This window comes from Aethalodelphis obliquidens, unplaced genomic scaffold, assembly GCF_003676395.1.
Source record: "Aethalodelphis obliquidens isolate GAN/ISIS:26980383/991018 unplaced genomic scaffold, ASM367639v1 scaffold2, whole genome shotgun sequence".
Lineage (NCBI taxonomy): Eukaryota > Metazoa > Chordata > Mammalia > Artiodactyla > Delphinidae > Aethalodelphis > Aethalodelphis obliquidens.
Genome location: NW_020837946.1, coordinates 61,088,352 through 61,189,285, shown reverse-complemented (window position 1 = coordinate 61,189,285; position 100,934 = coordinate 61,088,352). Strand labels below are relative to the sequence as shown.

Here is a 100,934-nt window from a genome sequence, read left to right as displayed (position 1 = left end):
GATTTGCATACAGACATTATGGCTCCAGAATCCATACTCCAAGCTCCTCCCATGTCCACTACTTTAGGCATTTTATATCATTTGTTTCATGTTCTTTATAGCACATATCAGTACCTGAAGTTCTTATTTAATTATTCTTTTTTTTAAGGTTTTATTTTATTTTATTTTACTTTGGCGTATAGTTGATTTACAATGTTGTGTTAGTTTCAGGTGTAAAGCAAAGTGATTCAGTTATACATATACCTATTCTTTTTCAAATTCTTTTCCCATTTATATTGTTACAGGATGTTGAGTAGAGTTCCCTGTGCTGTACAGTAGATCCTTGTTGGTTATCTATTTTAAATATAGCAGTGTGTATATATATGTCAATCCCAAACTTCCAATTTATCCCTCCCCTAATTTATTCTTTTATCTTCTCCCTTCTTGTCAGAAAATGTAACCTCCATAAGCAGGACTTTGTCTTTTCACTGTTATATCCCTAGCAACTGGACAAGTGCCTGGAAAATAACGGGATGTGTATACCAAGTGAATGAATGAGGTGAAAGTTAATGACAATGTTTATATTCTTTCATAAAATATTTATAAGACTTTATTATACTATTTATGTATCAATCTACATTATTTTGCTGATTCTGTATTCCTTGATGAATTTCCACCACCTTCAAATTAGGTTGTAAGGTAACTGATGTAAAAATGAGAAAAATATTCCTAAATAATTTGTTTTGAGTGTGCCAATCTGATTTGGGGTTAGGCAGTTTGAATTTTTATTCTTATATCAGCAGAGTATCATGTCATATCCAAAATGCTTAAAGCATAATTCATTCTTTGGGCATTTTGTAGCATGCTAACATTCAGAGGGAGGAATTAGGCCACACCATTTTATAGAAGTATCTGAAAGAAGTGAAGACAGGTATGTATAATCATCTAGTTACATAAATAGTCAGATAGCACTGAAGGGCTGGCTGATGGAGACCGCAAGAACCACTTGTTCTTTTCATTTGTGGGGTGTTTGTTATTCCTTCCTACCATAGGAAAACCATTGTATGTCAATCTGATGTCACTTACCTGATTTTGGAGCCCTCCCCATAAGAAGGTCATTAAATACCCTAAAACTGATATTGCAGGCTAAATTAGTTACACTAGTGAAACTTTAGTTTTCTTTTAAAGGAACAGGCAAGTTCTGAGGGAAAAACTCTGAATAAAAGACCATGATATTACAGACCATATTATAGCTACCTCGAAGTATTCGTGAGGTTGGATCATGCGGGATAATCCATATTTATGGGTATGTACCCTTTATCCATATTCTTCATCCTACTTGCACTCCTTTTGGTTTTGTTTTTTTAAGTTTTTTTAATTTGATGTGGACCATTTTTAAAGTCTTTATTGAATTTGTTACAATATTGCTTCTGTTTTATGTTTTGTTTTTTTGGCCGTGAGACATGTGGGATCTTAGCTCCTTGACCAGGGATCAAACCCGCACCCCCTGCATTGGAAGGCGAGGTCTTAACCACTGGACTGCCAGGGAAGTACCCTACTTGAACTCCTTAATCAGTGTAATTTAGCGTGTTGGCGTAACCTGACATAGGCATGTGTGTCTGTATGTGGTAGCTAAATATAAAATCTAATAGCTAAACATAATCTGCAAAGTATTTTTTATTGTTTTATGTAAGTATTTTATATTATTTAACTCACTGGCTTCTCAGTCCTATGAGCAAGCTATTATATTGTCCCCATCAGTTACACAAATTGAATTTGGGATGCTGGGCATATCTAAGGGTAAATATTGACTGGGGTAGTGGAATTCAGATGAGGAAATTAAGACTACGAGATGCTAGGTTATGTTTCAGTATGAGAGATCTAGTGAATCTTGAACCCGTGTTCTGTGCTGCTTCACACGGAGCTAAACTGTAGAAACTGTTTATGAATCAGCAAACAAGTATCTATATAGACAGTTCAGTTCCAGACCTTTGCCTTCTTCAGAACGTTACAGTGGTGGGAAAGAATCCAAATATTCAACTATTTGCAAATGTACAAAATGTCCACTCAATGGACTTAAGATGGGAACCCACCAAAATAGTTTCATTTATTCAATCAATATTTACTGAAGGTCTACCAAGTATACCTGCTCTTAAAGAACACTGGCACAGTTGAAATGCAGGGTGATAGGAAGTCCAGGGTGCTGAGGGAGCATGCAGTAGGGGTACCTAACCTGGGCCAGGTGTCCAGGGAAAGCATTCAGAGGGAAGTGGAGTCTAAGCTGAGAAGGTAGAATGAGGGGGAATTAGCTACAAGAAGAGGATGTGGGGAAGAGCATTCTATCAGTAGATACATTCAGAGTCCAGAAAGTAAATAGGTATGGTTGGATCGCAAAATGAAAATGAACCAGTTAGAGCCGACACAGATGAAGCTGTGTTCATAAAGACGCTGGGAAATGGTGGATCTTACAAGCTGTGTTAAAGTTTGAACTTTATCCTTAAAGTAGTGGGAGGCCACTGAGAGATTTTAAGGAAAATAATGATTGTATTTTAGAAAGAGCATTCTAGTAGCCAGGTAGAAAAATATGTTCTCAAACTACAGGTCATGATCCATTGGTCAGATATGAAATCACTGTAGTGAGTCACCAATAGCTGTTTTTTTTTTTAATTTAAATACATAGAATAGAAAATAGCACACATTGCAAAAGAGTATATGGGAATTATGGTTTTGTGAAACTTTTCATTCAGAGTGTGTGTGTCCTAGATCTTGATGTGAAATGTATTTCTTCCTATGGATCTCCATTTTTAAATATATGAAAGTATAGAGAACAGACTGGAGTGGAATACAAAACTCCGCTGTTACATAATTCTAGCAGTTCAGTACTGTAGCCTGAAAGAGGTAGTAGCAGAGATGCAGTGGAACAAAGATGTTATTTTAGAGGTAGAAAGAACAGACAGAAATTAGTGATGAATTAAATGTGGGGAGAGGTAGAGGTCAAGGATGACTCCCAACTGGGTAACTGGATGCATGATAGTGGTGATATCACCTGAAAAAGGAGCACAGAAAGAAAAGCAGATTTGCTGGAGAATATGGTGGTTCACTTACACAGGTTGAATATAGGAAGTATATTGTTTTCTATGCTGTAACAAATTAAAGCAACTTAGTGGCTTAAAACAGTACAAATTGATTATCTTACGGTTCTGGAGGTCAGAAATCCAAAATGGATCTCACTTGGCAAAAACCAAGGTATCAGCAAGACTCCATTCTTTCTGGAGGCGCTAGGAGGGAATGTTTCCTTGCCTTTTTTTTTCCAGCTTCTAGAGCCCTCCTGCATTCCTTGGCTCAGGGCCCCATTCTTCCGTGTTCAAAACCAGCACTGTCTGACTGATGCCTTTTCACATTGCCATCTCTCTAGCCCTCTCTCCCCTGTTTTGATTTTTGTGAAATTAGCATTTGTTAAGTAGACCACAAGGGAAAGTGAAATAGAGAAATTTATTACTCATGGGTCCTAGAGGAGGTACATGGCACACGTCAAAGGGGCCACGGGGTGGGGGGTGTCAAGGTGCAGGAGAGAGTGGGCAGCAGGACCCTGGGTACATGTCTTACTTAGGGTCTACAATTGAGTGCTTTTGGGGTTCCTAGGCTAAGTCCAGATTGGTGGATTCAAACTAAAAAGAGCAGAGTTTTGGTAACCTCTGTGGAGGTCTTATCTAAGTGGGGTGCACAGGGGAAGGAGCTGGGAAGCAGGAGAGACTATTTATCACCAGGGGCACTGGGAAAGTCATATCTGGGATTTATACTTACTTGTGAATCTGCAGGCTATTGTCTAGTACATGGGCTGTTATCTGGGCATGCACTTGAGGGAGAGGCTAGTGTCAGTTCAAGGCCCCTGTAGGCCACTTAGCCACTCAAAATGAATGCCAAGGCAGCAATATTATGAAATAGTTTAGCTAAATTCTCAACACCCTTCCTCCCTCTTCTACCTTAAAGGCTTGTAATTACTTTGGGTCCATCTGGAGAGTCCAGGGTAATCTTCCCTATCTTAATGTCAGCTGATTAGCAACCTTAATTACATCTGTAGCCCTAATTGTCCCTTGCCACATAACCTAACATATTTATGGGTGCTGGGGATTAAGACATAGACATCTTTGGGAGGTGGGGGGATTATTCTGCTGGCCATAGGTAATATTGTGTGTTAGTTGTTTTGGAATTTATGGTATGGAGCTTGGAAGAGACACTTTGGCTGATGATATACACCTTATTTAGGAGTCTTAGGAGCTTAGACTCAGCAAGATAACGCATAACAGAGATATCTCTTTAATTCAAGATAGTAATCAAAGGTAAGGCATTGGTAGCCCACAGAGAAAGTGTAGTCTGAATAGAAGAGGACTGAAAGTAGAATTATCTTAAATGATAAACAACATTTAAGTGGTAGTCCAGGAAAGAAAAATGCACAAAAGAGAAACTGAGAAGAATAGCCAAGAGGAAAATCAGGAAAGTGAATATAGTAGATACCATTGGTCGCCTGCTTAGCATCGTCCCTCCCTGCTTCTTTGCTAAGAGACTCCTGATTCTGTTCAGATATTCACTCCACACACACATAGGCATGGGACTCAGAAAAGATACCCTCAGCCAATCAGTGTATGGCATTTCTCTGGTGACTATTACGGTTCCAAAAGTGGACATGTGACCTCCATTGGCCCAGTCAGATCAAGGACTTTATTTCATGATTGGGAGGAGAGGTTCCTCCATTCCTCTGGTTGGGAACCAGGAAGCATATGCTGCGCTACTTACTGTTGGCAGCCATTTTGTGATCATGAGAGGAACTAATCTTAGGATGTTGTGGACAGTAAAGCAAAAAGAACCTAGATTCCTGGTGATGTTCAATCATGGTATCCATTGCTCTGGAGCCAGCCCTCTATTTGAGCTTACTGTTAAGTGAGATAAACTTTCTTCTTGTTTAAACCAGTTTGGATTGAGGTTTCTTTTACCTGCTGCCAAAAGCATCCTAACTGACCTCTGAGTACAGAAATCCAGAAAAGAGTTTCAAGATCTGGGAAGATCTACTTGGCCAGAAGTTATAGAGAGGACAAGTAAGGTAAGAACTAAAAAGTGTGATTGGACGGCAACAAAGAGGTGGTTGGTGACATTAGGGAGAGCAGTGTCAGTTGGCTGGGGGAGGAAGGAGAGCCGTATTTCAGTGAGTTTGAGTGAATTGGAGTGAGGAAAACAAAAATAAGGAGTTTGACATTGAAGGTAAGAAAAAAGATTAAGTGTTGTGGAGGACATAAGGCAAAAGGAGTATTATTTTTTAAATATTTAAGATGAGCATGTTTGGTAGGAAGGATGATAGTCATATGTACTGATAGCCTATTATGTGTTAGGCACTGTACCATGTTAATTCCGTATGGTAATGTTATATGTTAATTCCATATGTTAATATTTTTAGTCTTCATAACACCTGCATGGGGGTAGATGTTATTACCCCCATTTATGTGTGAAGAAATTGAGACCTAGGAAAGATTGAGAGTAACTTTCTAAAGATCATAAACCTGGGAATTGGCAGATTCAAATCCAGGTCATTTGTTTTTGATGGTTTTATAACTTTGTCAATCACAGGTCAGTTCTCATCCACACCGACTGAATGTAGATTTTTGGAAGTGGTGACAGATACATAGGTGACCAATGTATAGAGCTTGTTTGGTGAATCTTCATCCTCATTACATTTTCTGGACAGTCACACATGGATACAGTATGGGACATTCCTTATTCCTTCAGCCCAGACAGCTTTGCTGAGCCTGGCGTCAATGAGCATATCTGGAATTCGCATCTCCTCCGTGGCAAATTTCCGAATCTCTATGAGTGCCCAAGGGGTGTGTTTCTCAAAACCCACTCCATGGATGTGCTTGTGAATGGAGATGGTGTATTCTCTGGTCGCTACCTTATTGTTGGCAGAACGGCCCTTGTCCTTCTCACCACGCTTCTTTCAGAGCCGTTCACAGGGCCCGGGTTAGAAAGGAAGAGCATAAGGTATTCCAAATCCAGATCATTTTACTCTAATGCCCTACCCTTCACTGTACTTCCCTCCCTAAGGTTCCAGTAGAGAGGAGCAGATTGAAGAAAGGGGAGTGATTTATTAAGTAAAGACCATCTAATACCTTAGAGAATGTATATAACATAACCTCAGTGAGTGGCAGTTGGTTCCATCTGGACCACGCTCCAGCAGTCCAAACGTGGAATCAGAATTGCCTCTCTTTTGTGCTCCTCATATAGCCTTCAGTTACCCTTCATTTCTTTATATGGTTGACCCTTGAACAACGCAGATTTGAACTTTGCGGGCCCACTATACGTGAACTTTTCTCAGTAGTAAATACTACAGTACTATACAGTCCACAGTTGGTTGAATTCACGGATGCCAAACCACAGATGCCGAACGGCGGTTACTGAGGGCCAACTATAAGCTATACTCAGATTTTCAACGGCACGGAGGATTAGCACCACTAACCCCCATGATGTTCAAGGGTCAACTGTATATTAAGCAAGGTGATAACCTACATTCTCTTTAATCGAAGTGTGTTTTTTCCCTTTAACTATACCCTTGGTTAATTACATGCAAGGTATATGTAATTTTGGTATTTTGCCTGGAATATTGATGTTGGACAAGCAGGAGAGGTGGGTGGGAAGCACTTGACCAGAGCTCATGTGCCAGATGTGAAGGAAAGCCTGGATCCACTGGAAATGTTTTGCAGTTCTGGGCAAGTGTCCTATATTGTGCAGTATTGAGACTTCACAAGAGGCAAGTAAGATGTAGCCTCCAAGGCCACGCTAAGGAGGACAAAGGTCTCTCTGATTGGCTTTCCTAATAAACTACCCAGCTGACTTGGGGTATGTTACAGTGCGGGGTGGGGCTGTGTGTGTGCAGAAGTTGGAGAGGCTTGTTAAGTAAAGCACTGGGAGATGAGATGGACTTGCATAGCCTTGTTCATAATGCACCCTTCTGAACCAGGAGACAGCCTATAGCAGACACTGGTCGATTCCCCCTCCAGCCTTTTCAACCTAGGTGATAAGTCTAAGCTAATCACGGTACTCCCATCCCACTTGCTACTAGTTTGTTTGTTTGTAACAGCTTTGAAATGTCATTGACATAAAAATTATATTTTTATATATATCTAGGGTGAACAACTTGATACACATATACATTGTGAAATGACCACCACAATCAAGCGAATTAACATATCCATCACCTCTACATAGTGACCTGTGTGTGTGTGTTGAGAAGATTTAAGATCTATCCTCTTAGCAAATTTCAAGTACAGGCATACCTCAGAGATATTTCGGGTTCAGTTCCAGACCACCACAATAAAGCTAGTATCACATTAAAGTGAGGCACATGAAGTTTTTGGTTTCCCAGTGCATATGAAAGTTATGTTTACACTATATTGTAATCTATTAAATGTGCAGTAACATTATGTCTAAAAAAATAATATGCATACCTTAATTTAAAATACTTTATTGCTAAAAAATGCTAACCATCATCTGAGCCTTCAGCAAGTCATAATCTTTTAGCTGGTGGAGTTCGAAATATTGCAAAAATTATCAAAATGTGACACAGAGACAAAAGTGAGCAAATGCTATTGGAAAAATGACCCCAATAGACTTGCTTGACCCAGGGTTGCCACAAACCTCCAATTTGTAAAAAAAAACGCAGTATCTGTGAAATGCAATAAAAATGAGGTAGGCTTGTGTATACAATAAGTATGTTAACTATCGTTACCATGCTGTACCTTAGATCTCCAGAGCTTATTCACCTTACATAATTGAAACTTTGTACCCTTAGACCAATATCCCTTTACTACTAGTTATTACTAGACATGGACAGAACTCAGCCAGTCTCAGCTAATAAAACATGAGACAAGAAAGCATAGAGCCCTCATGCGTACTTGCAGCATCTTAGAACCATGGGAAGCTTTATGCTGAAGCCAATGCTAAGGACAGCGGAGGAGAGAAAAGAAGAACCTGGTCCTTGATGACATTTTTATTGACAGTCATCTCTGGTTTAGTGCCTGCCCTACCTCTGAATATCCTACGTAAGACAATAAATTTTCTTACTGTTTAAGCCAGTTTGTTTCTGATTTTCTATTACTTTGCAGCTGAGAGCATCCTACTGTATGTATCTGCCACAGCATAGCAAGCATAATGACACCAATAACATCCTCTAAGACTGTAAGCCTAACTGGACTCTTTAGGGTACCGTCAGGTCCCCAAGGGTCATGGCCACTCAAAGCAAAGGAAGAGGAATTGGCGGATCCTTGTGCCAGTTACAGGTGCAGGTATGTCAAAAGTAGAAATATGAAACTGGCTAGAATGTTTATCTCTGGGTTGTGCAAGTGAGGAGGGGAGGTAGGTAAGAAAAGCTTTACTTTTCAATGTATGCATTTTAATTTTTTTTATCATAGGCATGTGTCACTTTTATAACTAAAAGCTTTTTATTGTGCTAAAATATACAATTTACCATTCAACCATTTTTAAGCACACAGTTCAGTAACACTTAGCACATTCATATTGTGAAATCATCACCACCATTCACCTCAAGAACTTCTTCCATTTTCTCAAACCAAAACTTCGTACCCATTAAACAATAACTTCCCATTTCCCTCTACCCTCAGTCCTTGGCAACCACTGTTCTACTTTCTGCCTATGAATTTGACCTAGGTACCACAAGTAAGTGGAATCCTCCAGTATTTATCCTTTTGTGACTGGAGTATTTTACTCAGCATAATGTCTTCAAGGTTCATCTATGCCCTAGCATGTTTCAATACCTCATCCCTTCTTATGGCTAAATAATATTCCATTGTGTATGTATATCTCACTTTGTGTATCCATTCATCCATTGATGGGCAGTTAGATTGCTTCCACCTTTTGGCTATTGAGAATAATGTTGCTGTGAACATGTGTGTACAAATAACTGTTCAATACTAAAAACTTTTAAATTAAGCCTCTAATAGGGCAGGATGAAATCTGGGGGAAAAATTAATGAAAATGTTCACTATGGTTGTGTATGGGTTGATGAGGTTATTTCATTTTAGTTCATTATAAAGTCACAGACTTTAACAATCATATATTAATTTAAAGGAAGAAATGTACTTTTTTAAAAAAAAGAAAGAAACTTAAAAAGAAAGGATAAACAACAAGGTGTTACTGTATAGCACAGTGAACTATAACTAATCTTCTGGGATAAACCATAATGGAAAACCATAATGGAAAAGAATATTAAAAAAAGAATGTATACATGTGTATAACGGAGTCACTTTACTGTACAGCAGAGACTGGCACAACATTATAAATCAACTCTACTTCAATTTAAAAAAAGACTAAAAAAAAAGTTAAAGTAAAACTGACCTTAGGAACAGAAAAGTTTACACAAGGAAGGGAGGATATAGCGCAACATTCACGAATTGCCTATTGTACGTGAGGCATATTAGCAGGCCTTAGTACACTTTTTGGTGTGCTGGAAGCTTCTGATGAGGATCAATACTAATAAGTAAATAAATAGGTCATTAAGTTCAGAAAAGAAATGTCTGAGACAGAAATGCTGATCTTCATAGAATCTTAACCAGTTAGTACACTCACAAACTTGCTTACTCTTATGCCCAGTTGGATAAATTAAGTAGAAACAATTGCAAATCATCACCTATAGCCTCCAAAAGACCTTGTTATTTTAGAATTGATTATGTGTTGGGTTGGCCAAAAAGTTCGTTCAGGTTTTGCCATAACCTCTTCCGAACGAACTTTTTGGCCAACCCAATAGTTCCTATTGTTGCAGAACTGTATCAAAAAAAAGTTTAATAGTTGGTTAACTTTCCTGAGCTCCTTCCCCTGCCTTTCAAACACTTTAGCTTGCCCCCTCTTCTACTCTGTAACAAGACTTTTGGCGTTTCATGCCCCCAGGTCTCTAAATGTATCTTTGCCTCAAAGAAAAATTATTCTGAATGTCTTTCCATGAAAAGGATTACTTGAAAACAATCATCCTGTTAAGATGATGCATTTCACAGTTCCTTGTCTACCACTGGATAGTGTGTTAGGAAGAAAATCTCTTTCCCATCATACTAGGCACCAAATTCAGTTTCATCCTGTTGGCATCTGAAGAACTGAGCCAAAGGTGGGGCAGAATACTTAAATCAGCAGACAACATCGTCATCCTACAGCCACCTTCCCTTAGCTCACATCCCACCAATGAAAGAAAATAAGAGGAAAAATATTAAAAAATCCTACGTACTAAATGGAATTAAAAGAATACTTTTGAGAAACTTGTCTCAAAACAAACTTGCAAAACTGAGATCTTTTGCCACCTGTTAAGGCAGGGGTTTGAATACTAATGTAACTGGCTGCTCCTTCATAGGCTAGTTGAGGTCTCCTAGGTGGTTCTGACTTTGGGGGACTTATTTCTTCCTTGTCTACTTTTTCTTCTCACCTCCTTATCTGAATCCAGATGAAGAAAAGAAAGTGATGCAAAACGACTGCCCATAGTCATTCTGCAGGCACTAGGTGCCTTCCAGATGGCCACCTGAAGATCTTAGGAATATATTGTCTATTCAGATGCACAAAATAAAAACCAGCCAAATATGTAGTGGGTGGTTATAGTGCTCCAGGAACCATTCTGTGCTGGGGATACATTGGTTTAAAAAGAAATCCCCGCCCTCATGGAGCTTACATTTTAGTGAGAAGAAAGAAGCAATAAATAAGTAAAATATATAATATGTCAAGTAGTAAAGAAGAAAAGAAAGTGTTAGAGGAAAAAAATAGGGTGGAATAGGGATTTCTATGACCGGGGGAGATTTGTAATTTTAAATGGATAAAGGAAGGTCATTGAGAAAATAACATTTGAGCAAAAACCAGAATGAGAAGGAACAAATCCTATGGATACGTGAGGGAAGAGCTTTCCAAGCAGAGGAATATTTATTGCCAAGTCCCTGAGATGGGAACATGCCAAGAATGTTTAAGAAACAAGAAGGTCAGTGTCATTGGGGCAGAGTGAAGACATCGGCACAAAACTGGCTCCCTTTCACCCCTTCTCAGCTGAGTCTGAATGTTCCATCAGAAAATTTTCTCCTCTAGGAATCAAAACTCTCTGTAGATTAAAAGGCCTCTAAATCGCTGAAGAGAAAGCCTTCAAGTCCGTGTCAAGGGATGATGAAGCTCTACTGAAATGGGCAACAAAATAAAACACATATTAGGCTTAGCTTATACATCCAAGGAGAAAACATTTAAATGGATCAAAATCACTGTTGAACTAAGGGGAAAGAACAGGAGCCGGAGTTGACATACATTGAAATTCATAAACCAGGCATCACTGAACTTGTGAACATGGGTTTTATGGACATCAAATAAGACAGCCCACAAAGCTAATGTTAGCTCCCATTTTATTGATGAGAAAATTTAGACTGAGAGCATTTAAATAATAGCTGATAAGTAGAATTGAGATTTGAACTCAAGTCTGACTAAAGTTATTGATTTTCTTCCTGTAACAAGCTGCCTTGAAGACCTCAAGAGGTCCTTGAGTCCATAGCATTCACAACAGGAGAACATTGCCCTGTGAGAAGAGTCATGAAACACTACTAATTAATTATTTTAGATGAATGAAGCCTTATCTGGTCTCATCTGATACCCTAACCCTGCCATTATGGGAGTCCAGAGAGATTAAGTGATTTTCCAAGGCCAAATGATTATTATGTGGCAGAACTGGGAGGCCTCACTGAGCAGTGCACAGGGCACTGAGATGGAAGGGAGAAGAGTTTCCAGCCTGATTCTCACTAAGTGTGTGCTCTGGGAAATCCTGAAACTTCTCTGGACTTCAGTTTCTTTGCAAAGCAGACGATCTCAGGTGATGCTTAAATGAGAATTCAGACAATAAACGCACCGCATAATTTCCAGGAGATTTATTTTTCACCTCTATAACTATTTCTGTAGTCATGATTCTAAAGTGAGAGACAGGCACAGAGAAGGAGAGAGACAGAGACGTCAGAGGTCGCTAACGTGCCCCACCCCCTCCACCACCGCTATTAGGCCAGACTGGGCCCACCCACAGTAAGCAATCCTGGGCAGCCAACGCCAAGACCTTTCTCTGAGTTCCACCTTGGTTCTCCCTGGCAGCCTTGGTGTGAGAGGCTGTACTCGTCAGCTACTGCCACAGAAATGATGCATCACACATTACCTCAAAACTCATGGATTTGCAGTTCAGCTCTATTCCCGTGTCCAAAGCAAATCGCATGGCCAAGTCCAATATCAAGGTTGGTGTGTGTGTGTGGCGGCGGGGGGGGCAGTGGTGACGGCGGGGAGAGTATACGGTTCTGATTCAGGGAAGTAAACAAAAGTTTTACCAGTTCAAGTCTTCCTGTGCTTCAGTGCACGTCTGTGGTTTATCCCTAGCTATGTAGTTGAGACAGTGTGACCCAGTGAAAAGATATTGACTATCATTTAATCTGCATATTTAGGGACTTCCTGAGATTTCAAGTTGTTGCAGTTCTAAAGGATCCTTGACTCATCCAAAGGCAGAGAAAACAAGACCTCAGCCTTGCACCTGAAAGTAAGAAAGAACGAGCTCCAGGTAACTAATTGGGAAAACCCAAGGCACTGATTTGCAGCTGACACAGGTGAGAACCTTGGGTGTGAATAAATTCCAGTGACCTCTTACTTGTTAGTTCTTGACAAGAAAGAAACTGAGCTAGAACAGCAATGATGAATCCCACCTGTTAAGCTTCTGTTTTCTCCCGAGTAACTGGCCAAGGATTAGGCCAGATAGGGAAGGAATCTGATCAGGAATAGAAATTTATCAGATTCTCCACAACTGAGTCAGAACCTTCCAGAACCTCTCATACACAGCAGTCCTAGGCACCTACATCTGAAAGCAAGGGCTAAATACCTGTTATTCTAAATAGTTCAAGAGCTTTTACACTGAAAAAAAAAATAGATAAAATACAGTTGACCCTTGTACTACACAGATTTGAACTGTGAGGGTCCACTTAGATGTGGACTCTTTTCCATAGTAAATACTACAGTACTACATGATTTCAGGTTGGTTGAAAGTGTGGATGCAGAATCTAAGATACAAAGGAACCGTGGATGTTGAGGAACTCTGTACATGGAGGGCCGACTCTACGTTATACGTGGATTTCCCACTGTGGTGAGGGCTGGCTCCCCTAACCCCCGGAGGTTGTTCAAGGCTCAACTGTATGGCTGTTCCATACTCTGTTTCACTAAAAAGCATCTCATTTGGGAAATCATCTTTCTTCATCCCACTCTTTTGGGAAAGGACTGATTTTGCCTTAGTTTTTGTTGAGAGAACTGAAAACATAGATACATCTTAGAAGCTGTCAGAATTGCAATCCAGACCTGTTATTTCCCTGGTGTCCAGTTTCGCAGTGGAACACCTTGCCTAATTAATACCAGAGTTCCTGTCCTGAGGCTACCTTTAAAGAGCAGCTCTGTGGGAAAGGGTTGGATACTCTGCATCCCCTCCTCTTTCACCAAAGGGACAGAGATTCTGAGTGTTTCCAGCCACTTCCGGCAGCATCTCTCGGCATTTAAAAAAAAAAAAAAAAGGCCCTGCTTTGTGAAATATGGCAGAGTATGAGTGTGAACTGGAAAGGGCCTGCCAGCAGTTTTCCTTCAAGAACTGCTCCCTTGTGGAACCCGTTGTTCCCTCAGAAATTGTAATCTATCGCCACCTGGCGGTCCCTCCGTCGTCGTGTTTGAAATAGCGAGAACTGGGCGTCTTAAGATGTGCCCCAATACAAATTACTCTGTCCTCTTTGATTAATTTCTTTAATATTAGAATATTTTCATCTTCTGAATAGCAAGGGGGAAGGGACCATATGACGATTATCTGAGGAACTCAGCGCTGTTCTTTAGAAGAAAAGGTGGTAATTTCCGGAGTCCTCTCTCGTTCTGGCTGGCGTTCTGGCGGCGTTCTGGCTGGAATTCTCCCTCTCTCGCCACACTTTTAACCCTTTCCCATCTTCCAGGAGTGAGTGTGACGTCGTCTGTTGTGGGTAGGGGTGTTGATTTAGCTATGGTTCCCAAAGAAAGTCCAGAATGATTTGGGGAACTATCTTTAAAGTACACAAACACACCGAATAGACCTTCGCTCCCACTTACGAAAAGCCACTTTTCGAATAGACCTTCGCTCCCACTTACGAAAAGAGTGTACGGTTAACGCTGCCCACAGCCCTCGTCTCGGGAGACAGACGTTTAAAAGGTGAACACTGCCATTTTTTCCCCCTCTTTTTTGGTCGTAAATTAGATGCTTAAAATAGACCTTAACGAGCAGGCTGAAATGAACCAACACTGTGGCTCTAAATTACCTTTCCTGGAGGCTAAAAATGCTAAATGCGTTAAAAAAAAAAAAAAAAAGATTGACGTTTCATATTTACTCACCTTGACGCGGACCATATTTTACGCATAAAAAATCTCCCCCGCAGCCCATTTGGGTGCCCCTTCCACTCCTTACTCCACCCACTCGCTTTTTTTCCTTTGACGAAAGGCTCGTCTCCAAATCCAAATCCACTTGGAATATCTTAAAACCTCCCGGGGAAAGGGCATTGTGGGCGGAGGGTCGTATTCCCAAGTCCCAACCATCCTTGACCTAAAGGAAGGTTGTCCTCGGAAGACATAATCGAGTAGCCTGGGTTGCAGGCTGGCAAAACCTCCACGCCCGGCAGGGAGAGACCAGAGGGGTCGCCCTCGCCCCCTCCTTCTTCTGCCTCTGGACGTCTTGTTCCCATTTCTTCAAAGCGCTAAACCTTCGATCAAATGCAAACGAAACATCTGGGCGGATACTACTCCCTTCCGGGCCACCCCTCACCACCGGGAAGAGTCCCCAGAGAGGATATCTTTTTCCCACCCCCAATATCCAAAGCATCTTCCCCCGGGAGTCATAAAAGATAAAAAGAAGAGTGGAAAAATACAGACAAAAATATAGATCCCCAAATATTCTGAAGAGCCGAAAGACAACCACAACGACCCTCCTTGCAAATTCTTACCGGAGAGGCAAGAATGGGGCGACATACTCCACCACCACCGCGCCCCAACAAGGGAAACAAAACCCAGCAGTTACTGCGGGGAGGCGGATGGGGAGAGCTGGGCGGGTTTCCTAAATGCTGGAGACCTAAGCGGACTAACCGGAGGCTTAAGCGACCAAACCGTGGGCTCTGTCCTTGGTGCTGAAAGAGCCGTGCCCTAAGTCCGAACTCGCTGTGCTGAAACTGGAATTCCAGGCCCTCGGTTCTTTACCATCTCCGCTGAGCCCAAGAGTCTGGGTTGGAATGAGAGATAATTGGAAACTAAATCAAAGCCATGAAGTCCCCAACTCTGTTACTCTTCCCGCCTAACTGGAATGTTCATGAGTGCAGGGATAATATAAATTGCTGGACAGTGTAAGCTCCATGAGAACAGCGCCTGGCACAAAGTAGGTGATTAATAAACATCCGTTTAATTAATTACTAATATTAAACATTTTAAAATTAAGGACGAGCAAGAGCCTTCATTCCTCCCTTTCCCCCTACATAAAGGAGAAAGGGAGGGATGTCCTTGCAGCTGGACGGACTCAGCTTTAATTTGAGACACACAGTCTTGTAGGAGATTTCTTTCTCCGGCGAGATTATTTTATTGGCTAAAACGTTAGGGGTGAGCGTTTTGGACACCGGGGTCAGAAGAGGGAGTGGGTGGAAATTTCTCAGTCTGATGCCACAGGTTAAGGTAAACGAATCTTCCTTTCTGGGGAATCTCGGATCTTAGGAGAAGGCAGAGGAGACAAGGTGAGCGGGCGTCTTCCTGGTACGGCACACCCTGAGAGGAGCGGGGATTTGTTGCCTCCTCCCGCCGGCCTCCTTGCCCCAGGGCGTCTTGAATGATCGAGCCCTAGCACCGGGCTCCCTGATTGGTGCAACCATTTCTTTTAGGAAGGCTCGAGGAAGGGGCGTGGGTGGAATTCCGAGCCTAGTCTCGTAGTAAACCGCGCATTCCAAGCGTGGCAGAGAAGCTGCGCGGTGCGCGGTTTGAAGGGTTGTTTCCTGCGCGGAGTGGGCACGCCCACCCTGCCCAGTCCTGAGCTCTGGCGCCCGGTGCTGCTGTTACCCACGCCCGCCGTTCGGGATGCTTTTCCGTCCTTAAAAAGTGCCCGAGTTCTTACTGTAAGATTGAAGAGAGGGCAACAGTATTTCCTTTAGTATCAAGGGCAACGCGGTTATTTCAAACCTCACAACGAGATCCCTCGTACTAATCGAACTCCGTCTTCTCAGGGCTGAATCTTCGATCTCCCTTATGGAATATTCAGTGCTTTGTAAGATTTTCGGCATCCCCACTGTGTCATGGTGAAAGGCAATAAGATATTCAGAGAGAAGGGTCGGGACTCCGGTGGGCCAGCAAGGCCGCAGACGTGTCCATATATAACCCCTGCCTGCTGCACCGCAACAGGGAAAGGAAAAAAAAAAAACTCACTGCGAAAACGAGTAAAGGAATCACTGGTTACACGGTGTCACCCAGACCCAAAGATCAACTTTGTTTTGCCCTCAAGAAAAAGAAACTGAGGTAGAGGAAAGAGGAGAACAAAAATTAGAGACGAGGGTGCCTGAGGGATGGCTTGAAAAGGCCAGAGAATAAACAGCCCCGCCAGCCAGTCTAGTTGTTGGCTCTGGCGCACGAGGAAAGACCCGGCCAGCGTAGGGCCTCTCGGTCTCTGGCCGCCTAGCGCCATCTGGTGGAAATTTTTCCGTGAACGTCTGTTTACCGTGAGGGGCTTTCCGAACCAGGCAGTTCGTTAAATACGTTTAAATATTGCAAAAGGAGAATCCTTAAAAAGCATGAAATCGAAGGGGGAGTGGAGGGGAGTGGGCCTAGGCATAGAGGGCCGGTCCGCTCCCCCCACCCCACCCCCAGGACACCTCTATGCTCGGGTTCCCCTTGTGTGTGGAGCGGCACTCGTGCGTGTTATTAACCTTCAGATATGATCAATCAGGAGGACTCCTTTCCCCATCACCAAGGGAACCAAAGCTAGGAGGGAGCGTACAGTCGGTTGGAAAGCGGACCCTTTTCTCTGCGGAGGCAGTGGGTAGCTGAACTCAGATGAAATACTTGGGGAGGCTCTGAGCTGGATGAGGAAACTGAAATGAAAAGGAGATGGAATCCTCTAGGGTCTGAGTGTTCCCCCCTCGTCTCTGCCTCCTTTGCTTTCACGACAATCCTGGCTCAGTAGAGAGCCAGCAAGGACACGACCCAGAACGCGGTTTCGCTCAAGGAGGCATCGTGGGGTCGTAGAGCTGGAGGAACCGCGGGGAGAGTAATTGAGGCAAAGATACTGCTCTTGTCTTCTCGAAGATATGGTAGTGGGGGAGAAGAAAGGGAGGGAGAAGCGCTCAGCGAGGCAGAATTCTTCATAGAAATTCTCTCTTGCCTCGCCTTACCCGACACTCTGCCTATTTCAAAAAATAGAGCGTGTTGAGTACGGTCTGGATTACTCATAGGGCTCTTTCTTTTTCTTTCTTTCTCTTTCTTTCTTGCTTTCTTTCTCTTTCTTCCTTTTTTTTTTTTTTTTCCGGGCGCAAACCCGTGATCTGGATTTATAATCGCCCTACAAAGCTCCAGAGGCGGTCAGGCACCTGCAAGGAGCCCCACCGCTCTGCCGAGCTGCCCCCGCAAGCAGCGGCCTCGTGATTCCCCTGCTGAGCCGGTCCCCGCCTCCCCACTCCGCCTCCGCCTCCCCCGAAGCCAAGAAGCCGCCTCTTCGGATTGCTCTTTTCTCTTCCTGGAGCTCCCGTGCGGGACGGTGCTAGCGAAACAGAGGCGGCAGCTGGAGGTGACGCCGGGCAGATTACGCCTGTGGCAGAGCCGGGCCGAGCCGGGCGGATTGCTGGGCGCTACGCAGAAGAGCGACCGGAGCGCACGGCTTGCTGTCTCCCAACCTAGGTGGGTAAGCGCGCGGCCGCCCGTACCTTCCCAGTACCCAGCCGCGACTGTTAGCTGGGTCCTCTTCACCCGCGGTTTCTTGACCAATCCCCACCCCAGTGTCTGCCATCTACCCTCCGGAGCTGAGTGCGTCCCACCCGCCCCAGTCCTGACTCTCCGTTCCTGCGCGGCGCAGAGACCTCAGCCTTCGCAATCATCCTATCCCCATCAGCGAGATTCATGCCCCGGGGACGCACAGAGGCTGAGGCTCGCGCAGGAGTGGAGCGAGAGCGATTTTCCCCTCCGCCTCCCGGCTGCGAGCGCCGGTCTCACCAATGGGCTCCTGGCCAGCAGCAGCCGAAGGCGCGACTCAGAGCGGTAACCTGTTACTTCCCCAGAAGCCCCGGCCTCCCCTCTGCCTGCTCTGCTGGGCGAGTGCGCGCGCGGAGCTAGATGCGGAGTCCTATGCAGGGTCTGGAGGCCGTGGCCGGCGGGCGCTACTCTGCAGGCTCTTAGATGTACCCAGATTCGCCCGCACTCTCTGTCCCCTGGCCTTCGGAAGCCATCGCACCAGCGCCGAGCGCGGAACACGGGCGCCGCGCACCTATCCTTGTGTGCCACCTCCCGCGCGCTGGGCGTAAGTTCGTTTCCCCGGTGACGTTCCCCTTTCTTGCCTCTCACCCTCTCCGGGTCTGTACAGCTAGAAATCCGGGGACCTCAGAGAGTTGGGTGGAGAGGAAATACAGAAACAAGGATAGAGCCCCGTTCTTGGCTTCGAGATGACTCAAAGCGGGTGGGGCAAGAGGGAGACAAGCGAGGTTCCGACTCGCTGCTTTCTGGCTGTCTGGACTACAAGGTGACTGTATTTCTACCCCAGTCAAGTCCGAGGGAGAACGTAAAGACGTGGACCTTTTTTTCCCTCTCACCTTGTCTCACCAAAGTCCCCGGTCCCCGGAGCAGTTAGCCTCCTTCTTTCCAGGGAATCAGCCAGACACAACAAGGGGAACCAGACACCGAACCAGACGTGCCCGCCCCGTGCGCCCTCCTCCCCCCCAACACCCGCCAGCCCGCCCGCCCGCCGGCTGCTGAGAGCCCAATAGTGCTTGTCGCGGCTAGGCTGGAAAACCGCGCACTGAGCCTCCCTAGCCCTCCTAGCCCAGTCCCCCGCACCCGCGCGACCTGCACTGGCCTTGGGCTCCTCTAGTCTCAGCGCTGCGCTCCAGGTCGCCCCGCCGCCAGACTGGAGAGCCGCCCCGGGCTACGTTGCGGGCGCCCGAGTCCCCAGCTCGCGTGCACGTCTCTTCCTCCCCCCGTCCCCAGCCCGGCGCACCCCGACCCAGCCCGCTGGCTGCCGTTCCTCTAGCCTCTCTCTCCTGAGCCCGGACTTAAGCGGGAGCGTCCGCGCCCCCGACCGCTCAATCGCCTCCCGCGCGCCGGACCCCTGAATCCCTCCCCGTGCAGCTCTCGCTTCTCTTTGCAGCCTGTTCCTAAGCCCGGCCGGCCGAGGACCCCGGACAGCAGAGGACCGGGGACAACCGAGCAGATGGCGTCTTCGACCCCTTCTTCGTCCGCAACCTCCTCGAACGCGGGAGCGGACCCCAATACTACCAACCTGCGCCCCACAAGTAGGTCCTGCTCCAGTTTCCTATCAAATGGACTGCGGGGAAGATGGGGGCGCTGGGACGTGAGGAGGCTGCGCTGGCAGAAAGGGAAGGGGGAGCGCGGAGATGATGGAGGCTAGACAGAAGTGGGGCCCTGACCCAGGTCCCGACCAAAGGTCGTTCGACTGCCAGGGATGCTAGGCGATTCCAGGGCGCTAACGCAGTGGGAACCACGCAGGGTCAGAGCGGTGGCGATCCTTGGAGGCTTCGCTGCGGGGGAAGGACGCGCGGCGAGAGTGTTGTTTTTGTTGTGTTGTGTGTGGTTTCTTTGCTAGGTGGGACGACGGGGGTCAGCGCAAGGGGCGGTGTGAGGAGCTGGGAGTCTCAGCGGGAATAGAGTCTTCTGTCTTCGGCTTTCGTTGAGCCGAGATCTGACCCCTCCCCCCCTCCTTTACCCCTGCATTGTGCTCGAACTCTATAATCAGCGGAAATTTCGACGTTAATTGCAGCTTTTAGAAAACTCGGGGTCCCTAATTGCTCCAAATTTGCGTCGAGCTATTGACGAGTGAGGAAGAAGCCAGGAGCGAGAAAGGAGCATAAAATGGTTTGAGATTAAGCCTCGACATTTTAGACAATTACATTTCAGAGACAAAAAAAAAAAAAAAAAAAAAAAAGCGGGCATCATCCTGAGTGGCAAGAAGTGGGGAACCAGGAAGAATCCAGAAGGTTTGCCAGGGCGGTAGGAGAGAGCAGCCCTCTCTTTTCTCCAGGGCAGGAGACCTGTCAGCAATGAACACCTCTGGAAGAGAGAGGAAGAAAAGGGGAACCAGATAAAAGCGGGTGGGGAAATGTATGCTTCCCCACCCCTAGCTCCATGCGGCGACTCAACCCATTTCCAGAATCTGTCTTTAATTCGGATTGATTTCCAGCATCTTTGTAGAGATGTGGAGATGAGGGAATTGTTTTCCTTTTTCCACTTTGGATGGAAATGCGCTCCCTCCAAATCCATGAGCTCCGGATAGTAACGGCCCCAGAATTTCTATACAAAAGGGCTTAGGGATGGCATTGTGGTTAGAAGGAGAGCTCATTGCTTCGCTTTTGTAGCACTTTCTATAAGCTTGAGAAAACATCAATTGTTCCCATCAACGAAGGTTGGCATAGGGGGGTATCAGGTAAGCCCTCTATCCAACCCCTAGGTGCTGCCCTTGGCTTCCCGACTGGAGGCCTTCTCTTAAATTCTTAGGCGGCGTTCCAGTTCCCTTTGCAGCTCCCTCCCCCAGACCCCCAGGCAAGCTACAATTACCCACACAACAAAGAGGGGCTCAGGAGAGCCGCCAGCCTTAGTGGCGCGAGAGCCGGGCACTGGCTACCAGAGCTGGTCGGACCAGGCCAAGAGAAACGGGAGGCCTGCGCGCCTTTGTCTGTTGCTCTGGCCCTGATGGATTTCTTTTCCAGTTCTCTCCACATTTCCTGCCCCTTTCTTTGCTGTCTGGCAGGGGTGGGCGGCCGTTGTGTTCACCCACCCTCGAGTCCTGAACCCCTACTGCGCCCCTACTTCCCAGAGGCAGCCAGCAGCGGAGCCCATGTGCCTAACCGCGGGTCCCAGACCCAGTAGAGGAGCTGACCCGAGTTCGCTTATGGCCGGGCGCGCCCGGAATTTGCCAGGGCGGAGGGAAGATAGCCGAGAGCTGGGCCCAGGAAAAGCCTGCAGCACCTGTCCTGAGAACGCCGCCGTCGGCCCCGACAGCCCAGCCGCCGTGAGCATTCTAGGCTGTGCGCGCACACCTGGCTCTCCACCCATCCTTGCCCTCCCTTGCAGACACATCCTCGCCCGCCCAGCTGGCTCTGCTTCTCTGCCCCGCCAGGGTCTCCTGGGAGGTGGCGTTGCTCAATTCGCACAACCTTACTCGACCTCTTGCTCCGGCGACGCCTCCTCCTTGTTCTCAGCCACTCGGTCTTCCCTACTCTGGCTACGTCAAAGGATCTCTCTCACTTCCTCTTCCCATCTCTCTTTCCCTTTCTTTCACTGCAATCCCCAACTCTAAAAGGCAGTGCCATGGGTCTAAACTCCAACGCCACAGCTGAGTGACCTTGGAAAACTCTCCTAGCCTCTCTGAGCTTCAGTGTTTTTATTTGTAAAGTGAGTCTTAGATTAACACTCCTCTTTTTTCCTAGGGTTATGAGGATTAGGTGAGATGGCCTTTAAAATGAAAGCCCTCTATCGGATGAAAATAGCTCTTTACCTGCCAGGCATTTTTATTAGGGTTTAGCTTTCGCCCCGATTTACTACTGTCTGTTGCAGGAACTCCATCTGTGACACGCTCTCTCATTGACGTCGGGCTAGTTCTTCTCCCCGCTGGGGCTCTGTTGTGCCTCGGGTTTAATGGATGTCACTCTCCTTATCGCAGCAAACACTCGCGCCCGGCTGAAGGCACCCGCCCGGATGGGGTGGGGGATGGGTGTGATTGGAGGCGCCTTGCTATGAGGAATCCGAGGGGAATTTCAGGCTAGGCCCACTACACCGGCTCGCATACAGGCTCTGCAGGCACCGCCGTGCTTCTGGCTGGAAGTTGAACCCCGAGGGCAGGATAGACGCTGAGGAGTTTGAGAACACGGCAGCGCCTGAATCTGCGATTCAGACCTGGAGAAAAAGTGTCTGATTCCCTTCGCCTTCGCCTGCTCCAGATCCGAGACGTCCGAGGGAAGGGTTAATGAGGGGCATGTTGGGAAGAGGGGGCAGGGGGTGAGACCCGAGGCGCACTATTGTCTTGCCGACTCCCCGGTCCCACTGAAGAGCGGCCATGCCAGCCCGACCATCTAGTCAAATACTATTTTTCACCCAATTAATTCCTGAACTCTTCCGCGACCCCATTTCATGCCAGTTTATTTTAAGCTGCCACTCAGCTGGAGACCCGCCAAGAAATTATGAGCTGTGTTGGTCCCAGATGTCTCTGTGTTCCCTTTCCCAGCCACTGTGGTCGCCCTTCGAGTCTGCGGGACGGAAACCAAGGGACAGGGCCTGCGGGTGGGTGTTGGGCAAGTCGAGGAGCCGGGCCTGGCCCTTTGCACCTGTGGTCAGCCCTGTTCCACTCCGACCCCGCCTTGGCGGCTACCCCATCGTGGTCGCTGGGAGCCGCGGGTGGGGCGCTGGGTGCGTGGCCTCTCAGAGACACTGTTCTGTACCTCAGGTCGGAGCAGGGAGGGACTGTGATGGGGTCTCGGGGGGCACGAGTCTCCCCATCGGCCCAAAGATCTGGCTCTTAGCTCCTTTCGGGAAAGAGCTTTTTAATGAGGCGCACTGGCGAAGACCTGCCCCTACCCTCCCCAGAAAACCTTTGCCCTCGACCGGGTGCCGGACTGTCGAGCCTCACTGATCGCACGTCTCTTGGTTTCTAGCGTATGACACCTGGTGCGGCGTGGCCCATGGATGCACCAGAAAACTGGGGCTGAAGATCTGTGGTAAGTGAAAGGGCCGGCTGGGGCCCCAAAGGGGCTGCGAGGCGAGCGGGCTTTGCGGGTTTGGGAGAGTGGGACGTACGCGGAAGGGAATCCTGGCTCTTGGGTCTGTTTTCTAGTGTCTACAGCCCCTACGCCCGGCAGAGACGCTCCTCTACTGGCCTTGACCTTCCTCTGCCCTCTCCTGACGTGCCCCCGAGGGACCTTTTCCGATGGGGGGCCCTGGGCTACTTGAGACCTCGGGGCTCCCCTAGCTGGGCGCGAGCACAGCGACCCCGCGCGACAGCCCCGCTCATCTTGCCCGGCGCTTTGCCTGTTCTGACCCAGGCGCTCTGCCTACGCGACGCGAAGGCGGCATAAAAAGGGTCCGGGTTTACTGGAGAGCAGGCCCAAGGCGAGACATCCGCCTTAGACGGTAGCTGGCGCGTCGTATTCCTTCCCTCTCCACCATCGCGCGTTGAAAGTGGCTTCCTCGGCTGGATATTTTTGCCCGAGATGTCAAAACGTATTCAAATTTCGTTCTTTGAGGCCTTGGAGGTCAAGAGAATGGATTGCCTGCAGCCCTCGGTGGCCTACCTGGAGGAGGTGCGGGCGGTGCAAGCTAGAGGGTTTGAGGAGCTTGCCCTTGAAGGAGAGGAGGGAAGGGAAAGGGGGCAGAGGGGGCGTGGGGCCGCAAGACGGAGAGTGGGTATCGGGCACGATTTGCTAGAGAGGAAGGAAAATAGATCTGGGAGCTGGACGGGAGAAAGAACTGCTCTCCGGAGACGTAAGGATCTAAAATGAAAACGCCCAAGGGCTGTAATTTTTTTTTTTTAAGGAAAAAGGGAGATTTGTTCGAAGGGACACAGCTGAGTGGCTCCGACTGAACAATGAGAACTTACTTTCCTTGCTACATTTCACCGTCTAAAATTTCTAGCCTTATCGGGCCAGAAAATACGGACGTCCCCGGTCAGGGGGTGGAGAGGCGGGGTAAGATTAACGAGGGGCTTATTAAAAGGCCATCCGTCAGCTGCTGCGCGCTGGAGATAGTGGCGGCGCAGGCGTAGGCACGCCCGCCCAGCCCCGGGAGCGCCCGAGAGTGGGCCGGCGAGCCGGTGGCCTCCGGGCCTGATCTTCCCAGCTGCCCTGCATCCCGGGGCCCCAGGGAGGCGAGAGTTTGTGGCCGGAGCGAGAGGAGTTACTTGGCAGCTTTTGGGAGTCACCCTCCCTTCCCCGCCTTGCGGCGCGGCGCCCTCCCTGCGTTTCTGGGGCTCTGTCCCCTTGATCCCAGAAGCAGCTTTACGGTGAGGAAGGGCTGCTCGACTCCAGGACCTAGCCGTTTTGCAGGGAAAGCCCAGCCCTGCGGCGGGGAGGCCCCGGGGTTTGGCCCTCTCCCCAGCACGCGAGGCCCGCGGGGCGAGGCCTGGGCCGCGTCCCCGCGCGGGGGCAGCTGGCGGCAGCCGAGCTTTGTTCTATAAATAGCCCCCTTCTCCCAGCCGCCATTCCCGGCTTAATGGCCCGTTTCGCGCCAGGTCCCTTCGGCGGCCGCGGCGCTCGGCTTCAGCAGCCGTCATTGTCATGCAGCCGGCCAAGCAGAACTGAGCGAGCCCTGGGCGCCCGCCACGGTCGAGGACAGGGTGGGGGGAGGCTTGGGGTGAGGGCTGCTTTCCTCGCGGTCCTAGGCCTGCCTAGCCAGCGGCCTTCATCCATCCCCATCCCCGCTTCTCGGCCTCGGCCCTGGGCGGTGCCCCCTGCTGCCCCGACTGCAGACCCTCAGGGTCGGGGGAGAAGAGAAGGTCTAAACGCCGCTTCGGTGACACACCCGAAGTGACCCGAAAAGGTAAAGGGGCAGTAGCATCCCTGGGTCCGGGAATAGATGTCCAGGCACAGGGGTACGGGAATTGGGGAACAGAGGTTTGCATCAGCTTCCCCTGAGGGAGAGCTCTTGGGCATTTGGGGGCTACCATCCTCAGGGAGTTTCTTCTCTGTTTTTACCCACCTCCCCAACATTAATTTCAGGAAAGCTGAAACACCTGTGACAGGAGAGGGCTGGTAGTGTGTTGAGGGGAAATTGCCTTCTGCTAATACACATGCTTCGGGGGCCACAGGTTAGGAGGATTTACAATAGGTTTGATTCTGAAAGGAAACAAAACAACAGGAGGATTTGTTTTTCATACTTTGCACCAACTCTGGCTTTCCATTTTAGTCTAGTTACCGGAGGCAAAGTGCAGTCTTTGGTTTTGACTTGAATCCACAGACCCCTCCCCTCCTCCACACATAGATTCCCCCACTCCCTTCATCCCAGACCTTCACGGGCTTGAAAGGTGCCCTCGTGACCTGACACTCTCCAGGTTGGTTTGACCTTTCACCTTAAGAGAGTTGAGGGACTAATGGTCATCTTCTCACTTCCAGATCCATTGCCCTGGGGGACCCATTCATTGCCCTTGCCAAGATTCCACCCCACCCCCTCTCCTGGATCCTTCCCCCCCCCCCCCCGCCCCCGCCCCCGCCCCAGGAAGACAAAGCTCCAAGGAAGGCCCCTGGTCTCACCAGTGTAACCCTTAGCTCCGGAGGCAGAATCCCGTGGGAAAGCAGTCAGCCAGAAGACACCCAGGGTCTTGCCAAGAGGTAGAGAGCCGGGTGGCTACAGGCATGATAGCATGACCTAAATCGAAGGAGATGCAGGGAGCCCTAAGTGCTGGCTCTGGGCTCTGCTAACTTCCCAGTGTGTCCTTGGGCCTCAATCACTTCTGTATTCAGAGGTCCCAGACTGGCTACCAGTTACAGCCCCTGAGCTGTTTTATTTAGCCCATGCAGTGTGTGTGTTTGTGCGTGTGTTTAATTTTGTGTCAGTCACCAACTTTTAAGTATACATTTCAAATATTCTGTATTTATTATGGCTTCTCTTGAAATTAAAAAAAAAAAGTTTGAGGTGGGGGAGAGATCTGGCAGGGTACTTATAGCCCAGAAAAATCAGGGAAAGAGCCCCGTCCTCTAGGGAGATGCAACTCCATGCTACAGCTTGGTGAGAGACAGCAAGGGGGTTGGGCTTCAAGCCTCACTTGCCCCCTTGGCCAGGTGCCCTTATGCTAGGCTCAGTTTGAAACCCCACTTGGAAACAACCAGCTTGAACCAGGTGCTCTAGTTCCTCACACCTCCCCCTCCTCAAAGGGCTGATTAGGCCTTTGAGTTTGGGGGCAGCTGTGAGGACCAGCCGCAGGATCGCCCCTCGGCTCATAGGTGGAAGCTAGCGAGGGTGCTACGACCGGGCCAAAGCTCACCGCAGCTTCGGCTCCCCTCCGCTTGCCTCTTTGCCTCTTAAGAATGTTCAGCTAAGTTACCTTAAACTAGATCCTTATAGCTGAGGTATAGAGCAAAAGGGAGTACAGTCTGCTTTAGTCTCAGGGACCTCTGCTTCCAGGACCCCTTGCTAGCCAGGGAGGTCATCAAAGCACTGACCTCAATGTCATCCACCGCCTCATTATCCTTGGAGAAGCATACGAACTTCCAGAGCCTCTCAGAGCCCAGAGAGGCCTGGCTCCTTGACCTTATTTTTGAGGCTCCCAATATTTTAGAAAACAACTACCTTCCAGAAAGGTGATATTCCAAAAATAATATCCATTAAGTGTTTATATTAGCAAATTAATATTAGCAAATTATAATGCAATGTAAGTGTGCTTTGCATAGGATAGTTATAAGATGTATAGAAAACACTAATTCCTTGTGCACTCCAGGAAGTATGGTCCAGGAATGGGATGCAGGTTTAAAGTGTCGCAATTGGCATCTTTCATTCCTATCAGGACACCTGTGGGAATGCCTGTGAGAAGAACTCCTTTGGAGATAATATCCAAAGCCCAAATGCAGGTCCTAGGTCCTTTGCCACCTAGGAAAGGAGTTGCTAAGGGGTTTCAAGGCAGAGACTTTCCCAGGGAGTGAGTCAAAACCGACCAGAGGTCAGAGACCTAAAGAGCAGGAGTTCAGCGAGGCAAGACCTCACCTCCATTAGGGCATGTGGACTTGGTCTTTTCAGCCTGTCTGAAACAAATTCCACTGCTGCCTGTTTGGGTGGAGGGGGGCGGTCTCACTCAGAAGCCAGGTGATACTGCATCCCTCTGGCAAATGAGTGCTAGCTTCTCATTTTGGACTCTGGGGATTTGGAGGAGGAATTCAGAAAGTAGGAGCAGAGGTGAAGGGGAGGATGCACCCCCCATCTTTATATCCAAGTGTGGAGCTCTATTATAGTGTATTTCCCCCCTTCTGATGTCCTTTAGAGCTTTAGTGATAAGTTTTAAAGGTGCTGAGAACAATGAAAGGCCTGGTGCCTCTGCCTTCCTATTCTTCCCTCCAAAAATAGACCCTGCTTCTGTGTGTGGGAGGATTCTAATCACTGCAACTTTCCCCCTGCACCCCTCCTTCCTCCACCCCTCAACACTGAATTGCAGTCCTGGGGAAGTAAAGCTGAATTCCCCAGATTAACTTGCCTCTCGTGGAACCTCCCGGGACTTTCCTCCAAGCCTGCCTTGTGACGTATGTGACTCCCCAAGGATCTTGGTATCTACAAATACAACTTTGGGGTCACCAAGAAGCTTAGAACTTCCTTCCTCTTTTCAGGGTGTTGCATTTCAGACTAAGATTGAGGCCGAATTGGAGGAGATGCTGAGGGAAGGAGTGGGTCCGCAGCCCCAGTGGGTCCCGAGCCCCAGAAGGGACAGGTGGAGGTACTGAGAGAGGAAGTGTGCTCCTGGTTGGCAGAGCCTCAGCCCTTTCAGCCCAGCCTGCTTCTGGGTTTGCCACTGGTAGTGTTTGCACTGCTCACCTCAGGCAGGAGAGATTTCCGCTCCTTCTGAGGGGCAGGGAGGAGGTGCTTTGACTCCCACCCTGGGCTCAGAGCTCATCTCTGTGGAGTTCTTGGATGGCTGTCTAGCTTTATTACGTTGTTGGTCACCGTCTGCCAGTCTGCAAGCTCCTGGAGAAGAGGGGCTCTGTCTCATTTATCTTTACCTGTCCCTGGTCCTAAATGCTTAGTAAAGTCCTTTTCCACAATAGGTGCTCAATAAGTATTTATGGAATTAAATGTCACCACACATAAGATTTTAGGCTTTCTTGTCTCTTTCTCCAATACCTTTATTTAAGGAGAGGGGGTGGTACAGGGAAAGCTGCCCTTCAGTTTTGGGTGAGAAAAATTAAACTTACATTCAACCCTGGTAACATTTACCTGGAGTCCAAGGAAAGCATCTTCCCCAATCCTCAGTGCTGGTCTCACCCCCTCCTCCCTCTGGTTGCACAGCCCATAAACCCAGAGCTGGCAGCATCCTCTCCGTTTGTGTCCCTTCCCTTAAAACCCCATCCTGGGGCTGGTTACTGGAGTGGAAGCTGTCCAATTGACTTAATTCTGCGTTCACTGTCATGTTCAGAGAGGAGAATGGGCTTCACTTACTGTTTTTCTCTCTTGCATGACTGGGTCTGCGCCACTGATGACACTTGGTACTGCCCCCTCCCCGCCTGGAGGCGAGCAGTGCCAGAGCCCTTACATATAAAACAGACACTCGGCTTCTGTTCGGGAAAAGTGAGAACCCTGCTTGGAGAGTCGACCTGGGCCAGCAGCAGACCCTCCGAGCCTGGGAGTTTGGTGCCCTTCCTCTGACCCAGCTTCTTGTGCTACAGGCTTCTTGCAAAGGACCAACAGCCTGGAAGAGAAGAGCAGGCTTGTGAGCGCCTTCAAGGAGAGGCAGTCCTCCAAGAATCTGCTTTCCTGTGAAAACAGCGACAGGGATGGCCGCTTCCAGCGCACAGAGACCGACTTCTCCAACCTGTTTGCTCGAGGTAGTCCCCACCCCCAGCCCTAGTGCTATCCAGGAGGTTGCTTATTGGAGTTTCTTTACTTTTTCCTGAAACCTTGCTTCTTTTACAAAAAAAAGCCATTCTCTCTGAACCATCATGAAACTGCTTTCCCAACATTTGAATATAATATACTCCCTCCTTCCCTGTTGCCCAGGTCTCCATCATTTGAAAGCTGGATGAGGGCAATCTGTGAAACAGCCAACTCTAAAGATACTTGCAGGGACGAATACACAGTCATAGAATCTCAGAATCCAAAGAAATCTTTCATATAAGAAAATCCAGCGATTCCCTCCATAGCATTTATCCTCCAAGGGTGGTGCCCACAACAACAAAAGCACCCTGTAGGAAGCTGTGTAGCTGGGCCTCATGACCAAGTGCTGTCCTGAAGGTCATTTTCCTTTTGAAGATCTTTCACTCATTACCACTGCCCCTACAACAACAGTCTCAGGAGTTGCTTTCCTAGTCTTTCATTACCAGCTCAAAGGTAAACCCACCCCCCTCCCCTTTCCCCCTTCCATGAACTCCCCACAAGCCATGGAGGCCAAACCAGAACAGAAAACAAGATTCACTAAACCTTGGAGAGAGAATCCAAAGAATAGACACAGAGCATTATATACAGCCAGTCTGTTCTTGAGCTATGGCTGACAACTTCAGTTGGGGCCCCCTACAGCTTTCTCCCCTGGCTACCCCCCAGCCTGACTCTACCTAACACAGGCCGGAACCCAGAGTCACCTTCTGGCATCCCAGAGGCCAAGCCCTAAAAGGTAAGGTCAAGAGAGGGGCAGGAGTTCCCTCTCCCACCTTCCTGAGCCCCACTTTCCAGTTCTAGTTTTCTGTCCAAGGACAACATAAAGAACCATCCTCTTCGATGTGACCTCAGCCTCTACCCACAGAAGCCTCACCCGCCACCAGCAACAGATCAAGCACATCATAACACCAAACCGAAAGCCCAGTATCTGAGCCAGATGTACAGAGACACACCTGGTACTAGGGGAGCAAGACAGATGCCCCGTCCATCACACGCCTGACAGGTGCCCAAATGGATAACTGCAGGGGAGGCTGCTCGTGACTTCTCAAAGCATTTCAATTAAGAGCAGCCTAACTATCAGAAACTCTGTGAACCCCCAGAGAATATATGCAGCGCTTCTGTGTGTACGCCGATGTACATTGTTCTGGGGAGATGGTACGTCAGGTTCTCAATGCATGCATATCCTGGAAGAAAATCAGTCCTATAAAGATACGGATGTTAGGGATTTCTAAGCTGACTGAGGAAATCCGGATAGGAGTCAGGTGATAACCCCTCATGGGCTTCCCCCCACCAGATCTGCTTCCGGCTAAGAATGGGGAGGAGCAAACTGTGCAGTTCCTGCTGGAGGTGGTAGACATACTCCTCAACTACGTCCGCAAGACATTCGATCGCTCCACCAAGGTGCTGGACTTCCACCACCCCCACCAGCTGCTGGAAGGCATGGAGGGCTTCAACCTGGAACTCTCTGACCACCCTGAGTCCCTGGAGCAGATCCTGGTTGACTGCAGAGACACCCTGAAATATGGCGTCCGCACAGGTAAGGGTGAGAGCCAGGTGGACACGCAGTGGCAACCTCGGCCTGCGTCAGACCTTTGCCAATTGCCAGGATGTCAAAGTCATTTTGAAGGAGAAACACAAACCCGGGTGAAGGAAGGCAGCAAAGCGCTCCATGACCTCAGAACCACCAGACTCAGTGACAAAATCCCATGATTATTTATTGTTGTCAAAATAGATTTAAAAGATACAGATACATGGTGCTGTGTCAAGTTCTGTATAAAGAGTTTTAATTCTTGGTTTGAGGCTATTCACAACCTTAAGAGAGCAGAATGATCCATTCTCTACTTCTTCTCCCACTTCCATTTTCACGCCTGCTTCATTCTGATAAATCTGACCCTTGCCTGTCCCTGAAACTGGGGAGAATTGGGCCCATTTCCTTTTCTTTCTGTACTAGTTTCCTAGGGCTGCCACAACCGATTACCACAAACTGGGTGACTTAAGACAACAGAAATTTATTATCTCACAGTTCTGGAGGCTAAAAGTTCAAAATCAAGGTGTCTGCAGGGCCATGCTGTCTCTGAAGACTCTTGGGAAGGAGCCATCCTTGCTGCTTCCAGCTTCTGATGGTTGTGGGAATTCCTTGGCATTCCTTGGCTTGTAGATGCATCCCTCCAATCTTTGCCTTCATCTTCACATGACATTTTCCAAGAGTCTGTGTCCAGGTTTCTCTCCTCTTTGGATTAGTGCCTACCCTAATCCAGTATGGCCTCATCTTAACTTGTTTACATCCACAAAGCCCCTATTTCCAAATAAAGTCACAGGAATCAGGGGTTAACACTTGAACATATCTCTTACAGGACACAATTCAACCCCCCACACCCTCTATTTGCTAGGCCCCAAAGCCACACACTTACACACCCTTTGCATTCTACTCCATCCTCTGGAGTTCAGGTATCCTGAGGCACCCAATCCTATCTCCAACAGGGAGCCCTGGAGGACGCCCTCTTGCCTCCTTTCCACGTTATAGGAACTCTCTCTACTCAGCAATCCTGGCCAAGTGGTTACTCTCCAGTTGCCTCAAGTTCAAGGACTTTTGGGATCTCTGTCTGGCTCTTTCTAAGCCTAGGAATCAAGCAGTGGTTTCTTCTCCCTACCGTCTTTCCCCACTGCAGCCTGGCTCTCCTGAGCCCTTGGGCAGACTGATGTACAGGAATGGGCAGTCCATAGCATGGTTGTCCCCACAGAGGAGCCCCTGACGCCATGACTGGTAGCCTCTTGTTCTTTTTTCTTTCTCTCTCTCTCTCCTTTATTATCCTGCTCACTCTTCCTAGTCATTTGAAGATATGACTGGGGAGGGTGTCGTAATAGGACTGAGTAAGGCTATTGGATGTCAAAAACAAGGGTTATAATGAAATAATGAGGCTGGCCAAAGAGGCATTTTTAAATAATGAATCCCAAACAGCTTTTAAAGTCTGCTGGGCTTCCCTGGTGGCGCAGTGGTTGAGAGTCCGCCTGCCGATGCAGGGGACGCAGGTTTGTGCCCCGGTCCGGGAAGATCCCACATGCCGCGGAGCGGCTGGGCCCGTGAGCCGTGGCCGCTGAGCCTGCACGTCCGGAGCCTGTGCTCCGCAACGGGAGAGGCCACAACAGTGAGAGGCCCGCGTACCGCAAAAAAAAAAAAAAAAAAAAGTCTGCTAACACCACTGGTATAGCTGTAGCTTTCTTGAATAACTGCAGGATGGACAAGACTCAATTATATTACAAAGTCTGTGTTTGATTTTTAAAGAAAAACATGCTCATCAATTTAGTTACATCTCACCTTGGTCTGATGACTAATCTGTTCCTGGTGGAGATCAAGTTGTTATTTGGCTAGGAAAAAAAACAGAGTTCTCTGTGTATGTTTTAGCTTGACTAGCTTTGGTCCACTATTTTTATTTTGTCAGTTCACGCCACAAACACTTTATCAGAGAGATGAGACCATGTACGTTTATCACGAAGCTCAGAATAGTGTTGCCCCTCAAAGAAAAATACATGGATTTGTCATAATAGCAACTCATATCGCCTACAAAACTGAAGTATCACGTGGTCAGAGAAGCATGGACTCTTACTAGAGTCGAGTGTGTGAATCCAATTAGATACTTAGCCTGGAGCCATTCATCCCTGTTCTTCAGAGCAGCTTCTAGAAGCAGATATTTGCATTTGTAGAGTTCATAGTCTTCAGGCAATGTGAAACCTGCATCGCAGGGTGCTGACTCTGGCAAAGTGTACTGTTGCTTTCATGGGAAAACACATTTCCTAGTTGCTGGTCTGTAGTTTAGATGTAGTTACTGGAGCAATAGAGTAAACCCACAGGTATTCTGCAATGGAAGTGGAAGATATTTCTTAAGAGTATTAATGCACAGCCAGAATAATGAATAGGGTTTTAGAATGAAAACATACTGATCTGGGAAGCGTCTGTGGAGGGATGATGATGGCCTTTGGAAATTTCTCTACAAATTAACAAAGACTTCTGAAAAAGGAACCAATGTATATACATTCTCCAAGAACTGAGAGAAACGCTAGTCAGCCCTCAGTCACAGTAGACATGCTGACTTCCTTAGTTTTCCTTTTTTGAACTTTTTATCATGGAAATTTTAAACTTATACAAAAATAAAACAGTGTAATGAACCCTGTATACCCAACACCCAGCTTCAGCTATTAGTAGCTCTTGCTGGTGTTGTTTCACCTGACACCCCACCCACTCCCCTCTCTTCTATACTATATGGAAGCAAATCTCCAGCATAATATTATTTCATTCATAAATAAATATTTTTTATCCTCAAGGACTCAAAAAAAAAACACATTATCATTGGTACATCCAGAAAAATTTATAATTTTTTAATATCACATATTCAGTCAGTGTTCAAATTTCCAGTTGTCTCATGAATGTCATAAAGTTTTATTTTGTTACAGTTTGAGTCAGGATCCACAAAAGTCCCCCACACTGCAATTGCTTAATATGTCTCTTAATCAATAAATTTCTTCCTGCATCTCTTTTTTTTTTTGAAGCTTATTTGTTCAAAAATTTTACTTTAAAAAATTACTCTTTCTCTCTCTCCAACCTGACTCTAAGCCATGTGCTGCTCAGTACCACGTCTATCACCTGTTAGTATTTTTGTTGACTATAGACAGTTGAAATTGAAATTTAAACTAGGTCATTTTGTTGCTTGATAGAAATTCTGGTATGAGATTTTGGGGACATTAAGCTATAGCCATAAGAGGAAAGTAAGGTTTGGGGGGACTTTGTGTCCTTTTATATTTTAATAGACCATGAGATACTGTTTCGCTTTTGTTTGAGGGTATTTGTATCAGTCTGTCTGTCTGTCCGTGTCCATCTTTTGTCTCTGCTATGCAATGTGCTTTTGATACATTGTCAAATGGTGTGATTGCATTTATTTATCATTCAATCTTGTCTTAAAATGAAATGTTGTTAAAAGTTTTCAAATGGGTATTGTGTGTGTGTGTATATATATGTACATACATATTTATATTTAAATGGACTTCAACAAAATTAGTTACGTTGTAGGAGATCTCATAGATTTTGTTGGCACTGAGCCGAGTAGAGCAAAATGGACCAGTTTAAGCTATTTAGAGTAATGTACAGGAATGTCTGGAATCTGGCCTTGAATTTACACCGAGCTTACTGTTTATGCTTCTTTTATTCTTTCTAAAGATCAGTATTATTTTTCGAGGACTCTTGAGGTGCGGGGATCTGTATATCCTGCTATAAGAAGTCCTAGTCTAGATGTTCTGAATGAGTCCTCATCGCAAGGAGGGAAGGATATACTTCCTCAGAGAGGGGACTTAGACCAGGAACATTCCAACATTAGCTCTCTGACAGTTATTTCGGAGGCAAAAGCAATTTCCTCTGGAAACACAGCAGTCAGCACATCTTTCTAACACCAGTTCTCTGTCACACACCCCTAGATAATCTATTGCGTTGGCGCCTTCGTGTCAGCCAGGCCAAGCCTGCTGTATGGGGTTGAGTTTTTCTGTGAACGCCAAGTTGGCCAAAATTTGGCAATAATCCTGAATTTGCTGAGAACAAAGCCTGATAAAGCATAGAGTGGGTTGAAAAGGACTTTTGAGTTACATAATAATAAAAATTATTCTATCAACAACTCAATGAGTGAATGAGGCTGTGTCTGCCCCTGTTTCACAGAGCAGATGCCAGGTCATCTCAGCAATACATCTAGTTTAACAGTCACCTGACTATATGTGGGCAAAACACACCAATGCTTGGCGTTGTATTTGACTGACACAGAGGCCCAGGGAGTGATGGCTGCCTCGGCATCAGCCTCAGAGCTGGCACTTACCCTGGGCTTGGTTCGGTTCACAGAGCCACTGACCCCTTCTGAGGCCTGCAGCCCCTCCTCCTCCCTCAGCATACCTTGATTTGGAGAATAAAAGCTTGAGGTGTTAAGTTAAAAATTGAAATATTTATGGAGAAAAAGAGGACCACCACATCCAGATTTGTATTTTAAAAAATACAACAGAGGAGCTCATCTGGAAATCAACAATACTGGACAGATTACTTGTTTTATGACATTGGATTTCTTTTACTTGAAAAGCATTATGCTTTAGAAACATGTAAGTTTGGGAGACATCTTCAATGTTAAAGGTTGGTATAGGGTGGGTCAAAGTGCCCTTCCTTCAGTATTCTTGGGCAGCCCTATTAGACCATTGGGATAGAGGTCCCATCACTGTGGCCTAGTGGAGTGGACCTTCTGATTTGAAGACAGCTTGAAAACTCTGGATTTGCCTTGATGCTTGTCTGTTACTTACCTCCTTAGGTCATCCTCGATTTTTCAACCAGCTCTCCACTGGATTGGATATCATTGGTTTAGCTGGCGAATGGCTGACATCAACTGCCAATACCAATATGTAAGTCCCACATATTATTTCCACGTAAGCAAACATGATGTCTGAGTATGGCTTGTTGTATTAAAAGTCCAATTCCAATGGTTCTATAATAATTTTATTACAGTTTGCCCTAGTCATCTTTTCTCTTAAAATCTTTTAGGTTTATCACAGTTCTGAGTTAAAGGCAGATACTTGATAAACTATTTTTTAATTGAATAATGCAGTTTAATAAGAGCATGGTCATAAGAAGTCATGACTCTAGCTTTCAAAATTTAGTGTGAAACTTCATGTTAAAAGACTCCATATTTCTTAATGATATATTTAAAGAGATCATGTTCTGGGATATAATCTTGGTCCATTTTCCCACCCAAGCATATTGCTCCTTATCATTTAGGTCATATTTTCTTCATAATTAAAGAGGCCATAAAGCCACAAACCAATTTGATCAGCCTATTGTTCAACTAAAAATTCTAAAACAATTCATGTAGTGATATCCCTTTGAAAGGAATTATATATCCCTTTCAAAATAACTGTTTTTCTGAATGTGAAATTTTTTTCATACTTGAGTAGGCAAAGCCTTTGTTTGTTTCTAAGTTCTTGTAAATTTATTTGAAACTGTCTCTAAGGTCCTGGCGGTAGGAGGGTTGTGTGTGCAAGTAATACCTGGGTAGTCTTCTGGTAATCACCCCACAGTTTCTTCTACACACAACGTGCCATCTTTGGAGACAAGGACAGGTTACAAGTTGATGGAGGGGCATCATAGCCTACTAAGTACTGTCTTTTCTTTCAACGCTAAGATTATGTTTTACCACTATGTATCCAGACAGTGGTACCACATTCTATGAAAGTGTCCAGAGGGAAATAATAAAACAAGGTTATCGCAATAAGTTAAAAATAACTACATAAGAATTATATGGGTTTTAGTCACTGTGGAAATATTTGGAAAATAACCGTACACTTTTTAGTTCATGGTAAAGTAGATTTGAAAAATGAATTTAGGTGAAAGGGTGGTATTATTTAAAATGAGAAATTCCATTTGACGTCAAGATAGAACGTAAGTTATTAAAGTTCAAGGTATTCTATTTTTCTTAAACTACTACCAGCCACAGAACCTGAAAGGGCATTTTAAACTTATATATTGATTTGTGTGTGTTCCAAAGATGTTTAATGCTGTGACTCAAAATACTTAACTACATTCAGAAAAGTTTCTATTAATTAAGGCCTCCTGCTTTGTTTGCTAATTTAAAACAACAACAACAACATTTAAAAAGCAAATGTGACAAGTGAAACCATTAGTACTAATAGGCATAAAAGATTAAATTGATTGAAGTCAAATGGTTTTCCTGCTCCCTACTTGCAAGTCAAGGTTAACTTCACAGAATGTTCATGTTGGATCACTGAGGCTCTGAAGGGCTGGGAGGAATTCAGGTCAAAGATACAATCACCTGTATGATCTCCTAAACAAAAAACTCCCCTTTGCAGTCTTTATGGTTTGTGAGATAAAAATATATCAGCAAGCATAGACATAATATATTAATTATAACTTGAAAAAAGACAGTGATGTTTAACTGAAACATCTCACACTAAGGAATGATTTTAATTAGAAAGTACAGCTTTTAAAAAAAAACTTAACTATTTAGAAAATAAATGAGAAAAATAGAGTAAAAGGTACATACCCATTAAGGCCCAAGTACCCTTATTAATATAGGCACCAAATTCACCCAGTGTCTTTAAGTGTGTATTCTGTAGGTCTCTCAACTGTGACTTCCTAATATATATAGCTCAGTCTCAAGGTAAATAGAAGGAATTCACCCCGTTGAACCATTTATGACCACATATTCTCCTAAAAGACTTTTCTTTAACCAGGGAAATCTCACAAATTCTCCTTTTTTTTTTTTTTTTTTTTTTGTATGTGTTCATAAAATGAAAGTCCCTTACTCTTCCCTTACCTCAGCTCAGCCATATGAAGCGCTAAAATATTGTCCAACCATCTGAGGTCAAGGTCAGTCCAACTAAATGGCACATAGTAATTGCAGCTGTACTGAACAGTGGATATTTATAAAATATGATCCGATTCCAACAGATCGATAGCAAAGGTTATTTAAAATACTGAAATAGTTTCTGTCAGTTCTAGAGACGAGGCATTGTCTGAAGAAGTAATAACTATTATCTAGAAATTGTTCTAAGCCAGTTCCCCTGGAAGATCATGAAATGTGGCAGCACTGTCAGGAGGTTATGCAGAAATTTGCTCCCTTGTGACAAGTCCTTCTCCAGCTGGGAACAGTGTTCACAATAGGCCTGGGAAAGAATGGCAAAAGGATCTTTTTTGGCAGAGTAGGATTTAATTAGTGATACACTCATTTTTTGGACCTGTACTTCATTGAGTTTGGATGGCACTGGTAATAGAGAATAATAACTACATTCCTCAGTATACCCTCCCTAAAAGAACTATCCAATATTTTAATCCAAGTGGCAAAGTGTAAGGTATCTGATGGTTAGAATAGAAGGAACATTTATGCCCATGCTTTCACACCCACCTGTGCATTCAGCTTTGAGATATATTCTTCCAAGCTAGGACTCAGTGACGATGCAAAGAAAACATCACCAATGTGTAGTTGGCCATGGCATGTACAGCTCTTTTCTTCCAAAACACGGGCACCGAGCAGGTGTAAACAACAGCCTACCCTCAAGCACCTGACGATAATACATAATCCTAGTGGAAGATCTATCACAGCCCTTTGTCATGAGGTTATGATTTCAAGTATCTAGCACTTTATTTTCATAGAAATTACACAGGAGAAATTTTCTATGGGGGTTATCAGTCATTTTACACTAGTAGGCAGGTCGTTACAGAGGAGCCTGCAGTAAGTAGTTCTCATTTGTCATAGAAAAGCAGCTGTGATGTAAAGGACATGGAATTCCAGCTTGGAAACATCCTACATGTGAGATCTTGAAACAACTCACTGAATTTCTCTGAACCCCAGTTTCTTCTTCAGAAAAATGAAGAATAATTGTATCCACCTTACATAGTGATTCTGAAGACTAAAACAGACACCAGTCTTAAGTGCCCAGTGTATACAAGGTACAATGCACACACCCAGGAAAGGCAGCCAACCCATAGGTCACTGTTGCCATTTGCAACCCCTCCCTTCAACTTCCCAGCTCTTTTGTTTCTGTCTCTCGTCATCTCTGGACACCAAAGGGACTCACTAAGCTCCCCCTCAGGTGTGTTATCTTTTAAGGTAGAGATGGGCCACTCACCACATCCATAAGGAGGATAAAATCTAAGGGGACTGTCAAGTTAGAGAATCAACATAGAAAATTATTTCTTCCTCTCGTTAAAGAAGTTCCTGGTTTGGCAGTCACCAGGGATGCAGGATCCTTGTGCCTTCCTGGTTCATACTGAGGCATGTGGCTCTCATCTTCAAAGTTACTTCATGGTGCAAACTAGCTGCTGGAGTTCCAGCCATCATTTATGTGTTCCAGATCTCAGGAAGGAATGCAGGCAGAGGGAGGAAGGAGGAAGGAAGGAAAGAAAGAAAAGAGGGAAGGAGGAAGGGCAAAAGGGAAACACACTCTTTCCTTCTAAGAAACCTTCTCAGAAGCTCCACAAGACATTTCTCATAGCATCTCTTTAGCTAGAACTTAATCCAATGGCCACACCTAGGGAGGCTAGAAAATACAGTCTTTGATCTGGATGAACTGCAACTCCAAATAAAATTGAATGAAGGAAGGGAAATTTTGATACTGGTTAGCAACCAGCAGATTCTGCCATCAGAGAAAATCAGCTTAACAATCAATTTGCCTCCGTTAATCCCACTGGGAAGGTGAGTTGAACTACTAAAACAGGGCTGACTCACTACCCTACTCAGAATATAAAAACTCTCCTTTAGTGTCACTCCCTGAATGTCACAATCATACTGTTTTTAAACCATTACTTTCAATCCCATGTTCTTATGCTTCAACCTAGAGCTTTTAGCAGGTTTAGTTTCTTATCCTCCGATTCTGAAATGTCATCTTGTACTATGACTTTAGCATCAAACTAGCTTCTTCTGAATCCATATTTGACCTTTCATCTCTTGCCTTTATCCACTTTCATCTGTCATTTACGGAAGGGGTACCAAACCTGGAGTCCCAGTTGCAAGAGGAGACTCTCCTACAAGTGTATACAAAATGATGTGCATATCCTCATTTTCTTCCTGGAGAGAGGGACCATAGCTTTCCTAGGAGTCCCAAAAGTGTCTGTGATCTCAATTAAGTTAAGAACCACTGCTCTAGGGCGAACTTCAAGGTCTTCTCTAAGGCTCTGGATGCAGGCAGACTCCCAGTTGTAAACACGGCCGAGGATGAGAAGGCAAGTTCAGAGGAAGTGTCAGGAATGGGGGCACCACGTTAGCCCCTGTGACAGGTCTGGCTGAGGATCAACAGCCGTGGGGCAATCTACCAGCTTCTAGGAGAGGGTGTCAGGACTAAGGTCACGAATCGGAATAAGCTTGGTGTTAGCTGTGGGGTAACTGATCCTTCAGACCCCGGCAGGGACTGTCAAATAGGATGCAGCTAAGGCCAAGATGCTGGATTCATCCTAGTAAGCTTCCTCCTCAGGGTTGGGAATTGTGTCTTATGACATCTTTGTCTCCGCAGTATGTAAAAAGCCATTTGCAAGAAAATAGTCATTCATTAAATATTTGTTGAACAGAACTGAAAGAAAGGTTTCAGAATCAGGAACCTGGCATAAGTAAGGAACCTGAGATAGATGAGATCAGATAATCTCACGATCAAACTCTCTAGACTCTTCCTCCTGATCCTGAGAGTAATAGCCATATTCCTGGTAAGAAGACTAATTCATGCAAACCTGGGCCCTAAATTGATTCAAATCCTGAAGTGGACCAACCCTCTGGCCTTCAACCCCATCCTTTCTCCCTTCCCCATGTGGTTCCTGCACTGACTTGACTCTGGTCCAGCTTTCATCCAGTCCTTGATAAGGTTCTGATATTATGGTGTATGATTCCATTGGTTCCTTGTCTTACCCTAGAGAGCCTTCTCATTTGGTACTGTGAGACTTAAACACACACACTGCCACCAGTACCTCTTCGCCATGCAAACATTTTTGCCATTCCGACATTTCCAACAATCAGTGGCACTGTTGATAACGCATTTGTTCAAGAATGGTTAGAACCACATCATGAGTTTGCCCCTTGGTACACTCAGCAGCACAGGCTAAACCAGGAACCCTTCTCTTCTTCTTCCTTTATCAGGCCATCAGACATGAGGGAGTGTTGGTTGCTACGGTGATGGGGCTCAGAGCAGAACCAAAGCATGATTGTGACCTCCAGAGGTGATGGTAACTGAACACATGATTTCCAAGGGTCTTCCTCTTAAATTTCAAGGTTCCTCCCAAGGAAAATGGACATATTCTTTTTGCAAACAAAATTCTTCTATGAGGAGATATACCCTGAGGATCCTTCAGGATCTTTTTGTCCTCTTTTACCACCATGTGATTAATTTGATTATTTTTCTCCATGATTAAAATTTAGTACCTTCACCTGGGTCTTTGTACAACAATTGTTATTTCATCCTTGCAAGTAGCTTTTCTAAATCATGAAGCCAGCAAAAATTCCCATTAATTCCCAGCATTGGCATTCAGCCTAAACACCCTAACCAGGGATGAAGTCTCCCCATATCACTTGGCTGAGTCAATCTAGGAATCTCCCTTCGGCGAGCATTGTCTGAGCCAAGCCCACAAACTCTAATGCTTAAGAAGGCCAAGCAAAAAGAAGAAAGACAAAGTCTCATAGTCAGTAAATATTTTTGTTTTCTGGTTTAATTTTCTGTAGATGGACCTTCTTTGATTTCTCTTAAGCCCTTTGCCTTGGTACCATGATTTTGTTTCAATGATTAGTCACCAGACTGTGTTTTGAATGGCTTTGAGAAGAGCCTGGCTTGCTACTTTTAAGTCAGTTAATTAGAAGACAAAGCTAACCTACCAGAATATCTTGATGCCCACAGTTAGCTGTGTATGCCAGTTGACATTCTTCTTGTTTTTTTGTAATTGGTGATTAGAAAATCATGACTTACAATTATTCTTGACAGATATCGACTTCAGAGAATTATAGAAGCATTGCTGTCCTTAGGGATTATCAGTAGAAAAACCATGTAGATAATTATATTGAGATCTTTAAAACCTAGGTCAATACTTCCAATTATCTTCATGGTTAGCTTTCAGGTATTTACATTGTTTTTAAAAGATAGACTTTTTGGGAATTCCCTGATGGTCCAGTGGTTAGGACTCCGTGCTTTCACTGCTGAGGGCGCGGGCTCAATCCCTGGTCGAGGAACTAAGATCCTGCAAGCCACCTACCTCGGCCAAAAAAAATTAAAATGTAGACTTTGGCTCTGGGTTTTATAAATTCTACAAGTGTGAAGTTGGCAATCAGTTTTTTTTTAAATGTTGCAAACCATTTGCATGTTGCAAACCATATAGAATTTAGAATACATTTTTTCAATTAGCATTTGCATCACCCTATAATCTTAGAGGTGAAAGGGACCCAGAAAAGTCATTTTCTTTCCTTCTATTTCTCTGGGTGGACCACACCTAAGACATTCCGTTGAGATGAAAGTCTGTTTTGTTGGTGAAGAATCACAGAGCAGGTACTTCCACCACCTCTCTCGGTAACCTGGGCTGGTTTCTGACATTTTATGATTGATGACAGTGCATTTCCAGGAAATTAATTGTTTTAGTGGTTTTAAACGTCTTTTATTCGAACCCAAGTCCAAATGCTAAACCAGTTATCTGTGTTCCCCAAATAAGTGGTTTGACTTCTTTATTTTCATTCTTTTTCTCACCACCTTTCCAGGTTTACATATGAAATTGCACCAGTGTTTGTCCTCATGGAGCAAATAACACTTAAGAAGATGAGAGAGATAATTGGATGGTCAAGTAAAGATGGTGATGGGATATTTTCTCCTGGTAGGTTTCTGTTCTCTTTCCCCGGCTCTCCTCAAGGTTTGCAGTATGGATCCTTGGGGTCCGTGAGAACACATTGTAGAAGAATAACAATTTTTCCAATAGTCCTGCCTTCTTACCTTTGTCAGAGTGAAGGCTAGCAAGAATGCTACATTCTATGTGTACTAACCAACAAAGGCTGTGCCTAAACCTGTACTCACTGGCAAAGGCTGTGTCTAAATCATGCTAAACAATTCTGGTCTGTCGATAGCAGTTTGATTAAGCTGGGGATCAGAGAATCAAGATTATCAGTGGACAGATCAGTTTTGGCCAAAATAGTATATCTACTTTAAATCTCTAGTTCAATATAGATACAATAAGAATCTTTAAAACAAGGACAGATAATCTTGTAGAAGGGAGGGAGTTTGGAGTGGTGTCAGAGACAGTGTGACTGTGTACAAAGGGAAGAGAAAAAATAAAAATTGCAGTTGTTCAGGCAATTGAATCAGTCCATGAATTTGCCTGTTTGTCAGGTAACTGATGCAAACATGACTTGTTTGTGTTGGCCAGACGTACCTGGTTACCTCAGTTCTCCTTGCATCTTGATTTAAGTAAACACGAGTTTGGTTTTATTTTAATACACTTGGAGTTCTTCTAAATGACTCAATAACTCAGTTGGGCTGTTCTTTGAGGAGAGTATCCAGGCAATGTCACTGTTTCCTTCCATAGGCTCTATTACTCTCTCTTCCTCTGTCTTTCTGACTCAGAGAAAAGATTCATCTTTGTTCAGTAAATAGATTGAGCAGAAAATGGAAGCAGGAGGGTTGTAACTCACCTATCTCTTTGCAGCTGCTGCTTCTGCCACCCCTTATATTCCTGTCTAGGCTTCGAGGTGGGACAGGCACCAGAATACGTGAATCACCTCCAGCCAAATTGCCTAAATGGCTTTGGTAATAAGTGTGATTATTGGTATCTCCAGGGCAAAGGGACCAGAGGGAAGCCCTGGCAATAGGGAAGCAGCAAAACCTATCACGATATTGTCCTTCCCCTTTCTGACCTCCCTTGTCTCTTGAGACACCACGTCAGCCTTTTTTGTTAGAAACAGTAATGAGGAAGTCCCAACAGCTCCCAATGTGTCTGCTTGCCGATAGGGGGAGCCATATCCAACATGTACAGCATCATGGCGGCTCGCTACAAGTACTTCCCGGAAGTTAAGACAAAGGGCATGGCAGCCGTACCCAAGCTGGTCCTCTTCACCTCAGAACACGTGAGTCGGGTGCTCTTGCACATGGATTGTGGTGTTTTCCAAGGGACTGTCTAACATCTAACCTCCAGCCTCTGTTGCAGAGTCACTATTCCATAAAGAAAGCTGGGGCTGCACTTGGCTTTGGAACCGACAATGTGATTTTGATAAAGTGCAATGAAAGGTAGGCAGGGGAGAGTGAATATTAGGTTCTTGATGTATTAAATGTGCTCATCTGTTAAATTTGTTTTATTGTGCTTAAGGACTGACTCAGTACAGTGTGCCAAGCTGCTAATGGTCTGTTGAAAATATCTGATTAAATTACTTTTTGCTGCTATTGAAGTTTTTTTCCATGTGCAATCTCACTGATTGTTCATTTTAATTTCTCTCCTTTTACAATAATTACAGGGGGAAGATAATTCCAGCTGATTTAGAGGCAAAAATTCTTGAAGCCAAGCAAAAGGTATGTACTCTATGGTGCATCTAAACTCTAGTGAATATCGATTTTTTAAAATACCTTCTTTCTGCCCTAGACAATAAAAGTGTTTGATAATATAAGAGATAATTTTATTGTGTTTCTAAAGTTCTTTTCTCAGATGTTTGCTTATTTTCAACTTGTGTGATGACATGGCTTTAAAGCTGTGTCTACACAATATCAATTTTTTTTGAAAAGTGGAAAATTCAGTCATTAAACCACTTGTTCTGTCTTCACTGTGCCAAATGACTAGTTTGATGTACTTCAGTAAATCCACTATCCGCGTCTCATGAAGATGCAGCCTAATTGAGGTTTTCACTTGCTACTTGTTAAGTATAATCTCATTTTAACAAGTATCATTTAAGGTTAGGATTCTATTTAGCAAACTGCTTGCATGCCCTGGCAGTTGGCCCATGATACTTGGTGAATCCAGCCTCAATAAATTCTCTTAAACAGAAAAATCGCATAGAACAGATATATGCACGAGGCACTGCCAAGTAGCTGTCAGGCCATTTACCAACTCGTTGTTTTGGTTACATTCTTGTACCTCCTTCTCTAACTATGGTTGTTTGCCGGGTCTCAGCAGAGGAGACAGAAATGTCGCTAGGACTGAGCAAGGGGCAGAGGAGGAACTCCTAGAACTCATAGACTTCCCCAACCCTGTCTGAGCTCTATTACTTCACTTTCTCATTTATTTCTTGTTCACACCAAAATTTTACTGTATCTACTCTTAGGGAAACAGTGTATAGACCTGTTTTCAATAACCAAACAATGCTTCAGTATTATTATTATTACTTCAGTATTATTATTACCTCAATACACTTAGAACAGCACAGCTTCTAAAATGTAGAATGTCCAGATGACACTCAAATACCTGCCCATCACTCCACTTATTACTCTTTCCTGCTTTATTGTTTGCCATAGAACTTATCACTACTAAACATGCTATTTATTTTGCTTATTTAATTTTGTTGACTGTCAGTCACTCCCGACGAGAATGCAAACTCCACAAGGACAGAAATATTCATCTTTTGTGCTCACTGCTGTATTCCCAGCATCCACAACAGGGCCTGGCACATGAAAGTCTTCAAAAATATTTGTTGAATAAATGAAGGAATGAGTGAATGAGCTAACAGAGAATAGTTTCAGATATAGTATCTGATAACACACCAGCTTAGCTGATCTCTGCTGGAAATAAATGCTACAGTAATTCTTCTCCTTCATGTGGAAAGGAGGGAGGTTAGAAAGACTAATCAGCTTGTCCCTCTTACCTTATAGGGATACATTCCTCTGTATGTCAATGCAACTGCCGGCACGACTGTTTATGGCGCTTTTGATCCCATACAGGAGATTGCAGATATATGTGAGAAATACAACCTCTGGCTGCATGTCGATGTAAGCGCTGTAACTCAGAGTGGCCTGATCCCGTCGGGGGGGTGGAAGCAGCTCTGCTTTATAATTTGCCTCCAGCTTCTCCCATTGCCTCTCTCCCCACTACATTTCTCTGGCCCCTAGCAGGCCATTCATGACAGGTGCACACCACACGCCTGTCCATCCTCTGGGGCTCACCCAGTCCTTACTGGCCAATTGCTGTCATCTGTGATTCATCCTAGAATTTCATCTCTGTCACTTTCCCGGAAAGCTTTTGTCTGAACAAATGTCTAAGAGTGAAGGACAACTGATTTCAGAGGGAAAAGATGTAAGATACAACGTATAGAAAGTGGCCATGAGTCTGAATCTGGGCACTCAGCTATCTGCCTTCAGTCCAGCCATCTATGACACTTTTCTTCCAAAAAAAAAAAAAAGGAAGGAAGGAGAAAGGAAGAAAAGAAGAAAGAAAGAAATGCATATCTGGTACATGTAGGAAAAATAAGGCAGCATATGGAAGGTGTTATCAATTAAGAGATTTAGTTCCAAATTTTCCTAGGAACATAAGAGGTACATTTTCACATGTGTGACTGGATGTGTTTTTTCCTTTTTCTCTCTCCATTCTCTTATGGGTTTAACTTCTCACAACTAGACAGTGGGGTGATCTGCCCTGCTATTGGACAAATGATAACAAAGGCTGTTCTTGTGTCACATGGTGTCCCAAGATATTCGATCCCCATGCATCAGAGGATGCATAAAAATGTCTTGCTGTTGCAGGAGTGGTTGTGGGACCTCCAAGCCCACGAGGGCTGCTGCCTTGTGAGTTTTTCAGGAGCCCTTAGAATTCTGCTCTGGGCAGAATCAGACAGCAGTCCCTAGTCCTTTGTGTCGCTCCCGGAGCTCCGCCCCTTGTCTCCTCAAGTGTCCCTGGCTTTCCAGAGCACTTTGGGCCTTGGGTCTCAGCACCACAGACTCAGCCCCTATATACCTGTAGCACTTGTACTGCGACTCTGACGTTAACCAGGAGGAACTTTTGAAGAAGTGATAAACGATGAATAAGCACAACTGCCCCTGGTGGAACGGTCAGCGTGGGTTCCATTTGTCAGAGAAGCTTACGCTTTTCGCTGTTTACATTCTCGCTCATGTTTCGCTAGAGATGTGAAGTGACCGGGCGTGGACTCCTCAGCGCCACCTCCCTCTCCCTCTCTTTTTCTCTGTCCTCACAGGCTGCCTGGGGTGGCGGGCTGCTCATGTCTCAGAAGCACCGCCATAAACTCAGCGGCATAGAAAGGTAAGGGCTGAGCACAGGGCCCCCCTCCGTTCAGGCCATGCAACACGCTGTGCCGCTGAGTCCCTAATGTCCCTGCCCTGATTCCCAACGTCTTATTCACTCTAAGCTCACTTTTGTTCAGTAGGCACTTATTGAGCACTTACTGTATGCCAGGCACTGGGAAATTAAAGATGATGGATTTCCCGGTCAAATGAGTTCTCGCCTCAATTCACGATTTGGAAAGAGAAAAAAACAAGTATGCAGATAGTTACCACACCATGTGATATGCTCAACAATAGATGTGATTGCAAGGTGCCCGGGTAGGAGAGAAGAGAGACTTACCAGTGTGGGGATTTGGAGGCTAAATGGGAGTTTGTCAAGGGCACAGAAAGGGGTGCTGACTTATTTCATTCTTTATTCTCACTAAGCTTACGTTTCCCATTAAGCTGGGAAAAGGGTAAGACACTCAGCTTACCTAACTTGTCTCATGAACAAAGATATTTCATCTGCCAAGCCATGCTATTTTAGACAGTGTAGTTGGAGGCCTTTCTGAGGAGGAGGCGGTTCAGCAGATACTGGGATAAAGGGAGAGAGGAAGCATGAATACAAGGAAGAGTGTTCCAGGCAGTGGGAAGGGCAAATGCAAAGACCCTGAGGTAGGACTGTTCTTGGCAAGTTGGAGGAAGGACTGTCACTGAGACCATTGTGGCTGGAGCAAAGTGAGAGCAGTGAGAGCAGACCAAGGGTGGAGAAGTGGACGGAGAGCAGGTGTCAGGGAAAGCACTCCAGTGGCTTCAGTGTTTGTTACCTCTCCTGTGCCTCTTCCCTTGCATTTCAGTTTTTTGTGTATTTTTTGTTTTGTTTTTGTTTTTGTGTGCGGTACGCGGGCCTCTCACTGTTGTGGCCTCTCCCTTTGCGGGGCACAGGCTCCGGACGCGCAGGCTCAGCGGCCATGGCTCACGGGCCCAGCCGCTCCGCGGCATGTGGGATCTTCCCAGATCGGGGCATGAACCCGTGTCCCCTGCATCGGCAGGCGGACTCTCAACCACTGTGCCACCAGGGAAGCCCGCATTTCAGTTTTGAAAGGCCAGTATTGAAGCGAGTGAGACTGACTCGTTGAAGCATAGTTATATGACCCTTAACTTGGAGGACAAGATCTTAAATGTAGATAAGCCAGTCCAGCTGTACTTTAGATTTCTCAGGCAATTTCCATTTTCCATCTTTGAGTCAAGAAAAACTTGAAAAATTTTGCACTAGACTTTTTCTTTTCTAACATTTTAAAGTACATATGTCTTCTGAAGGACATTGAATCCACGTCATGTCTTATTACTTTCCACCTGTAGCACCAAAGAATCATTTACTTCAGACCTTTAGGACATTCAAAAAACATTTAAGACATTTTGTGAGATCTATGTATAACTGGTTTTTTTAAACTTATTTATTTATTTATTTAATGTTTTGGTCTGCGTTGGGTCTTCGTTGCGGTGTGCGGGCTTCTCATTGAAGTGGCTTCTCTTGTTGCGGAGCACGGACTCTAAGCGCGCGGGCTTCAGTAGCTGTGGCACGCAGGCTCAGTAGTTGTGGCTCACAGGCTCTAGACCACAGACTCAGTAGTTGTGGCACACGGGCTTAGTTGCTCCGCGGCATGTGGGATCTTCCCGGACCAGGGCTTGAACCTGTGTCCCTTGCATTGGCAGGCAGATTCTTAACCATTGCTGCACCAGGGAAGTCCCTATGTGTAATTGTTTAATAATTCAGTGAATGATAGCAATGAGAAAATGGATTAAATTCACTACCTTCTAAATAAGGCTTGACTGATTTTTTTTTTAATAAATTTATTTATTTTTGGCTGTGCTGGGTCTTTGTTGCCATGCGCGGGCTTCTCATCACAGTGGCTTCTCTTGCTGTGGAGCACAGGCTCTAGGCGCGCAGGCTTCAGTAGTTGTGGCTCGCGGGCTCTAGAGCGCAAGCTCAGTAGTTGTGGCACACAGGCTTAGTTGCTCTGCAGCATGTGGGATCTTCCTGGACCAGGGATTGAACTCGTGTCCCCTGCATTGGCAGGCAAATTCTTAATCACTGCGCCACCAGGGAAGTCCGACACTGATGTTTCTTAATGAAATAAACATTTAGTCAACTTTTCTTAGAACTTTTCACAGTCTTTTTCATAAAGGTTTTTATTATGCACATGGGGGAAAGTACATCAGGCCTTTCTTTCTTCTCCTTGAGATACAGCGTACACCTGTGGTCATGTATACACTAAACTATTTTCCCTCTTATGCACCTAAGCAAGATGAAGAGGTTAAAAATTCACAGCAGGAATTTAGCTCCAGGGAGAGCAGAGGCAGTATAATTCCGAGCCAATTGCTCTGTCTGGGGAAAACATCCTTCACAGGTGTTAAAGCATAGAGCCCAGCTGTGGGCTAGGCCATTGGAAAGGAGCTACCTAAGCTTTAATCATCATACATTACAGTTGTTTCCCTAATGTCCTAGCTAGTGTGCTCCTTAACCATTTAATTGTGTCTGACGGAGTGTTGTGGTTGCTAGGAGACCATGCTTGTTAAGCTATCATTGCAGCCTAAACAGGCAAGATTATGTTTATTTAGCATTTAAACAATGCTGCTAAGTAGCCAAAGTCTAGAATTGTCCAACTGATCCTTGCTTTTATGTGTCAGTCTTCATACTACCTTATAAGCAGGTAGGTCAGCGTCACCAGTCCAATTCATTAGTAAGAATGGGAAGGCAGAAAGAAGCTGAGTCTGTAGCCTAGAGGGAGGCAGTCTAGTGGAGAGGATATGAACACTGGCTCGACAGTTAGACTCCCTGAACTTGAATCTTGGCTCCAGCGCTTCCCAGCTGTGTGACTTTGGGTGATGTATTGAACCCTTTTGTGCCTCAGTCTCTCTATCTAAAATAGGGGTGATAATAGTCCCTATATGATAGGATTGTTGTGAGAATTAAGTATTCAAGCATGGTTATTAGCATTATATATTTACTAACTCATTTTATTCAATTCCTTGAGGCAGATACTGTTCTCCCCACTTTACGGACAGGAAAACTGAAGCTCAAAGGAGTTATGTAACTTGCCCAAACCAGCAAATGTCAGAGCCAGGTTTCGGACTTGGGTACTCTGGCTCCAAAGCTTGAGCCCTCAACCATGACACTGCACTGATAAATGCCTGTAACGCTCTTAGAACAATAGGATACATAATAAATGATGTTCATAAATGTTAGGTAGTATTAATACAGTTATTTAGAAGAGGCAGTCTGCCACTTGGTGCTCTGAGACTGCCTGCAAAATATTTGTTTACCACTTGATTAGTCAATTTAGGGGACGAGGTGTCGAAAACTTGTCTTGACTTGAGTTGCGGTGGGTGATGTTTTCCTCAAGAGGACGGTTGCCTCTTGCCGACTCCTGCACCTCCTCCTCAGAGCATCATGTGTTTCTTTCAGGGCCAACTCAGTCACCTGGAATCCTCACAAGATGATGGGCGTGCTGTTGCAGTGCTCCGCCATCCTGGTCAAGGAAAAGGTCTGCCCTTCCCCCAAAGATGAGCTGGTGGCCTGCACACCCTTTAGAAGGCACAAAAAGAGAAAAGCATGGTGTTTTTTTTTTTTTTTTTACAGTACTGGCTGAGGAACTCACAAGATTGACAGCCCCACTGGGCCTGCCATGGCTGTTCTTTCCCACCTGCGCATGTTAGCCTTTGGCTAACCCAGCATATCCTGTTGGCCCTTGCTCTGAACTGTCCTTCTTCCTTGTTCAGCCCCCAGGGCCCTGCCAGTGATAGAAACTACAAGGGCATTATTTGAGTTTGTGGTCCCAAGAGCTGAAACAACTTATTTGGAACCACAACTACAAATGTCAACTTAGGGCAACAAGGAATGTTGACCAAAAAGCTTCTGTAAATGACAATAGTTGTATAACTTGCCCAAATTAGCAAACGTCAGCCGGATTTCAGACTTGGGTACTCTGGCTCCAAAGCTTGAGCTCTTAACCATGTCACCGCACTGACAAAATGCCGGTAAGGCACTTAGAACAATAGGTAGTATATTCTCTTCCTAAGAATCTAATAGGGCCCTGCCGTGGAGGGCCTTGTTCCTCCAGTAAAACTGTTGCACACTGAGGCGTCTTCAAAAGCCTGTCACCAACCCGTGGGGGCCAGTACCTGTACAAGCTTTTTACTCCACTCCTAAGTAGAGCGCCTGTTAACTTCATAGGAGCTCCCGGAAAGGATTGGAACACTTTTTAGGGGGTGCTTTGGCGGAGGAAAATTCTTCTACGCATGAAACTGTCCCACCCTCTACAGGAAGTTTATATCTCCAACCCCTGCTGACTGAATGCCCTAGCACTTCCAGTCTGTGAAATAACCGAAAACACCCATGGACATTTCCAGATGCTCCTTAGAGGGACAGTAGGGTGGGCTCTTGTTGTTGGCATCTGAGACAAAAGATCGTTTTCCAATCAGAGTGATAGAGGAGAAGGGGCGAAGGGTTTTCCAAGGGTGGTTTTGGAGAAGGACATCAGAACAAGTGCACGGCCTCATGAGACGTTAGAAGAAAGATTGTATGTGACCCTAAGTCCGGCCTGCCCTGTTTCAAAACCATCCACACCTCTGCCCTGTGAATACAGATGCACACCTGTCTTGATTTCCATTACAGGGTATCCTCCAAGGATGCAACCAGATGTGTGCAGGGTACCTCTTCCAGCCAGACAAGCAGTATGACGTCTCCTATGACACTGGGGATAAAGCCATTCAGTGTGGCCGCCATGTGGACATCTTCAAGTTCTGGCTGATGTGGAAAGCAAAGGTACGAAGGAGGGCATTACAGGAAATAGAGCAGAAATGTAATTTGCACAGGCTAACTGGCAAAAGTGAGGCAAAGATATATCCCAGATAATCCATTATGTACGAAATCAATATCTAGATAATTGAGTTAACTGTATTTTCTTTGCAAATGAAATCACTTTATCCCTTATGTCAAATTCTCTCTCCTTCCATTCAGTCTCCTCAATTTGAATTAGCATGACTTTTCTTATCACTTTCTCTTATAAGCACTAAAAATTTTGTCAAGATAAGGACTTCCACAGCAGTCCTTAGGGATGCTGAAATTGTTTAGTGCAGATGTAGAGAAAGAGATAAAGATAAAATTACTACATTATTCTGTGCAGAACCCTGAGTTCCTTTATATGGCCTCAAATCATGGGATATATATGACAGTTTTAAGTTCTCTTTAAATAATGGCTTTCCCATTATGTGTACTTCTATACTCTCTTCTAGAAAATGCATACTTTATTCTAAGAAATCCTAGACTGAGGCATGCTATGTCTGCATTCATCAGTCTTTCAGGATGCATTTCTGTGTCTAGAAAAAAAAGCAAACTACTGGAACTTCCCCCAGTGGGGGTGAGGGAGAGGAATACCATGGGACTGTTTATTTCAAAAGTATTTGTATGCAATCAAGTAAGGGCAATTTTTATTTCACAGCTTTATATTGCAGCCATCGTTTTATTTTTCTACTGTTAAAGTAATTTAAATAAATTTCCATATATAAGATCGGGTCACCTGATACCAAAACAAAAAAGGGTTTCCAGCCAAACATCTAGTCCAATGTTTTTTCTGTAAGAAGAATTTGATGGATTATTAGTTTTTTTCCTCATTAAGTTATTTTGTCTTAATATAGAAACAGTCTGAATTTGATTTCTACCACAGAGTAATCATAGGTATTTTAAGCATATAAATAGTCATAAATTGCAACAAGAGAAAGAGCCCTATCATTCAGAAATATGATAACCACATGGCCTGTCTCAGTAATTTGTGCCTTGGTTTTGCCTGACAATAACCGCTTTGAACAGTCTGCTGGAAGTTTAGCTCAAAGAGTATTTATTGGTTACCGACGTGGGACCTGGTGCGGGCTTCCTTCCCAAGAAGAAAGTGGACTGGCCCGAGCACTGCTCGGCGGCAGCTGCTGCTTTGCCAGTGTTGGGCTTGGCCCAGACACATTAGTAACCCACAGGCCTCGTGCATCTGCTCTCCTTGTTAACACCGACCCACTCAACCCCCCCCCCCCGCCCCATGCTGCTGTTACTAATCAGCCATGCTGGCTTTGGAAACTCATGCTCAATCAGTTTGTCAATAGATGGAGCTACTGCCATCTCAGGGCACATCCTGAGACCAGTGCTTCCCCATCTGCCTGCCTGCCTCTCACTAGAAAGGGGTAATACCGTGTTACATGGAAGGTAGCCTGCCTGGGAGTGAGGGGGACGTGTTTGGCCAGGACTTCCTGCTGCGGAAGGTGGGTTCTAAAGTAGTATTTCTCCAACTATCTGTGGTGAAGAACCGGCTGGGGTGTTTTTAACCTCTCATAGACCAGTATGATAAATTGGTCTTCACTTAATTCATTTATTGTACACTACAATAAATGAATTGCTAGAAAGGTGAAATAAAAAGCCATACTAAGTATGAACACCGGTTTTAAAAATGCAGTTCAGTAGGCATAAAATTACTCTGTCAAGTGACCATAAAAGTCCCTTATTACTTAATCTCAATTTTTGGACTCATCTTATCATGGACTGGTTACATTTTGTGGACTGGCCTCAGTCCATAGACAACAGTTTGGGTGGCATTATCCTAAAGCAAACCAGAAATGGGCTTCAGACTGTGAATTACTAGCAAGAAGCTAAAAGCCCTGTTGAGAATAACTGCCCAGAGACTAGAGTGCCTTCAAAAGAGACGAGGCACACTTTATCGCATGCAGAGCTATGAGAAAGCCATACATATTTAGTGAGATGGTTCTTGCTAACCATCTCCAAGAATACTCTTACATATATTTCCGATAGACAAAGACAGCATAGCCCTCTCAATGCCATCACAGGGAAATTCAGCCTGTCACCAACAAACATGACTTTTCCTTTTTTAAAACAGGGCACAGTGGGCTTTGAAAATCAGATCAACAAATGCTTGGAGCTGGCAGAATACCTCTATGCCAAGATTAAAAACAGAGAGGAATTTGAGATGGTTTTTGATGGTGAGGTAAGTTATCATCCTGGACTAGATGTATAGCATTTCTGGAAAATCTCTTGAGGGAAGCCCCTGAAGCTGTAGTGTCCCACGTTGCCAGAAGCTGCTTCTGAATTTTCATTCTAGCACTCTTCATTTGCTTCCCTCTGTGTCCATGAATGTTTCTTCTGGTAGCATTGGGATGACTTTTCCCCTTCACCTCTTCTAGAAAAGATATAGTTCTCAGCCAGCCCTTCATAGGCAAGAGGTGTTTTCTTGGCAGGTCTGAATCCTGTATAATTCTGGGGTCTTATTATGGTGTTGTACCTCCATGATAAAGTGTTCCTCAGTTCCAAGAAGCTTATAGGATGGGTATATCCTTGTCTTCCAAGACTGGTTCTAAAATGAAGTTCTACTTTACAATAGATTCATTATGAAGAGAGCAAGATACAGTTCTCTCTGAGTTATCTCTGCCCTGAGTTGTCTCTGCCCTGAGTTCAGATCCGTATTGCACACAGTAAGGTACTTGTCATACCAGTGTTGGCTGAGTGCCTGCGGTGTGCCTTGCCCCAGGCCAGGAGCTGGATTATAGTGTAGTGACCAAAACAGGTACTGTCTCTGCCCTATTGGAGCTCGCAGTTGAATAAAGAAAGTTGGGGGCTTCCTTGGTGGCGCAGTGGTTGAGAGTCCACCTGCTGATGCAGGGGACACGGGTTCGTGCCCCGGTCCGGGAAGATCCCACATGCCGCAGAGCGGCTGGACCCGTGAGCCATGGCCCCTGAGCCTGCGCGTCTGGAGCCTGTGCTCCTCAGCGGGAGAGGCCACAACAGTGAGAGGCCCGCGTACCGCAAAAAAAAAAAAAAAAAAAAGTTGGAATAGGAGTCAGTGCTGAACAAAAGGACATCCACTCATAATTCAGTGTAATAAAACACCACCTGCATTCAATTCAGTCTATTTATCAGGCACCTAAACTCCTAGGAACACAGCGGAGAGTCACCAACTGAGCAAAAGAGGCCTGAGCAGTTCAAATCAATCATACAGTGCTCATGCGTTTCACCTCTGGGACCTCACTCTCATCATTTACACTAATTTAAACATTCTACTAGCAGGTTAAAACAAATGTAATGTCTCTAGACCATGAGAGGCAGGCACAGTGATGGCAGACAGCAACTAGGAAGGAAACTGAAAAACTATAGCAAGAATACAGAAGGACTTAAAAAGCATGAGTCTTTAGGGCAGGAACACTAAACAGTTCTAAGCATCTCAATACGCCCTGTCTTATAGATTAGAACCGGTTTTAATTTTCATTATGATAATCCTGAGTCTTCAGAGAAGGTTCAGTATTGATAGAGTAAACTCAGAATATTCAGTACCAATAAAATTAACTATGTTTTGAGCATCTTCTGTACATGAGGCACTACAAAATGGCAAGATGGATAATACCCTTTTTTAAAATGACCCAAATGTAATTTTTTTTAACATTTCAGTGTTGAAAGGTGGGTAACTTTAGTCATCTAGAAAATGGGTTATGGGAAACAGTTCTCTTGTCAGATATGATGGGATTAACCAGGCTTTGTTCTCCCAAGTATAGAAATAACATGAAGCCTTTTTTTTAATCCTTTTTTTTTTTGTCTGAGAGACTTTCGCCGAGGGTCCATAGGGGTTTTGGGACAGCTTTCTCTCAAGTTCTCATAATTTTTCTGTTTTGTTTGTACGCATGCTTGTCTGTGAAAATCTCCACAGCCTGAGCACACAAATGTCTGTTTCTGGTATATTCCACAAAGCCTCAGGGGCGTTCTGGATAGCCCTGAGCGCCGGGAAAAACTACACAAGGTATGGAATCACTCCTTGTCTCATCTAACCCTCTGCAATTTCTCTGGCTAGTCAGAAGATCCTCACTCTGATGTGTCTTTCTAACGGAGGAGAAATAAAAGCTAAAGGCTTGGGGTGGTAGGGAGACATCTTGTTATAGTCTTCTTGTGTCTGAATTGTCCCCTCACTGTGGCTCAGATCAGTGGGAACCTCTGGAGGACGCATCCCTGCCTTAGGTTGGTGTTCGTCATTAGAGGGGTCATATGCAGCGCAGTTGAATAATATACATATTCCTAGGAACTTTCGTATTAAACTATGTCTGTTAAAATATCTTTTACTAAGTTCAAGGCTGTTCTAATGCTGATTCATTCTAGTTGTCGGTTTCTATATCTAGTTTATATATTACTTATAGTTGTTTGTATTGTATTTAATTTATATAATATTTCATTCATCTAACCATTCAGCAAATATTTGTTGAGCAGAGTCCATGTGCCAGACAGTATCCTAGGCACTGGATTATACAGAAGGCCTAATTTGTGTTGTTGCCCATGTGAATTTTTTGGTTTTGATTTTGAATTTATTATCATTGTCCTATGTCCAACTTTCAAAATTCAGTTGCGCAGTACTTTCTGTAGGAATATGTGATTGGGTAGACTTAAATAGTCATTAGAGGCCATCATCAAAAAGCCTACAAATAATACCTGCTGGAGAGGGTGTGGAGAAAAGGGAACCTTCCTACACTGTTTGTGGGAATGTAAATTGGTGCAGCTACTATGGAGAACAGTATGGAGGCTGCTTAAAAAAACTAAAAATAGGGTTACTATATGATCCAGCAATCCCACTCCTGAGCATATATCCAGAGAAAATTCTAATTTGAAAAGATGCGTGCACCCCAATGTTCATAGCAGCAGTATTTACAATAGCTGAGACACGGAGACAACCTAAATGTCCATAGACAGAGGAATGGATAAAGAAGTTGTGGTACAGATATACAATGGAATATTACTAAGCCATAAAAAAGAATGAAATAATGCCATTTGCAGCAACATGGATGGACCTAGAGATTATCGTACTAAGTAAGTCAGACAGAAAAAGATAAATATCACATGGAATGTGAATGTGGAATCTAAAAAAATGATATAAATGAACTTACAAAACAGAAACAGACTTCACAGACATAGAAAATAAATTTATGGTTACCAAAGGGGAAAGGGGATGGGAGAGGGATAAATTAGGAGTTTGGGATTAGCAGATACAGACTACTTCATATAAAATAGATAAACAACAAGTTCTTACCATATAGCACAGGGAACTACATTCAATATCCTGTAATAATCTATAATGGAAAAGAATCTGAAAAAGAATATATATATATATATATATGTGTGTACAACTGAATCACTTTGCTGTCCATCTGAAACTATCACAATGTTGTAAATCAACTACATTTCAATTTAAAAAATTAGTCACTAGATATTAGCCAAGGAAGAAACTGGTACAAGTAATAAAAAGAAAATTGCTCTTTTTTCCAACTAAGAAATGGGTTGCATTTTGAAAAAGAGCATGGTATATCAGTCTTGAGTTTTGTTTTGTGTTTTCCCTCACAAGGTGGCCCCGAAAATCAAAGCCCTGATGATGGAGTCTGGCACGACCATGGTTGGCTACCAGCCTCAGGGGGACAAGGCCAACTTCTTCCGGATGGTCGTCTCCAACCCAGCCGCTACCCAGTCTGATATCGACTTCCTCATTGAGGAAATAGAGAGGCTGGGCCAGGATCTGTAATTGCCGTCCATAGAACATGAGTTTCTGGGACTTCCCTTTCCCCTCTGGTATTCTAGAACAAACTCTATATGTTGCTGAAACACATAGGCCATTTCATTGAGGGAAAACATAATATCTTGAAGAATACTGTTAAAACCTTACTTAAGCTTGTTAGAGTTAGCAGGAAATGATGTTCTTTTTCAAAAGTTGCACATTAGGAGCACAGTATATATGTACAGCTATATATACCTCTCTCTATAAATATATGTCTGTATAGTGAGTGTGGCTTAGTAATAGATCACAGCATGTCTCCCACTCCAAGAGAATTCACTTTACCTTCAGCAGTTACTGAGGGCCAAACATGCTGCAAACCAGCTTGCGCAACAACCCCAGGAAAGATGTTTTTCAAAATGCCAGGTGTCGGGGACCAAGGGAAATGCTGTTGGCAGGAGTTGACTTCATTGTCGGTATTTCTCCTGCCTGAAGTGATGATGGATGAGAAAAAGCACCACTGGCTGACAAGAGTACCACCCTTCCCATTAGTATCCTGTGAGGGGAAAACAGTAGCAGAGTCATTGATTGTTTCAGGTGTACTATTGCTGTATCTTTAGAGATTAAGTTGTATAGATTGTGGATATTTCTGTTGTCTGACCTTGGGGCGGAGTGGAAGAACACATGTAATGATTTCATTGACTGTTTAATAGTAGGTATATGAAATATTTGCTTATTTATATTCAGAGATTTACCATGTTAAAGAGGCGTCTTGTATTTTCTTCCCATTTGTAATGTATCTTATTTATATATTAATGCAGTAAGTTCTAAAAACTGATTATGGTATTTTCGTGCACTTGTGAGCCAAAGAGAAAAGATTAAAATTAGTGAGACTTGTATTTATATTAGAGTGCCCTTAAAATAATGATTTAAGCATAAGTTTACTGTCTGTAAGAGAACTCTGATACTGTACATAACGTATATATGGAAATCCTGTTACTTACATAGCATCTGCACTTCTGTTACCCTCTCTGTCTGGCTATATGTCTGGTGTTCTCTACGCTTTTCTAGTAACTGTTGCGTAATAACTAGATCCCCTGTAATTTTGTAGTAGCTCATGACCAATCTCTGTGACTTGCTTAGCACAAACCTAAGGCAATGTTTCCGAAGACCTTCTGAAGTCGGATAAACTGACCAGGCTCACAACTGTTTTTGAAGAAAGGAAATTCACACTGTGCGTTTTAGAGTATGCAAGAAGAATATAAACAAATAAAAATATTCTCCATGGAGAATTTGAAAAAAATTTTCTTTTAGTATCTGTTTCATGCAGAAAGAGAGGTTTCCAGTTGTAGTTACGGGGATCACCACAGCCCATTCACTCTCCACTATCTGACTTTAGGTGATGCTCAGTACCTTTATTAAGTTGCAACTCAACCCACAGTCTTAGGTTCCCAAGCCCCTTGTCTAAAAATCACTGGGATTCTAATTAAATAAAATTTGCAATTCACACCTGGAAAAAGAAAAGCCATTCCTGTTTTTCATTTTCCTATCTGCATCTTGGAGTTCCATTCATTCAGTTACTCAACAAATGTTTTCTTCCTCTGTAGCAGGCAGTGTTCTAGCACTAGGTAGGGTTGCAGAGGTGTGCATGGCAGACAAATTTTCCTTCTCGTGGGGCTCTTCCATCACTTGGTGTCTGTGGTATCTGAATATGTCTGAGAGCACAGAATTGTACCTTCCTGCTGTTTATGCTTGTACAGTGGGCCCAGTTCACTTCCTCAGGAAACATTTTGGTGCTGGATCATTATGAAATAGGGTCCATTTTCTACAATATTCTATTAAGCTATGATAATACTATCTTACTCATTTGGAATACAAGTAGTTCCCTATCTGGCACTTGTAGGGATTAAATGAGTCATTTGTAATTAACATACTGATTGTACAAGTAACCATTGTATTAAACAAACTGGGCTCCATAAGGAGGTGATGATAAAGTCACTTTGTTCTTTCTCTTACTGTTCCTTCAAATCCCCTTGTGGGCTGATTTTTTCCACGCCTCCATTTGAATTCAGGCCGATCCCGTAGCTTTCCTGGCCTCTCAGTCACAAGAACAGTCTCATTTTAGCAACTAAATGTCCAGGTCAGTGTAATAAGCAAGACCTCAAATTTGTATACAATATAGAGTTCCTCCCCTTCCTCCCTCTGGTACCTTTCAGGCTGCCATTCCTGGCGCGAGGGGTGGGGGGGCGGGTGCCAGGCTGGTGGTGGGGTAAAGTCAGCTGCTTTTTTTCCTCTTTCAGCCTCATTTCTACTCCCTAGCTACTGTATTTTCCCATCTAGGGTCAGGTCTAGGGGGAGAAGGGGTCAAAGTAGCAAAGACACAATTTTAGGTAACTGTTAAATTGGCATCTGACATCCGCGCCCCTGGTCTGAGATTTTCTTCTCATGGGACAATATTTTGAGGGGAATGGTTTATTTTTTTTATTAAGATATAATTAAGGTACAGTAAGAGTCACTCTTTATAGTGTACTGTGTATAGTGTTCTGTGAGTCTTGACCAACCCATTCAGTCATGTAACCACCACAATACTTGGAAGAGTTCCATCACACCAATAAATCCCCCGTATCCTTTGTGTGTAGCACCTTCCCCGAGCCCCCCGTACCTGGCAACCTCTGATTTGTCTGTTTCTAGAGTTTTGCTTTTCCCATTTTGGTAATAGAATCATATAATATGTAACCTTTCGAGTCTATCTTCTTTCACTTAACACAGGGCATTTGGAATTTATCCATGTTGTTGTCTGTATCATTTGTTCCTTTTATTACTGTGTAGTATTCCATTTGTATGAATGTACCAGTTTGTTTATCCATTCCCTCATAGAAGGAAATTTGGGTTGTTTGCAGTTTGGGGCAATTAAAATAAAGCCACTATGAACATTAGTGAACAGATTTTTGTGTGAATATAGGTTATCATTTAACTTGGGTAATTAGGTATAAGATTGCTTGATCATATTGTAAGAGTATGTTTAACTTTATAAGAAACTAACTAGTTCTGAAGTGGCTGTACCATTTTGCATTCTCACTAGCAATGTACAAATCTTCCAGTTGCTCTGTATTTTTGCTGACATTTGGTATTGTCAGTTTTTTAAAATTTTAGCCATTCTTTTTGTTGTTACAGCTTTATTGAAATATAATTCACTTGCCATGTAATTCATCCATTTTAAGTGTACAGTTCCCTGGCTTGTAGACTATTCATATAGCTCTACAGCCATCACCACAATCAGTTTTAGAACATTTTAATCATCCCACAAAGAAACCTCATACCCATCAGCAAACACTTCTCATTCCCACACACACATCCTCTCCAGCCTTTGGAAGCCGCTCCTCTGCTTTCTGTCTATAGATTTGCCTATTCTGGACATGTCATATAAGTGAAATCACACCATATGTGGTCTTTTGTAACCACATGTGACTTAGGATGTTTTCAAGGTTCATCCATGATATAGCATTTATCAGTACTTCATTCCTTTTATTGCTGAATAATATTCTATTGTATGGATATACATTTTATTTATCCATTCATCAGTTAATGGACATTGGGGTTGTTTCCACTTTTTGACTATTATAAATAACACTACCTCCTATGAATATTTGTGTACAAGTTTTTGTATTGACATTTTGTTTTGTATTGTTTTTACTCTAATAGTGGTATCTTGCTGTGGTTTTAATTTGCTTTTTCATGGAGCACTTTTGAAGGATCCCACTGGAGTCCTCCCACCTCATCGCACATGAGACATCAAAGTCTCTCCTCCTGTGACCACTTAGGACTCAGACTCTCAGCTCTGGGCCCCTAGCAATATACCCTGTCCAGCCCTTATGTTGATTCCCCTTCTCCAGGCAGTACTCCTGGGTGGAATCTCTTTTATTTAAAATCAATTATGTGGATTACATAAGGAGGGCTTTTAAAATATACGTGTACAGGATAAAGAATGACGATAACAGAATACTTGACTACCCACTGCTAAGCCAAAGAAATAGAGCATCATCAGTACCTTAAGAGCTCTCCACCCCCATCAGGAACTCTTCCGTAATTGATTGCTCTCCTTTCCCCAAGAAATGATCACTATTCTGAATTCTGTGTTAAACACTCTCTTGTTTTTCTATATAGTTTTAACACACGTATATGAATCATTATGGTTTAGTTTTATTTGGTTTTGCACTCTGTATACATGGAATATTACAGAATATATACACTTCTGACTTGTCTTTCAACATTATGATTTTGTAGGGCCAGAGCTAACCCATAAAGAGCCTTTGGACAGTTAAAAATTTTTTTGAAGGCACCGCTTCCTTCAGGGATAGGCATCCCTGTGCCAGTGTGTTCAGCTTGGCATGTGGAGCATGTAGTAGATTCTAGCACCTACTGAGCCCACTCCCATAACTTGCAGGCACAGCCTCATGTGACAGCCTCATGTTTTTGAGATTCATCTTTGATTATGCTGTAATGCATTCATTTTTATGGCTTTGATGCTATTCATTGGTATGAATATACTTAAGTTGGTTTATTCCTTCTATGAAGGTGGATATATGATTTTTTTCCCCAGTTTTTGCCTTTAGGGACAGTGTTGCTATGAGCATTCTTCTTTCTTTTTTTTTGATTTTTTAGGTTTTTTAAAAAATTTATTGAAGTATAGTTGATTTACAATGTGTTAATTTCTACTGTATAGCAAAGTGATTCAGTTATACATATATATACATACTTTTTCATATTTTTCATTATGGTTTAATCACAGGATATTGAATATAGTTCCCTGTGCTATACAGAAGGACCTTGTTATTTACCCATTCTATATATAATAGTTTGCATCTGCTAACCCCAAACTCCCACTCCATCCCTCCCTCAACCCCCTCCCCCTTGGCAACCACAAGTCTGTTCTCTATGTCTGTGAGTCTGTTTCTGTTTCGGAGATAAGTTCATTTGTGTCATTCATATTTGAAGTTCATATTTGAAGTTCATTCACATTTTAGATCCCACATATAAGTGATATCATATGGTGTTTGTCTGACTTTCTTTGCTTACTATGATAATCTCTAGATCCATCCATGTTGCTGCAAATGGCATTATTTCATTCCTTTTTGTGGCAGAGTAGCATTCCATTGTATATATATACCACATCTTTATCCATTCATCTATCAATGGACATTGAGGTTGTTTCCATGTCTTGGCTATTGTGAATAGTGCTGCTGTGAACATTGGGGTGCATGTATCTTTTTGAATTATAGTTTCCTCCATATATATGCCCAGGAGTGGGATTGCAAGATCATATGGCAACTCTATTTTTAGGTTTTTGAGGACCCTCCATACTGTTTTCCACTATGAGCATTCTTTGCACTTGTTTCCTGGTGCTCATGTGCAAAAGTTTTTCTAAGGTTTAATACTTAGAAGTGAAATTGCTGGGTCTTAGAGTACTTGTTGAACTTGACTGAGTAAAGCACAGTGGTCAAACCAAGTTGCACATCAACCAGCAATGCACGTTTTCCATAACCTCACCATCACTTGGCCCCAGATTTTTGCCACTCTGGTGGGTACAAAAGAGTATCTCCTTGTGGTTTTAATTTGTCTTTCCCTGATTACAAATGAAATTGAGTATCTTTTCACATTTTATGAACCATTTGTTTTTCTCTTCTTTGAAACGCCTAATTCATACCCTTTGTCCAATTTTAAACTTAGTTGTTTGCCTTTTTATAGTTTTTAGAAGTTCTCTATATATTCCAAGTACAAATTCCTTTTGAGTGTATGTTTGATAAATATCTTCTCCTAATTTGGGGCTTGACTTTACATTTAACTAATGGTCTTTTTGTGAAAATATAATTTCTTAAATTTAATGTAATAGAATTTATCAACATATTTCTTTACAGTTTTTGGTTTTTTGTGTGCCTTCTTTAAGAAATTCTTCCCTATCCCAAAGTCATAAAGATATTCTCATATTCATATTGGCTTCTAAGTTTTATGGTTTTATACCTTTCACATGTAAGTCCTTAATCCACCTGGAATTGATGTTTGTGTTTGGTCCTTCTTCAAGAATGAAAGGGCTATTATTAGCCCTTTAGTCTTCCATATAAATTTTAGAATTAACTCATCAAGTTCCACCAATAGATCCTGTTGGAATTTTTATTGGAGTTTCACTGAATCTGTGAATCAATCTGAAGAATATTAACATTTTCAATATTGAATATCATAACCTTAAACAAAGTTTACATCTCCATTTAACTGGGTCATCTTTAACGTCTTTCAGTAGAGTTCCATAATGGACATGCACAGCTTTTGATAGACTTATTCCTATGTGCTTTATATTGTTGTTATTTTAAATGACATCTTTTTTAAATTAAATTTTCTAACTGATGGTTGCTGATAAATAGAAATGTAACTGCCTTCCTTCAGTAATGATTTTGTATCCTGAAAACTTGCTAAAACTCAAATAATTTCGGTTCTTCAGTGTTTTCCAAATAGAGAAATATACCGTCTATGGATAATGACAGCTTTGTTTATTCCTTTCTGATCCTTATACCTGTGTGTGTGTGTGTGTGTGTGTGTGTGTTTTGTTTTCTGTTTTACTCTTTATTTTTATTATTATTTAGTTAGTTAGTTATTTGATTTATTTATTTATTTTTGGCTGCGTTGGGTCTTCGTTGCTGCACGCGGGCGTTCTCTAGTTGAGGCAAGCAGGGGCTACTCTTCGTTACAGTGCAGGCTTCTCATTGCGGTGGCTTCTTTTGTTGCGGAGCACGGGCTCTAGGCCCACAGGCTTCAGTAGTTGTGGCACACGGGCTCAGTAGTTGTGGCGCACGGGCTTAGTTGCTCCGTGCTCCTTATACCTTTTTTTCCCCTTTTCCTTGATATACTGCACTGGCCAGGATAACCAGTATGATGAGGAAATGAAGTGTTGGTAGTAGGCATCTTGCCTTATTTCTGATGTTAGAGGGAATGTTTTCACCAGACACCATGAAGTTTTATGTTTCCTTTAGGGTTTTTTTTTTTTTTTGTAGATACACTTTATTGAGTTAAAGAAGTTTCCTTTTATTCCTAGTTTGCTAAGAGTGTCTCTAATATATGAATGTTTAATTAATGTTGTATTATACATAAACAATTTAAGTTTTCCATGTCTTCTTGAGTCTGTTTTTGCAAGTTGCATTTTTCCAGGAATGTATACATATTTTGAAGTTTTCAGGTTATTATGAAGTTGTCCACAATATCTTCTTTTTTTTTAATCTGTTGCATCTGTACTTATATTCTCCATTTTTCCCCTAATAGAGGTAATTTGTGTCTTCTTTCTTTTTTTATTGATTAACCTTAGCAGAAGTTTGTCAGTTTCATTAAGCTGTTCAGAAAATATTTGTCTTGGTCAATAGTCTCAATCATATGATTGCTTTTTATGTAATTAATTTCTGCTTCTATGTTTATTATTTCCTTCTAATTTTTTGAGGCTTATCTGCTAATCCTTTTTCTAACTTCTCAAGTTCTGTGCTTAGGTCATTAATTTTGAACGTATCTTCTTTTCTAATGGAAGCATCTAAGGATATATATTTCCCTACAAGCATTCCTTTAGCTGTATATTACAAGTTTTGACACACAATAATTTATTATCATTCAATTCTAAATATGATGTTTGTCTATTTTTCCTTGTAGTTTAATTTTTGCTCTTTATTGGGTATAAACAAGCTTATAATTGTCATATTTTTCTGGTGATCTAAAACTTTTATCATTATGTGGTGACCCACTTTTTTTTGCCTTCTTGTCTATTTTGTCTGACAGGCAAATATAATTTGCCTAATATATATTTTCTCTTCCTTGAACTATAATGTTTCTGTATCCTTATGCTTTAGGTGTGTCACGTATAAATAACTGTATTTTATCATCTTTTCCGTCTGACCATCTTTGTATTTTAACTGAAGAATTTCGTTTATTGTGATTACTGATATATTTGGATTTAATTCTACCATCTTATTTTGTGCTATCCATTTGTTCCACCTTTTCTGTTCTTTTTTTCCTTCTTTCTTGTAAAAGATCTGGATTAATTGAGGTTTGTGTTTTGTTTCTCTTGCTTTTCAGTTTTAACTTATGAGGGTATAATTGCTGATAAATGATACCCTTTATGTCTACCCTAAAGATATTAGCGTGAATACTTCACCATTTCAAAAGTTAATTTTACTCTCCTCATGAATCACAAAAGAACCTTAGAATTCTTTTGCTTTGATCATCCTCCTCCCAATATATACGCCATTGTTATCCAGTATTTCAGGTATCTCTTTTTTAACCCTATAATTTATACATTATTAGTAGTTTTATTCAATTGATTATTGCTTAGATATACCCACATATTTACCACTCCCTTGTGCATGATTCCTTTTTACATCTCAGACCTTCCATTTGGGTCATTTTCTTTTTCCTTGATCTGCATGTGTTTGAACTTTTCTCTATTGAAGCTTAATAACCCCTCTCTGAGGATGGGCTCTCTAACATTGCTTCCTGGGCATCGTTTGTGAGGCTGGTTTGAAAGCATAGGGATTCAGGCGATTTGCTGCCTTGAAGCTGGAAAAGGCAACTCTTAGGTAAGGCAGACTTTGTTAAAGAAAAGATGTTCCAGTCACATCAAGGGGCCCTGCTTCTAAGCTTTATGAGGATCCTGTTCTCTCTTACAGATAAAAGAAACTAGATACGTGCATCAAATTTACCTGCAAGAATCTTAAAATCCTTTAATCTGACCAAATGATGTAAAGCAGTTTAATAAAGGGAATCTCACTTTATTTTGGGTTGAAGAATGGAATTTTTCATAATACAAGGTTGCTTTAATATTCCAGTAAAACCACTTCAGAACTCCGTCTCCTGATTCCCTCAGTCTCCATAGCGGACATCTGTGTGTTATGCCTGCCCGACATCTATTCTCTTTTTTTCTGATCGTAACACTCTAATTTGCCTTTGAGAGGATATCCTTTCTTCATTCTTGCTCCATGTAATTGGAGGAATGAGCCCACCCTCTGATTCCAGAGCTGGTCATCTGACTCAAGTGTGGCCAATCAGGGTATTCCATCCCCTGGGCTGCAGGGATGAACTCTTGACCCTGGACAGGCTGACAGGTGAGGTGATGAAGCCCTAGTCAATAAGGACTTAATGAGCAAAGCAACATGTGAGAAGCCTTAGCAATCTTGGCCTTGACACAACAGATGGAACAGAGGCCCCATCTTGAAAGCCTAGACTAGGTTTATCCAAGATTCTTTAATAATGGCTGAACTTGTCTGGAGGGCTGTATTCGTTTCCTATTGGTACTGTAATTAATTAACACAAATTTAGTGACTTAAAAAACAACATAAATTAATTTTTTTGCAGTTCTGAAGGTAGAGCTGCATTCTTTCTGGGGGCTCTAGGGGAAAAGCTGTTCCCTTGCCTTTTCTAGTTTCTAGAGGCTGTCTGAGTTCCTCGGCTCATGACTCTACTTCACATCTCCGTCTTTGACTCACCTGCCTCCCTCCTTCCATGATAAGGACCCTTGTGAATATATTGGGACCACTTAAAAAATCCAAGGGAATCTCCCTATCATAAGATCCATAACTTAATCACACCTGTAAACTCCCTTTTACCATGTAACACATTCATAGATTCCAGGGATAAGGATGTGAAGATTTGGGGGGGGGGGCCTATGGGTAAGATCCACCATGAGTTAAATGTACACTGGGGCCAAGGTACCTCCCGACAAAATCCTCATCTGAGGAAAAGAGACAGCTAATGGTCCAAGGACAATGAGTTGGTGCGACAAGGAATCTGTTAAGTTCATCAGGGAATGTCTTACTGAGATTAGTTTTTCGGAGAGGGAGACCTTGCGTTATTCCTAAGAACTGATACCAGAAATCTGTGAAGAGGAGGTGGTAAGAAAAGAATTCATTTCACTACAAACTGAGAAATTTAGAACACAAGCTGGTATAGCTGTGGAGCCACATAGCAGAGTGGAACCCCCATGGGGGTGTTTGGGGACTAGAGTCCAGTGGCTCTGTGGGAAGGGCTATGCCTTCTGCCTGGACCTCAAGTTACTGGATGAAGTTTGGCTAGAGCAAAGACTCCCATGACATGGCTTCAGAGTGGTTAACTTTTGAGGGTACTTTCCCCACTCATACGTACATTTCATAGGCCTCCGAGAAAAGGCTGAAAAAGGACAAAGGTATCCTGCTGCCAGGGCTCCGGATGCTTCTGCTCCAACACCAGGACAACCTGGCCATCATTGCGCTACTCAGGCCACTCCAGCGGGCGTGAACAAATGGCAGGAGGATGTGGCTTGGTGAGCTGTTTCAGAGTCCGCCTGTGTTGCTGGTCCTCGTGGCATGTGGAAGGGGGAGGGAAGCGGGTGTGAAGGATGGTTCTGTACTTTGTGGCAGGTTAACAAGTGGGATTTTTCTCTTTGCCCCAAAAGTGGTACTTAGGATCCAACTGGAGAGATAAAAAGCCGTAAGTACTTCACATGCTAAACCACCGCCAGGTCGCTCACCTTGCCCAGAGCTTACTGGTAGGTGGTAGAACTGGTCCTTCTAACAGCAGCCGTAGCTGCTGACCAGCCCTCCAAGCCCACCACCTTTCCAGACAGGAGAGAAGGGATTTGTCAGGGTTGTGAGCTGAGACCCAACACCCTGGAGCAGCTGGAGCCTGGAGGTTGAAGGGCGGGCGGCCTCCCAGAGGAGATACAAGGCCTTCCCTGATGAGGTGAGGGCAGAAGGAAGAAGGACCAGCAGTTCGCGGCCCTGCCCTCCCAGTCAGGTCGGTGAGCCGCCAGCCTGTACGGATGGGGGAGTGGACAGCTTTGAAAAGCTGGACTGTCTTTTAATAATCAAGAGTGAAAAGTAAGTTATGGAATCTAAGCTATTGCCAAGGGACCCCCTACACAGGGAGAAAGAAAGTTTCAACATCTGGGGCTACAGATTGGAAGACGAATAGAACAGGTTCATGTTTTACCCCCCCAGAGTTAGGGTTATTAGAAATCTTTACAACGAATTTACAGTAATGGCAGAATAAGCACCAAGAATCTTCTTTTCTCCTGATAGTAGGCAAGCTGCCCTACCCTTTCCTAGAAGGAAAACAACAAAATACAAAACACCTGGAGAGAAGGGACGAGAAGAAAGGGGAGGTGGGGAGGGGAGCGGAGAGAAGAGAGAAAAGAAAAATAACACCTGTGGCGAAACTTAGTTGTGGGCCTTGGAGAAAATCAGGTGAAAGGAAGGAATGGAATGGGGTGAGGGTTACAGGTTCTCAGCGGGCTCCAATTACAACCTAACAGCACACGAAACTCACTGGGCCGTCGTTTCGGACTTGATGAAAAGAACAGCCTCCTTGCCTTAACTTTAGTCCGGGCAGTCAGAGAAGCTGGAATCCTCCCGGGAGGGAGAAGTAGAAAGGTGCCTTGTTTTCATGTTATTTTTAGGGTTGGAGGTGGTGGCGGTGGCGATGGTGGTGGGTGGAAAAAAATAGAAAAGAAAAAGAAAAGCAGCAGAACAATTCCTTTGTGCTGTTTTAACAGAAAAGCTCTCCTTCTCTCCTCAGGCTCAATAGACGTCACCTAGTGGGCAAACGGCGGACTCACACTCAGCCGGCTTCCATGGCCAGCCCAGGTTTGACTTCCTATTTCCTTGCTTCACCTACCAGACGCAGGGGTGTAAACGGTGTTTCAGCCTCTCAAAAGCTGCCCCTCACATTGCGGTGGAGGCAGTAGATGATTCGGGCTGGCAGAGAGTGGCCCAGGAGAGCCAGAGAGCCTCGAGAGCTGGGGTAAACAAAGGGGACTCCGCGGCTGCCGGACTCAGGGCAGGAGCTGGGAACCAGAGAAGCTGCGGGCTGACGGGGGCTTACACGTAGCTGTGGTCAGCAACAAGCTGAGGGTCTGGAATCTGGGGTGCCTAATGAGGCAGGTTGGAACTCATTGGTCCTCAAGACAGAGATCTGACATTTAGAAGGTCATTAGTATTCAAGGCAGTGGCACCGGCCAGCAGAAATACGGTATATTCATTCTAGCCAGGGACCATCAGTCCTCTGACCCGTTCTGTATTTTATACACTGCATGCACATTCTGGGCCTGGCCAAAACTTCTGGGGCCCATAGGAGTGTGGGTATAAGGAGTGTTTCAGCCTGTGTGAATTGAGGTGTTTTTTTCCTGAGGTATAGTTGATATATTAGTTTCAGGTGTACAACGTAATGATGCCGTATTTGGATATATTGTGAAATGATCACTGCAATAAGTTTAGTTAACATGCATCACCACATGTAGTTACAAAAAAATGTTTTTTCTTGTGATGAGGACTTTTAAGGTCTACTCTCTTAGCAACTTGCCAATAGGCAATACAGTAGTATTAACTATAGTTGCCAGGTTGTACATTACATCCACATGACTTATTTATTTTAGAACTAGAAGTTTGTACATTTGACCCCCTTTCCCCATTTTTCCCACTCCCCAACCCCCAGCTCTGGCAACCCCCAATCTGTCCTCTGCATCTATGAGCTTAGGGATTTTTTTGTTTTTGTTTTTGAGACTCCACATATAAGTGAGATAATGTGGCATTTGTCTTTCTCTAACTTATCTCTGGCTGATTTCACTTAGCATAATGCCCTCATGTTGCATAATGTCCATCCTTGTTGCAAATGTAAAGATTTCCTTCCTTTTTATTGCTAAATAATAGTCATATATATATCACATTTTCTTTATCCATTCATCCGTCAATGGATGTGTAAGTTGCTTCCATGTCTTGACTATTGTAATGCTGCAGTGAACATGGGGGAGTATTTATCTTTCTGAGTTAGTTTTCTTTTCTTCAGATAAGTACCCAGAAGTGGAATTGCTGGATCATATGTTAGTTGTATTTTTAAATTTTTGAGGAACCTCCATACTGCTCTCCACAGTGGCTGCACCTATTTACATTCCCACCAACAGTGCACAAAGGTTCCCTTTTTGCCATATCCTCACCAACACTTGTTACTTCTTATCTTTTTGATGAAAGCTGTTCTCACAGGTATGAGGTGATATCTCATTGTGGTTTTGATTTGCATTTCCCTGACGAAGAGTGTTGTTGAGCATCTTTTCATGTGTCTGTTGGTCATCTGTGTATCTTTTTTGGAAAAATGTCTATTCAGATCTTCTGTCCATTTTTTAATCAATTTGCTTGCTTTTCTGCTGTTGAGTTGTACACCTTCTTTATACTTCTTTGGATATTAATTCCCTATCAGATACACGATTTGCAAATATTTTCTCCCACTCAGTAGGGTGCTTTTTCATTTTGTTGATGGTTTCCTTTGCTGTGCAGAAGCCTTTTAGTTTGATATAGTCCCATTTGTTTATGTTTGCTTTTGTTGCCTTTGCTTTCGGTGTCAGATACGAAAAATCCTCATCAAGACCAATGTCAGAGAGCTTACCACCCATATTTTCATCCAGGAGTTTTATGGTTTCTTACATTATTTAATGTATTAGTATTTAATCCATTTTGAGTTAATTTTTGTGTATGGTGTAAGACAGTGGTCCAGTTTCATTTGAATTGAATTTATGACACTCACAATCAAAAAAATTCTGACTAATACATCTGCTCAGTCCTATTGCAGAAGACTTTGGAGAGTGCCAGTGGTCAGAAATAAAGTGGCAGTAAGGCAGTAAACATGACCTATACTTACCTGCCCACATCCCCTTCTCTGGGACTGTCCTGCCTAGACAATCTTGATGAAGGTATGGGCCTAAGCATGTTATTCCAACCCAGCACTTGGCCAGGGGCAGGTGCTTGACGCCAGGACAGTCTAGATAGTTTAGGTTATGCTACCTTAAGAAACAACACCCACGTTATTAGTGGCTTAAAAGAACATGGGACGGGAGAAGAATATAGGCTTATTTCCGGATCATACTCCCTGCCCATAACATGTCAGGTGGGGGTTCCTCTCCAGATTGTCCTCAATCCAGGAGAGGTTGAAGGGACAACCACCTACTGGAGCATTGCTGGTCACTACAAAACAAAAACCAAAAAAACAAAAACAAGAAAATGGCTGAGATAATACAAGGGGTTGAATTGTCAGACCAAACACGCAGGGATTATAGATCCTACCTGATAACAAAATGTATGAATAATTCAAAAGATATAGGCAATTCCAAGATGGGTTCAAGATGACAGAGTAGAAGGACGTGCCCTCACTCCCTCTTGCGAGAGCACTGGAATCACAACTAACTGCTGAACAGTCATCAACAGGAAGACACTGGAACTCAACAAAAAAGATACCCCACGTCCAAAGACAAAGGAGAAGCCACAGTGAGATGGTAAGAGGGGCGCAATCACAATAAAATCAAATCCTGTAACTGCTGGGTGGGTGATTCACAATCTGGAGAACACTTATACCACAGAAGTCCACCCACTGGAGTGAAGGTTCTGAGCCCCACATCAGGCTTCCCAACCTGGGGGTCTGGCAAAGGGAGGAGGAATTCTTAGAGAATCAGACTTTGAAGGCTAGTGAGATTTGACTGTAGGACTTTGACAGGACTGGGGGAAACAGAGACTCCACTCTTGGAGGGCACACACAAAGTAGTGTGCACATCGGGACTCAGGGGGAAGGAGCAGTGACCCCACAGGAGACTGAACCAGGCCTACCTGCTAGTGTTGGAGGGTCCCCTGCAGAGGCGGTGGGTGGCTGTGACTCACCGTGGGGGCAAGGACACTGGCAGCAGAAGTTCTGGGAAGTACTCCCTGGCGTGAGCCTTCCCAGAGCCCGCCATTAGCCCCACCAAAGAGCTGGGTAGGATCCAGTGCTGCGTCGCCTCAGGCGAAACAATCAACAGGAAGGGAACCCAGCCCCACCCATCAGCAGACAAGCGGATTAAAGTCTTACTGAGCTCTGCCCATCAGAGCAACACCCAGCTCTACCCACCACCAGTCCCTCCCATCAGGAAGCTTACACAAGCCACTTAGCCTCATCCAGAGGGTAGACAGCAGAAGCAAGAAGAACTACAGTCCTGCAACCTGTGGAACAAAAATCACATTCACAGAAAGACAAGATGAAAAGGCAGAGGGCAATGTACCAGATGAAGGAACAAGATAAAACCTGAGAAAAACAACTAAATGAAGTGGAGATAGGCAACCTTCCAGAAAAAGAATTCAGAATAATGATAGTGAAGATGATCCAGGACCTCGGAAAAGGAATGGAGGCAAAGATCGAGAAGATGCAAGAAATGTTTAACAAAGACCTAGAAGAATTAAAGAATGAACAACTAGAAGAATTAAAGAACAAACAAACAGATGAACAATACAATAACTGAAATGAAAAATACAGTAGAAGGAATCAATAGCAGAATAACTGAGGCAGAAGACTGGATAAGTGACCTGGAAGACAGAATGGTGGAATTCACCGCCACAGAACAGAATAAAGAAAAAAGAATGAAAAGAAATGAAGACAGCCTAAGAGACCTCTGGGGCAACATTAAACGCAACAACATTTGTATTATAGGGCTCCCAGAAGGAGAAGAGGGAGAGAAAGGACCCAAGAAAATATTTGAAGAGATTATAGTTGAAAACTTCCCTAACATGGGAAAGGAAATAGCCACCCAAGTCCAGGAAATGCAGAGAGTCCCAGGCAGGATGAACCCAAGGAGAAACATGCTGAGACACATAGTAATCAAATTGACAAAAGTTAAAGACAAAAATTACTGAAAGCAACAAGGGAAAAATAACAAATAACATACAAGGGAACTCCCATAACATTAACAGCTGATTTCTCAGCAGAAACTCTACAAGCCAGAAGGGAGTGGCATGATATATTTAAAGTGATGAAAGGGAAGAACCTACAACCAAGATTACTCTACTGGGCAAGGATCTCATTCAGATTCGACAGAGAAATCAAAAGCTTTACAGACAAGCAAAAGCTAAGAGAATTCAGCACCACCAAACCAGCTCTACAACAAATGCTAAAGGCACTTCTCTAAGTGGGAAACACAAGAGAAGAAAAGGACCTACAAAAAAAACCCCATAACAATTAAGAAAATGGTAATAGGAACACACATATCAATAATTACCTTAAACGTGAATGGATTAAATGCTCCAACCAAAAGACACAGGCTCGCTGAATGGATACAAAAACAAGACATATATATATGCTGTCTACAAGAGACCCACTTCAGACCTAGGTACACACAGAGACTGAAAGTGAGGGGATGGAAAAAGAAATTCCATGCAAATAGAAATCAAAAGAAAGCTGGAGTAGCAATACTCATATCAGATAAAATCGACTTTAAAGAATGTTACAAGAGACAAGGAAGGACACTACATAATGATCAAGGGATCAATCCAAGAAGAAGGCATAACAATTATAAATATATATGCACCCAACATAGGAGCACCTGAATACATAAGGCAACTGCTAACAGCTGTAAAAGAGGAAATCGACAGTAACACAATAATAGTGGGGGACTTTAACACCTCACTTACACCAATGGACAGATCATCCAGACAGAAAATTAATAGGGATACACAAGCTCTAAATGACACAATAGGCCAGATAGGTTTAGTTGATACTTATAGGACATTCCATCCGAAAACAGCAGATTATACTTTCTTCTCAAGTGCACACGGAACATTCTGCAGGATAGATCACATCTTGGGTCACAAATCAAGCCTCAGTAAATTTAAGAAAATTGAAATCATATCAAGCATCTTTTCCAACCACAGTGGTATGAGATTAGAAATCAATTACAGGGAAAAAAAAACATAAAAAACACAAACACATGGAGGCTAAACAATACGTTACTAAATAACCAAGAGACCACTGAAGAAATCAAAGAGGAAATCAAAAAATACCTAGAGACAAATTACAATGAAAACACGATGATCCAAAACCTATGGGATGCAGCAAAAGCAGTTCTAAGAGGGAAGTTTATAGCAATACAAGCTACCTCAAGGAACAAGAAAAATCTCAAACAATCTAACCTTACACCTAAAGAAACTAGAGAAAGAAGAACAAATAAAACCCAAAGTTAGTAGAAGGAAAGAAATCATAAAGGTCAGAGCAGAAATAAATGAAATAGAAACAAAGAAAAGAATATCAAAGATCAATAAAACTAAAAGCTGGTTCTTTGAGAAGATAAACAAAATTGATAAATCTTTAGCCAGACTCATCAAGAAAAAGAGGAAGAGGACTCAAATCAATAAAATTAGAAATGAAAAAGGAGAAGTTACAACAGACACCACAGAAATACAAAGCATCCTAAGAGACTACTACAAGCAACTCTATGCCAATAAAATGGACAGCCTGGAAGAAATGGACAAATTCTTAGAAAGGTATAACCTTCCAAGACTGAACCAGGAAGAAATAGAAAATATGAACAGACCAATCACAAGTAATGAAATAGAAACTATGATTAAAAATCTTCCAACAGGGCTTCCCTGGTGGCGCAGTGGTTGAGAGTCCGCCTGCCGATGCAGGGGACATGGGTTCTTGCCCCAGTCCGGGAAGATCCCACATGCCATGGAGAGACTAGGCCCGTGAGCCATGGCCACTGAGCCTGCGCATCTGGAGCCTGTGCTCCGCGATGGGAGAGGCCACAACAGTGGCCCGTGTACTGCAAACCATAATTCAAAAAGACACATGCACCCCAATGTTCATTGCAGCACTCTTTACAATAGCCAGGTCATGGAAGCAACCTAAATACCCATCAACAGATGAATGGATAAAGAAGATGTGGTATATATATACAATGGAATATTACTCAGCCATAAATAGGAATGAAATTGGGTCATTTGTAGAGATGTGGATGGATCTAGAGACTGTCATACAGAGTGAAGTAAGTCAGAAAGAGAAAAGCAAGTATCGTATATTAACACATATGTGTGGAACCTAGAAAACTGGTACAGATGAACCAGTTTGCAGGGTAGAAATTGAGACACAGATATAGAGAACAAACGTATGGACACCAAGGGGGGAAAGTGGTGCGGGGTGTGGTGGTGTGATGAACTGGGAGATTGGGATTGACATATATACACTAATATGTGTAAAATAGGTAACTAATAAGAAGCTGCTGTATAAAAAATAAATAAAATTCTAAAATTCAAAAAGAAATAGATATAGGCAATTCCAAGTTACAAGTGAACATGGAGAAATTTGGGACTGTCACTGCATTTCTCCCTTTCTTTCTGGATTAGAAAATATTCTTGTTTAGATTTAAAATCTAAATCTAGGTTTTAAGAAGGGCATCACTTGGAAAAAGGGAGGCTTTCAGCTAGGAAATATCTCCAGTTTATACTCTAGTCATGACATAGCTGACTGAGAGTTTCCCAGTGGGCCATGCCCCGTGAATGCATAAATTCCAGATTTGTTGACCGTAAGGAACCAAGCAGACCAAGTCCCTCCTGCTAATAACATTCTATAGGTGAAGACGCTCCATTATCTGCCATCAGGAGGTGTGCTTAGCACATTTACAAGGAATAGTTTCTGTCTTTGAATCCCCCCTACTACCTGTTGGTATCCCCAGGAGAAAGAGAATGGGTTGCAGGCCAGCTGCTAATCTTTCCCTTTCTGGTGATGAATCATGCTTTGACTCTTAAAAAGGTTTCCATCTGGATATTAAGCATATCAGTTCTATTCACATTTCATTGACCAAAGCAGGTCACATGGCCAAGCCTGGAATCAAGAGGGTGGGAAGTATTATCCTTCCTTAGGGAAGGAAACCAGATATTGCTAAACAGTGATATAGTCTACCACAGGCAGCCAATCTATAGTCAGGACGGGGGACCCTGATGTACAGATTTGCACTGTGGTAGGGTAACGCTAACTGCTGTAACAGATAAACCTCTCAATTTCACTTGCTTAACCCAAAGAATGCTTATTTCTCTTCCTTTTTCTTTTTAAATTTTATTGTTGATTACAATTTTGTGTTAATTATTTCTCTTACATATTACAATTCTATGTGATATTTGGCAGGCAGCTTTCTACATGGTAACTCAGGATACCAGTCTCCTCCCATTTAATTACCCTCTCCGGTGGCCTGAGTTCTCTTCTGTCTGGTTCACAGGGGAAGAAAGGATGCAGAAGTGAGAACAGGTGCTTCCCAAGAGCTTTGGTTCATAAGTGACACACACAGCTTCACTTACATGCAAGGTAGACTAGGAAACGAAGTCCAGACTGTACAGCTCCTTCCCAACCACAACTCTACACAGTGGAAAGGGAACAAAATCTCTGGTGGAAGCCAGTCACCTCTGCTGCAAGCATTAAAAGAGGGGGCTAGACAGATCTATCTTTCTCTAAGAAATTCCAACTGGCGAACACTAAATAATTTTCTAATTTGTGATAGAGCTGTAGCTAAAGGAATGTATCAGTTGGGATTGGGTTGAGTTGTGAATGGCGGGGAGGGGGGTGGGAAAATAGCAACTTAAAAAAAAAAGTTTATTTCTCATATGTAAAAGTCCCCAAATGAGCAGTCCAGGCTCTGCTCCATAAAGTCCTCGGGGATCCAGGCTCCTTCGATCTTGTTTTAGAAGGCATGGCCTCCATTCCCAAGGAATGGTTTCCTCCTGGTCCTCAATGACAATTCCATGTCCAGCCAAAGTCTATAATCTAACTAATAAGAAGGAAGACAGGACAAAGAAGAGGGGAGAGGGCTCCTACCTCCTGTCATTTTCCTTGAAAAGTTCCTGGAAGCTACCAGAGGACACTTCTGTTCATATTCCACTGGGCAGAGCATAGTTATATGGCCAAATCTAGGTGCAAAGAGAAGTCTTTATTCTGGTAGGCCAGAAGTTGACTGGTAGGAAGAGAACTACTCTTTTGTTTTACAAAAACAGCCTGATAGATGGAATTGGTTATGAACAAGTAGGCTCCTTGCAGATTAACCTAGATGGGAAAGAGTTAGTTAAAGAGAATTCAGTTGCTTTTCACAGTAAAATCAGAGATTAGAATCTTCCTCTGTTGTGCAAAAGAGCAAGATTGCAGGAATATAGGAGAGAAAGAGAACAGTCTTGGTAGAGGGTGGATCTGGGTACCATGGTGTATTGGTTTCCTAGGGCTGCCTTAACAAAGTACCATAAACTGAGTGGCTTGAACAACAGAAATTTATTGTCTCACAGCTCTAGAGGCTTGAAGTCCAAAATCAAGGCACTGGCAGTGTTGGTCCCTCCTGAGGGCTCTGAGGGAAGGGTCCATTCCAGGCTTATCTCCTTAGCTTGTAGATGGTCATCTTCTGCCTGTGTCTCTTCTTATCATCTTCTCTCTATGTGCCTCTGTCTCTGTGTCCAAATATCCCCTTCTTATAAGCACCCAGACATATTGGATTAGGACCCACCCCAATGACCTCAACTTGATTTACTCTGTAAAGACATTATCTCCAAGTAAGGTTACATTCTGAGGTACTGGGGATTAGGACACCAACATGTCTTTTTTTTTGGGGGGGACACAATTCAACATATAACAAATGGTAAGGAAAAGGATGGCTGGTGAGAAATTCTCTGGGGACAGATGACAAGGACCTTTAAGAATAGCAGTATTTAATATTCACTGTAATGTTCTGTGTATTTAGAATAAATATGTTCATTTAGATATAAGTCCCCTCTGTTACCCCAAAATGTTAGTAAAAAGTCTGCTGCATATGAACAACATTCAGTTTAGGGGTGCTTTGGAGAATAGGATCCTCTGTCTGAGGAAGCAATCTCGCCAGCTTGTCCTCTTCTACACAAGGCAAGCCTGGAGAGTTAATGCCCTGGAAGCATCCCTTAGACACGTCCAGATAAGGTGTTAGTGAATAAATACCCCAACTTCCTTGCCCCCCTGTTTGGGACAACTTTGAGGTTCCTTCCTTGTCATCTCCAGATGCCTCAGCGGCACCAACCCCCAATTGCCCACTTCCTTGCCCTCCTGAGCTCATGCCCCTCACTGGTGTTTCCTGGAGTTGCCTCACAAGAAAACTACTTGTGATCAAACCTCAGTCTCGAGTTTGCTCAGATGATTCTAAAGCTAAACAATGACCGAAAATCTGAAAACTTAAAAATTGGAATTCAAGAGCTTTCTTACTTAGTAAGCTTAGGAAAAAGTCCTGATATTCTTTTTTTTCTAATTTTTTAAATTGAAGTATAGTTGATTTATAATATTGTGTTAATTTCTGCTGTACAGCAAAGTGATTCAGTTATACATATATATATTCTTTTTTATATTATTGATATTTTCCATTATGGTTTATCATTGGATACTGAATATACTTCTCTGTGCTATACAGTAGGACCTTGTTGTTTATCCATTCCATGTATAATCATTTCCATCTGCTAACCCCAACTTCTCACTCCACACCTTCCCTGACCCCCTCCCCGACCCCCTCCCCCTTGGCAACCACCAGTGTGTTCTCTATGTCTGTAAGGCTGTTTCTGTTTCAGAGATAAGTTCATTTGTGTCATATTTTAGATTCCACATATAAGTGATATCATATGGTATTTGTCTTTCTCCTTCTGACTTCACTTAGTATGATAATCTCTAGTTGCATCCACGTTGCTGCAAATGGCATTATTTTGTTCTTTTTTATGGTTGAGTAGTATTCCATTGCATATAGGTACCACATCTTCTGTATGCATTCATCTGTCGATGGGCATTTAGGTTGTTTCCATGTCTTGGCCATTGTGAATAGTGCTGCTGTGAACATAGGGGTGCATGTATCTTTTTGAATTATGTTTTGTCTGGGTATATGCCCAGGAGTAGAATTGCTGGATCATATGGTAATTCTATTTTTAGTTTTCTGAGGAACCTCCACACTTTTCCATAGTGGCTGCACCAGCTTACATTCCCACCAACAGTGTAGGAGGGTTGCCTTTTCTCCACACCCTCTCCAGCATTTGTTCTTTGTTGACTTTTTAATGATGGCCATTCTGACCAGTGTGAGGTGGTATCTCATCATAGTTTTGATTTTCATTTCTCTAATAATTAGTGATGTTGAGCATCTTTTCATGTGCCTACTGGCCATCTATATGTCTTCTTTGGAGAAATGTCTATTAAGGCCTTCTGCCCATTTTTTGATTGGGTTGTTTGCTTTTTTGTTGTCCTAATATTCTTAATGAATGCCTATTGATGTCTTTGATAATCCCCTGCCCTGGAAAGTGATGCTGGATCAACATCTCTTGTTTCATTCATGAGCTTTCAGCATTAGATTTGAGAAGCTGGGAAACAACAAATAATTGTATTTTTTTTTTTTTTTTTTTTGCTGTACGCGGGCCTCTCACTGTTGTGGCCTCTCCCATTGCGGAGCACAGGCTCCGGACGTGCAGGCTCAGCGGCCATGGCTCACGGGCCCAGCCGCTCCGCGGCATGTGGGATCTTCCCGGACTGGGGCACGAACCCGTGTCCCCTGCATCGGCAGGCGGACTCTCAACCACTGCGCCACCAGGGAAGCCCCAAATAATTGTATTTTTGAAGTTCATTTTTATTTTGCTCTGTGCTAGTACCTTGAAACAGATGGTATCCATGAAAATGAAGTTTAAAAGTGATTTTTATTAAAATTAACATTCAGTTTAAGCTTTGCTTTATTCATACCACAAATAACTATGTGAGTTCCCTGTAAAGGTTGTATATATCACATAATTCATAATCATTTGTGCTCTACCAGTTACATTGAAATTATGACTGAAGTTACCACAGAACCTCAATAGTCATTACTATGTAATTTGCAGTTTTCCAGATTTGGGAGCTTTTTGGAAGCTGCAAGTAGCTAGCCAATTGTTTTTAGAGAGTACAGTAGTGAGTGTTATTACTGAGGAGTTGGATGAAGCTCCTTTTTATGCCCTGAAGATTACTTGATAATTATACTTGATGCTATCATTTTTTTTTTTTTTTTTTTGTGGTACGCGGGCCTCTCACCGTTGTGGCCTCTCCCGTTGCGGAACACAGGCTCCGGACGCGCAGGCTCAGCGGCCATGGCTCACATGCCCAGCCGCTCCGCGGCATGTGGGATCTTCCCGGACTGGGGCACGAACCCGTGTCCCCTGCATCGGCAGGCAGACGCTCAACCACTGCGCCACCAGGGAAGCCCGATGCTATCATTTTTTTAAAAAAGTAACCAACACATAAATAGACAGCAAACTAACTATAATAATAGTCCAATAATGTGGGCCAATATTGTTGGCTGTGAAAATTAACACACTCTTCCATTGTTTTTTATTTCTCTAATGGGAACACCTGCCTATACAAGTACATTTACCTTTAGATGGATTGCCTTGATTCGTGAATGGCATTAGATGAACAATCAGTGGAATTAAAGGGAAGAGTTCTGAGATTGTGTTTATCATGTGAAAGCACAAGAGGCCACAAAGATGACTCAAACTAAGTCAGCTCCCCTTACCTTACCCAAAACAAACCTGGCCCTGTCCTCCCTTCAAAGTTCCTTGACTATGGTGCCCACACCTACCACCACCATTTCGTTTCAGCTATCTGACCCCAGACTAGAATGTATTACTACGGCCCACATCTCAGAAAATATTTTCTATAGATGAGACCCATTAAAAGAGTTCTAACTTTTAAGTACTCAAAAACAATATTTCTTCTCTACTTTTTTCCCTTTTAAACTAGGCCGTAGTAGACTCTCCCCAGATATTTTTTATTTGCATATGTTTTTATTATGTATATATTTTTCCATTTTTTTATTGAAGTATAGTTGATTTACAATGTTTCAGGTATACAGCAAAGTGATTCAGTTATACATATACACATATATATTCTTTTTCGGATTCTTTTCCATTATAGGTTATTACAAGATATTGAATATAGTTCCCTGTGCTATACAGTAGGTTCCTTTGTTTACCTGTTTTATCTCCAGACATTTTTTTATGCAAGGAAACACACTTCTCATTCAAAACTGACCCCAGGCCAAAGTGTTAGGAATTTAAAGTTTGCTTTCAGTCCCATTAAACTCCTTTTCTGCCTTCTCCTCCTCTCAACTTTATACGTTCAATGCACATCTGAGCAAGGCCTGCTTTTATGATAGTCTCTGGTGCCAGGCCCCGTGCTACCTTTATTCGTGGTAATTGCTCTGTACATTTACCTCTAGGGAGTGAATAAAAGATTCTTTCCCCATCTAAAAGTACTTCAACCAGGGGGAGGTCACATGAAATTCTGAAATCTGATGTCAAGTTACCTTCCTGCAACTATTAATATGTGTGTAGCCCGTGAAACTGCCCACCATCCTAACTTCCCTGCTGAAAGAATAGAAGTCCCTGCCTGAAAACAGCCCAGTGACGACGTTGAGATTGAGTCTTTGGTGCCCTCATTTGCTGCAGCAGCTATTCCAAAATAAAAGCTCTTGCCTTTCACTGGTAGGTTGCGCTGGGAACCACTTTAATATGTCTATTAAGATCTTTGTTCATGTGCTGTCTGGCTGCTGGTATTGGCTCCCATTTCTAATTTTAATAAGACTTACACTAGCTAACTCACTGAAACAGTCCTCTTATATTTTTATTCAACTGATTAACTCCAACTGTTTTATGACTGAACCATTTTATTTAACAGTCTCCAAAAGTACCCCATAAAATGCTCATGAGTCCTTTCTAGGGGCCTTTTTAACGAGCAGGACCTACTACACTTTCAAAATTCTTGTGATCAAACTCATCTACTTCTAGAAGGCTCCAACTGATGGAACTACCGCCTGTAGAAAATCTGCTGGCTGTGTGGGATGAAATGACAGACTGACAAGATGGATAGAAAGGCTGCGGTTAGACACTGCTGGGATGCCGCCCAGCTCTCCCTCTCTCAGGAATCCCCTTCCACAGAGCTGGGCACTGGCAGCCATGTTTATACTACAAGTCCCCACTGCCTGGTCACAGCTGCTTGGACCTGAGGGAAACTTTTAACCAAAGTCGGGCTAATCCAGTTCTCTGGCCCAGGAATTTGGAATTGAGACTGAGAACTTAGTTGGTCTGTGTATGTTTTGCAATCTCAGGAGCAGGGGCTGGGGGTGGGAGGTGCATGTTACCTGCCACCCTGTGGACAGGGGAAGCAAGAAAGCCAATCTGAAGAGAAAGGAGAATGAAGTGAACAGGAGAGAACTAGAGATAAAGGTGCAGTGTTTTGAGAGCGTTCCAGCCCCTGGGCTCAGCCCCGGCTGACGCTCAGCTTCATTTCTGCCTTCCCTAGGGTTCCATGAGCTCCCCCTGCAGCCTCATAGCAAAGCCCTAAGTTCTGCTTCAACTGGTCTCTTATCATGGCCTAAGTGATGCTTTTAAAATACATCCACAAATTCTTTGACATTCCTCCGTTCCCATGGTGAAGGATAAACTCCCTCCCCTGAAATGTGGGCTGCATTTAGTGACTCACTTCCAACAAAGAGAATGGGGTAGAATGGACAGTGTGTGACCTTCAAAACCAGGTTGTAAAGGGCATTGCCACCCACCTTGCTCTCTTGCGTCTTGCCCACTCTGGAAGACTCCAGTAGCTGTGTCTTGAGGGCACTCAAGCAGCCTATGGAGAGACTCAAGTTGAAAGGCACTGAGGCCCCCCAACCATCAACCAGCTCTTCTTGCCCGCCATGTAAGTGAGCCACTTTGGAAGCAGATCTTCCAGCCCCAGTCAAGCCTTGGCCAACACTTTGACAAAAAACTCATTAAATTCCTAGCCAGAACCATCCAGCTAAGCTTCTCCCAAATCCTTCACCCATAGAAACCATAAGGGTAACAAGTGTTTATTGTTTTAAGCCACTAAGTTTGGGTAACTTGTATGCGGCAGACTTCAAGGTCCCACACTGTCTGGGCTCCCTTTCAAACCTAATTTCTGACCCCTGCTCTCCTTGCTTTTTATGCTGTAACTACATATTTTCCTCCTTGCAGCCTTCACCCTAGTATTTCCATTACCTGAAGTCCTCTTCCCACAAATAGCACTTTCTCATCTTTTAGGTCTTAGCTTAAAAGACAGTGCTTCCCAAAGACCTTACCAAGACTTTACCCAAACTATCCTTCTACCCCATTCTCTCACAGTATTCTGTTTTTTGTCTCCATAGATTTTACTGTAACTTATATATTTATTTGATTTGGGGTTTTCTTATTGATATTTGTCTTTCCACTGTAAGTCCAGGGCCAAGCACACAGTAGACTGGCAGTAGTATTTGCGGAATAAATATTGTAAATGAAGTGGGTCCCATTAGCTATGACTAAGGAGTCCTCACTAATAGCCCAACAGATGAACGCTGGGCCAGGGGACCCAGATTCTATTTCCTTGTTTTCAATAAACCAAATGCCCTTTTCAGGGTGTTTTTAGCTCTTCCAAGGTATCTGTAGGACAGGTCGATACTCACCTAATGAAGAGGACCCCCAAGCCCAGGGGGTTAGCGGTAAGAGGCCAAACCGTTAAAAAGCCTTGGATGAGCTGGCTGGCCACTGACTGAGAATCAGCGCCAGCTCTGACAGCCCTCTGTCCTCCCACTGCTTCAGCGTACCTGGCTTTCCAGCCATTTTCAGAGCAGCAGGTCTGACCCTAATCCCAGAGTGCTGGAAAGATTTCATTGTCACTGCACCTGGTGTGGGGTTCCTGATGTCCTTTCTCTCTCCTCCGCCCCCCCCCCCCCCCCCCCCCGCCCTCTCAGCGCTAGAAGCTTTTCCCTCTCCTGCTGTCCTCCCTGGGTCCACAGGAGTGCGCTCTTCCCTCGTCCCTCTCATTCCAGCCTCCCCCTGCCGGGTCACACAGTGCCTCCCCAAAGGGCCTCACTCTCCACCGTGTTCTCAGACTCAGTGGTGCCAGTAACTCCCATCTCAAGTCTCTAATTTACCTCTTAGAATATTTATAGCTTCAGTGGCCCCCATCCCGAGGATCACCCACAGGTAAGGTGATTTTTCCTCACAACGAGCCAGGGTACAAAGCAGGGCCTAAACCTGAGGAGGACACAGGTGACCTCCTGAAGAGTAGCCATTTCTTGGGCAAAACCCATGGCTTATGTGGCTGAATAGGTAGCCACAGCCATCCCTCATCTTCTCTCTCTCTGTACCCCTGCTCCCCTTTCCCAAGACCACTGGTCTCATCCTCCCTCTCTCACTCTTTCTCTCTGTGCATCTACTCTTCCTTTTTTTTTAGTCTCAACCAACTTCCTCTGTTAATTTATACAAAGCCCACCCTGTACTTCATTCCTACTTCATCCCACAGGTCACTGTAGATGAAGTGTACATCTGTATCCTTCAGCTCTAATTTTCAAGACAGCTTGTGAGAATTCATATCATCTTTTCAGGCCAAGCTATGCCTATCCGAGGGCAGTGGCTAACCTCTGCACGGAGGCGTCAGAGGCCATCAGGGGCTGGCAGAAGGGTCCTCGGCAGACTGTGGGCAGGTACTCTCCCAGAAGGGTGCAGTGTGGGCAGGCCTCCTTAAATGCCACTGCTCCACCAAGACCTGCCTCTTAGGAGGGAAAGTGTGATTTGAGGGTCACCCAACAGCCTAAATACCTACTCTATCAACCTTTGGAATTCAAGGAATTTTCTCCAGAAAAAATACTAATACTGGAGGATGTTACACAAGCACAGCTTACGGTCTTACAAAATGGGACTTTAGAGATCAGGAATAGCAAACTTACCTCGTGCCAACTCAGCAGCATTGTATTACAAAGAATTTTGCCCTCATCATTCTGTGATGTTTAGGTGTGAGGATTTGCTGATATCTGCCTGAATGTATTGAGTCACTCAGCATCATTTCTTCGAGGAAACCACCCCTTTCCCAGTGTGCTGGACTGGAATGTCCCTTATGGTGTCCTGTCCCTTCCATCCTCAGTGGTGAGCACATGATCCAGGCTGAATCTGTTCTAACCTGGCCTCAGTGATTGGTACAGAGGTGGATATGGGACCCCCACAGGACCATTTAGTCTTTTCTCTGATAGATGTGTTTTGTTAAACTAACAAGCCCTGAGGCTGCCAGGTGCCCTCTTCCCCATGACGTGAGAAAGCCTGCAGGCAGGCTGAAGACAAGGAAAGTCCTGTAGAACACAGAGATGGAGAGAGAGAGAGGGAGGGAGAACCTTAATAATACAATTTGACCTACTGGATCCAACTGTGCCCAAAGAAGCCAATTCATTCCTTTTTTTCCCCCTTAAACTACAGTAGTCCCCCCTTATCTGCGGTTTTGCTTTCTGTGGTTTCAGTTACCTGTGGTCAACCTCAACCTCGGTCTGAAAATATTAAATGGAAAATTCAGGAAATAATTCATAAGTTTTCAGTTGTGTGCCTTTCTGAGTAGCATGATGAAATCTTACACTGCCCTGCTCCATCCTGCCTGGGGTGTGAATCCTCCCTTTGTCTAGTATATCCTGCCCTTTACTCACTTAGCCATCTCCCTTACCACTATGCTTGTATTCAAGTCACCCTTATTTTACTTACTAATGGCCCCAAGCACAGGAGTAGTGATGCTAGCATTTCGGATCTGCCAAAGAGATGCTACAAAGTGCTTCCTTTAAGTGAAAAGGTGCGAGTTCTCCACTTAATAAGAAAAATTACATGCTAAGGTTACTAAGATCTTAGGTAAAAATGAACCTTTATGAAATCATGAAGGAGAAAAAAAATTTGTGAAGTTTTGCTGTCACACCTCAGATTGCAAAAGTTACGGCCACAGTGTGTGATAAGTGTTAAGATGACAAAGGCATTAAATTTATACAATAAGATATTTTGAGAGAGACCACATTCACATAACCTTTATTACAGTATGTTATAATTGTTCTATTTTTTATATAGTTATTCATTTCTGTGCCTAATTTATAAATTAAACTTTATCATAGGTATGTGTATATAGGGAAAACTATAGTATATATAGGATTCAGTACTATCTGTGGTTTCAGGCATCCATTGGGGTTCTTGGAATGTGTCCCTCACAGATAAGCGGGGGGAGACTACTGTAGTTGGAGCTGGATTTTCTGTCACATGCAACTAACAGAATTCGAACTAATAATCCCATTCATTTTACAGAGGAGACTGGGAGTCCAAGAGAGTAACTGATTTGCCTAAGACCACTCATCTAGTTAGTTATATGGCCAATCAGAAAGCAGGTTCTAAAAGACTGTGACATGAGCCATCTATCCTTCTGGGTCAGAGAAAAAAAACCCTGTTGAAAGCTACCTGGATGCTGATTCTGTCACTAGCTCTCTCCTCCATTCCATGTCATTGGAAAATTTGATAAGCATCCTATAAATGTCTAAGCTACTATTAATATTCTTAAACAACACTAGATCCTAACCACAGAAACCTCCCCCCATTATGACAGTGACCCACTGACCAATCTTTTTTTTTTTTTTTTCCTTTTTCGGTGTTAGAGCTCTTTCTTGATTCTTCTAGCAAACCTGACACCTACATAGTAATCCAGACACAAGATTTTCCACTGTATTTCTAAGCTTTGGGTCTACAAACACTGAATTAAGTTTGTTTTGTTCTTTTCTGCTCCCTTAAAAAATGACATTTTTCCCATTTTTTAATGAAATTCTTTTATCCTATTTTTTTCACATCTTTATTGGAGTATAATCGCTTTACAATGGTGTGTTTGTTTCTGCTGTACAACAAAGTGAATCAGCTATACATACACATATATCCCCATATCTCCTCCCTCTTGCGTCTCCCTCCCACCCTCCCTATCCCACCCCTCTAGGTGGTCACAAAGCACCGAGCTGATCTCCCTGTGCTATGCGGCTGCTTCCCACTAGCTATCTATTTTACGTTTGGTAGAGTATATATGTCCGTGCCACTCTCTCACTTCATCCCAGCTTACCCTTCCCCCTCCGCATGTCCTCAACTCCATTCTGTACGTCTGCATCTTTATTCCTGTCCTGCCCCTACGTTCTTCATAACCATTTTTTTTTTAGATTCCATATATATGTATTAGCATACAGTATTTGTTTTTCCCTTTCTGACTTACTTCACTCTACTCTGTATGACAGACTCTAGGTCCATCCACCTCACTACAAATAACTCAATTTTGTTTCTTTTTATGGCTGAGTAATATTCCATTGTATATATGTGCCACATCTTCTTTATCCATTCATCTGTCGATGGACACTTAGATTGTTTCCATGTCCTGGCTATTGTAAATAGAGCTGCAGTGAACATAGTGGTACATGACTCTTTTTGAATTATGGTTTTCTCAGGGTATATGCCCAGGAGTGGGATTGCTGGGTCATATGGTGGTTCTATTTTTAGTTTTTTAAGGAACCTCCATACTGTTCTCCATAGTGGCTGTATCAATTTACATTCCCACCAACAGTGCAAGAGGGTTCCCTTTTCTCCACACCCTCTCCAACCAATCTTTTGATACAGCTGTTTAATTGCTTACTAACCTACGTTGTACTATTGTGCAGTCTACACCCTTGCTGTTCAAAGTGTGGAGTCTGGACTTGGGCAACATCCTGGAGCCTGTGAAAATGCAGACTCTCAGGCCCTACTCCAGACCTTCAGAATCTGCATTTTAACAAGATCCTCGGGGGATTCACTGCACAATAAAGCTTGAGAAGCATGGATCTTCCTTACCTGAGGATCCTTACCTTAACACAAACACACATACACACTTTTGCCGTATGTCTTCTGAAATTTGATGAACTTATACACACACACCCTTTATCTAAAAATCAGGCAACCCTGTTGCAATAAGGAATATAGTTAGTTTGGTGCATCTTTTTCTTACTGAACCTGTGCAAGTACATCTGGGTCCCTGCTGTTAAACCATAATTTTAATAAAAAGAAATATTGCTGAGGCTTAATGCCAAAATGCCAGAACTACAGATTAGAGCACCTTCTTTTTTTTGACTTTTTGAAAATTGGGATCATATTTGCCCATCTCAAGGCTTTCCAAAACCACTCCTACTATTCTTCCAACACATTCTTCACAGTTCCTTAAAGATGATCAATGGAGTTCAGTGATTTCATTAGCAAGTGTTTTCAATATTCTGGAACTCCTCTGAGTCAGGTCATTCAAGCTAATTTAGAGCATCGAGGTCAGAGGATTTCAACCCTGGCTGCACATAAGTGTCACCTGAGATAGCTTTAAAACTACCGGCACTTGGACCTCTTAACAGGCCAATTGAATCAGCATCGCAGGGTGGAGCCCCAGCAGGGCATTGCTTTTTTAAGCACCCCCAGGTAATTCTAATGTGTCACCAGGGTTCAAAGCAATTGAACAGAGTGGTTTCTTTTAATCTAGCGCCCAGGGCCCATGGAATCAGAATCTCTGTGGCTGAGGCACAAGCATCCGTAGTTTTAAGCCCCCCAGGTAACACTCAGATACAGCCAGGCCGGAGAACCACTGATGAGAAACTGTTGTCAGTTTAAGGCAGGTATGCGTATTCTTCTGTAAATGCAGCCTAACCTAACCCAAACTAATGCAAGTAGGGCTCACCATTTGGATAAGTTCCCCAGACATCCTTGAGCCCTCCTAGCCCAAGGTCCCCTGGAAAGCAAGGAGAAACGATCAATTCAAGGAAAAAGTACAAAAGACCCGTTCAGGAAAAATATATAGCTGCCAGATCAACTCAGTAACTGAAGGTTTTATCGTTATTGAGCTGAAAATATTCCTCTAACCAGCGCAAAGATGTTAAGATGGCTCTTTGCCTGACCAGAGGAAGATGATTTTAAATCTTACTGGATTTTTGGTCCAAGTCCCTGGAGGAAGCCTAAGGGGGCTGGGAGTAACAGGAAGGGGGAGGCTGGGTGGAGGGATGAGGGGAGGGTGCCCTGCCTAAGAGCTCCACCACATGTAGGCTAATTGCCCCCTATATAGATGTAAAGATGCAGGGATCAATTCAAAGTGTCACCCAGATCCCAGAGCTGAATCAGTGAGGCCTCTCGATGTCACCTCAAGAACTAACCTCATGGCAGGGGCGGCACACATCAGTAAGAATCTCTAATTACTTTTTTCTTTTATTGATCTTAGCTGATCTGTTCATGTGATCCAACCTGCACTGAATGGAGGCTGGTCCATTTAGTCTCCTCCTGGCTGAGGGGCTGGCTTAATTATTCTTGCCATCCACTTTATCACCTTTGAGCCTTCCTTATGAAAGATGTCATTGACACCTCAGAGAAAGGAGTTCTTTATAATATAGCATTTTTCGGGAGAGGATTTCATCTGCCAAGTGGGAAAATACAGCTTGTCAGGCAGACTGGCGGAGCATTTTTCATGCTCTGAGAGTTTTCTTTCAGCTGTTCAGCAGCCTGTGGTCTGGGTCATTTTCAAGATCTACTGAGAGCCAGTGAGTGGCTGTGCCTACAGACACACAAGTCACACAAGCCCTCCTGGCAACACACGTGTGCTCAGGCCCCCTTCAGAGATACCATGTCGCTTTAGGAAGAGCAATGAGCTGCCACTGGGTTCAGATTCTGACTCTGCCCCTGTGCGGTTGTGATGTGTAGTAGAAGTATGTATATTGGTCTCTGCCCCGCCTCCCCTACCCCCACCCCCACCCCGCAATCAGGCAGCTCTGGGTAGGCTCCTGGATGAGGGCTGGTTACCAGAAAGACCAAGCCCATGATTAGAAGCTTGGCATTATCAGCCCCACCCCCATTCTCTTGAGAAGAGAAAAGGGCTGAAAATGGAGTTAATGATTGATCATGCCTATGGGATGAGGCCAGCATAAAATCCCAAAAGTATGGAGTTCGAAGGGCTTCCAAGTTGGCGAACACAACCACACAAGGAGGGTGACGTACTCCAACACCATGCGGACGGAAGCTCCTGTGTTCAGGACGCCCCCCCCACCACCGACTTTACCCTTATGTATCTCTTCATCTGGCTGTTCTACTGTATCCTTTATCATCTCCTTTAATAAGCTGGTAAATGTGTTTCCCTGAGTTCTATGAGCACCTCTAGCAAATTAATCGAACCTGAGGAGAGGGTTGTGAGAACCTCTGTTTTGTAGCCAAATTGGACAGAAGTTGTGAATGATCTGGGGACCTACTACTTACAATTGACATCTGAAGTAGGATGGGAGCAGGCTTGGGGGACCGTGCCCTTAACCTGTGGGATCTGATGCTAGTGTCAGAATTTAGTTAAGTTGTAGGATACCCAGCTGGTGTCACAGAGAATTGCCTGGTGTGGAGAAAAACTTCCACATATTTGGTGACCAGAAGTAAGGTATTCTGGGTGAGAGTAAAGAAGGACACAAGAGTAGAGAAGAGACATATTTTTTTGAGGCAGGAACCCTCTTTGTCTCCCTTTGCCTGGCAAAGTAATAAAGCTATCCTTTTCTACTTAAAAAAAAAAAAGAGTAGGGGAGAACTGGATTTTTCCCAGTTCCTAAGAGGGGAAAATTGGGTGGGTTTTTCCTTTTCAGCCCCTCACTCTGACTTGGCCTCTAGGTGACACTTTTGGGCAAGTCAGTTAATTTCCCAGGGCCTCGGTCCACTTATTTGTAAAATAAGAAAAGAAGCTTTTTTTAAGAAAGCTTTCAGCTTTAAAATACTATAATTTTGTGGTTTTTCTTATTAGAAATAGAAAAATGAAAACATCTATATTTTTCACTACACATGAGCAGTTATTTTTTATTACTCAAATAGCACACATATTTTGCCAGAAAGTAGAAATACTATTAGCAGAAAGATTAAACTGTAAATCTTCCATACTCTTACCACCCTTAATATTTTGTATATATCCTTCCAGACTTTTACCTAACCAAAACATGCTAGAAATCTTTCTGCAAAAATATGATCTCATCCAACCAACTGTTCTGTGGTCTGCTTTTTCACTGAGTACAATATATAAAACATCTTTCCATGTCAAAAAAAAATATATGTATTTATATGCTAAGGATTACATAGTATTCTAAGAATGTAGCAAAATCTATTTAACCAAATTCCCATTTTTGCTATTATAAATATTGTTGTATTGAACATCCATGGATATACACTTCATCTCATTTCTTTTTCCTTAGGAAAATTCCTAGAAGTGAAATTCCTGAATTTAACAGTAAACTTCTTTTAGGGATATTATACATAAAATTGTCCTTCAGTAAGTTGTATAAATTTACATTCCTCAAACATGATTTTGCATTTTCCCCATCCTCTCCCTCAATCGTTTTACTTTTTGTCTTTTGTAGGTATACCCTATTACTTTTAATTTTGCATTCTTTGATAACCAGTGGAATCTGTTCCCTCTGTTTATTTTTCTTGGAGATTGGTGTATTTTCCCCTAGAAAACTGTCTGTGTCCTATGTCCATTTTTCCATTGGGACTGTCTCTGGACGCTCTTGTATAGGCATAGCTGCTGCCACCTTAAAAGTGACAGATGGATGAGACGTGACAGGTGAAGGGGTGAAGAGGGAGGGAGTCACCATGGAAGGTTTCTAGGGTACCTGGGGCTAACGGATAGGCCCATGTGCCCCCCACAGCCCCACCCTGTACCCCTAGCACCTGGGTGACCCACAGCGGAACACAGAGGAGGGGATGCAGAGCTTAGGCTCCTGACGATGTGGGGGGAACTGAAGCAGCTCTCCAGGTGACTAATGGAACCTTGGCTGTCGTAGCAGGATCAGGGCACAGAAGGATCCAGAGCAGTCCAGGAGGCATCATTGAGAAAAAGTCACCAGAAGACAATGAGTGATGCCTTGGGCTTGCGGCATCTCCAAAATATCTAGCTGCATTGCTGATATCCACCACACATTTCTGCTTTGGTTATTTGATAAATATTTATTGAGTATTTACTATGAGCCAGGGACTGCACTTGCCAAAATAAATAAATACACAACAGAAGTATTGTTACGTATATAACTATTTGGTTTTTGTTTCTTCAAAAAGATTTGATTTTCAGCATTCAGGAGACTAGGGCTATTTCATTTGAAATAGTTAGAAAACATAATCAGAACACTAAAGGGAATAGGATCTGAATGGATGGAAATGGACTCCTCTGATTGATACATTGGTTTTATAGAACCATGTGATTAGACAGGACCTGGAGATGACATGCCTTAAATGGTTTCCCTGGAGCGGGAAGAAGTGATATTACCTTATTCCCAGCCAACTCACCAGACGGGAATATGCTTTCACAAAAGGCAAACTTATCAAGAGTTTGTGCTGGGTAGTGATGGAAATAGTACTAACAGTGGTAATGGAACATCTATCCGTTTTTACAGTGATGTGTGTTACAACTTTTTAATGTGAAAATCTCCAGACTGCTGACATGAGAGAAATGGAAACTTCCGGATGTTCCCTGTGGCAGCTGTCTAGTAATTCACTACGACTGACTCAGATTTCAAAATCAGTAGAGTTCAGCCCCTCTTCCTTGCCTGCCCCCAAATATCTGGCACAATCCAAAATCAATAATTCAGTTATGTGGATTATCTCAAAGGTATGAAGTAGTACAATAAGTAAGTCCCTCATTTTGTGTGTCTCTGTATTTGTAAGGCAAGTTTCACATTTCACCCCGGGCATATCACTTGCCTGACCAGATTTTCCTCTCTGTGTGTTGTGTTCCATAGGACCAGCGGCTAAATACCACAGCTTGCAGGAGGTGGGAGGAGGTGGGTGGAGGTGGGAAGCAGATTTTGCAGTATCTGTAGCAATCTTCCAAATAAATAATAGCTATTCAGGAACATAGACCTTTGTTTCATCAGTTCAGGAGAATTCATTCTCAGTAGAGAAAACTCATTTGCTGGGGGCAGTGATTCACGCTGCTAACTTCACAGAGAATATTGCAGGAGCCAAATTCTTTCTCAGTTATGGAGGTCAGAGGTGAGGCAACCGTGCTTACAGGGCAAAGCTCTTTTATGGATTCCCTTAAAAGAAGCTTTCTGCTTTCTTCTTTACAGCTGATTAACACCCAATGGCCATTTCTTTAGAAAAGAAAAATTCAATTCCTCAGTTTAATTAACTTTCCTAATGCAGTATTCACCACAGCCTGACAGAATTCAGATGATAACTTGAGAGACTTCATAATACTTGATTTCAGTTCAAGGTATATGGTTGCTGTAGTTCGCTAAATTCCAAATATTGTTTCAAGGCTGTGTGGTCAAGATCAGGCCTGGACTTAACTTGTGGCTGGCCCATGTGAGGACTCCTGAGTAGTGCATCCATTGTAGGTGATTTTTGGAGAGCCTGAAACTTTTTGTCTTGGTTTGACATTTTACCTTGACTTCATGGTCAAAGCTTTTTTTTAAAAAAAATATTTATTTGTTTGTTTGTATGGTGGGTCTTAGTTGCAGCACGTGGGATCTTCATTGCCATGTGCGGGATCTTTAGTTGCGGCATGTGGGGTCTTAGTTGCGGCATGCGGGATCTAGTTCCCTGACCAGAGATTGAACCCAGGCCCCCTGCATTGGGAGCTTGGAGCCTTAACCACTGGAAACCAGGGAAGTCCCCAAAGCTTTAAGATCAGTCTTCCAACCCTCTCCAACGCATTCACTGCCAGCGTGGGTTTTGTTATTGTTCATTTTAAAACACTGTGGGGTACTTTTTTCTACCGCGTTCTTTGAACTATCAATAAACAAATGTTTATTGAGAATCCAGGGAGCATGGCTTACTTTGTACATTTACTGAGTAGCTGTGTATTTAGACAATCATATGCATTTTTATTCTTTTAGTATAGCTCTTCAGTATTATATGGTAGAGGCAATAAGGTATAATGGTTAGGCTGCATGAATGCGAAGTTGAATTGCCTGCGTTCAAATGTAGCTCTGACATTTCAAAGGTGTGTGATCCTGGGCAAGTTAATTGACGGCTCTGTGCCTCAGTTGCCTCATATGTAAAATAGGGATAATAACAGGATCTACCTTGGGGTTGTGAAGTTGTAAATTAGTTGATAAATGTAAAGCAGTTAGAACAGTGCTCTGGCTTATAGTATGTCTTCATAATGCTCGCTCATAGTGAGCATTTATTAAAGAATATCACTACTGAAAGATCATTATTTCATTGAGAAGGGAAATTGTAAATTGTCTACAACTAATTGTCCTGTCAACTATCATTCGTCTATTACCTGTTTTGTGCAAGGCATGAAGCCGGAGGTGAATCCTACATAAATTCTACCCTCAAGTTGGCTGGGAATCTTGCATGTACATCACAATTGTGTAATGAGTTGCTGCGTGAAGAAGTCGCTCCCTCGCACCAGCTGGGCTATGACTGAGTCAGGACCCTGTATATCACACGATAATATGAAGTGTCACGGGGCTCTGATATCTAACTCATTATTTCCTTTAAGGCTTTCTAAATTACCTTACCTTTGTTGGTGATCTCTGCTCTTGGGGAAAAAAAGCCTGGGGCACAAGAAAAGAAACAATTCCTAGTGACCTTTAAAAAGGTGTTATTGTATGTCACTGATTCTAAGGCACACATTTTTTTCACCTTTTTCACCTCTGAAATTAGATGCAGCTAGAAAGCTTTGCCATTGCCTTCTCATGAGCAACCGTGATCAAAGGAGCTCGGCTGTCACTTCAGTTCAGTTAGGTACGTTGTCAGTACCATAAGACTTGAAATTGATCATTGTTAAAATGTCTTCAAAAAGATTACACTATGATTTAGATCAAAAGTTACCGTACAGGGACTTCCCTGGTGGTCTAGTGGTTAAGAATCTGCCTTCCAATGCAGCAGATGCGGGTTCGATCCCTGATCAGGGAACTAAGATGCCACGGGGCTACTAAGCCCACGCTTGGCAACTACTGAGCCTGCGCTCTAGAACCCACACGCCATAACTAGAGAGCCCGCGTGCCGCAACAAAGATGTGACGGAGCCAAGTAAATAAATATATATATTTTTAAAGTTACTATACAAACAGGAAGGCACAGAAACAGAGTACTGCAGTATATGATAAAAAAAAAATTGTACCTAGTGAGAATAAAAGAGAGCTTTCACTGAATACAAAACAAAATTCTAAGTGCTAAGAAAGAATGGGCCATAGTTTAGTTAGCAGCATTCTCTGTTTCTTCATGATATATTATATAACGGTTCATTGTACAATTAAAAGCTTCTTAGATTTGATGAAATGTAGTACATTTCAAAGCCCTGGAAATAATTAGAAGCTCCTAAAATAGTTACCTTGAAATTTTCCCCAACATTCCAAATTTTCAATTTGGGACAGAACTGAAATTCCACCTATATTACTATTTAATTAATTTTTAAACTCATCTCATTTTTTAAACCTGAATACATTATTTTGAAAAAAATATTATTATAAATATGAAATGAAGATTTTGATGTGCCAGTCAAATGGTTTAAATATGAATTACAATAAATCCATAAACATTAAAATGAAAAAGACACATTTGACTTTTTACCACCTAACATCATCTTAAAATAGAATGCAGGATCCCTTGGGGGAAACCCCACATTTAGATGAGATTCCACCTGCTCAGATTCGTCACTTCCTCCCAGCCACTGAGCCATTGCCAGACTTCATTTGCATTTGTTTCCAAGAACTCCACACTGAAAAATCATGCCCAGTCTGAACTCGCAGAGAGCGCCTGCCAATTTAGTGTTTGACTCCTCAGTACCCATAATTCCCATGTTTATTTTTGTTACCAAGGGACGGAAAGTCGATGCCCTACTTTGGGTCGTCAACTGTAATGACCGACTCTCTAAGGTTGCCTGAGACTTTGCCATGAATTGTTACCAACGTTTTGACACATTAATTTTGCTACTTTGGGGGAGGAGTCTGATTTTAGCCTAGGGATATCATTTTCAAGGTTGGTACTTGTTCTTCAATTTACTTCCAATTTGTAAACCCAGTCATACATCTTCTTTGACTCAATAGAGCATCTCTTTCACATATGGGCAGAATTCTTGTATCTACAAGATGAGGAAATGCTATTTATCAGCAAGTGACACTTTCCCCACTTTGTACTTCCTACTAATTATGGCTGTTAAGTTTTCAGCATCCTATCACAAAGAGCAGCTCATTAACTTTAATTATTTTTGAAATCCGTTGGCTCCAGTACAGTGAAGCTAGCAGGTGCCAGAGGGTTAGAGTTGCACAAATTAATTAACAAAGAATGAAAGATCTTATTAGCTGATGTTTTTTGCTATCTTCCTTTTTCTCATTTAACCAGTTTAGAGTGGATCTAAGACCCTTCAATCTGGAGGTAGATAAAAGTTAAGAACTGAATGTTCAAGACCCAAGAAACCCAAGTCTCAGGCCTCGGCCAGGAACAGAGTAGAGTACTTGGCTTGTCTTTTCACCATTTTCCAACTAGTGTATCACTATCTAGTCTGGATTTAGAAAATACACAGATCAGTTGTGTTCAAATCACCTCTAGCTGGTGTCAGTGTTTAGTTGATTCCAGATAGAAGTTAACCCTTGAAAGCATGACTGGAATCCCTCTGCATGGCAGCCTGTTAAAACTAGATTTCAATGGCCCATGGAAGTCCTCTTCTCTGTGAAGATGTGGTACTTCGCTGTTATTCTTTAAACAGCAAACTAGTTAGAATCGATTGTGGTAGATTCCACTATTAAGTTCACGTCTGTTCTAATTTCTCTTTTTAAAAGTAATTTCCTGATGTGGCAAAGTAGTACTCTCCAACACTGCTAAAGGCAGTGTAAATTGGTACAATCTTTCTTTCTTTCTTTTTGTACAATCTTTCTTGAAAGCAAGATAGCCAAAGGCATAAGATGCCATCAAATGCACATGCAACTTGACTAAGATTCTGACAAGTACTTTGTCCAAGGAAATAATAAGAAATGTGAGCAAAGACTTATCAACAAGGAAGTTCATCGCAGCGTTAATTATAGAGTGAAATATTAGAAAAACCTAAACATCCCAGCCACCTGAATACTATACAGCCTGCAGAAGTGATGTCATAGAATAGATGGCATAGGAAAATGTTTACCTTACGTTGTGAAGTGAAAGAACTATGTCACAGAACTATATAGTGTTATTCTAATTTTTAGGATTTGTATACATTTGTAGCACTTATGAGGGGTAGGATTACCATATATTTAAATTTTCATCTCCATATGTTTCTATATTTTTCAAACTTTCTACATTGAACAACTACCACTCTTGTAATCAGAAAAGAAACATCAAAGGCTTTAAAAAAGAAAGCAAACACCTCCTCGAGGCAGAGCACAATTGTTGTAATTCAAAGTTTATTAAAGTCAAGTCCTTATTCTTCCTGAAAGTTCAGGAGGGAGGAAACTATGATTGGCCATGTTCTTGGCACTGTGCTAGGACATTTTGCATATTATCCCACTTAATCATCACAATAGTCTTAAAAGGTAGACACTGTTATCTTTATCCTTATGGGTGAGGATGCAAAGTCTGAGAGAACTTAAGTAGCTTAACTTACCTCAGTTGGCTCTCAGTTGGTTGAGAGCCAATAGCACAAGGGCACCATATTGTTCACATTTTAAAAACTTTGTGTAGATAGTGTCATCCTATACATTTCCTTGCTTTTTTGTTTAACTTTTTACTTTTGAGATCTAACTGACAGAATTCAGAGTCAGGTCTCATTCATATTCATTCATTGATGTATTCATATATATGTGTGTGTGTGTATATATATATATATATACACATATATATAAACACACATATGTAATTATGAGGATGGCTAAAATAGTTCTGGCATATGAAAAAATAGATAATCATATAACAAACATAGAGAATAATTTAAAATATCCATATATTCACTTCCCAGCTTAAGAAGTTAAATATTTTAGATACAGAAGATGATGCCTATATACTTATCCCTAATTCCATTCTGTTCTTTTCTATCCAGAGGGAACCATTATCCTGAACATGGACTTTATCATTCCATGCAAGTTATTGTTCCTTTGCTACATATGTGTATATCCATAAACTATACTGAATCAGTCACTGTCCAGTCAGGAAAACAGAAACTATGTAGTAGACACAAGGGAGGTTTAATACTGAGATTTGGTTATAGAAGTATAGAAAGGGCTGGAGATGTAAACGGAATGAGGAGGCTATGATCAGTTTCATCCACTTGCCCCTCCAGGTCAATTCCGCACCTTTCTTTGAACTCAGAAAGCTGAGCTGTACAGACTGCCCCACTGGACTCTTAACTGGATTTCCAGTCAGTTTTGGACAGTGGAAAGTGCTGGCCAGAAGTAGAGGTAAAGAGGAAAATGAGATCAGAGTATCTACTTACCTGCCTTCTTCCCTGTTGGGGTGCTACAGGTTGGCACTGCCACTGCTAAAATAGCCACCGATACTACTGAAATGCTCATTTTCAGTCACCCCCTGCTATTGCTGCTGCCATGTGTGCTGGAAGCACTGCCAGGAATGGAAAGGAAAATGGCATCTCCCTTTCTTTGGTTTTGCCTGGCACTGACAAAACCTAACTAGAAGCCAGGTGACAAGGGAACCTGCAACATGGAGTTCACAGGTTTCCAGCCCTTTGTAATACAGAAGGGTGCACAGAAAGGGCTGGAGTGGGGTTGAGAGCCAACAGCGCAAGTGCACAATATTGTTTACATTTCAAAAACTTTATGTAGAGAGTGTTATGCTATTCCTATACTTGCTTTTTTGTTTTTTTGGTACGAGGGCCTCTCACTGTTGTGGCCTCTCCCGTTGCGGAGCACAGGCTCCGGACGCGCAGGCTCAGCGGCTATGGCTCACGGGCCCAGCCGCTCCGCGGCATGTGGGATCTTCCCAGACCGGGACACGAACCCGTGACCCCTGCATCGGCAGGCGGACTCTCAACCACTGCGCCATCAGGGAAGCCCCCATATACTTGCTTTTTTGTTTAACCTTATACTTTTGAGATCTATCCATGTTGATATATGTGGCTCTAGTTTATTCATTTCAACTGCAATATTGCATTCAATAATCGTATTTCTGCAAGGGAACAAGTGAAGATAGAAACACGGCATTGTCCAAAACTCCTAATTTATCTCCCCCACTGCAATTTATTTCCCCTTTGGTAACCATAAATTTCTTTTCTATGTCTGTGAGTCTATTTCTGTTTTGTAAATAAGTTCATTTGTATTATTTTTTAGATTCCACATAGAAGTGATAACATATGATGTTTGTTTGATTTACTTCACTTAGTATGATAATCTCTAGGTCCATCCATGTTGCTGCAAATGGCATTATTTTATTCTTTTTTATGGCTGAGTAGTATTCCATTGCATGTATATATACCACATCTTTCTTTTTAAGTTCTTTTTTTTTTTTACATATTTATTGGAGTATAATTGCTTTACAATGGTGTGCTAGTTTCTGCTTCATAACAAAGTGAATCAGTCACACACACACACATATGTTCCCATATCCCTTCCCCCTCGCGTCTCCCTCCCTCCCACCCTCCCTATCCCACCCCTCTAGGTGGTCACAAAGCACCAAGCTGATCTCCCTATGCTATGTGGCTGCTTCCCACTAGCTATCTATTTTACGTTTGGTAGTGTATATATGTCCATGCTACTCTCTCACTGTGTCACAGCTTATCCTTCCCCCTCTCCATATCCTCAAGTCCATTCTCTAGTAGGTCTGTGTCTTCATTCCCGTCTTACCCCTAGGTTCTTCATGACATTTTTTTTTTCTTAGATTCCATATATATGTGTTAGCATACGGTATTTGTCTTTCTCTTTCTGACTTACTTCACTCTGTATGACAGACTCTAGGTCCATCCACCTCACTACAAATAACTCAATTTTGTTTCTTTTTATGGCTGAGTAATATTCCATTGTATATATGTGCCACATCTTCTTTATCCATTCGTCTGTTGATGGCCATTTAGGTTGCTTCCATGTTTTGGCTGTTGTAAATAGTGCTGCTATGAACATTGGGGTGCATAGATCTTTTCAAATTAGAGTTTTCTCCAGATATATGCCCAGGAGTGTGATTGCTGGATCATATGGCAACTCTATTTTTAGTTTTTTAAGGAACACCCATACTGTTCTCCATAGTGGCTGCACCAACTTACATTCCCACAAACAGTGTAGGAAGGTCTGCTTTTCTCCATACCCTCTCTAGCATTTATTATTTGTAGACTTTTTAATGATGGCCATTCTGACCGGTGTGAGGTGATACCTCATTGTAGTTTTGATTTGCATTTCTCTAATAATTAGCGATATTGAGCATCTTTTCATGAGCCTATTGGCCATCTGTATGTCTTCTTTGGAGAAATGTCTACTTAGGTCTTCTGCCTATTTTTTTGACTGGGTTGTTTGTTTTTTTGTTATTGAGTTGTATGAGCTGTTTGTATATTTTGGAAATTAAGCCCTTGTTGGTCACATCGTTTGCAAATATTTTCTCCCAGTCCATAGGTTGTCTTTTCATTTTGTTTATGGTTTCCTTTGCTGTGCAAAAGCTTTTAAGTTTAATTAGGTTTCATATGTTTATTTTTGTTTTTATTTCCATTATTCTAGGAGACAGATCCAAAAAACATGTTGCTGTGATTTATGTCAAAGAGTGTTCTGCCTATGTTTTCCTCTAGGAGTTTTATAGAAAATAAAAATTAGACATTGTCACAAACATCTAATTGGGAACTATGATATTGCTATTAAAATAGAAGTATGTTCATCACATATTAAATGAAAGGAAGAGGGAAAGCAAACTGCAAAATCTGGTGTATAATGTAACCCTTTTGTGTGTGAGAGAGAAGAAAAGAACAATGCATGTGTATGTACATAGGTTTGTATCAGTTTGTATTTGTCTAGAGAAAGAAATGGTACTATACATACCCAAATCTTAACACTGGTTATCTCAGAGGGGTAGAGTTAGAGTATGAGAGTTAGTGAACTTTTTATTACTTTAATTATACACCTTTGTAGTATTTTTAAATGAGCATGTATCACTTTTATCATCTGGTAAAGTAAACAAAACGTTTCATCAGATGGGAGGTAGTCAAGGGAGGCTTTCTATAGCAAGGCTTGAGCTCAGTTTAAAAGATGAGCAGTAGTTCACTGAAGATAGAAATAGTAAGAAGGGCTTTCTCAGCAGGAAACAGCAAAAGCAAAGGC

The 100,934-nt window shown here is 43.2% G+C and overlaps 1 protein-coding gene, 1 long non-coding RNA gene and 1 pseudogene across 3 annotated transcripts; 1 reads left to right on the top strand and 2 right to left on the bottom strand.

The window, feature by feature from the left end:
• Positions 1 to 2,733: 2,733 nt before the first annotated feature.
• LOC113605130 (60S ribosomal protein L31 pseudogene) lies at positions 2,734 to 12,247 on the bottom strand (annotated as a pseudogene).
• A 5,201-nt stretch (positions 12,248 to 17,448) lies between these two features.
• Positions 17,449 to 58,378, top strand: GAD1 (glutamate decarboxylase 1). 2 transcript variants are annotated; one of them, XM_027128537.1, is made up of 17 exons: positions 17,449 to 17,937; positions 19,397 to 19,541; positions 22,914 to 22,976; positions 28,617 to 28,775; positions 30,116 to 30,358; positions 35,151 to 35,241; positions 42,075 to 42,187; positions 43,315 to 43,430; positions 43,511 to 43,590; positions 43,815 to 43,869; positions 45,160 to 45,276; positions 46,476 to 46,540; positions 49,970 to 50,048; positions 51,179 to 51,328; positions 53,442 to 53,549; positions 55,260 to 55,349; positions 56,937 to 58,378. In XM_027128537.1, the coding sequence occupies exons 2-17, from the start codon at positions 19,460 to 19,462 to the stop codon at positions 57,108 to 57,110; spliced, it is 1,785 nt and encodes a 594-aa protein (XP_026984338.1). In that variant the 5' UTR covers positions 17,449 to 17,937; positions 19,397 to 19,459; the 3' UTR covers positions 57,111 to 58,378. The 2 variants fall into 2 exon arrangements, with proteins under 2 accessions (XP_026984338.1, XP_026984343.1); XM_027128542.1 differs by lacking the exons at positions 42,075 to 42,187; positions 43,315 to 43,430; positions 43,511 to 43,590; ... (6 more) ...; positions 55,260 to 55,349; positions 56,937 to 58,378 and adding an exon at positions 40,476 to 40,762 and having other exon boundaries at positions 17,449 to 17,941.
• On the bottom strand, positions 20,140 to 21,857 carry LOC113631824 (uncharacterized). Its single transcript, XR_003437581.1, has 2 exons — positions 21,761 to 21,857; positions 20,140 to 20,316 (listed from the first exon to the last, which is right to left on the bottom strand). It is a non-coding gene; the product is annotated as an uncharacterized LOC113631824 (long non-coding RNA).
• Positions 58,379 to 100,934: the final 42,556 nt, after the last annotated feature.

Bases quoted from the DNA above. Each gene is read 5' to 3' on its own strand.
- GAD1 (XM_027128537.1), top strand. From the start codon at position 19,460: ATGGCGTCTTCGACCCCTTCTTCGTCCGCAACCTCCTCGAACGCGGGA. The intron at 43,870-45,159 runs GTATGTACTCTA...CTTACCTTATAG, and splicing joins TTCTTGAAGCCAAGCAAAAG to GGATACATTCCTCTGTATGT. The intron at 46,541-49,969 runs GTAAGGGCTGAG...TGTTTCTTTCAG, and splicing joins AAACTCAGCGGCATAGAAAG to GGCCAACTCAGTCACCTGGA.